Here is a 140,698-nt window from a genome sequence, read left to right on the forward strand (position 1 = left end):
GCGTGTCATAAATCGAAGGGGAAAAAAACAGGATCCGTAACTTTCAGTACGGACCGAGAAGACGAGGTCAGTAAGATATTTATTATATCGCTACTGTCTGTTTGACGGGTTCGGAAACGATTTCTATTCACGCGAACTCGGAAAGGCTTTAAATTTCTGACGCACCTTGAAAGTAAAACGAGTCAGTTGGAAACAGTTTTTAAGTCGTTCGCACGCTTTATTACATAATTTAGAGTATAAGAAAGTTTTAAACTTTCACTTGCTATAAAAGTTAAGAACACTTATCGATGAATCACGAAACAGTTTGGCAACAAAACCAACTTTAAATCTAAGCGGGCCGTACAGGAGAGTACGGCCCGCTAAATTGACCAATCACAGCGTGCGTACTAACTGAGAGATATAATAATATTAGGTAATACATAGTGGAATTCCGCTTCTTAAGAATAGTCTGGGACTGGTGGCTGAACAAGAGCTGATGGTATCCCACTCCACCCATCAGAAAACACTTCTGTATTCTCAATTGATGAGTGAAATGCACAGATTCTGCCATTCTTTGTCTGACACCCAGTTCTTATTCCTTCAAATCCATTGTCATAAAGAAAGTAGTGGTCATCAAAAAATTTCTCACAAACATATAATAATTCTTGCTTACACACTTTTCAAGTAACACTGCAGAACTTGCACTTGTACAGTTAATCATATATTGATCATCAAAGAAGAACTTTCTATAATCTTCATACCAAGGACTGAAAGCAAGTACGGATGTTCCTATTCATCGTTTTCCCTGGAACCGTTTCTTTACCTCCTCAGCACAATCCTTTGCAATCTTCTTCTCCTCTTCGTTCTGTAATCTCTGTAAGTTATCATTATTTAGCTCAGTCAGTCTAAATTTGCCATCATCATCTACAATTGACGTATGAGGTACAGGCATGGACCTTCCATCACCCAAACACTCATTGAGACACCGCATCACTTTCTCCACAATGTGAGATAAGGAGTAACTTGTGGCATAATGAAATCTGCTTTGAAGATCTAAGTAGTTGATCATAAAATTAAATATTCCGTCGTTCGTATCTGGGCCATTTGTTTATCACTTGAAACACCTGGACCGGCAACAGAAGTTTAGATGTCAAGGGACTGTAGTAAAATAGATTCCAAACAATGTGATCATGCAACATTTTCTGGTTTTATTAGTAATATTACAACTGGAATTTGAAAGGTCAATAACAAATCAAGTCTCTTGTCAAAAAGCCCTATTCCATTATGGCTTTTAATAGAAACAACTCTGACTCGCGAAGTTGGTCATTGCATTGAACATGGGTATAAACTTAAAATTAACAAGCTACTTTTCTTGTTAGAGCTGTCCATATATTAAAACAGCCAGGGATGTGACAGAAAAACATGGCAGAAGCAATGCTAGAAACAATAAGAAAATACTTGGAGTCCTCAAAAAGCAACAGATTACTGTTACACCCAAAAGGTATACAATTCTAGCTTTAAGGTCCATGAATTAAAACCCCATTAAAATGTCAAGGCCGCAATGTACTTGGCCCACATTGTAGATTGCATTTTATATGAAAATATCTAAGTCTTTTAGTATTTGATAACAGGCCTTATCCTCAGTTACACAATAACTGTACAGCAAAGAAAACTGCTGAATTGAGTTTTAATTTAGGGATCTACCTGTGCCTAGGAAGACCAATTCTTTTCATTCCTTTACGAATGTCTTGGCAAAGTTTCTTGGCTGTCTCATAATTAGCAAGCAGATTGTCCCACGCTTAGCTGTCAAGCTTTGATTCTAAAAGGCAAATTTGTATCCATGCTAAGACAAAATAGTCCACGGGCCAGGACCCCAGAAAATAACATTTCGGTACGACTCAGGGAGAGTAATACATACATTTTGGAAAACTGCAATTACTCTAGTTTCATGTTATGTATGATAGCAATGCTAAATGAGTAGCTTAATAGGATTTATCACGTGACAAAGTGACGTCACTCATTTCTACAGAATCATCAGGATACAAGCAATGACTGCTTAAGAGTAGTATTTCCCTGCTTAATAGCCATACGTAAAAGGTACTTTATATGTGACAATGACGGAAATTTCTGCCAGATGAATTTTTAAACACCTAGTTAAAACTTACATGAGCTTTAAGGATTTTGTTTTCATGGAAACACTGAAAAATATTTAAATTTCAATTAAAAAAAAAAAATTAAGTACCTTTTAATGCGTTGATCTCGCAGAATTTTCGCCAAACGGAAGCAGAAGAAAATAAGTGATTCACAACCAATGATTTGGTGAGATGCAATTGCTACCAAGACAGTGGTTCTGAATTAAGAGGCTGTCCGTGTTACACCCTTAACTCAGACGAAAACAACGTTTTATTAAAGCACAAACTCCGTACTTTTGGTATAATCTCCGAGCACATGTTTTTCACTCTCCAAAACCAAATCCCAGCATACATTGCGGTACGGGAGCTCATAGTCACACACTCAACATAACATGTCACGCACCCTACATCCGCCTAAGAATCGACCACTTGATTCGGATCAAAGTTTCGATTTCCTTCAAAATTTCTCCACGAAACGAGGTTTCTATAAGGTAAAAGAAAATGCATTTCTTTGGTTTTTATTCTTGATAATAGTCGAGATTTTGAGGAGAATGTGATCGATACCCGAAATCCTCAAATTGGGCCTTTCACGAAGCCGAAATTAGCCCTCATTGGGATGCTTGCTGCCGAGCGTATATTTATCGTACGAAGATAAGAATTACACCACCATTAGATACATCATTGCACTTAAAACAAATGGTAAAATCAAACCTGAGTATGGAAAATTACTAACATTGTAATCACTTAAACAGGACAATGTCAACGCCATTTTAAAGAAGCGGGCCAAGTGGCGTAGTGAAAAGCGATATTTCTCATAATTCTGACTTATTCGGAGAACCTATTGTATTGTTCTGAAAAGTATTAAGATAGACCCTTGAAACCATGGAATAAAATTTATTGGCACTGGAGTATATGAAAGGATAGCTACGGAGTAAATTGTCTTAAATTCAGCAACTGGTCATCTACGCAAATACGATTTGACGAAGTCGCTGGGGACCGGCCAAATTTGTTCGTTAAATCGAGGGTACGTTATATCGAAAGCCTCGATATAACGAATTTGAGGAGAAACGACCAAAATGTTCGTTACATCGAGGTAGTTAATAATTGATTTGTAACACAAACGACTTCTGTCACGCAATCCAATGCAATTTTCGTCACCCATAAGTGCCGTGTTTTGAGATGCAATTTATTAAGTATGATGGCTTTCAGTATCAATTATTTTCACTTTTGAGCAGACACGCAGCTTTTGCTTACAAAAGAACGACACTTTCTGAGTAGGGATTTAAAAATGTTGCAACATGGAGGTTATACAGAAAATTGTCTATGTAAACAAGGAAACGGGCTTTAGTGTTGTTATGTTGCAATACCAAATATTTCCGGATTTCAAAGAAGATAGAGCAGAGGTTAATTGATGTCGAAATACTATAGTGCCAATGTCTATGGCATATAATAAGCCGTTGACTGAAAGTTTGCTGTCTCCTTACCTCCTTATCGTTATTTCGAGGTTCTATTCCATACGTTTTACTGTAACTTTGGCCGGGACGTAGAATATCGTTCGTTATATCGAGGACTTCGTTAAATAGAGGTTCGTCAAATCGAGGTTCCAATGTAGCACGACCACTACGCTAAGTACATAAATTTCAATTTTTTTGTCTTATTCAGAAACGAAGATGACCTGGTATCACAGCTAAGGAAGAAAATTTAAAATGTCACCTTTAAATTTCCACCGCTTTACGTTCATGGCATCATGACATGATTTCAACTTTTTCGGCTATCAGTCCATTGTTACGACCAGCACAGGGAGCAGGGTTCGATTCCTCAGTCTTGTGTGACTGTCATCTCAAAATATGTTTCTAATTAGTTCCGTGAAATGAGTGTAGGTAATCGAATCAACAATTTCTCCGGTTAACGAATGCACCGGTAGCGTCAAAAGTAAAAAGTAAATCGAGTAATTACGTTTGAAATACCAGTCGCCATGTTTGTTCGCTTCAAGAACTGCCGCTGACCGTATCAACAAACTTCGTAACTGAGCAATTAAATGGATAATCGATAAAAAAAGTGCTTGCGAAGCAGTTATGCTAGCAAGATTATGTCAGTGAAGAAAACTTGCTCTTTTTCTGTGACCCTAAACGAGCATTGCGGGCCAAAAAGAGGCGAAGAAAATATAATTTTTCTCTGCGAATGTGTTGGGGAAATTAGTAATCACCTTCGCAGATGTCACTTGTCACGCGAGAATGTCACTGAGATCGACCTAATTCTCGCTCGGGCTGGCCTATTTGACCTCGGTGCGAGCAAGGTTAAAGAAATGACTGTGTGTCCAAAACACAGAAACAACCTTGGCAGGTATTAGCAGTCCCCCAGAACCTGTCAATACCAAGAACACGCCGGGAAGTTTAAAAAAATTGAAGAAGGAATTGTAATCAGCTTGAAGACCTCGAAGGAGATTTACACTTTGTTTGGCGAAAAGGCACAAGTGGGGTCCCGTAAGTATAAAATATACTACTTTTCAAAATAAATAATTATTAAGACCTGAAAGCGTACCACTGCAGGAGCACCTAACGACACTTAAACTGGAAATTAAAGATGTGACTTCCCAAGCACTGATTCTGTGCTCCCACGTCAATTACCATTAATAATTAACTTTCCTGGGAAAAAAATATCCGCTCTTCACTGCCAGCAAGACCGACTTTATTTCATAAAACTCCCAGCCAGACATAATGAAAATTTTGAATACCGAGCTAGAGAAATGGCAATTAGCCAAGTAGCCAGCCGGCAGTAAAGAGTAACATTTGAAATGCCAGCAAGCCAATTATAGGCGAAAAAATGTTCTGGTTAGCGTATTGACCCGGATTAAAAACAAACGCATTGTTTAGGATCACTATTCAACAGCCTATTGTCTGTTGACTATTTTGCCGCCATGAGCATAATCTACACTTTGATTATGTTATCACTTAAAAACTTAACAGTACAACTTACCATCTATGTCTTAAGCGGATCGGACAAGGTGTCTCCCAACACGGTCGGTTTTTTTCCAATACTTCAGATGCCTTCCAGGTTCAGCATACGTGTGACAGTTTGGCAGTTTACGTTATGACATCTAAAATGATTCACACTAATGTTTAAAATAAGATCCCTCTAATCCTTCTAGACATTCAGATCAAACTTGCTTTCACCAAAGAAATGCTTGTTGCAAAAATACTTAACAAATAAAGAAGCCTCGACTGTGCTCTATTCTGTTGTAAAGCACGCAGGAAACGGTAGAGCACGAAAGAAGTGTAGAGGAAAACACCAGACGTAGTCGAGTGTTTTTTCCTACTTCTTGAGTGCTCTACCGCTTCCTAAGTGCTTTACAACAGAACAGAGCACAGTCGAAGCTTCTTTATTTGTTTTATGATAAAGAATCAGATAATTTCCCCACGCATTCGGCTGAATTTCAAACCAAACTTTATTTTCCAAACGAGTAAAAGTGGCGCCAGCCGTGCATTGTCCTCTGATAAAGCACGCTAAAATAAGCCAATCACAATCCTTGTTAGAACTGTTCACATAATTTGATTGGGTAACGAAGCGATAGCTGTCAATCACAAACTGGACTTCAGCTAAGCTTTCAGTTTCGAGTAGTTTGAGCGGCTTTCGAGAGAAGAACGATGCCTTCAAAGTTCGCTTTTAAGTTATTTTTTTAAATACGGATCTAAAGGCAGGTAAAGGTTTATAGTCCAGAGGAATCCGGCCGTATTGTAGCCCATGAAAACAAGCACTTTTCTAGTGGAAATTACGAAAAGCGGAGCTCAAAGCTTGTGGATGAAAATGCGAAATGCCGAGTTGAATTGGAAAGGAGCTACAGTTATTTACGGCTTGTAGCCGCATGCAGCAAGATTGCCCGAACTAGCGTAAAAGTTAGAAGGACTTAACGGCTCCCACTGGTTCTACTCCGAGCACAGAAGAGAATATTAGAGCAGGTTTTGCACTGACCACTCGTCGGTTTACTTCGCTGAGATGACCGGAGAACGAGCGTTACTACACTGCATGTAAGTGTTGTTTGCGCAAATGAGCATTTTTAATTGTAAATTTACAAAAATAAAGCTTCTCATCATAAACAGAGACAGTTCAATTGTTGTTTTCTGTCGTTGTTTTACTTCTTAGTATAATTTCTGCCTTCGCAACAAATAAAATGTCTTTATCGAAGCACTGTTTAGGTTGAGAATTTGTTTATTTCGCTACAACTGTACATGTTTTGTCGGCGGGAATCTAGCAAAACTTGTTATTTTAGTACAGTTTTAACACTACTGTTGCTAACAATGGTCTCTGTGAGCCATATTTACTGCAGAAAAATAGCTCGCTTCCACTGCGTTTGTCTGAGTCACAGGGGATGTTTAATTTGGGTCAAATTTGTCAAAATTCCGAAGCAAAAATTTGGAAGCCAACTTACCGTCATCAACACGTGCTCTGTTCTCTGATAGAGCACGCTGTTTCAGCCAATCAGAACGCGCGTTATATGGAAACTTTATTATAATAAACAAGTAGAATTTACGAAATCTCTTGTAGTATATTTTGATGAAAACTTAACTTCGAACGTACATATCAAACATATTTCCAAAAAAACTGCCTCCTGCATTGGGATCTTGAAGAGAAGCAGGTCTTTTGTTCCTTTTGAAACACTCCTATGCATCTATAATGCTTTAGTTCAACCTCATTTCGATTACTGTAGTGTCGTATGGCGGAATTGCGATAAATCTCTTTTCATTAAACTACATAAACTACAGAATCGCGCTGCGCGTATTTTGACCTCTTCTTCATGTGATGCCAATGCAGATGATCTCTTTGTTAGACTTGGCTGGCAAAAACTTAATCTTCAACGAGAATTAAAAACAGCCATAATGGTCTATAAATCTCTTAATGGTCTCGCCCCTGATTATCTCAAATCAATGTTTACTGATCGGAGTGCAATATCTACCAATTCTCTTAGGAATTGTGAGGGCAAACTAGCTGCTCAACTCCCCCGCACCAATTTTCTAAAACAAAAAATAGTTTCAGCTATAGTGGTGCGGTGCTGTGGAACAGCTTACCTACCAATCTGCGGCAAACACAAAATCTTACTAGTTTTAAATCCGGTTGCAGGGGTTTAAATAAGTAAATTAATCACACGGCATTCATGAAAAGCGGGCACTTCGTTATTGTTTTCACTTTTGTGGTTATTAGATTTAATTAGCAGTAGATTAGTATCTTAACAATGTAATTAATGTAATTTTAGTATTTACTTTAAGTCCTGATGTTTTACCCGTGTATAAATAAAGTTAAATAAATAAATAAATAAATAAATAAATGTATTTAATTCAACGCCGAGTTTGTTTTAATCATCTCGTATCCAATACGTACAAATGAATTTTTTTTTTTCTAACTTCTTCAACCGACTGGGTGATGTGGACATTTTCAGTAAGATCTAAAGAAAGAGATGGTATGAAAAGGCGGCAAAATTTGACGAACGTTGTTCACTTTCTGAGTTGAATGAAACATATCACGAAAGCAAGCGAAACAGAGTTTTCTTCCGAAATGTTAATCGCCGACAATCACCTCCAAAGTTGTCTACATCCTGCATGATTCTGGAAAATTGTGATAAACGATCAAAAGTTGGAAGGAGGATCCGTAGGTAGTGGTGTTGCTGAAAATTATTCGCCTAGTGTGTACAAATCAAATGAAGCAAGGGTTGACTTGTTTGCGGAGCTTTCATAATCGAGATTACAAATTGTGTCACTCAGAATTTAGGTCTAAAAGGGCAAGACCCAAATGTTAGGTAATAATTCAAACTTAATGTTCAGCCGAAATTGAAACTGTTTTCACTAAACTGCACCATATTTTGTCGGTATTTTCTGCTGTTCTTCTTCACCCAGTCACCTTTGTTGCACATTTGCAAAACTCTAGCTAGTTAGGTTAATTGTGACATTTTGTGGCTGTCTAGTTAATTCGAGTTTTGATTGGTTCACTGCATTTTCTCTCGTCCTTTGTGATTGGTTAGAGCGGTTGCTTTGGTTGTGGTTTTACAGCACTCAAGCTCAATTCAAAACCATTCTTGACCTTAAAAATCTCGACTTGCTGAGTTGCAGCAGTCTCCATCCAAAGTAACAATTTATCAAAAAAAAGTGTAGACCTGAAATGGCACTGATGGAAGAAAAAGTAAAAATGGAAAGACCAGTAAGGAGATTTTGAATAGGGCAAGAATGTAGCTTGATAAGTAAACGTTTAAAGTTGTTCTTCAATAATATTTTGGGTAATAAAATAGACGATTCTATAAAGGCCTTGAGCTACTTTATTCTTTTTGATATTCGGTATAGTCAGAGATTTAGGTGACAATAATAATTAAATAGTATAATAACGACAATGAATTGTCCAAATGTGGCGATGGTAACACACCATAACATAGAATATCGCTATAATGGGTAGCATCGAGAAAGAATGTAGGTATTTAATTCATGATCAAAGACCTTTTAGACTGCTTAGATGTTTTGTTCTCACTACTGAGCGCAACCACTCATCAACGATTTTCTATGTTATCGTGTGTTACCATCGCCACATTTTGTACAATTCATAGTTCTTATAATACAATCTAATTATCCATGTCACTTAAATCGCTTTTTTTATATATCTCGCACTGTGGAATATTTTCTTTACATTTCCTGATGATGCTGTAAATCGGCGAAACCTTGAAGTAGGAATTCAGCAGCTCAAAGGCCTCAATCGAATCGTCTATGTAACCTGATAAATATGGTGTAACGTTATGCTGCTTGTTGCTCTACAACAAGCCAATCACCCTTCAATGCAACATTATAATTAATCAGGAACTGAAAGGTACCTTGCTAACTACGGCGAAACAAAGTTACGACAACAGGCACAATAAATCGGGGTAATAAAAGAGAACAGTCAGCTGCCGCTAAGAAATAACTCTTTCCAGTTCAGTCACCTTAATAGCATCAAGACTTTATTTCACTACAACAACAAATTGTCATCAACTTCGACTGAGTTAAAAGCTCTTTGTAGCTAGCAAATAGACCAAGAGTGACTTATTCAACAATAAAAAGAAGAAGAGGAAAAAGAAGAAGAACAAGAAGAAGAAGAAGAAGAAGAAGAAGAAGAAAAAGAAGACGAAAAAAATTAAGAAGAAGAAGAAGAATTTCATAACTTTTAGAGCGCTATTTACATTTACTGATCAACAGCGTTGCACAACTTTAAATACTACAATAAACAACCCTTGGACTGCATGCTATACGTTGATGATACTTACATAATATACTAACACAGATAACATGATGCACCGTTACAGAATTCCGAAGCAAACCGTTGGCAAGCAGTAGCTAACTATGCTCGGAATCTAACAAACTTACTGGTAGGTAATATTAACTTGGCTCATTATCCATGTGCTATTGCGAAATTCCATCTTATGAACGATATTCACCCAATGTCATAACCCAATTACATGTAGAGATGTTTTTTCATTACAGTTATACATCTTTTCACTCATTTGTAATGGATAATGCTGGCTCTAATAATCCCCGAGTATGCAATTTCCCTCCTAAAAATTGCCTCTAAGATTTTTATATTCTTTGTCGCCCGCTGATGGCTGTGATTTACTCATGCTAAACAATGCATCAGGAAAAAACCAACGTCCTGGTTGCTGCTGCTGTAGGTAAATTTCATTCGTTGTTGTTGTTTTTGTTGTTGTTGTTTTTTTTCTCTCATTCTTTGATGAACTCCCCCAAAAAATCCAATCAATTTTTTCAGCTGACATTGTACTAGCAAATCAATGAAAAACCGTTATTCCAATGGTGGCATAATGAAACATTGATACAGATATTCCTATACTAGTCTCTATTTGTTGATGGTTAAAGACAAAACGTTTACAAATATTCTACTTGCTATGTTTATCATTTAGGAAAATTTTCAACTACACCTGTCTTGAACCCCCGAAATAATCTTGAACCCCCTAAATGTTTATTCTAAAACAACACGTCCGTTACCAGGTGTGGCGAATGGTACAAAGAAAATTTGGGGTGTCGAAAACTTGTGTTCTGATCTTGAAATCTTGGAAGATTTTTCAATAAGTCGCGAGATACTTTTTTCTGAGTTTTAACTTGTTCAACTGTTTTATTACCTAAGGAATTTTTTCAATAATTTAAATGCATTTTAACTACTAAGCAGTCACATACATTATTTCCAGTTGATATCAGTAGTTTCCAGTTTCCTTATTTTATTGCCATTAGTTTTCCCGCTTTTCACATCATCCCGTTTCATTTTTCGATTCCAACGTCAGGCGGTGGATCCTGGTCACAATGGGGAGACTGGAGTCCTTGCAGGCATACTTGTGGAGGAGGGTCACAAACTCGCACGCGCTCCTGTAGTTCAGCATCAAAGAGTTGCCAAGGAAGCAGCTCCCAGTCACAGCTTTGTGGGACCACAGAGTGTCCAGGTACTTGCTATTGCTATTCCCTGTGGTTACGAGACTCAAATCCCATCTTCCCCTCGATATGTTGTTATTCGCATTTGCCACCTGTTACATGCATGCAATCGCTAGATTAAATGAACAAAAGACGAGTACATTCGAAGTCCAAAGCCCTCACCAGAGAGCTAAGCTTACTTTCTTTTTCCTTTCCTTCCATAGTAAATGGCGGTTGGTCAAACTGGGGACCCTGGGGCGGCTGTAGCCTGAGCTGCGGAAGTGGAGTACAATCACGTACGCGTACTTGCACCAATCCTCCCCCGGCCAATGCTGGAGTCGATTGCCAAGGGGACAGTTCCCTGACCCAAGCTTGTAACACCAATAAATGTCCAGGTACAGGCTGATCAAAACAGTAAACAAGCAAGGAAACACAAGGATTATGACTCTCTCTTGAAAATTATAGCTTGTGCTTTTCAAACGACATTGCAAACCCCCTGGTCACATTTCTTTCTTAGTTAATGGTGGTTGGTCAAATTGGGGAGCCTGGAGCAGTTCCAGTGTCACGTGTGGTGGTGGCGTGCAAAGACGCTCACGACCTTGTACCAACCCTCCTCCGAGGAATGGTGGCGTTGATTGTCAGGGAAATAATTTACATTCCCAAGCTTGCAATATCAACGGATGCCCAGGCTATATATGTATAAAAAAACAAGTAAACGTCGGAAATGTAAAATGTTACTGTAATTTGAAGTGTGTATTTAAAATCATTACGTGAGACGTTTCTTTTATTTCTTAGTCAATGGCGGCTGGTCAGATTGGGGAGTCTGGCGCAGCTGTAGCGTCACCTGTGGTGGTGGTGTTCAAAGACGCTTGCGAACTTGCAGCAACCCTCCTCCCAGTAGTGGTGGTGTTGATTGCCAGGGGAATAACTTACAACCCCAAGTTTGCAATACTAATGGATGCCCAGGTAAGGTCAGTTGCCGAATAAATGAAAGTGATGGATGAAGTATGAATGCGCGAAGCAATTCTGAGGAATTACCTGAAACAGTTTTTGATTACTCACCAATCACAGATATAATTTCCAATGAACATGTAGTTTGCCAATTTCTTTATTATTATGCTCATCAAACAAGCCGTTTTTTCACTTTCTCTTTTTTCATATCACCTAAACGTATTTTTTATTTCCAACATCAGGCGGTGGAACCTGGTCACAATGGGGGGCTTGGAGTCCGTGCAGCCAAACTTGTGGAGGAGGATCACAAACGCGAACGCGTTCCTGCAGCTCGGCACCACAGAGCTGCTCGGGCAACAGCTCCCACTCACGGCTTTGTGGGGCTATAGGGTGTCCAGGTAATTGCTATTGCTATTCACTGTAGTTACTAGACTGTTGAATTGTCATTTTTCTCTCGCTTAATCTAGGCCAAAATCTGTTAGTGCGTGTTTTTATTCAAATTTGGCGCATTTTACATATATACCAACGTTCTATTATATGAACTAAAGACGAGTACATTTAAAGTCCAAAAGCCCTCACGGTGGGTTAAGTTTAATTTTTATCTTCAAGTTCATTTCTTCCATAGTTAAGGGGCATGGTCCAACTGGAATCCCTGGGGTGGCTGTAGCCTGACCTGTGGCAGTGGAATACAAACACGCACGCGAACTTGCACCAATCCTCCCCCAGCAATGGGTGGAGTGGATTGCCAAGGACCTAGTTCCCTGTCCACATTTTGCAACACCATTGGATGTCCAGGTACTTTGTGTTTGACTCATGACTGAACCATAGTAGTAGACAAACAAGTAGACACGTTGATTTTGACCCGTTTCTTGTAAGTTATGGCTTGTGCATTTCGAATGAAATTGTAAACCCCTTCTAATGTTTTTACAGTCAATGGTGGTTGGTCAAATTGGGGAGTCTGGGATAGCTGCAGTGTCACATGTGGCGGTGGCGTTCAAAGACGCTCACGAGCTTGTACCAACCCTCCTCCGAGAAATGGTGGTGTTGATTGTCAGGGGAATAATTTACATTCCCAAGCTTGCAATGTCAATGGATGCCCAGGTAAGGGTCGTTTGAAAAGTGAACCAAAAGCTATAAGCAAACAAGTAAACATAAGAAATTTAAAATGTTACTGTAATTTGAAACGTGTACTTAGAATCATTTCGTGAGACGTTTCTTTTATTTCTTAGTCAATGGCGGCTGGTCAAATTGGGAAGTCTGGAGCGTCTGTAGTGTCACCTGTGGTGGTGGCGTTCAAAGACGCTTGCGATCTTGTACAAATCCTCCTCCAAGAAATGGAGGTATTGATTGCCATGGGAATGACGTACAATCCCAAGCTTGCAATACCAATGCATGCCCAGGTATGAAACCAAGTATATAAGTTTATCAAAGCAATAAATAAACAAATAAACCAGCAAATAAACAAGCAAAAACAAGAAATAAAAGCTGTTGTGCATAGCTTGAAATGCGTATTTGAAACGGGATCTTCGAATTTTTCTTTCTGCCCTTTCGGTTAGTCAGGTTGGGGAGTTTGGAGCGGCTGTAGTGTGGCATGTGGCGGTGAAGCTCAAACGCGACGCGCATTAACGATAATAGGGGTCAATAAATAATAACAACTATAATACAAACAATAACCACAAATGCAACGTTAATCAACATTTTACGAAAAAATTGCACACTGCAATGTGTTATTTTAGCTGTGTTGTTGCTTTGCCGTTTCTTTTTTGTTTTTTATGTTCTTTTTGCTGTTGTTGTCGTTGTTGTTGTTTTTGCTGCTGCTGCTACTGTTGATGTCGTGGTTCTTGTTCTTCCAGCTGCTTTTCTTGATGTGAAGCTGTCGCTGTTGCAGTTGTTGATTTAGTTCCAATATTGTTATTTTTGTTTTATTTATTTATTTATTTATTTATTATTGTTGTTGTTGTTGTTGTTGATGTCAATATTATAAAAGATATTGACAACAGTTATTGTAATTCTAAATATATGTTAGGAGCAGGACGAGCCAATGCCAGGAAGGCTTCTTTCTGAGAGGTTTGTATCGTGGAAATGGGAATAATGTTGGCAGTATCGAGTGGGGAAAATGTTGCAAGTCATCTCACCATCCATATGAATGGGGAAACTGCTATGACGAAGACGTAAGCAATACATTTAACAAAGCCGGCCTCAGTGAGTGTAAAAGGGAAGGTTATTTTATCGCCGGGTTTGTGACACGCCAACAAGGAGGCAAATTGTCCAGCATCAAGAAATTTAAATGTTGCAGTATGTGGAATGGTGAGTTTTTACCGTACCTAGCCCTTCTTAGATAACATAATTTTCTCTAATTAAACGTGAGGGCAGAGTGTGCTTAAATGAAAATCTGCTAAAATAAAGGCTCGAATTTTTTTTGACATTCTTGTCCACAAATATTGCCTGATTCAATTAGTAAAGTATTCATTCCGCCATTACCTATCTCTCTGATATCAATGCTAAATGCACAGTATTCAAATAGACATTTACAAACCACACTTTAAGAAATACGCATATTTTCAAAGTGTGCAGAAAGATATATATATATATATATATATATATATATATATATATATATATACATTTATTAAATCCATTTTGAAATCACTGGTTATCCTTGCAATCTGATTGGCTCTCAGTGGTGCGATTTATTCACGAATCGCACTATTTTTTGCTCTAAATCGCATCTTTTTCTTAGCCAATGAGAATGGGCCAGTAAAACAAAACAACCAATCAGATTTCAAGATTAGTTTAAAGTAAACAATAAAATTTCAGGAAAATGAAAGGCAAAAAGCCACTGTGTGGAGAATTTTGCAAATACTATTGCCAAAACTTTGTTGTTATTGTAGCTTTTTTTCCAAAAAAATTGACGAATTTAATTAATTACAGTGTCTGAATGACGATTATGAGCTCCTTTAGGCTGAAGACCTACTTTAATGGAAGTTCCCAACTTTCAGTGTCGATTTTGACGAATATTTTGGCGATTTTTCTTCAACATCTGCTCAAGATCGTATGATACTGAGTCCAGTAAAACATAAACAAACGAAAACCACATAACAACAAATTCAGAGTCATCTCAAGAAGGTAGATGTTTCCAGGTTTCCGGTAGTTTCAAACGAAGCAACAAAACAGCTGAACTCTGTTGCTGTGAATAAACATAGTCAAAATACGCCACACTGCACAAAATAGTGCATGAACGAACGTCTTACGAAGCCGGTGCCAGTCCCGCCATCTTGGAAATATCTTAAAACAAATGGCGCTGCAAGAACTTGACAAGGTCCTGAGTATTGAATCCTACGCCGAGGTTACAAAAAGAAACGGAGATGATAACGAGCTGGACCCCTTAAAATCATGCCATAGAACGGTATTTAAAAGAAAAAAACGTACTATCCACTGGGCATCGCGCACTCGAGGGAGTTTCACAACTCAAAAGAAATCGATCGCAGAATTACACAGGATATGCACCTTCAAATTCCTTCTCCAAAGACAATGAAAAGTCTCAGCCTCAACCACAGAAGAAAGGTAGGCCTTCCATAATTGATTCGGGCGACAAGAATTGCACTTTTATACCTGAAGTAGACTATTTATCAGAACTGCTTGTTTCTTTGTCATGCTCGAATGAGTTTTCGTCACATGACATCGTTTTGCATACTAAATTAGACGTAAAGGCGTTTCCGGTTCCGCTTTCTTTTCACAAACCGGCTACTGGAACAATATACCAAAAATCTAAAATTTAAGGCGATAAAATTGTGCGATTTCAAAATGGATCTAATAAAGTGGCAATTGAACTTCGTGTCGTGCAATTTTGGTCTGAAATCGTACTTATGATTTCAAATCGAACTCGCGCTGCGCGCTCGTTCGATTTTGAAATCACGCGTATGATTTCAGACCAAATTGCACTCCACTCAGTTCAATTACCATGATATATATATATATATATATAACTTCAGAGCAGTTCAGGTCTCACGAGTAATCATCGTTTTATTGCTACAGAACTGTTTCGTATGGTACAAGGACCACACTCATCGGACAATTTTAACGACTGAACTGTTGAAATTGGAAAGCTGGCAGTTAAATACGAAAATTTGAATGGTTGCTATAGTAGCTGCGTTACATTCAGGCTATTTGAAACTGTTCGAAGAGTTGCTAGGTAACAAAAGCATGATATAAGAGGGATTACGTGTCGTTATTTTAAGTTACGTTACTCTAAAGTTCCGAAGTACATATCGGTTTCTGTGGGGGCATGAACTTGCTAATTCGTTTCTTCTGTTGAGTGGTATGTTTTTTAGTAATGCTGGGGGATGGTTGCTCTGTCGGTGGACGTACGATAGTTTGTTGCTGGGCTTCATATATGGCTTGTAGCTTCCGTCTGTGAGGTCGAAGGTTACGTCAAGAAAGTGAACATTTTTTTTGTTGGCATCGATTGTGATCTTTAGGCCATTTGATTTGAATACATTGCTGACTTCTTTCTTGGTTTTTTCAATTTATTTCGGGGTGGCTTTGCAAATTGTAGCCTTTGTCTGAATGAAAAGGTCATAATCATTTGTAAAAAAGAACTGTGTAGCCTAGTCTAACTGGTCTAACTGTCTAGCCAACTCCTCAATCGATTGAGTTGAGCGCTCTACGAAATACGTTCTACTCAAAAAAAAAAATTTATAGATATATATATATTTCTTGAAAATCTTTTTTTCTCTTTTAGTTTACCTGGATGATTAACCCCGGGATATACTAGGGAAGTGGGTTCATAAAGTTGAAAAGGGGACTTAAGACTTTTTTGATATTCTTGTCCACAAACCACAAACATTGCCGGATTCAATTTTTTTGTTTTGTTTTGTTTTGTTTTGTTTTGTTTTGTTTTGTTTTGTTTTGTTTTGTTTTGTTTTGTTTTGTTTTGTTTTGTTTTGTTTTGTTTTGTTTTGTTTGCAACACTACACTTTATTACTTATTACAAAAACTAAAGTTGCTTACATCATTACCACTACTTACAAATTACAAATAACAATAGCAATCAACATTGGTTACAACACTAACAATATAACAACCTCTTTAACAGGAGTTAATCCAAAATAATGAATAATATGATTCAATTGTTAATCGCGCCATTAGTAGAGGTAATTTAAACCCTTTCTTGAATGTTTAGGCAAACGTAGGAAGCCATTCTTGAAAATTAAATACCAATTGATAATTGGGTCTGAAATTAGGTATGAAACATTAGATAGCTTGTTTTAAAATTCAATAAGGCTTTTAAGACGTTCCAGTCGCTCCCATCAAACACATCTGGTCGCGTTACGATGAAAAACATTGCTTATGATAGCAAATAAGAATACCGGATGCATTGCTCTTTTCCAGAAATTCCCCAACTTAACAACCTGGACGGACTTAAACAGCGCGTCATGGACTCCACCTTGTTTTACATTGGACAACTAGCCAACATGATGGGATTTGCATGGACTGGTGGATGCTGGTCTAAGTACGCTGGCGAAGATTTTCGTCGCCGAGGAGACACTTGGGAATCCAAGTACAGGTCGAATTGGTGCCTCGGAGACGGACCCAAGAAAGACGTTCGCCTAAAGATCACGTACGAGAATTTTGCCTACACCATGAAAGATGTGACATTCGGAGAGTCTGTTAAGCAGTCCATCCCCGTGGATCAGGAACAACAGTTGCTGAATTCACCTGACAGAAGCTACAGCAAAGTCGCCTCTAACAATAAGAATAATGCTGGCTATTCCTCCGAAGTGCAGATTGAAATGCGTGTTGCAAGTACCCTCAAAAATGTCCAGCGAACCAGCTGGGATTCAAAATTTGGCATTGAAGTTGGCGTGGAGTACGAGCCCCCAAGCGCAACAGGTGGTGTGGGCTTTTCGGCAAAAAGCAACTTTAACTATGAATGGGGAGGAGATGAGGAAGATACCACTGTCAACCAAGACTAGCATATTCTAAAGGTGACTGACAAGAAAGAACTTCCACCCAAAACATTTTCAGAAGGCACGCATTTAAAAAGCCCGAAAAAGTTACCCTTCCTTACACAGCTACCATCGTTCCCACATTCTCCGTTAAACTGGAAGGCTACATGAAATGGGGAGGCGGTTACCATGGAGCTACCACCAATTTCCATCAGGATCATCGCGGCTCTGGTGATCGTAGCAATGTAGAGCACACTTTTGGAAGTGCTGAGATCCCGTTCTACGAAGACCTCAAAAACCAGATTGAGCAGAATATGTTACCTTGGCAATGGCATGCTATGAAACAGAATTACCCCTCTGCAGACTACTTCATCGATCAGCTAACAAATAAAGATCTCTATGCATTCACTATGGCAGGTCAGTTTGAAGAAACAACAGAAAACGAGATAAAGTCATATTGGTATCCATCGCGACCCATCAACGAAATGTCAGACGCAATCACGAATTTAACTTTAATGGCTGATCAGGGGGAAAAGTTTCCGGAGTTTCCACGTATCCGCCCTCCACCACCAAAAGTCAAGACCATTGACAACAGTAAGGAGACGAAGGTTCCTCCTGTTAAGCATTTTAACGATGATGATGGGGGAGGACCTGAACCTACCACCTTCCCTCGCATTCATCCTCCGGCATCAAAGGTGAAGACCACCAACAACAATAAAGAGAAAAAGCCTCCTCCTGTCAAGCTGTTCAGTGAATAAGGCACTGTGTCATGTTGAGTAATTAAATTCTAACTGAGTTTTCCAAGAATTATAATGCACCCGTTATAAATACAAAGTAATTAAAGGAAAATAAACGTAGAATATGTTTTTTATTTCTTTTAGAAAATTCCGCGATGAAAAACAGAAAACAACTTGATTACTTTGATCACAAAATGTCAACTCTCTCTGCTTGTGCCATCATAATGTTTCTATCGAGTTCTATCTCAATACCACCTTGCTAAATAATAAATATGGGTCATTGACCAAAGTTTGGGATCAAGAGCGTTTAATATTGGCTATATTCCTTTTTGCGTGTTTATATCTGGGTCCATATATGGGATAAGGAACACCGAAGGATCCTTTATGTGCTCGAGTCACAGCGGGCATTCCCGAAAGCAAGTATCGTGGCGCCATCCTTTTTTCCCGGCCCGCTTAGGTAGCCAATCACATCGCAGGAATTGGTTAATATTGCCACTTACAGAGCTAGCCATGTAATAAGGATATCTAGAAAATAGCCTGAAGAAAAAATTCGTGCTGATTGGTTGAAAATCGCTTCACTGACTGAGCCTTTTTAAGCCGTGCTCGGGAATATCGGCCGTCGGTCGTTTTTGTACAGATCCCGTCGCGCTCGGTTCGTACTGCAACAAACTCGGGTTAATACTAATCTCTTATTAACCCTCCAGTATGGCCCTCTGGCGCAAGGGCCACACTAGGGAATATTGGCCCAAGGTTGTGGCAGCACGGAAAGAGGGCAAAGTGGTCTGTACAAGAAAAGAACCAAGGGCCATTATTCCGATCAATAACTAAAATCAACCAATGAAATTTATCCATTGCCAGTCCAATATTCTATAAATATTGTACCGGGCACAATCACGCACGATCACTCCTTAAGATTTTCTCTTTAAGCAATAGAGCTCCTTTTCCGTGTTTACAAAGCCCCCTCAACACCGGAGGACGAGAACACGCGGAGGATTGGTAGAATTCGAGACAATTATGCACACCCCAGACGAAGTCGAGGGTTTGTTTAACTTTCGAGAATTCTCCCAACCCCCCGACTGTTTAGATGAGGCTATGCAAACATGGAGAAAGTGTTCTATTGCTTAAATAGAAAATCTTAAGGAGTGATCGTGCGTGACACGTCACAGCTGTGTTTACATACTCTCATCTAAACACACCTATAGACCAATGAGAGCGTGCGTAGTAGCTTCGTTATTTTATAAAGTTTTATTACTCACGTTTCTGAGAGAACTTGCTGTGACATAAAAGGTTCCTTTTCCGTTTCTTCCAACTCTCTTTCCCTTTTGTTTTACTTAACATCAGACTTGAGTATCTGCCTAATATACGCCTAGTCGACGATGTTTTTCCAGTTGATGATAGTATCATTTTATTCTTGACATTTTTAGTCGTGTACTATTCCGGCTTTCAGAAGGGTGGGTTAATCCTGTCTAAAGATTCGTTTATTATTATTATATTATTATTATTATACACTACTTTTGATAGTTTTTATAGAAACGATTCGTATGGCAAAATTCCGGCTAACAAAGAATCAATAAGGACGTCAGTTCTTACTTACCTCAAGACTATCTTGCTATCGTGAGTATGGCTCTCGCGCTGGGTTTGTAAAGGTTGTTAATTTTTTATGTCAATATGTATGGGTTATTGACGAAGCTTTTTCGGCCAAGATGGCTGGATATTGGCCAAGTTCTTTTTTTGCGTGTTTATGGACCGAGACGGAGTCGAGGTCCATAAACTCGCAAAAAAAGAACGAGGCCAATATCCAGCCATCTTGACCGAAAAAGCTTGGTCAATAAAGGATTTATTATATGGCTTTCGCGGAAATTTTTCTTGCGGGACACGGCGAGTAGTCCCGAGCGGGAGAGATAGCTCCATCTTGCCCGTTCGGGTAGCCAATCACAGCGCAGGACTTGATTTATCTTGGCCGCTCACGGAGCTAGCCATATAATAAATCTGCGTATGAGACTCATGATACGTACTCATGATATTCTCTTTGTCAGTGCAATCATTTTGCTTCTTCATTGGTCAAGACAAGCCCCAAGGGGGAGTGGCCAATTAAGTATACATTTTACATTTTTTTTGTGCGCACTCTTACTGAGTACTTTTGAATGCAAAAATTATTTTTGAGATCTACCGGAATAGCAATGTAAAGGAAGATGGTGATTGATTTGAGAAAGAAAATATTGTGTGTGATTGTAGAAATCTCTTCTTGTTTTTAGTAGCACTTTTATTCGCTCGTCAGTCATAACAAAAAGAGTGCGCTTTTAACCAGGATGAGTGTATGTCCCAAACGGATCAACTAGTATTCAATGATACATCACAAAGTACAACCATACTTTCATTCTTCTTTGTCTCACTTTTAATGTGACAACGGAGTATTACAAGGAAAATCGTAATAATTTGATTTCTTCACTTGCTTAGGTAGTCTGTTCCGCAAAAACGGCTGCGGGGAGACTATTCCTTAGGCGGAAAGCGTAGCATTTGCACCTGGCACGTTTGCAACGGGTTTATCATCCCACTGCACATCGAAATCCAAGCCTGCCACGTCATGAAACATGCCATGGAGCTCGAACTCGTACAGGCTCTCGTCGGTCAGTACGCCAATTACCTCTTGAACGTACTGATTCAATTCCTCGTCCTGTCCATGCATCATATCATTCCAAAGCCAGGGGCTGTCACCTCGTTCGCTGACCTGCTTCAAGAACTTGTAAAAAGGAACACTGTCTGTACCGAGTGTGTATTGAAAGGGAGGTCGCTTGGTTTTACCTTTGTGCGCCTCGTGGAAGTTTTTCTTTACCAGGAAGCCTTCAAATTTAACCTTGAACTGTACTTGAATGGTGGCTTTGTAAGGTACATTGACTTGCTTGTTGGAAGTTGTTATCTGGTATGATGACCCAGAATCGGCATCTGTTGTTTGCGTTTCTTTCACTTTAACGATGTCCCACTTGATCTTTCCGTCTTCATCTGTGTTCAATCCAGCACTCTCGCTTCCTCCAGACAAGGTGATGGACGCTTTGAAAGTTCCAGCAGCTAAGCCGAACATACCGGGAGACGTGTAACCGAGCGTCACTGAAGCTCCGAAAGTGGATTTAAACCTGGTGGTAGAGGAATGGGTGACGGTACGAACAGACTTTATTTCTCGTGAAATACTTGTTTGGGTTGAAGTCGAATCCATGTTGTTGATCTCTCCGACATCCTGTACAATAGGCTTTATTGACTGAACTTCTGGCTCCCCGTAGTCGATATTCTTTACTTTAAAAGAAAAGTTCTCGTAGAAGATCTTCAGACGTTCCTTCGCCTTCTCTCCACTGCATCCGTTTTGATAATGAGACCTCCAGCTGTCACCATCTCTTATAAAATCTTGACCATTATGCTGACCTCTGCATCCTTTTGACCAACCGTATCCCAAGTAAAACGCCAAAAGACCCAAGTTATCAAGCGTCAAATCCATAGTTCTGGTCTTTACTTCATCTCCCGACTTCAGTGTTAAGACTTCTACAAGGAAAAGCGGAATAGAGGCTCTAGCCGTTATTAGCACGGGAACAGGTTGACACATATACATGCAAATTCATTGTATCGCATGAAGTAAGCATTAACAGCACCAGTTACTGGGCTTTGCTAAGGTTTACATTTTCGACCGCAACTTACCAGCTTCAAATAAAACGCGACGAAAAAAATTTTGTTTTCAATACTAACAATTTTCAATGCAAGAATAGGCCCTTTGCAGCTAAGCCATCGCGTGACCTATTTTTCATAACATTATGGTCTATAACTTAACGAATGCCAGAAATGGAAAAAGCATGTCGAAAACTATCAAAATGGCCACGTTTGATGCTCCCATCATTAAAGAATGAGAATTTATGACAGTCTGAATTTTAAAAAGAATCAGAAGATTTGTATGGAAAAAGTTGTTGGAGAGCAAGGCCTTCCTCTCCAGCAACATTTTCCATGCAAATCCTCTAAATTTTCTAAACTTAACTTTAAATCCAGGGGCTTCAAACTTGGCCATTTTGGTATTTTCGATGCGCTCTTTCCATTTCTGGCATAGCCCATAATATAAAAATTTTCTTGGAAAACGTTGGTCACGTGACACCAGCTGCAAAGGGCCTCTAACCATTTCACCTGTTTTCAGGGTGAGCCTCTGCGAATATGGCAGTAGGATCCTCTAAAATAAGGTTACCGGCAGATCACTCAACCAACAATTCGTACAGGTCTGACCACGTAAAATGGAAAACACTATCAACCTAGTACCGATTATTTTACCTTTTGGAAGTCACATATTAAACTTAGCTACCTCGTAGAGATGACTCAATAAGGTTCTATGGGAATGGGCGAAAGTAATATAGTAATATAGAAAAAGGTTAAAATCAAAAATCAAAAATAAAATTAAGTATACACTTTCTGTCTAAGATGGTGCTCAACTGAACTATGTAGTCGCAGACGGGGTAGCAAATTTGTGTTTTTGTTTAGCATGGCACGGCATAAGGTTTCCCAGCCCCCTGCTGAGCCCTTGCCCTTGCGTAACGTTTCCCAGCCCTGCGGAACAAAATGTCCGTTGTGTAAGGTTTCCCAGACTCCCCGGAGCAATACTGCTTGATCTTTTTCAAATTCCCCTCCCTTCCCCTAAGCGGACAGTTACTCACCGTCATACATGTTGCAGCACCTAAGCTTGGTGATGCTAGAAAGTGACTCAGATGCACCTCTGTGTAATCCAACTACATAGAATCCCTCATCGTTGCATTTCCATGTATCACCTGCACCAACATCTTGATCTTTGCATTCTTTGTACCAGTAGGGTTGTAGTGCAGGTTTACAACACTGCGCCCACTGGATACTTTTTAACTGATGACTTCTTCCTCTGTGGAACCCATTAAGGAAATGCCCTGATGGACATGTAGCCCACCCTTCTCTGAAAAAGAAAGCCTCTTTAAGTGTCTTGTGAGAGGAACGCCACAAAGTGGAACGACAGGCACTTGATTCAATAAGTGCTTACTTCAGATTTGTTGCAACTAACCAGCAAAAAAATAAATTATTACACCATCAGGCTTCCGCCTATATGTTGTTCGCTGTATACGTAGCAAATATAACTTCACTGTTGGGTAAAAGCCTTCTTGTAGTCAGTGTTAATGAGACCCATTCCAGGGAGGGAGCATAAAAGCATGTCATTAAAATGCTGCACCATATTCATCTTGCAACTCCGTGGATCATCAACTACAGCAGTTATGAGTATCTATGCAAGTAAACGCTACTTTGGGAGTACAATTATGTGGAGTGCACTAGCTATCCTGGGAGGTGATTTCAGAGCAAAAAAAGAAAAAAAGACAAATTATACAACAAAGAAATAAAAACGATGATAAAAAAGTGCTGATTTTTGGACAACATACCTCGAAAAGCTCAAGTCCCAGTCAGCGGATGTACACATGTGGGGTTTACCTTTATGTATGTCAGGAGGCTGACAGCATTTGGCATCTTTGATGTCTCTCAGATCATTGTGCGAGCCCATCGTCCTTTGAAATCCAGTTATGTATAAAAGGTTATGTTTTTCGTAATCTAAAAAGTGGCACGTTGCATATCCTGATTGAACAATTCTGTCCCCGAAAAAACTGCTGTCAACGCAGGACTGCAAGGTGAGACTTGGAAAGGTGAGAAGTGCCGGGAAGACGAAGGTCAGCATTCCAAAACCAAGAGGAGACACCATTGTACTGCACCTTCCTATAATGTTTCAAAACAGAAATAACCACTAAAAGACAAGTTATCTTTTAGGAGAAGAAATCTCACTTCATTTTTAAGTTTTAAACATCCCTCTGTCAAAAAAACGCAGACCCATTTTCTAAACGCAAAGAATCGGCGAACAACAATCCCGTTCTCAAAGGCCTCGAGTTTTAATTTTGGCCAGCGGCGACCAATCGCCTCACCCTCTGGTCGACATAAAAACAAAACAAAAAAGGAACCAGAAACTCCTGGTTTCGCTTTGATTATGCGCATGCGTTCATACAAATATCAACCGCTGCGATTGATGCTGGCTCATATTCCTATTTCGCCCAGGGTTTCGATTCTTTCTTGAAAAGATATTGTATCAGCGGATGACCACGAATAACTAAGAAAAAGCGCGAGTCAAGATACAAAGAAAAAAAAATGGGCCTTGAATATGGCATCACGTTTACGCCATTAAATAAATATTTTCCCCTATTAATGAAAACGAAATTCTTTTAAATACTGAAAAAAAAAGTCTTCTTGCACCGTACCAAAAATTCTGAAAGTTTCCAGTTCTAAAATTTAATTTAAAACTCGCAGCAAACAGTGGATACACTTTAACAGTAATCAAGGCATAGCTGAGCAAGGTAAATTTGAAAATTACTCCTAGAAGTTGTTCACTCGCAGGACCAATGAAATAAGTAAGTGCGTCACTCGACAAAATGTTGAACGGGTCAGTTCTTCCCTATAAACAGTGATGTATATGTTTTAGTAGCAAACAGTAGATACACTGTATCGACAGTTTTCAAGGCATATGTTTGATAAGGTAAAATTAATTTAAAATTCTTTCTAGAAGTAGTCCGCTCTTACGGTCAAAGGAATAACTTAGCAAGTACGTGGCTATACAAAATGTTGAACGATATCAATTCTCTCCTATTAAAATCGATATTTGTCAGTGATATGTACATACATGCATAACAAGTGTTTTTTGAAATAATTTCAAGAGGCTGTTTCATCTTTGTTATAGCCAAATCAAGCTATCAAATGGTTCTTTCCTTTTTTCTTTTCTCTCTTTGTTTTCACATACTTTAGACAATTTGGATCTTGAATTGAGAATGTCTCATGAATCAAGTGTCTACGGTCATAACTTACCAAAGCAGGCAGTATTTTGCAGTTAGGTACTGTAGTGAGGTCCACAGTGTGCAAACATGTTTGGACCTAGTCTGCAACAAAAAGATGTATCTATTACCAAAAAGCATTTGAAAAACATAATCTATTATTAAAGCGTAAAGGAAGGAATTATTTCATTTTTGCCTGTTCTGGTGCTTGTATTCAGTCCAGTGAACAAAGGGATTATTATTTCGTCTGTCAAAGGCGGCAAAATAAAGTTTAAACTGAACGACCGAAATAAACAAAATAAAAATTGCATGCTAAAGAAAAAGGCATTTAGTATATTTTTGTCCATATGAAAGTTTGTAAATTACTTTCTTTTTTGTTATTTTGAAAAGAGATGTAAAACACATAATTCGTAATCATTTATTAAGAAGTGAACGTGACCATAATAATTTTGACAAAGTTGCTGAGTGATCTGTAGAACAGAACACTGAACTGTCATATTTTTATGATCGTCATTAAAGCTAACCAGGGACACATTAGTGTTTTAAAATTTCCTTCAAGTCCGAGAAAAATTAATACATAACGTATAAGCTTCCTTGAAATAGGCAGCATCTTTTTATGACAACAAAAACGATGAAAACATTAGTAACTTTTCATATCGGAATTCAATGTTATTTGAAAGATAATTTGTGTGCTATATGGAGGAGAATGAAGAGATGACTTGTGTTGAAAATCCCATTGTCAAAGAAAACGAAAAGTACACCTGAAAACACCTTGCTTGTCACGGAATCAGACTTTGAGCGGTAACGAATAACATAAATAAGTGTAAAATAATCATTGAGACATTTGGCGTAATTATCAACTACAACTCCAAGGATTATTTAATTAAAGACAAGGGAAAGTAATTACATCGATGAACAATTTTGGGTGACGAATATATCATATTTCCTTATACTGAACGCTTGTTGAAGGTTTACAGTAAACCTGACACTGTATGGCTTTCATATCAAAAGGACAAGACTAACGTCGAGAAAATTAATAAGTTCTAAAAAGTGTCAATCTTTTGTTCACTAGCTTGTTCGTCGGATTGGCTGTTTCGACAATAATCCGACTTTTCACAATCTTTTAGTACGGGTAACCCGCTTTAGACTGGCCCTTTACGAAAAAAAATAAAATGCTTTTTTTAGCACATAAGGTATTTTCGAGCCTTGAATTGTCAAATCCAACTACCGTCGAAGCGCGTGTCTTGACATCTTGACCGTACAGTGGCGTGTAATTGAAGATGAAATAAATAAAATTTGGCGCATTTGAGTAGTTTCCAGTTTTGAAATTGTTTTAAACTGATATTTCTTAAACTATTTATAAATTCATGATTTAAAACACGTTGCAACCATTTCAAGTTTTATTAAGCATAGATTCAGCACTTCTTAGATAGCTGCCTGTTCCAGAAGGTCTCCTTTTTAAAATCTTCTCGAGAGAGGGAATTTACTTTACCATGCGGCACAAACATATTTTAGTTTGACAGGTTTTCTATTATTTCCTCGAGGATGGATACCTTGAATGCTCTGTTTGATATTTGACTTATTCCACGCTTTTGAAGAATACAGTGTCAAAATGGAATTCAACCTACTGTGTAATCAACAACACATTGTTCAGGTGCCCTTAACAAGATGTCAAGAAAGCGCTGGCTCACTTATAATTAATGTGAAATTCAAAACAGTCATCTGAACTCAGCCTGCCTGAGAGGAAGGAAGAACTCAGATTTACTGACACATCTTTGTGGTGAGTAGCAGAGAGAAAATTTTTACATCACCCGTTGCCAAAATAGTAACTATACTTGCCAATGAAATACAACGTTTACTCTTTTGTCACGAAAGACACGAAATATTGGTCCAAAGGGAGAGTAAAATCAAGAGCGAGTATAACTCTATATAAACGGATTTCCTTAAATTAGTGTAGCTGAGAAATACTTGTGTTTTTTTGTTAGATATATGAAGCTTTTATTTTCAGTTACCATTATTCATCTAATTAGCCGTGTTTGCATTACATGTTTGCGTAAAGTGTACATCCTTTTGTATAGAAAGAAGTAACTGCTTTTGTCCTACCAAAGATTCCTAATTTTAGTGTAAGGCTCTCACTTAGTAGACAATCACTTCAAAAAGCACTTAGAGTCACTGAGTTTAGTTCACCGTGAATTTACTTGACTGAGTTAGCGTTGCATCGTTACGCGCCAAGGAAATCTAGGTACCTTGGAAGAGTTTAAGAACAAGATATCATGAAAGGCGCAAGTTCTCAGTCTTTCCTTCGGATGCTTAATTGAGTACGTCTTGCTTTGTTTCCTTTCCCTAAGGTCTTGGTAATTTCTTGGTGACAAAAAGAAATTGTTAGCAAAGATACACAAGTATCAAGGAAAGCCAAAATCTAGTACTGAATTGAAATTCAGTTTCATTCTTCCCTCGGACAGTAGTGGAGTGTGAATTCCGATAGGGGACAGTACTTAACAGGAGCTACCTCACGGTTTGCGCATCTTGAAAAGCCTAGCATATTTTTTTTTTAAGTTTGTCGTTTCCAATCCGTGTTATATCTTCTCCATCCTTGATCATCCTTGTTCCTTTATGGTTTATTAATATCTCTTAAACGTTTTTCTATGTTAGTAAACTATTATTTTCAGGTTTACTTAAGTTTAAAGTTAATTTTGTATGTGGCCAAAACAACTCAAAATACCTTGACTGAGCTCCTTTAAGTCATCCCAGCCGTCACCGTTGAGGTCTTGACGTGAAACGAAACTGTCTACTTTCTACATTACAGCATATCGTACATTCCTGCTTATGATGTGGCCAAATAGTCCAGTTTGGCTGACATTCTTGGTGTGTAGCTTATGTTCGTCCTTTTCAGGTAACTGCATGAAATATCATAGATTGGTCATTTATTTTCAGGTACAATATTATTAACAATAAAGATTAGCGAAAAAACTGAGCAACGACGTTTCGGTGTCATCCTGGCATAAAGGTACAGGAGTAGTTGTTATGGATAAGGCAGAATATGTTCGCCTTTTGAGTGAATCTTCCATCAACGATACAGCTAAATTTACCGCCGTAAGTTCGGAGAGACCCAAGACGCGTGGACGACCGCCCAAAAACTACCACCCTTTACTGCAGAAAGAGAAACACCTTGAATCTGTCGTGCGCAAAATTCTCCCAAAACAGATTGCCGACTCAGTTTGCCCGAAAGGATCACGACTCGCCCATCTTTATGGTCTGCCAAAGACTCATAAAGAAAAACTGGCGATGAGGCCCATTCTATCCGCCACAAGCACTTACAACTTCGCCCTCGCGAGATGGCTCGACGATAAACTGAAGCCCCTGTCGATCAACAGCTACACAATATCTGACACATTTTCCTTCGCTGATGAGATTCGCAATCTGAGCCTCAACGAATCTGACATCCTAGTATCTTATGATGTCTCTTCGCTATTTACGAACGTCCCACTACAAGAAACCATCGAGATCCTTGCTGATAGAGCTTTTGTTGACAACTGGTTCAACAAAACACACCATCTAAACATCAGCAAAGCTGATCTAATTGAACTGTTGTTAGTAGCAACAAAGGACCAGCTATTTCAATTTAACGGTCAACTCTACCAACAAATTGATGGAGTAGCGATGGGCTCTCCCTTGGGTCCCCTAATGGCCAATACTTTTCTTTGTTCTATCGAGGAAAAGCTACAAAACGAGAACAAGTTGCCAGACTTCTACAGACGCTACGTGGACGATACACTAGCCACAATGAAAGACATACCAACCGCAGAAGCCTTTCTGAAGACTTTGAACAACTGTCATCCATCCATATCCTTCACCATGGAGATCGCATCTAACGGTAAGCTACCATTTGTCGGCATTGAAATATGCAAGAAGGGCTGCAAGCTGGTAACAAGTGTTTACCGTAAACCCACAAACACTGGTCTCCTCTTACACCACCAAAGTCATGTCGACAACCGCTATAAAAGATCTTTAGTTAAAACCATGTTAAACCGTGCTTACCGCTTGTACTCAACATGGGAACTATTCTCAACAGAATGCGAACGCCTTAAACTGATCTTTTCTAACCTCAAGTACTCAGACTCTCTTGTGAACTCCACCATCACCCGTTTCGTTAATTCAGTGATGTCACCAGACACAAGATCGACGCCTTCAACAGAGAATATCTACCGCATTGTCCTGCCTTTTAAAGAACAGAAATCAGCGGACATAGTAAAGAAACATCTCCCGGACTTGAGTAATAAACTTGATCACAAACTACAGCCGGTGTTCAGAAGCCGTAAAATTGGCGATGATCTCAAAGTACAAGAGCCAAAACCACCTTTGATCAATCAACAGTACGTTGTTTATAACTATATATGTGATCTGTGTGATGCAGAATACGTCGGTTACACTAGCCGTCATCTTTACAAGCGCATTGAGGAACACCGATTTACCGCCATCGGAAAACACCTTCAAAATGAACACCGAGTTGATACAGTTGGTGACCTGACTAACAACTTTAAGATCCTAAAGAAATGTCAGGGAAAGTTCGATTGCTTGATCCACGAAATGTTGTGGATTCACAAGAAGAAACCGAGCCTTAACACACAGTCAGACTCCATTCGCGCAAAAGTATTTGTTTAGGCTTTGAACAGACACTGAACTCATTACCAGTGTTTGACACCTCATTGGAATGAACATGAACATTGAACAGCTATCTTAATCTTAATTTATTCAATTTCGCACCTCTACCATTGGTATAAATTAGTTTACTTTTCGCACAAATATTTTTTAACTTGAAAATGGTGCCAGGATGACACCGAAACGTCGTTGCTCAGTTTTTTCGCTAATCTTTATTGTTAACTGTATTTCCAAATTTAATCTTATAAGAATTGTACAATATTATGTTAGGAAATTGGAATATGATGTGAGAATTCGAAAAGTTCAAGAAACGGCGTCGTTTCGTCAGGGAGTGGGGTGGTTTGACTAATAAAGAGTGTATGGGGTTCTAAAGTGAAAATTAACTTGCTTGAACAACTCCATCATATCTTATCAAGGGAGGGGTGTTTAACCTACTTAAATTGCCTTCGAATATCCTACAAACAGTCACGAAACAGATGGTTACGGGGAATAAGATTTGTCGAGCAGAAAACAGTTGAAATTGAATTCATATATGTAGCAAGAAAAGAAAGAATCAATTTAACGGGGCTACACCTTCAAGAAGCGTTTTGTAAGATCAAGATGAACTACTTTGGACCCTGTGTGATGAATTTATGCCTTTTACTAAAGATTTAAAGTTGGAGGTTGGAATGTGCTCGGGCTGGGTCATTCTGTTTCATATAGATTTTCTTGAACTAGGTCAGGACTCACCACAACCAGGGCTAAAAGCAGGTACCGGTCAACCGTCAGGGTAACATCGCTAATCTGTTAACAACGGCATCAGCGATATTCGTTATCCTTAGAGAAAGTCTAGATGGTGCAACATGCAAGTTTTGTAGCGTGCGACTTACAATGTGCAAAAATCTTATCGTACGTAATTTTAACTTTAAAGATTGTTTTAGGCAGGGATTCTCCAGGGGTCTTTGAACATGTTTCGTAAAGGTCAAAGTCAACGGTTGTACCATCTAAAACATCCCCGCGGAAACTTAAGATAATCATCGGTACATGCAAATATGTAAAACTAATCAGTTTCTACCGGAACTGATCATAAATGTGACCCATCCGATTAAATTCCTTAGATTGGAATGATTTTACTTGACTTCAGGAGGTGGTAAAAGCACTGGCTGCTTTTCGTATGTTAATTTAACAGTCGATTTTAGGTTTTATCATCGAGCTGTTAAGAATGCACGTGGGAAGACAGCATGGAGGGCATTGAGAAAGCCCAAAAGTTACTCGAGGTGCGGTCGAGAGCTGTAGCTTTGAAGACATCACGATAATCGATCATGTCATTTCCCTGGTCAAGTCTTTCTCAAACACAAATTGGAAACGGCCGGTGTTGGTGCGTTTTCAAATTTCTCCGGCGTAGTGTGGACAGAAACATTTGATGCGTTTTTAAAGTGAAAACGCCATTTTCAAATTTAATCCGACGTACTGTAGACGTGGCCTTAACGACATACGTGTTTTCTCTCCTGCCCAGTTGCTGCACGCTCGTGTTTTATGCAAGACTGGAGCAATAGCTTTAACAAAAAGGGAGAAATGAGGTGTGAAAGGTCTGACGGATATTAATACGTGGTCGGCTTTGAACGGGATGGCACGGACAACTTAAACGGAATAAAGAAAGCCAAATGCTGCGCGCGAGATCAAGCTTTCTGGAACACGCCTACCCAATGCCAGATGCCGGACTGGGCCGCAAAAATGGATGGGTGAGAAACATATTGTTTTCCCTCTTCGCACTTTAGATCCACCGCAAAGTTTATCTTGCCCTTTGTAGGTGATTCGCTATAAAGAGGGTCAATTATACTGTGGCGGTTTGACAACTTAAGTCAGTTTTGAGTGCCGTTTGGCGGGTACATTCACATTTATCTGGCGGTTTACAGTCAAGAAATTATTGCGCAGTTGGAGGAAATCATAAATTTGGCCCGAAGTTTTCGGTACGTTTTTGCGTGTTTTTGTGGCGGTCATTCAAACAGAGTTACTGAGCTCAGAAGACTGAGCGGTAACTTTGTCTTGCTTGAAGCTTCTCCTTTAACAAAGATTGACTTTAGGGCTAGAGTAAGTCTTGTGGTGTTTGTGCAGAGAAATACGATTATTGAGCTAAAGATCATTTATGATGACGCACGTTTTCGGTTTTTAGGAGAGAATAAAAGCGGTCTGCGATTTCGAAGGTACAAAATTTGGCGGTTTGCGGAAGGTAATAGACCTTCTAAAAAAATAAAACATCACAAAACAAAAAAAAAAACCTGCATTATGAAGCCAAGATGAAAAAGTTGCCTTGCGATCACGTGATAAAAGGTAGCGTTCTTTTAATAAAAAATGGATTTTTTTACAAGATGGACCTCTTCAACAGTCTGTGTAATTCCTGGCGAGACCAACAGATCAAAATTGATGTTTGGAAATAAATGAATCGGTCATCTGATTTAGGTGATTCCACAAAATTGCTTTTTGCATCCTCGCTGCGTTCGATTTTCGCGTCATCAGCGCGCGCCCGACCGCGCGCACATAAACAACATTATTTCTTTCAAGATAAGCTCGACAGCGAAATATACATTTTTCAGAAATTATTATTAATTCCTGATAACTAGGGTAACCTTAGGGGGTTAAAGAGTTACTAAAACGGTCCTAAATATTGCCCAAAAAGGGCGCAGTGATACCCATTTTTATTGCACTTTTACAATACGGCGGCAATACTGAGAAATTAGTTCATGCTTTTATTAGTAGTAGATTGGATTATTGTAATAGCCTTCTGTATGGAATCCCGGAATATCAGACTATGAAATTGCAACGTGTTATGAATGCGAGTGCAAGACTTATATATCGTGCGCACAAGTTCTGTCATATAACACCTCTACTCGCAGAATTACATTGGTTACCAGTGCGCGCCAGGATACATTATAAGATACTCTTGATAACTTTTAAAATTTTGCATGGCCTATCACCTAAGTACCTTTCAGATTTAATTAGTATTCAACAGCCTTCGTCCTACCATTTGAGGTGCAACGACAATGGTCGTTTGTTGGAAAGACCAAGTGTGAAAGCCAAGAAATCATTGGGAAACAGAGCTTTCCAGGTAGCTGCTCCTTTCCTATGGAATAAGCTGCCAAGGTCCGCGCGCGAAGCAACGAACTTAGAATCTTTTAAGACTTTAATTAAGACATTTTTATTTAAGGAATCATTTCAGTTATCTTAGCATATCTATATCTTTATTTGTAATTATCTTTTACCCATTTAATGTAAATATTTTTTTATGACTTTGATAGAAAGATTTGTAAAATTTTAGTCATTAATTACTGTTGTGATGCGCTTTTGAATATTTTATAGAAAAGGCGCAATACAAATAATAAATGTTAATGTTAATGTTAATTGAGAGTCGAAAGTAATCAGGCAGTTACTTTGGTCTTGGTTTTGGTTTTGGTTTGAGATTGGCTGAGCGGTCAATTGGTAGGTAATTGGCCTGGTTTCAGTTTTAGTACATTCAATCGAGAGTACTCCATGCAAAACATAATTACCTGCAAGCCAAGTGTTCTTATAAATGCCCCTTCTTTTTAAATTGCATTCCCCATTCATTCTTTTTAAATTGCATTCCCCCATTGTATTGAAGTCTTCAATTAATTTTATTTTATTACTCTTGCTGCTCTGTTTTCGCTGTCCTATTGCCAGGCTTTTGTTGTTATTGTTGTTGTGTTTTGTATTTGTTATAGGAATCTTTGTTAACATTATTGATTGTCATTGAAATATGTGATTATGCTGACGATGATACTGATAATGATGACGGTGACGATGATAATGATGATGATAATGAGGAGGAGGAGGAGGATGATAATTAACAGATATTTCACGACCACGCGTTGGAAGTAAAATGGTAGATAGCCTCAGCATCTCAGCATGGCATCTCATATCCAACAAGCGCGAGTGGAATAATTATTTTATTAAAAACGCTCCCAAAATATAGAAAATTAAACTAAAATTAAATTAAAAAACGCCCCAGAAAATCACGCGCACTGTTACTATATTCGTGGAGCATGGTTTAATGGCTCATAACCCTTGATGGCTAAGCCAATGAAAACTCTCGCATTGCATTATTCAATGATTCAGTTTATAATCACAATGCTTATTTCGCAAAATGCTCTTTAGGACTGGAACAAGCACATGTCAGCAGGGTTTTTATCTCAGAGGGCTGGCCCGCGGAGACAGCAGCAGCGTCGGCAGTATTGATTGGGGCATATGCTGTAAATCATCACATCATCGCTATAGGTGGAGAGATTGTTATGACGAGGATGTAAGCAACACTTTTAACAAAGCTGGCCTCAGCGAGTGTAGAAAAGAGGGAAGCTTTATCACTGGTTTCCATAAACAAACATCAGGCGGCCAATTGTCAAGCATTAAAAAGTTTAAATGTTGTAAAATGGAGAAGGGTGAGTCCAGTGATTATTCCAGTCTAAACTTACGTCAAAGTGGTTTAGAGCGTTTTCACATGATGGGAATTAGGCAGTCTGCTCTGAAATGGGTTATAGTCTTCTAGAAGAAGAGTAATTCCCCTATACAATGACGAATCTAGATCCCTGCTCAAATGTTACGATAGCGGCAGTTAATCTTCTGATTAGCGTACTAACTTTAGAGTGTCTTCTAGCCGGCAAGAAAAGCAGGCGAGCAAATCGCATACAGTCGAACCTCCCGTAAGCGACCACCCAAAATGTCAAGGAAGTAGTCGCTTAGGAGACCTTAGACTATATTGGGTCAAACTTTTGCCTCTTTCGCAGATGGTAGCAATAGAGACTTGCCCCATGTTTTAAATGTTTTATTTATATAAGAAGTCAATTTCGAGAAAAATATGGTACTTCCCATTGAGAAATTTGCGTCTTTTGTACTATTTAGGAATACGATAATGTTACACCACTCTATTGTTCAATTTCCGCTCTATTACCTGTGAAGTGGTCGATTACGGGAGGTTTAAAACAAAAGAAAATTTCCAACTCTTAACTCTAAAAGTGGTCGCAGTCGCTTAAGAGAGGTGGTCGCTTACAAGAGGTTCCAAATGTAGTGATTTGCCTTGGAAACTTTTGGTATCGACTGAGATGAGGAAAGGTTTCAAGTAGTAAATATTTCCTCATCAAAGCTGGAAACATAAATCCAAAGTTCTGCTCCAGTTGCAATTCTTAGTTTAATTTGATATAAGACGAGCTACAGCTTAAGTATAGAGATCAGTTAATATTTTGCGATCACGAAATTCCTGCAGACAATGAGAAAGATTTGGATCTTGTGGAGTAACTGTATATATTTAACGGAAGTTAGTGGGCAAACCGTTAGTTCCGTCTGCAGTCGTCATTACATGAATGAAATGACGCAAGAAGAATGACTGATGCCTTTCTTTTTTCTAGAAATCCCCCAACTCGCAACACTAGACCAACTGAAACAGCGTGTTATGGATACCACCATAAATTACATCGGAACGCTGGCTAGCTATATGGGGTATGCATGGTCAAGTGGATGCTGGGCTAAAAGGGTTGGTGAAGATTTTCGCAAGAAAGGCGACACCTGGGAGTCGACATACAGAGAAGATCGCTGCGAGCTTAAAGGTGGACCCAAGAAGGACGTTCGCTTGAAGATCACCTACGAAAACTTTGCCTTCACAATGAAAGATGTAAAATTTGGAAAGTCAATCAAGCCCCCTATTACCTTGGATCAGGAAAAACAGCTGATGAATTCCCCCGACAGAAGCTACAGCAAGGTCGTCACAAACAGAAAGAGTAACCCAGGTTATTTATCTGAAGTGCACGTTGATATTCGAGTTGCAAACACCCTAAAAAACGTCCAGCGAAGCAGTTGGGATTCCTATTTCGGAATGGAAACTGGCATGGAATACGAGCCACCAACTGCGACAGGCGGGGTGGGGTTTTCCGCCAAAACAAGTTTTAGCTACGGATGGGGTGGGGATGAAGAAGAGACCACTGTCACTAACGACTGGCACATTCTAAAGATTGTTGAAAAGAAAGCACTTCCACCGAAAACTTTTGCTAAATGGCATGCATTCAAAAAGCCCCTGACAGTGACCATTCCCTACACAGCTACCATCGTTCCTACATTCTCTGTTAAACTGGAAGGCTACATGAAATGGGGAGGTGGTTACGATGGAGCTACAACCAATTTCCATCAGGATCATCGTGGCTCTGGTGATCGTAATGAGGTAGAGCACAGCTTTGGAAGTGCCCACAAACCCTTCTACGAAGACCTGAAAGACCAGGTGGAGCAGAACATGCACCCTTGGCAATGGCATGCTATGAAACAAAGATACCCATACGCACAATTGTACATCGATCAGCTGACAAATAAAGATTTATATGCATTCACTATGGAGAGCCAGTTTGAGGACACCACAGAAAATGAAATAAAGTCATATTGGTATCCATCACGACCCATCGAGGAAATGGAAGAGGAAGACGAAATGGCGAATTTGACTGCCCAAGCCGACCAAGCGGAAAAGTTCTCAGGGTTTCCACGCATATTTCCTCCGACACCCAAGGTCAAGATTATCGACAACAGCAAGGAGACGGAAATTCCTCCTGTCAAGAACTTTGACGACCAAGATGAAGCAAAACCTGAGCCTACGGTGTTTCCTCGTATCCATCCCCCGGCACCCAAGGTTAAACCCATCGACAACAGTAAAGAGATGAAGCCACTTCCTATTGAAGAAAAGGAAGAGTAAGACTAGGACTGATGGTGTTGAGTTGAAAGCAAGCTGTTTGAGTGTTAGCTAGAATGAGAAATGTACTCGATCTCAATGTAAGTCGATTAAATGAAGACTTGTGCAGTCACTTACGCCAGCTTCATTGATAAACTTACCACACGCCCCTTTGCTTTATTCAGTGTGAATCAGGGATGGTGTAGAGGCGAGAGTACTCACCTCTCACAAGTGTAGGCCGGGCTCGATTCTGGCCCGGTGCCATATGTGAGTTGAGTTTGTTGTTGGATCTTGACTTACTCCTAGGGTTTTCTTGGAGTCTCCAGTTTTCCTCCGTCGTGTGAATTCAAGATGTCCAAATTTCAATTCGAAAAGGATAAAGAAAACCAGCTAGGGTTGATTTATTTACTTACAGTGGAGTCAAGCTAGGAATTATCAGTCGTCTCCTTTTTCTTCTCAACCAAACTCTAATTTAAATGTTCTATAATTTTGAAGATCCTTTGAAAGGTAGCATCGTTTGAGCAATTTCAATTTAATTTTTTTTCACTGTCAGAATCGTATTGATAAGTTTATCAACTCCATTAAGAGAAAGTCCTGCTTTGAGATCTTTTCTGCCACTCTAGACTCAGGCACTCTGTTAAGCTTCCCGCAAATAGTAAACTTCGCTGTTTCTAGGTAGACTAAATCCACTACGGAACCCGATGGATGATCGAGCAGGTAGCCGTTCCTCGAGGGTCCCGAAACGTTTTCGCACCCGGAAAGCCAAAGCAAAATATCCAAGCTTATGATTACAGAACTGTTTATGAACAGAGGTTCCCAATATACAAGAAGTCTTTGGTGTATACACCTCTCTGTTTTTAGATACTGATAAATCAAAAATGACTTTAAATTGCAGGCCCGAAAAGTTTTCGAGGCTTTCGAGAAACGAGCCATAGGCCCGGCATTTAACTTTTGGAATGTTGGTTCTCTCCTTAATTGTGCTCTAATCCAGAAGACCCCTAATATTTGGGAACTTCTTCCATGTTCCTGGTATCTTGTTCAAAGTTCGCTTTATAGTAGTATTTCACGGGAAAACTTCGTTGTTATTTCTTGTTTGCCGTGCTTTCCTCGATCGTGCACACAAACTATTTACCTTTGAAGAGTTATTCATGATCTTCCTAACCAAAATAAACTTTTAATCTGGGGGTCACTATTTCAAATGCTGTAGTAACCAAAACAATTGTTCAGCTTAATAGCGGTCAAAGTAGAGATTATAGGTAATGTTAAGTCTTCATACGAGCCAAGTGGCCCATCAGGACGAATCTTATCCCAGTTTTTGTAGTATAAAGCGACTTGGAGTATTTCTACTCCTCCCTGGATGGGATGCTAGTTCATCGCAGGGTTACCCCCAGCATTAAATTCGCCAGTACCCATTCATACACCTGGGTGGAGAGAGGCACTGTGAGAGTAGTGCCTTGCCCAGGAACACAACACATTGTTCCAGGCCAGGGCTCGAACCCGGACCGCTCGATCCGGAATCGAGCGCACTATTATAACCATGAGGCCACCGCGCCACCCACTTTTGTGACTGATTGTTAATTATTACAAACTTAAAGCTCTCACCTTTGTTAGTCTCCTCCGCAGCCGTTATTAGGGTCGTCACGCAACGCTTCTCCCCCACTAACGGCCGCTTAAACCCGAACCCCATTTGTTTCCCTTTGTTTAGAGCTCACGTGAAAATTACAGAATGCACCAATCAGGCGTTGCCTATTCTTAGCTCTGAAACCAATCACGTATCAATAGTTTGTCAATGACGTCAGTTTCCCCGCGTAAATTCATCGCCTCCTTACCGAGATGTTGCGAGACATCCCAGAGATTTCCTATGGATCTAACTCAGAAGAAAATAGTCGAAAGTAGTTCTAGGTGCTTCCTTTGTTCGTCGGCTTCCCTCAAGAATAACAAAATCTTCATTTTCGGTAAGAGTTTACTCGGCATTGCTGAAGTCATCCACGTAGGGGCCAAACCACCCCCCAAATGTTTCGTCAGTTCTTGGGTATTTCACATTATTTCACATTACTTAAAAAGTATTGACTTTTTCTACACCAAATTTGGCAGATGAGCAGGAGACCTATTGCCCATTATATTTACGTGAAAAATGTCAGTAAATGTCAAAGTTGTGACGTCACAGTGATGACGTCATGTTTTTTGCCACTTTTGAAGTTTTTAATATGCATATTTTTTACAATGTATTCGAAAGAGCACATCAAGGGGAGTCGAAACCTGAAAAAATTTTGTCCATATCACAAAAATTAAATGAAATATGGCATTTTTAAATATGAAAAATAACTCTGCAAAATATGGGGTCCCCCCTTGAGAAAAATCCCCAAATTGGAGCCGTAATTTTGTTCCAGCAAATGCAGCTATGTTGCACATGTGATGTGCCAGATGGCTAAAGCAAAAATAAAGAAAATCGGAAAAGTTATCCCTCTAGTGTTATTGCGTTAAAATTAGTTTTGTTACGTCATAACCTGTGACGTCACCCGTTTTTTTACTGTTAATACCATCCTAACAAAGCCGAAAATCAAATTTCTAAAACCATACGATTTTTGACAACATCAAGCTTTCTATTTTTTTAGATTATTAACCCTCCTATAATAAAACTGAAAAAAAAATAAACCAGAGAGACTGACTTAAGAAAGACACTATGGTTAAGCAAATTCCGGGGGACCAACAAAAAAATATTTAACTTACCATATCTCAAAAAATAATCATCATAGCAAAAAACGGTTTCCGGCATTTTACTCCCCAAGTCAAGGCCTTTCCAATGACATAATCTTTTTATCAGATTTTACAAAAAATTATAGCACGTTTTGGTGACGTCATCAATAGTGACGTCATAATCTGACATTTTGTCACAACTTTCAAATTGAAATAAACTGGAGAACAAAGAAAGCTCATCTGCCAAACTTGTTTCAGAAATATATAAACCAAGCAAATATAGCCTTCATGAAACATTAGGGGGGTGGTTTCGCCCCTACGTTATCCGATCCTCGCTATCGGTAGACGTGAGTCGCCACTCAGAAAACAGCGAACTGTTCGTCTGTAGAGACAAATGCTACCAGCGTTTGATAAAATTTAATCGGGCATCGGATAAGTTGAAGGAGCTAAAGAAAGAAATCGAAGAAGTCTTCAAGGCAAGAGAAAATCTCAGGGCAAAACGCCTACTACATCCAGATGAGAATGCCGACAGACGTGCCAAAAATACATCAACTTCATCACCTCGAGGAAAAGCATCCAAATCGCTGCGATTTGCCGATACCACTTGTACTTCTTCTGCCATCCACGAAGATTCGGATGCGTTGGGAACACCAATTTCTGCTGACAGAATGCCGCTGGGTTCCTGCTTATCACCGATTCAAAGTCATCCCTTTGGTCTGGTCTTACGCGCTTTTCCAAATGCACAACTGAACGGAAGTTCTCCCCTTCCAATGTTGACATCGACGCCGATTTCTGGCCATGGCTCTCGTGATACGAGTCAAATCAAAGTGTCCTTTAAGTATCCGAGTAAAAATGTGAACAAAACTTTATCACCGGCTTATCAGTCCGTTGGAAAGACCTTCGCTTATGGCGTTCCATAGCAAATCGCGGGAACAATAATAAATTGTCAACCACTACGACAACACAAGTGGAAGAGCTTGATAAATAAGAGATTTGCTAAAGCCGGTAGCCAGGTTCACAAAAAACATCTCTCCTATTTGAAACAATTTTTTCAATTGCCAACTTCTGATGATAATTTAACGTGGGGATTTTGAACGTGGAAGACAACAAAATAAAGGCTTCTTCGAGCGACGCCATGTTGGTTTCACTATCAGTAGCCGATAGAACACGAGTTGTGATTGGATAATTAGTCTTGGCGCGACCGCCTCAGGAATATGTGAGGGATGCTGTGATTGGCTAATCCGCGGAAACAAATGGGGTTCGGGTTTAAGCAGCTGTTAGTGGCAGAAAAGCGTTGCGTGACGACCCTAATAACGGCTGCGGAGAAGACTAAACCTTTGTGAGTTCGAGTGCGGACTGATTTGTCTTTGGCAGCGATGCAAGCGCGCATCAGCTCATTTTTTTTTTTCAGTCGCGTAACGGTGAATGTCCTTCTTTTAGTCTTCTCGAGAATTGAACCATCCAGTAAAATTTATAAATCTCATTCGAAACTGTTACGAAACGGAAAAATGTAGCCTTTCGCAGTGACGGAACGGACAAAATCCAACCTATATGAGTCGTACAGAGTTTAAGGCGACCGACCTACATTACCATTAAGCGTACCGTTTCGTTTCCCGCGTTATTAAAGCTGATTAGTCAAAGAGGGGACACTGCTTGGCTTGAATCAAACAGAAACATTTTTGTCACTGGGTAACAAGATCACTTTACCACTGTGTTTAAAACAACACTGCAAGTTGTCATTCAGTACCCTTTCAGGGAACTCCAAACCAACGATTTTTTGAGTTTGAATTTATTGTAAATATTGGATGCGTCCATAAATCTCGTGAACGGAGTAAGCGTTTGCAGTTGGCGACCATTTCTCCGCTGTTCATTACCACATAGTCAGTCTTAATTTCAGAATAATTAGACTTCTAAGCTAGTGACGTACTGAAAACACTTCGCTGACGGGCGCAGATAAATTCAAAGTTAAAGTTTCCTCGGCGAATTAGTTTAACATCATTTAGGCCTTCGTAAAATGATCAGGATGAAGCCAAAGTATGATTATTTTCGTTCCATCTAGCAATTTCTTCGGAACATCTGAGATCATATACGCTATTTCAAAGAAACTTTCACAAGCCAAAAGTAAAATTTTTATTAGCTTTCTTGTCCCACCCACGCACGCTAACTTCCAGCCGTCAAAATCGTTTTCAATACCAAAAAAATATCAACATCATCGTCCCAAAGTCGTAACATCGACTTATCCTCGGTTAATCAACACGTTAAATCTATCGTCGAACAAGAACCCTCGTGTGTACGGTTCGAATGTAACCTGTCGGACCAGTAAGTGTAGTCTTATATGGTATTGTATATTAATACATATAGGCCGAGAAAGGAGACTCTTAATTGAAAGATAAGACCCTAGTATGCGGCATTTTAAATGAAAGTATTTAACTGGACCTTCTGTTAAAGGAGAATAACCAAAGTGATGAGGAATTGAATGAAACATGACAGGGTACATGAGGCGTGCTGTGGCAGCGGGTGGTGTGGTAGCTTTTACTGCCAGACCCGCCCCCAAAACTGAACACGAAGAACAATAGTAAAGAGACGAAGATCAGTGCCCATATAAACTTGGCAAGGAACAGATTAAGTGATTGATAAGACACGTCTTTCATCACAAGTGGATAGAAGATTAACAGTGAGTGCATTGATATAGGTCAATAAGTATTGAGCGAACGACGTTTTATGAATAACCTAGAAGTATCTCACTCCAAGCTCCATAATTCAAATATTAACTAGCTATAGATTAAGCAAGGGACTTGGCTTTTGTTTTCTGTTTTTGTTGTTGTCGTTGTTGTACGTACAATCTACTTAAGTGCCAAATGCGTCAAGTGGTGTCCATTTAACATTACGTGAGACATGACAGTCTCAAGATTCAGTAGCTAATTATCTGAAAACGATGAGATTATCTTCCTTCAGTAAGTCCTTAATTTATTCTGAACAGCCATCAAGTGTCAAGTGAACGAAGGATTACGTTAAAGGCGATCATTGAACTAAGGATATTGTGATGATAAACCTCGCCAAATTCTTAGAACTATAACATCTGATAATTACCACAAAGAATTGATTTTGCGCTTGAAGTCTATAAAAGTGGTCTGGTAGAAGTGTCAGAAAATTTTAACTCTCTAGAACTAAGTGACATATTCCTGTCAAAATGATATGACAAATTAATGTACTGGCAGGTCACGACGTGAAGGGCCTCAAAAAGCCAAACCCTTTATCTCCAAATCAAAGAAGGAAAGGAAATATTAGTTTTATGATTGTCCTTTCGATCATGTCAACACCTGTTGGTTTCGATAGGTCGATGGTATTGGAAAACTTCTTTTACTTACTCGAAGGCCCCTCCCGTCCCGGCATTCTCGGCTAACACCAATACTTGGCCAGCATTCATGCAAAAAACCGGTTAGAGTTAGGATTTGTAAGAGTGAGGCTACTAAAGGATTTAGACAACAACATTAATGTCCGTTACTCATTGTGCTAGGTAATCTTTCCGACCATGAGTTTAATCAACCTACTCGCCTTTGCTCTACTTTTATTGCCCTACACGGCATCCCAAGAATGTTTCTTGTCCTCCAATTTTGGAGACAGTATTGGAAAGACAGGATACGCTGAGTGCCCTACAGGAGAACAATTCTTGTACCTTAAAGGCTTCGGATTGACGGGTACCAGCGACAACTTGAAAGACATTTCAAAAGGAAAATGTTGCCAGCCGCCGAACATGCATCAAAACTGGCCTTACACTTGCCACTCAGCAGACTGGCAGCTTAGCTTCAGCAGGTAACGTTATACAGGTCCTTTCGGTACCGTGATGTTAGATGGGTTGCACCTTTGTGCGATTATTCACTCGAGTCGGTTCAGATGCTTGATGACATGCAAGCATTTTTGCCACGACAACAAAACGGCAACAGCAACAACATCCTTTATTTAAAGATGATGCCGGAAAAAGTGAGGACGCGCTGGTGGAGGAGTGTTTCTATAAAAAAACAAACTAATAAAAAAACCCTCTTCTACCGTTATTGACGTAATCACATTATCATCAGTCTTAATTGTGCCATCGGTTGATAATGAAAGCATCATCATCTATTCTATCTGTGCGATAAATCCATAAAACTTAAGTCCTTTACGTTCCTTTTTTTACGGTTGACAAAGAACATGAGATAACTGAACTAAGCATAGGAGCGTTCTGTCTTCCAGTGAAAAGATCTTATCGGTCATAGTCGATTTTTTCATTGTAGTGAAGGCTGGGCCACATGCTCGCCTGGATTCTTTCTTCGAGGGTTCCATCGGGGGTCTAGTGACGAACTAAAGAGTATCCAATGGGCAGCCTGCTGCAAGCCTTCTCTTCATCCATACTCGTACCCAGACTGCTATGACCAGGATGCTGGACAGGAAAACCTGCGGCAGTGCAGAAGGGATGGATTCCTATTGGTTGGATTGTACCGAGGAGCTGGAGAGCAATTGTCGAGCATCAAAAAGTTCAGGTGTTGCAAGATGCTTGAAAGTAAGTTGATACACCTTCACCAACTATTATGTGCACGTCAAGAAGTACTGGAATAAGTAGAGTACTTGAAATAAGAAAAATATCGATCAGCACAGTTCACCGTCCTTGTGTTACATAACGACTCTAACCTTTAACACAATAGCCTGGTACATGTATTTAAGGGAGTACTGGAAGTAGGTTATTTGAATAAAGAAACTAAATCGACCGGAATGTGGAGCATAGCTAAACGTTCTTGGACTGCATCAGGGCTCCAACCTTAAATACTCGACATTCTGTCGGATTCGGTTGCAATAAAACTTATGAAAAGGTCTGACATTGTCCCCAAACTGCTCGGATTTATTAGCGGTAAGTTTGCATCCCGTCTATTTGCAGGTTCAAAAATTACTTGCCGATTGCTATCAACAATTAGCAATAATATGTATCGGCGTAACTTTTAGAAATAGCTTTGAGATAATTTTCGTAATTTTTATTGTTAGGTGCAAGGGCGCTGACATCACTTGACCAAGCCAAATCGCGCGTTATGGACGTAAGTTTAAATAACGTAGGAACACTAGCGCATGCTATGGGCTACGGCTGGACAGGAGGTTGCAGAACCAAATGGCCTGGGATGGACTTTAGAAGAGAAGGAGATACGTGGACGGCCAATTATCAACAACCATGCGAGGGACACAAGGCAGCAGATCGCTTGAAGATCACCTACGAAAACTTTTCTTTTAAAGTCAAGAACATAGACTACGGCAAGCCTGTTGTAGACACTATGAAGCCCATTGTTCAAGATGTTGGAGAGATACAGAATGAAGATCCTTTACCTGTAGAAACGACAATCACTCGCGAGATAAAAACCGTGCGAACTGTGATCCATTCCTCAACAAGCAGATGGAAGGCGGGAATTGGTGCATCCATCTCACTTAAATACAAGTCCCCAGGCTCCGTTGCTGGAGCAGTTGCTGGCACCTTCAGTGCTTCAGTGACCTTGTCAGGGGAAGCAGAGAGCGGTCAAGTGAACAAAGACGACAACGGAGAAATATCCTTGGATATCATGAGAGTACCGGAGACGCAAACAGTCGATGGTCTTTCTACGACAAGGTACCAACTAAACGTGGCGAGGAAGAACGTGACGGTGCCTTATAGAGCCACGATACAGGTTCAGTTCAGTGCTAAACTGGAAGGATTCCTCCGCTGGGGTGGAGGCAAAGGAGGCTCTAGTCCAAATTTTCATGAAACTCACCAAGGATCAGAGGACCGACCTGACTTCCCGTACAGCATAGGAAGGCCTGATGAGCCATTCTTCAAGTTCTTAAAGAGAGTGAGTCAGAGGGATGATAAACCTTGGTTGTGGAACGACATGAAACAGAAGTACGAGTGGCTGCCAGAAGTGATCCATGCTCTGACTAACGAGAGCCTGTATGAGTTCGAGTTGGAAGGAAAGTTCCACGACGTGTCTGGACTGAGTTGGGATGTCAAATGGTCCGATGTCCCAATCAGTTAAGAGCATTTACTTCAAGCAGAGTATTTCAAACACAGCGTTAGAATATCAGTGATTACTAACTAGGAAAGAATTAAAAACTGATAACTATAAAACCAAGTCGTTTTTTTTTTCTTCGGTTATTCTCAATCGGCATCCAGAGCCCGCGTTTCCTTTGACCTACGGTCAAAAGAGGATGTCAAAAACGAGCTTCGGGTCGATCCATTCGTTGGCGAAAGAACGAGGAACGATTCAATATCCATTGTTTGAGGACTTGAACAAAGGAGACCAGATCATTACTTATTACAAGTGTTAATTATATTGCGCGTGTCTAACAATCGAAGTTTTTAGAGTATCGACACTGTGCTATTAGCCTAGCACTTGTTGAAAGACTTGGCTATTTACTTGAAGTTGATAAAGGTTAGTCAAACACCGTAGCGAGTTTGTGAAATGGTTCATTCACCCCCTACTAGCTTCACATTGATGGATGGCTAAGTATTTAAATTGCTCGCCGACGCGGCTTAAAATACTCGTAAAACATGAAAACTTACTACACCAAATCAAACGCGTGGACTTAAATTTCTTAGATTCTTAAGCCAAACAAGGATTTTCAGGGGCCTAGCTAGGGGGGGGGGGGGGGGTCCTAGGGTGCCCGTGACTCCCTCCTTTAGTAAGCTTTTTTTAAGCAAACAACCTACAACAGGTGGCGAAAACGACATGACAATCTGGCCAGTACCCTCACTTTGACACAGTGTGACCCTCCTTTGAAAAATCTTGGCTACGCCCCTGATTTTCGGACACTCTAGCTCGACCTGGACTTGATTACAGAATTTAAGCAATGACGACGGCGACCCCGAAGACAACGCCAAGAAAAAAAAAAAGGAAGTTATATTTTATCGTCAAATTTCGCAATTGTCTAGATGTGCTCAGTGTGTCTATTGGTCACAGAACTTGGTCAAGCTAAGTATGTAACGCCAGTGCTCAATTTCGAATGAAAATACGAAAAGTTAGCAGCCGTCGTTCGTACGCAGAACTTAGTGATTTCACTTTGTTGTTTTGCAAAGGACGGCAAGGAAATGACCAAAAATTTAGAACGCACATGCTCTGTAATTGTTCTACTTCTTCAGTTAGGTGGCGTTCTCGTTGCTGTCAGGCAGTTCAGCATTTTTTGTCTGACGTGGGCGAAATGTTGTTGGGCGTCATCACGCAACATTAGTCAGCGGATGGAAATACCTGGATGCTAACCGTCTTTGCTACAATTCAGTGGAAAAATATAAAAATAAATTAAACGAATTTACTAAATCTAGAAAAATATACTTTGTTCTAACTAAAGACCATCCTTAACAGTACATTGTTTTCATAGATTTCACCAAGTATTTACAATATTCATAAAACGTTTCGTTTCTTAAATTTCTAACAATAACAGTATTGGTATATGTATGCAATATGCTATTGTAGGTAACGAAACGAGAAAACCAGATAAGATCATAGAATATAATTTGCCAAGGGCAATGACATGGGAAGAAAAAAGTGAGTTCTAAATCCTCAGAAGTCCTTATGATACCGGCGAGAAGGCAAATCATATGTTATCCTTCTTGTTCTTAATATCTTGCAAAGCTCCTTCGGATGTTCAAAATATCATTCCACTTTAACCTGAGTTCGTTCGGCGTTTCAGACTTTAGGTCACTGATGGTTGATATGAAAATTTTATGCACCAAAAGTGAGAAATGCAGGATAAGCAGTGTACGGTTACACTGTAAATAAAATACTATTAGAGAGAGGGTCTTTGCACTGCCCATTTTCAAACGTAACAATAGAAGAGTGTACAATATCTTAACGTAACATTGTAGTGATTTCATTTCGTAGCATTACACGAAACAACCTGATCCTCGTCACCTTTAGCATTATCTCAAACGGGACTCTTCGGGACTGCGGGAGTCTCGGGAATCTTACGACGAACTTGAATTTATACTGTCAACGTTTACATAAGCAAGGCATCCTAAATGAGGTATTTTCATGAGCGCACACGAGGGGCAAAGAATGCCGCCAGCAACTTTGACGTTTCCTCCCTACAGAATGAAGAAATGAAGTAAAATGATTAAGACGAAATCAGGCCAATAGGAAATCGAACAAATTCAGTTTTTTATGGACAAAAACCTGGTACCAGAATAACTTTAAGTACATTACAGTTCTTTTTGTATTTTCTAAAAGCTTAAGATATAAGACCAAAAACAACAAGACCGGAAATAAGACCAAAAACAATTTCCCATGGGAACTCGAGAAAATAAATTTCAAAGTTCAGTGAAATTGTTCAAACACAGGTAAAATTTCATCATCAGTTTCATTTCACCAGTACTTACAAGTGTTTCGCATGAACTTCAACATTTGTTTTCGACATTTGGTGTTGTTAGAAATGATTTCTTTTGAGAAGATATTTAAAACAGTCGCACAGACGTTTGCAATACAATGTAAATAATCTCAGTAAAAAGTTTTTGTCCGCTTGCCACTCGAACTTCTAGTGGATTCCTTCTTAATACAGTTGAACTTTTTTGTTTCAATTCTTTGTTTTTGTTCATTTTGTTTTTGACAATTTGCACTCGGTTGTTTATTATTTCAAACCCGAACCCATTTGACCTTTTGATCAAACTTTTATCTTGTAGTATAACGAAATTAGTACAAAAGTAATATTACAGTAACTTCAAATAGAGGCTGCAGATAAGGAATGAGTCGTTCCTCCAAATAACTTGCATATAGATTACTGATTAACAATGATTATGGTGGGACGAGGGGTGGGGGGGGGGGGGGGACGGGGTGATTATTAGAAATTTGGCAAGAAACTTCTCAAATAGCGCCTCAGTTGGACGAACAGTTGAACGCGCATCCGCCCTGACTACTACTCGGCAAATCACATGACCTTCGAATACAATGTTCACTTACCAAAGTTATGTCTTCTTTCTGGATGACCACATGGGGACGCGGGGTAAAGTCGATTTCTCCTTTACAGCTCCGGCAGATAGCCGGCTATAAAACATTAAAAAAAAAAAAAAAAAATTGAAAAAGGTGTTCTTACTCTGAAAACGCATCGAATGCTTTCGGTCCACACTACGCCGAAGAAATTGAAAAACGCAACAATCACCAGTCATCATTTTCAAAACGCTCCGTTTTAAATGTTCTGTCCACACGGAAACGAAAGGCCGGCGTTTTCAAATTCCTCCGGTTTGAAGAGCCTTTTCGAAAAGTTCCGTTTTCGTGTGGGATTAGTGTGGATGGTAGGCCTAACCGTAGAAATAAAGCTGCGTTTTCAAATTCCTCCGACGTAGTGTGGACTGGGCCTAAAAATGGCTGATTCAGACGATACATCTTTATGACAGAAGTTTATGGCAAGAGTACGACACGAGTCATTTTGTATAATCCAAACCTACAATTTCACAGGGAAGTCGTAGAGTTGATTTACACGAAACAATTGGTGTTGCACAGTTGTCACAAAAATGTCTTATACGGCCTTCCCTACAACATAACAACAGAACGTGGTGATCAGTTTCTATAATCTCTTGAGCTCTGTGCAAGAGTTTGCTATTATAGTTTGAGAGAAAGCAGGTGTTAATGAATAAAATAGGTTTAGTTTAGAATGAGTTTAGTACCTGAGTCACTTCCTTCGGTAAAATTGCCTTCACGAAGTGTTCCTATTAATGAGAAAGAAAGATAGAGTGAGACCAGCTCAAGTGGAGAGGCTCTAGATCTATACTGCGTGTCAGCTCATGAAACTCGAAATGCTGTGCCAAAGTAGAGTACTGTTAGCTCAAGACGCGTTACAGGTTCGGGGCGTAAGTCAAGCTGCTTTACCATTTAATATGTAACAAGTAGCCGTGAATAAAGCCAGCACGATTATGCAAAATTACCTGGAAAACCAGTGATTTATTTTAGTTTACCTTTCTGGAACCAAGAATGCCGAGAATTGTACTGTTTAGCTGCAGGCACCTCTTCGCGCGACTGACGGCAACATACACCAAGTTTTTCTCGTCCTCTCCATGTTCACCTAAAGATATTAACAATCGTTACAATAAATGTGAAGAACAGCGTCAGATCTAAGCAGGACGCAAGACTATGGTAGCATCACATTTTGGAAAGTTCTTGACTGAAAATTCAGCGAAGACTTCAGGTGCAAATCAGTAGACGCGGTAGAATTCTAGAAATTGCCTCAGTTCTAAGAAACAGCAATACGTGAACGAAAAACATCAACCACAGTCGCAACAACAACACGAGCACGTAAATAAGGCCTCGATTAGTGTCCGTTTTGCTCCTGATTAGCTGACTGAAAACAGCAAACGTGTTCTAATTGGTCAGAACACCTGGTGCATGACAATTGCTAACAAGCTAAACCAAAGCTAATCCTAAGTGCTGTCTACAACCAATAAGAAACCACTCAAAAACGGCCTCTACTGAGCGATGATCACACTAACTCCATGCCACTCCAATGTCTGTTCCTGGTAAAAAGTCATCTGTGACTCGGACGGTATCAAACTCAAGTCCTTTGGCTTTGTGTGCCGTAGAGAAAATGATGTCTGCAAAAAGGAGAAAACAGCTTGTGCTCAAGATAAACAGGAACAAGGCATTAATGTATCGTAGCACTGAAAGAGGCGAAACGTATCAAAAGTCCGTCAACAGCGACAAAGAAAAGTGCGGTGGTACAGACAGAGATTTGAGATTCTATCGCAAGAGGTTTCTTACGATTTTAATACAATATAGACACGTTTGGAAACTTATAAGGGAATGAAACTCCAAAGGGGAAAAGCTGAAGAAGCCTATCGATACACCTCAATCTTATATTAATTAAAAAACAAACAGCAAAACTGAGTGGCAGACAGCGTTCTGTGCACGACACATTAGACTGTTCACAGCTTCTCTGTTTTTGAGCGCACGCGAAACAAAAAGAGAGTGAAGCCAGCGTGAAGAACGCGGGGGTGAGTTGGGGGGGGGGGGGGAGGGGTGGAGAGGCGAGCGAATCTCGGTCCCCATTCTGTGCTGGCGTCCAGTTCTCTCGCGATTTTGTCCACGCGTTCAACGATCGAACAAAATTACGAGGAAATAGAGGACTGTAGACAATCTAATGACACACTGACACCAAAACATGAGGACAAGAAATGAAACCGGTATAAAGAGGTGCAAGGTCTTGTCATTGGCCCAAGGATCATGGCCTCTGGATTTTCAGCTTCCTACAATAAAATTAAGTCGGATAACAAAAATCACATTTTACAAGAATTGCGCACTAAGAGTTTAATCACGTGACAAGCGATAGCCTGCAGTGTACATGTTATTCCCAAACGAGCGCTGGATATGTTAGCCATTCTGGCAGCCTTCAAGATAAGCGACTGTTGCGATATTCTCGGTCTAATACTTACGTGTTGGTTAAATCACTAACCTGCTTGCTGTAAGTTGGCTACAGCCTTGGACTTGATCTTCTCAATTCTGTTCTGCAGTAGCACGTGGTGTGTTTCAACGATCTACAGCACGAAAAAGAAATTTGCCATTTCATTTTTCCCCAAGAGTGACGAGTACTGTTAAAAATTACTCTTTCACTCTTTCAATGAAAGACTGTGTATTTAATGTCACTAAATTTTTCTTTTCTGGAAGGAGAGTGGGGTGAGGAACGTTTTTGTGCATGGTGTTTTTGGTGCCTGGGATTTACACGAAGGTTAAAAAAAAAAAGAAAGAAAAAAGAAAGAAAAAACAAAAAAAAAACCAACAAGTAACTAAAATAAAAGAAAAAGGAAGAAAAAGAGAGTCAAAGTTATGATACAATTGGTCACGAAAAAGAATAGCTCACATTGTTTTTCCTTTTTTGTTTTGTTTCTTTGTGTTTTGTTTTGTTTTGTTTTGTTTGTGTGGTTCAATCAAAAACAGCAAAAGCAATCAAACGTAAAGTTATTCACCGTCACTCTTCCTGACAAAAAAACCGCTGCTTAGAACTGTGAGTTTTTCATGGGGTCTTGACGGAGCTAGCGTCACAAAATTCGGTGCACTTGCTAGTTTATCCTTGTAGAATGACAAACAAAAGCTCCTCGGGGTTTTAGAAGAAGACTTGTAGTCTTGGAGTACAAACCTTAATCTTGCCAAGCAATTCTGAGTCAGGAGCCACCTTAGCGTATTTCTTTAATTCAGAAAACGACTTGAATTTCTTGATCAAAGCATCATTGATTCCCAGATAAGCTGAAAAATAAAATAAATGTCAATACTTACATGTACTCAAAACAAACAAACAAACAAACAATCAAACAAACAACCACACTGGCCAAAATTTGAGCTGTGATAGGCCGAGGTGTCTATACGAAATTACTGATATCATAGTCCGTGTCAAAAGTCCTGTTATGTCTATCACTAAATACTGGTCTTTGATAACAAAATGTAAATAACAAGAAATTCAAATTGTTTATAAGTCACTCACGTTTATTTGTACCAGCCGTAAACAGCTTGTGAATATCAAGCACTCGGTCAAGAGCAAGGCCTTGCAAACCCTGACAAAAAAAATAGTAGTTAACAAAAACGGTTTTTTATGTTCATAATTCTAATATTCAAACACAAACTTGCCACTCAAAAGAAATGCGCAATTCACTCGAGGCGCTTTCACACGAAAAAATCTTTAAATTTTTAAAGTGTCGTCTATTCATTTACCTAAACAAATCCGCTCACAAGAAACCACACCTTCTCAAATTTAAGATAAACATAATGATAAAGCACTGTATAAACAAACAATTGACAATATGACTTACCCCAACAAATCCAACTTTGGAGTTATTGTTTGCACAACAGACATTAACTGCTTCATTAAACAGCGTGTAATTACACCGAGTGATAACGCATACTTGACCAGATTTTTCACCCATCACAGAACCTTTAAAACAACAATACACCGATTCAGTGTAATACTCACAACCTTTCACCAGAGTTCACCACCAAACTACTGTGTTTGTGAGGTACAGTCAATGTTAAGTAAAATTCTGTCACTGTCGGTACCATACCCAGCTACAGCCCTTCGGATTGTTTTGGCCCACCCCACATGTGGAGGCACCCCATAGGCCCGGATCTCTAGACATCAAGGGAAATGAAAGTAAGCTCAGTACAACTATATTCACCTCTCTTAGCTCCTCCAACCAGAGTCTTGTTTCGTACACCCTTCAATACATCCAGTACACAAGATGCCACATACGCTATCTCCGGCCCAAATCTGAATGACTTCAAAATCAACAGAAAATATAATTATAATTTTTTTTTTTTTTTTATCCAAAACATAAACCCAAGGTAAATGTTTTGAAAGTGACCAGCAGGTATTGATTTTCTATTTCACCATACTTGCTCCTCTCACTTTTCTACTCATAGACCCTGGATACGCATAATATACACTCAGCACTGGTAACAACCATATGATAATAATTTTGCCACAAAAACAGTCATGTACTTCCCCAAATGCCTGCAAACTCTACAGTAGGTGTTCAATTGCTCCATATCATTGGGTTAACATAACCGAACAACACATTTCCACACAACAGTCTAAATGATTGCATACAGTACATGGCAAGAGCAGTTGTGCCTCGCATACAAGTGAATGAGGATTGATTTTCTGTTGAAGGCATGCAGAAAGGGCATGTGTCTTATGCTTGGAAAACTTCAGTTTTAACCTGTCTAGCCCGTTTCATTAGACACCAATCGTGGCGTGTTCTAATGCCAACCGGGGGTTGCCACATTGTTCTCCAGTATTAGCTCTTAGAAAAATGGCTGCAAGATGAACTCTTAACAAGGAAAATTTATCTTGAGTTCTGACCTAAAATATATTTCCGTAGCTTTTAGATAGCTATTACTTAGAGTGTCCACTAAAACAACTAGACCACTAACCCTCGTTTTGCATCAGTAATATTCACTCACAGAATTTCAGGATCGTAATTTAACTGTCATCATTCAAACTAAAGCTATCTGTACTGGGCAGAAGTTTGATCTGGTGTTGTACAAGTCTGTGAATGAACCTTGGTGTGTGACCACTGAAACGAAAGAAACTGTGCAGTACGTAATATGGCGCCGTTTATTCACCAACGCTTTCAAACGTGGTCTTCAACTTGAGGTACTCTTGGAAAAGAAAACTTGAGTTAAGCTTGTATTCAGTCATTAACAACTGACCTGTGTGAGGTAGAAGGTGTGAGTACTGGTCACCTCCTGAAGGGCATTTCTTGCTCCACGAAAGGCGTAAATCTGTTGATGCGGATCACCAACCAAAATCTTGGCACAGGATTGTCTGAGAAGAATGTCTGACGCAGCTACAATACCACAGAATGATACAAAATACGTCAACATGACAGTACATATGGTGTAACTGTATAAGCACAGTAACCTAATATACTGTTCATGTAAGAAGGTTCAAATCTGCAACGATCACTCAGTAGCGTTGACAAATTATCCTGTTGTTGTTGGTCGTGGTGGTGTAGCCTGCGTACCAGCCCTTTCCTTTCCTTTTCCACGCGGAGAGATCGAACAAGCGAGCGAGAAAGCGCCTGGGGTGAGCAAAAATATGGGTGAAGCAGGGAGGAGGTGGCTAGAAGGAGGAGGGGGCCCCTCCCCCTGATCCCTATTTTTCGCACTCGCTCGCAGTTTTGTTCCCTTTGTGCGCTTTTTTGGAAACGCCTGCTACGCAGGCTATTGGTGGTGGATTATTGTTATCTAAAGATTGTGAACAGTGATAATTGGTGAAGGGAATCTCGGCTAAAAAAAAAAGTTTTGCTCCAAATCACAAGTTGGTGTTTGTGTTAATTAATCTGATTCAGAGATTTGAAGTCCATAATTGTTTGCTTGTAATGAACGCAGGACGCATCGCTTCTGCTATTTTAGGATTTCAAATTTCTCGCGTGTCGCCATGTTTATTTCTGCAAAGCTTAATGGGAATTTATGATGTTAATGCGCAGTAAGACGTTTTTAAAATAAACTATTGCGCGAATCACAAAAAGGCTCCTAATCGTTTATACTTCATATTCCGAATGAATATCTACGGTTCTAACCAGAAATCGTTTTCTCAAAGCTCCACAGTGAGATCTCTGACCATGCAAGAAGTCAGCATGGCGGTGCCCTTGTGATTTAATCTGAAAACCAAACACTTTGTATTCGAACTATAGCTTACAGAGATATCAACTTAAAATCTAAAGATCAATTACAGAGAACCATTAGGTATCCTTTGGAACTACCACTGCTTTTCACCCAAGATTCCCTTTAAAGTAAGTAAGTCAAGCCTTTTTGGAGCCTCTAGTTGCCACTGGTACCTTATACAACAGCTGCCTTCCCCAAAAGAAAAAAAGAAATCGGAGAGAACGTCTGTGTGTTAAGTTAGTTATTATGTATCACTGCTATCATAATCGCCCAATCAATAACAAGTAAACAATGGTAATTTTACCAGGAGTGCAATCCTGAGCCTCATCTACAAGGAGACAATCATATCCATCCAAAACCGGTCTGTTAAGCTGATAGATCTTGAGGTAACCTAAACAAAATAACAAATTAAAGCTTTGACAGAGAGCGTATTTTGGGGGGATCAAGGCTGGCTCACTGAAGAACATGATGTAAACACAAAGAGGTCACACTGTATATACATGTACAGGTAGAGGTACATGAAGTTCACTTTGGACTTTTCATATATGTAGTCAAAAGTTGTTAGTTCAAAGAACATCTCTTCACATAGTTCTAAAAATGTGGGTATCAGACGCACAAGAGTTTCATACTTGTACTACAGAGTTACATGTATCATTCTGTATTTACTACATGGCTAGCTCCATTAACGGGCAAGATGAACTGAAGAATTTCCTGTGCTGTGGCTGGCTACCCGGGCAGGCAAGATGACACAATCTTGCCTGCTCGGGATTACCTGCTGTGCCCCACAAGAAAACTTGACCAAGCTTGTTCAATCAAGCTGAATATCGACCTTGTTCATTTTTTACATGTTTATGGTAGGCTCAATTTCCTCTTTGGGGAGGAACGTGGGCTCCTTTCCCAAACAGCGGCTGGTAGTCAAGCCTAGTTCATGGATTTCAATGGTCATCTTGGTCCATTAACATGCAAAAAAAAAAAAGAAAAAAAAACTTGGCCAATATCCAGGCATCTTGACCTTGCACTTGGTCAATAACACTCGTTATACAGAGTTTTGAAGCAGGTATGTATACTGTATTTACATGTACTGTGCATGAACTGTGGCAGAAGAGTGAACAGAGAATATTACTGACAAGAAAAACTTACCATCATGGGTGATTGGAAAATCTTTATCTCTAGGATCCCTCATTCTTTGCCACAGCCCTTCAGCATGTGATACAACTTTCTACATGCAGTTACATGGGATAGATGACAAAGTTAACTTTTATTTAAAGTGTGATTATGCAGTCATGTAGTGTACAGGGTATGAATGCTATGTAATGTTTTTATCATGAAATACAGAAATTTTAGAACTACTGTTCAGTAGTCTCTAAAATTCAGTCTCCTTGATTTCCATTCAGTTGAAAAATTAAGTAGTCCCATGTCCCATAAGCTTACAGAGGAAATTGATCAAATTTTTAGTTTTAAGTGATTTTGTAAGGTGTTTCTGGACAATGAGATTCAAGGGATGTGGGATTAAGAGAGATGGAACACAAGTAGACAGTTCGATAAAGAGCTCATAACAGTTAATCTGAGTCACAATCTTAGTTGATGACTAAATTTTCCTCCTCTGAAATATCCATGACTGATATTCAAAAGATCTCTACTGTCCTCTAACAGCTTGTTAAGCCACAGGTGATGGGACCGAAGACCTCATCAACTACAAATTAGTGACTAAAATGATGACAGGCAACCCATTACACTGTATTGAACTAACCTGAATGTGCTTGTCACTGTTCAAATAAGTGACGTCTGCACCATGATTACCAAAGATTGACTGCACTATGTCACTACCCTCTGATAAAGACACCTCCACAACGACTCTATTGGTACGAGGAACATGTTTGGCTTGCACAGTAGTGTCAGAAGACGCTATGAAGTTTTTCAGAGTATCTTCAACTCGTCTCGCATGTAGATAGCCACATTCATTCGGGAGGGCATTCATGATGGTGCTGATCCGCAAACCAAAGGCGAGCTTGTGTTTGTATCTGTATGCAATTAATTAGTATTTTTAATTAACAGATTGACAGTTTTGGAAAGGTGAAATAAACTATATGTACAGTACCGCTACCACCATTTTGAAAGGCGTGTTTCACTTCACTCGAGTCATGCCTCGTTTCTCTTGACACGCTACTGTACAAGGGGAGTTACATATCTTAGAGAGTGGTTGTATAGAATGATGTACATGTACATGTATACACTATTAAATTTAAAGCTTCAGGTTTTGCAGTCAATTAAAATCCATATGCAATTATACATGCATTTGTAAGGTCCTAAATTTGCATCTTGCTGTTGGGAAACTGGAATTGATTATGATAATAATGAGGATGACATGTATGTGTTGATCCAAATTAAGTGTCACTTGAATGTCAAAATTACAAAATTAAAACAAAGCAAACAGCCATGGATAATAAATTGGAGACAATAATGTGACTGTATAAAAGGATCTCTAAAGAAAGACCTTTCTTCTCAAGGTATGGAATTTTTTCTTGTTTAACATCTGATGTGTCCCAGTGGGTAAAAACTGAGTGCCTAAATTAAGGTTAGCTAAATGTAGGGGGGTGTGCATTCATACAAAACAAATAAATTTAAATACATATACCACCGAATACTATTAAGTGCAATGTTACTAACAGTACATTTTACTTACTGAAAGCCTACACCTCTAAAAGCCAGGGAGTGGATTGTGCGAGACTCCACATTGCTAGGAAAAGTCTTCAGTGCATGTTGTTGAATTGACCTGTTTCCGAACAAAAAATGGTGTAGTTGCGTAGAAAGTTAACGGCTGGGCATTTTAAAAATAATTGTGCTTTGTACATGATATGATTCAGTTTGTAAGATCAAATAGAAATGTATAAATTTATATTAAATAACTAATTTTAGGGTAAAGATGTCCAACCTTGTCACACAACATGTGACTGAGGTCTCACAAGAGCTTCATGAAAAACACGGAAGCCACCTCACAAGTTCATGGGCCCCAGCCACATTTGATAATAGATACAAGAGGGTTTTAAATTCTAACCCAGTGACCCATGGTGATGCATGTACAGTGTACAGTGTACAAGTCATGTACATGAACACACATGAAACAAAAGTCAGTTCCAACAGATAACCTCCACTCACTTATTGTAAGCCACATTAAGGAACCGCTCCATTGGCCTCATTTTGGTGTATTCAACAAGAGTTGTCGTCTTCCCAGTTCCTGAAAAAAAAAAAAAAAAAAAAAAACATTCGAGGGTAATGTCAATAGTATTTGTCTGTTATGAGCACTAAGTATATATTCACTTCGCTGCTCAATCTAAGCTGTACCAACATGCTTCTTGTCTATATAACAATGTACAATGTAGTTGCTCTAAAGAATGAATTCATAAACAGTCTGCAGTGTAGCCTTGGACCTACATGTGTACTTCTTCTTTAAAGTACACTAGGAGATATTTCGGTACAATCACAATGTAATGTGTCAATATATCGATCGTATCTGCAAGTCTAAGATAAATAGATGTACACATACATGTACGTGTAATTGTACCTGCAAATGCTACAATTTTTACGATCTCCGCTGACTTGACATCATGTTTGATGATGCGCACTTGCTCGTGTGTGAGTTGTAGCTTGTCAGTGACAGATCTGAATGGTAAAAATATAGTAATAAAACAGTATGAGGTGGTGTTTGGTGTGGGTCAGGGGTATGGAATGTGGGTAGAGATAAAAGTTTGATGATTCTGGTATTGTGCAGTTCCAGAAAATATCCTGGGATACTCCCCAAGAGAAGAGAATGAAATTTCCTGGTGGGTGGGGGTTCTGTGGCATATCTAAAGGGTATGCACAGACACGTTCACCAATTAATTTTTAATTATTTAATTCCACTCATGAATACAGCAAACAATGGTGCTTTGTAACTTGAGGGGTAGGGAGAATCAGATGAAAGATGTGATGCTCTTGTTAAAGTTTTGCTGTAGAAAAAGCTATTCTTTGGTCTGTTTGTTTTGTAAATAGGAACGTGATAAACAACTTGTACCCTGCAACAAACATCACAAATCCATGCCATAGCCTCTGTTTTCTTACATAAGACTTGTAACAAAGTTATGTGCAAATGTTTCTTAAAGCTACTTCAAATCAGCATGAAGCTTTCTGGTTCAATTCTAACTTGTGTTACTCAGTTTCGTACCTGTATCTCATCATCGATTGTTGTCCAGTAGAATTCTGACCAAAGACGGAGCCAATAGAGGCACAGGTGGCTTCAAAGACATTCTCATACAAATACAGAGTATAGAACACTCTGTAGTGAAGCCTAATTGTCAGGAAAATGATGTATTGTATATAAGAGAAGAAATTACTTAGACGTAGGTACAAATAAGTCATCACTGAGCAAATTTGTACAATGTAATATAAGGGCCATTTGTACGAGAAAAATAAGCCACGGATTACACAATCCGTGGCTTGCATAAGACGCAAACTGAACCATTCATACGAGCGCAGCTTATATAAGACACGAAGTGCTCGTATGAATGGTTCACGGCTTATTCATGACTATTGCCTTGCTTTTGTGTTGGTTGTCATAGCAATCACGGAATTACGCAAACGAGGGAAAACCTTGCACTTGTGCAGTGCAAGTTCACATCTTACGTAAGCTGCAAACAAGCCGCAATACCATTTATACGAGTGGTTTTGTGTCTTATATAAGCCATGGCTCATTTAGGCCTAGCTCAAAACCATCGTCTTACACAAGCCTAGGCTTATGTTATCCGCAGCTTGTGTAAGACGCGAACTGGTTAAAATGTACCATTTACACAGTAAGTTCACGTCTTATTTAAGTCGCGGCTTGTGTAATCCGTGGCTTATTTTCCTCATATAAATGACGCTATAGTGTCTGTGGGATCTACATGTATTATTAATAGTAAACAGTTATATTTTTTTTACCTACTTCAAACAGTTGTATATTTTGACCATACACAATCATGTAAGTCTCAAACACTTTGTCCCATATTCTGTAAAATGAACCTGTATTAATTTATTACTTGACAAGACACTTCTATCAGGGCTTTCATTGACGTTTTATGCAGGAGGGCAAAATTAATTGTTTTCTTATGCAGGCAAAACTTTTTGAACTGAACTTCTTTATAAGAAAAACTTTCCTCCAGATGGTCAAACCAGGCAGGCAAAATCGTCCTCAAAGCCAGTCAAGTTGGCTGGTTCCACTACCAATGTTCATGTACATGTATAATCCACTCAATACAGGTTTCAAGGTATATATATACATGTAGTCACATGATTTTATGTATCACACATACCCACTTCCAATCCTGTGCTGAGACTCAAGGTAATAAAATACTGATGCCAGACAGTAGAAGCATTCTAAAATGTCGTGAATCAGGCAGGAAGTGGACTGTGACAAGCAATGAATTATGGCTTGTATTTCCTGCACTGTCTTGCAAACTAAAGACAGAAGAGCCACGACTGACCAGGGGTTGGGTTCCTGATAATTAAATATAAACATCGTAAGTTGGTAACGATTACCAAGAGCATTTTGAAAGTGAAAGGCCTACCTTTGTTTAAATCTAGTGTCTCTTTGTACAATACTTAAACATGATTATATATACTCATGAATAACTTGTGAATCTTCAGACAGCCATTTAAAAGCTTCAAACAGGCATTTACATGTAACATAATCATTTTAAACTAAATAATTATTAAAGGAATTTTCAGTGGATGCAAGACAGAACAAAATAAGGGTGTGTTCCTTTGCAGTGATTTGGATCTAAATCAGTGATCAGCGATCACTTAGATCATGGTGCATCAAAGGAATCCATGAATTCACTCTAATCACTGATTCATTGGACTTCCTTTGATGTACCATGATCTGAGTGATTGCACATCACCCCAAGGGAAGGTACACTAAATGTACATGTACATCTAATGATGCACTGTACAACGTACATTACCTGCTTTGAACTGTCCATAAGAGTTTCTAAGAATGTTTCTATCAAGGGAAACTTGCTGTGTGTTCTCAAATGTGTTAACTGTGATGGGTGTCCTTTTCTTTTAAAACCCTTCATAAAACTGACAACAAATAAGACAATATTTAACAGCACTGATAAGTAAAACTTAAAAAATGCAAAATTGACTGATATCATTGTCTGTGAACATTGTTGCATGATTGGTCAAATTACTCAAATGCAAATAACTTGACAATAAAGTGTTCTAGTATGCAATACTGCAAGTTAAAACTACATGTAATCACTATGTGGTGATGCACTGCAACTTTGGTGCTTTCAAGAAGATCAAAAGTAGGTGGCTGGCTACATGTAGCACAGCAACTGGTAGACTGCTGTACAACTTTCTTATACATATTTAATATTTGTCAGAGCAGCAGCAGGTGGTGGGTCTCTTTTAAAGCACTGCAACAAATATCATCTTGGCAGATTTTTTGAAATTTTAATGACTAAGAAATAAATTCTGCCAACTGTAGCTACATGTTCATCACTGCTGTCATCAATTAATGATTTTTAGACATTTTTATGAGGCTTTCTAAGCTATCAGACCAGCTTTCTGATCAGTTCTCTCGTCTATAGGCTGACAAACAAGTAGGTTTATGTATGTATGATAATTACCCAAGCTTAAAGGCCTGTGATGCCTTTAATTACTCGAAGATTTTTCGCACAGAGGGGCACTGGTTTATCAGTTTATACAGTCATGTGTCACCCTCTCTAAATAAAGTTGATTGATTGATTGATTGATTGATTGATTGATTCATTCATTCATTCATTCATTCATTCATTCATTCATTCATTCATTGATTCATTGATTCATTGATTCATTGATTCATTGATTCATTGATTCATTGATTCATTGATTCATTGATTCATTGATTCATTGATTCATTGATTCATTGATTCATTGATTGATGTACAGTGAATACAGAGAGTTATGATGCTGTAGCCCCTTGCACAAGTATACAAGCTCAAGATGCATTGTACATACATGTACATGTACCAGGTTACAATATTTCACTCGAAAAATACAATTAGACACTTTATACCAAGTTAACTTAACTCAAAACGTTTTCAGTGATCTATTCCAAGTTGAAGTTTCTGAGCTTTTCACAGTTCATTCAAAAGAAAACAAAAATACTTTACCGTGCAAGATTTCGAGGAAATAAATCCACATCTAAAAGACCATTTTCATCTAGAAGTTTAATCATATCATCTTCTGATGAACTATCTCCGTTCTTAAGAAGGAAGTATTTCTTCTTCCATGGGATAAACTGAAAATAAAAAAAGTCAATAACAAGGATCAGTGATTTTAATCATCTTTTGTGCTTTTACGAAGCAGAATATTCAATAAGACAGTTAAAGATAACCTGCAGTCAATTGATACTAGTGAAGTTACATGCAGATAATGAAAATGGTACACTGTACCCCTTACAAGTAATATTTGCAACACGTTAATTTTGCAAATTCTATGATTGAAAAAAAAAAACATTGCAAAATTAAAGTGACACAAACAATAAGGGTCACTAACACAACATGACGCAAAAAATAAGTTAGTCACAATATGTCAATAATGTTTACAAAACCATATTTTTAACTACAATGTACCTTACCTTACATTTTTCACTGATGAATAATTCAGGTACAACTAGCAACTGTTTTGTTGTTACTGTTGACATATAATTATACTGTAGTCCCACCCTTGCATTGTTGCCTATTTTGAACATGAACAAAGACCAACTTTTTACAAAATAGCGCCAGCATGCTCACTCGGGTAGCCAATCACAGCAAAGGATTCGGTTCATCTTGCCTGTTCATGGAGCTAGCCATACAGTATAATAAATGTACATACATTTCCAGTTTCTGTAGCAGTAAGTGACCAGGAGTATCTCTACTCCCCTTGCATGGGGAGAGAGGGAGAGGGAGTTAACAGGGTTTTTCCCCCTCTTTCCCTGACCAACATCAACTTTGCTAGTACCCATTTACTGTATACACCGAGGTAGAACGAGGCACTGTAAGAGTAGAGTATTGTCCTGGAACAAAACACAATACAATTTTGGCCAGGTTCTGCACTTAACTAGGAAAGCAACATACTCACCGTGCCTCCCACTGACATCAAACAGACACCCCCATATACACTTTACATAAATGTACAACCACATGTAATAGCATTTCATGTATAAATTATAGAGTTGTATCGGAGCACAAGTCAAGTTCCAGCCTGAGTCAAGTACAAGTCATGAGTCAAGCTCAAGTCAAGTTAAATTTGACTCGTGCAAAGATACAACTAAAAAAAAATGCCATTACCGACTCTCTTGAGATTATGTCATACCACTGGCGGCACACCAAGGCACAGTTCAACATCAAATCCACAATCGGTAACTGACAGAAGATATTCTCCAAAATCTCTACAGGCAGCTGAGCAAAGTCACTGTCACACTGGCTCAAATCCTGTGAGTCGCCACCATCTTCATCTGAGTCACTGACATCGCCGCCAACAAGACCAAATGTGGACTTTGCTGATGCCTGTTTTTTAGTTTGTTTCACAGATTTAGACGAAAGTGATGATTTTTTGCAAAAAGATGCGGTATTCTTCTGATCAGATTCACTAGAACTAGTGCCCTTGTAACTCCTTTCTCCCTTGCTGTCTTGACTAGATTCAATACTTGTAGAAGATTGAGAACAAGTAGAACTTTCTTCCACTTCTGAATCACTCTTAAGTATTGTGCCACGAACCACATTCATAATTACACAACAGTCATCGTCGCTTACACAATTCTCGTCTTCGCTATCAACAGTAATTGTTTCTGGGACACGTTTCTGCTTTTTGGCAGACCTGCCTTTCAAGTGATTCTGTGCTCTTGAATTTGACCTGCGTGTTCTTCTACTATTTCGCGGTGATGGACACGAGGAGGATGAATTTGATGACGGCGAACTTGAACTAGAAGATGTTGACGACGCCATGAGGCCAAGCACACGTGTATGGTCAAAGTGCGTTTGTGTTTTCTCTGCAGAACTATTTTTCAATGGTGAACATGCACAAGTAACATGCCCGGAAACTGCACATTTGCAAGTTGTACTTCCTAAATTACGCTGACCTGACAAAATTTGCTGGTTTTCCGTCCCTGAATAACATCCTCCAGATTGCTGATGAATTTTTGCCGCAGTCGTGAAACCAAACACCGGGGTAAATGTAACTTGATCCGTGCGTCCCTTGACGCCAGTTGTCCGATGGTGATTTTCGCCGCGCGAACCAGGATTTGCCTTCACGAGAAAATTCACCTCTTCCTTATTGATACCGCTCCTTGGAGTGAAATATTGTGAGATTATCCGTTGATGTGGAGATGAAATAGTCTTATCTCGCTTTTTCTGAGAGGAGAAATGTCGAGCCATGACAAATCTGTAGACCTGTTTTACAATTTTGTACTCTTGTAACGGATCCAGTTGGCCGCCATGATAGTTTCCATTTTCTTTACCAGTGCCGCTCGACGCTATTGGCCACTTGGAAACTCAGTACTATAGTAGTAAATTCTTGAGGGGAGGGGAAGGTAAGAAGAGACAGAATGTCTACAACATAGTCAAACACAGTCGAATTTTTAGGAAATACTGATAGGAGCCAATAAATAAAATATATTTTCACGTCACAACTGACCAGGTTTATTTTCTAAACTCTGTCTGCAAAATCCAAGTAGCCTTTTATCTCTACTACACACACCGACCCACCCTAAAGTTGCTTTTTGCAAATAGAACCAAGATGGCGGATGTCAGGGACGATGGAACTCCCAGACAAAGTTATGAAGATTTTACCGACTATCCTCTCCCTCTACGCCTAGTGCAGGCCAACAAGAAAAAAGAATTTATCAGCATGGTTGATTCTCACAGAGATAAACGGTCAATATTAAACTGTGTTCATTCGAAATCGGGAGACACTCCAATCATCGTGGCCTCCCGCCATGGACATGTAGAACTGTTAAAATTCTTAATTCAGCAGGGAGTGGACATCGAACAGCGTAATAAGGACTTAAAGAGACCTTTACATGAAGCAGCTGCTGGCTGTCACTTAGAGTGCGTCAAGCTTTTAATTTCACAAAACGCGGAGATTGATTGTTTGAAAAGAGCGGACTGGTAAGGGCCACCGAAGAAATCTGGACTCTTCATTGGGTGCCAGGTTGGGTATCCTGGGGTTTACAGCAAGAAGTGCTTTGCTTCGGTACAGTAGACTATTTCTGAGATGCCTTTGCCTCTGTGCTGCTCTGTTTCAAAATGAGTCTCCATTCATATGAAAGTGAGCTCCGCCTAGAGGTTCATTTTCATACAAATCAAACTAATTTTTATAAGAAAGGTTTTGCACAAAGACTCATTTTGAAAGAGAGGCAGAAGGTAACTTGGAAATGGCCTATTACAACATTTGGCACCAGATCTCAGGCAGACCTGTCTCAAGTCGTCAGGGATGTACAGCTGCAAGGGGTGATGGGAATGAGGAAAGAAGGGAGACATTTGAGACTGACATGCATCTACACTGTAAAAAGTAAACAAAAACAAAAAACAGGCAGATGTCAACTTTTTTTATTTTTCGGCTCTTAATGTGCCATATATCTCCTGTCCTCCTTTTCCTTCCCATGAACCCCTCTGTTTCCCTGAGATTTTTTCAAAATTTCATTCAGACTCTCCAGACTGTCACCCATTCAGTGGACCTCTCAAGTGGCAACTGGGGATGAGTCAGAGATCTCAGGATGCACAGGGCAATGAACTAAATGCAATCCTTTAAGGCTGCTATAAGCTTACATGTAACTCACACGTGTCTCACAGAGTATGAAAAGATGCTGCGACACTGATCATTGAACAGAGAATTATTCTTAAATTACACCTTGCAATAGTCCTCATGGCTCGTCACACGTTTCTGCCCCCGCCCCCCCATTTGCATGATGAACCATAAGGGCATCTGCATAGGAGATTGATTGTTGATAGTTCTGAATTTACTGAGGTGCTGCAATCAAAGTATGTGTGCAGTGGCACTGAGATTGAAGGATACTCAAAGGGGGTTGAACCAGAACTGAAACTGGGCCCTTTCTTGCCCTCATAAAAGTTGGGAGGGGTGAAGGGTCAGCTCTTTCCAGTTCTAATGAGATAGGAGGACAAAATGTTGTTTTACTCCTTTTCTTCCTTTGAGCTTTGTGTTGTTGTTGTTGTTGTTGTTTTCTTTTTCTTTTTCTTTTTTTCTTTTTTTTTTTTGCAAAACCTTGCCTAGACTAGATGTGCATAAATTATGGCAGCGAACTTTCTAATGTGGCATATTTTCTTTGAGGTTTTTCCTTCACATCACACGGACAGGAACTACTCATAGTCTTATTCTCTATAGTGCTCAACAGCATATTTAAAAGGTGCCTAACATGGAATTTGATCAGTATTTTAATGATACATTGTTGATTGATCTGCCAGTGTAGGACACCTCTGATGCTATCATGTACCAAGTTGAACTTCGATATCATCAAGGTGTTGGCACAAAGTGGAGCCAACTTGACACTGACTAATAAAGATGGCTGGAATTGCTTCCATATTGCTGCAAGGTAAATAATAGACATGTATGTAAAGACAGAATAAATGGCTTAAACAAGTGGTAGTGCTGTAGTTGCTCTGAATAATGCTGGAACATCATTTTATGTGGACATCTAATCTTTCATGTCGAGGTTTTCTTCTTCATAGAAGCATTGGGTGGCAGTGATCTAATGGTTACTGCACCAGTGGGACTCTAGATTAGTGTTCTGGGTTGGGTAGTCCTGGCCAGGGTCATTTTGCTCTGAGCAAGATACTGCTGCATCTGCCCATACAAGAGGATAAGTGTTCAGCAGCCAGTTTCTGTCTACATGTAAGAAAATGTTAGAGGAGGGGGGAAGGATTAAACGAGCAATGATACACTTTGATCATAGTCTGGCTTCCCTTACACTGGGGGAGTAGCATACTCCAATTAGCTTCATGGCAATCTAGGGTAAGCTCTGCATTACAGTGTCCCAGAAAGTATGGACTGATTTTTCCCATAAGTGTGACTTTACCAAGGCATATATCATCACAGTCACATATAATATAATCATATCCACCTGGTTGTGGGTCAGAACACTTTTTATTCCAGTATTTTTGTTTTCTTTTTTGACTTACGATTGAAACTCTCTATGACTGTAATGTGCAATGTTTTACTTTTGATTTTGAAAGGGAAGGACAAGCAGAAATTTTAAATTATCTTCTGGATTGCTGCGGCAACATCTGGGACAGTCACAGTAAGAATGGACGGACACCACTTCACACTGCAGGTGTTTTAAAACTTTGATAGTGCTTATAATTTGTAGGTCTACATGACTGATGAGGAGCATGAAACAGTAACGGATGAAGCAATGAATTTATAAATTTAGCGATGCATGTGCAACTTTGAGTTTGTGGGCCGGTGGTAGTATGTATGTATGCAACATTAATTGTTACAACTGTGCCATACATGTAAACCTGTACAGAATAATGTTGCTTAGTTGTGACATTAAAGAAGGTGAATGGGAGGTTGTGAGTTGAAAATAATGTGATAAGTCAAATTTTCTACAGATTTTTTTCCTTCTTTTTTTCTGTCCTATTAATAGTGTAATTTTTCACAATTTTTTTTTGTTTTACTTGAGCCAGTGAACTAATAAAGTGCATGTTACATGGGATTGTCCTCCTTGTAAATCTGTAATATTTATTAAATTTCAGCTCTACATGGACGGTTGGATGCCGTAAGACTCATGATTACTAGGTATTTATATATTTTCACCTCCTGGGCTTTGCTTTCGCAATCAGTGTTTCATTGATTTCTGATCACGACACAGATCTCTTTATATGTATCTCTGCCTTATTAAACTAGCACGGACATAATTAGCATATAGAAAATAATTATTTGCTGTGGATAATAATTATTTAAATTTATACAGCAACAAATTCTTTCAACATTACCAGTATTGTAAGACCTGACAACACTTAAAAAAAGAAGAATTAGCAATGAAATAATTCCTGGCCATTAGCAGAGCCTGGTTCATACATGTACATGCAACTGATGTACAAAATGCAAATTCAAGCGTACACATATGAACATGAATTTTCTATCATCATGGTTCAAAAATTTTATTTTAACTGCTAGTTAGTTCAGATGAAAGCCTAGGGAATGGATTTTGTTTCTTTATTTTTCATTTTGTAACATGCTTGGTATTTGTTTACAATATTGTACCTGCTTCACATACGAAAATTGCAAATAATTATGCAAATGCAATACTTGCAAGCACACCCAAGGAAGTGAAGCACGAACTGTCTACCAACAATGAAAGAAACATCAGAATATTTACCCGTATACCCCAGTTTGTTGGGGTTTTTTGCAAGCTTCCATTGGCACAATTATTTCTGTTGGTGTTGAAACAAATTTGAACCAGGGACAATTAGAAAGATTTTTTCTGTCTGCAGATGTGGTTATGCACCAGACTGTCCTGACAGCTGTGGTTCAACACCTCTCATGGATGCACTGCGCACAGGACACGTGCTGGTTGCAGAGACTCTTATCAAGGAACACAAGGTACAACAGTCTGAGAGCAATATGAAGTATTGTTTAACTAAGGTGGCCAATGTTTGCTGTTGATATTACAAATGGTATGCTTAAGTACACAGCTCTGTCAATACTTATCTCAACCAGACAACCATTTTGACTTCATCTGAACATCTTCAATAATTGAAGATGTTCAATGCCCAGACAAGTGACTAGAGCGACAATTATTGTCGCTCTAGTCACTTGTCTGGGCATTGTTTTAAGTGAACCTTGCTTAGGATCTGACTGTTATTGATTTAAACTCAAGCTAACTGCACTTATGTACAGCATCTTCCAAACTTTAGCAGGACAGTTTACACCTTTTGCTGTTCATTTACAGAAAATAAACATTCATTTGTGTCCAAATTTCTTTCATTATGGTCATTAAACTCTCATTAACACCAATATGACCTTCATTTGCGCGTAGGGAACGTTCAAGAAAAACATTTACATATGCATTAATATTCAAAATCATCAAAAGAAAAACAATACCTTCATTTGACATTCATTGACTGTAAATGTATTTTCATTTTGGTTGAAAAAAAATTCGTTGTCACGAAACGACAATCATTTACACTTTACGACATTCAGTTTTCAACAAAAGACTTTCAATAACACAATTTGCATGAGAACTAACATTCAATTGCATTATTATGCAACCATATCCATGAAGGTAACAATCTTTAATGTGGCGAGACAAACATTACAGCCATAATAACATTTATTTTTGAAAGATAGAATATCAAATTCGCTGAACGATTTATCGTTCAATTGCCTCACTAGTAAATAGTAAATAGTCTTCGTTGACATCTTCAAAAGCCCTGACTATCCTTTCGCGGTGTTCAAATGCGATTCTATTTCTTCGTGGCATTTCTGGACAAATCGAACTGTCACTACATGTACATGTACATGTATCTCACACTGATACTGTAGTGCGCCCTCTGAGTTGTACGCAAAAAGTTTCGTAAGTGGCCGAATTTATATCTGCAAGGGGAGGATTGTGAAATTATGATTTGAAAAAAGTACATATGGTCCCTTGTTCTATAATCAAATTTTCGAGGAAAATTGGGCGAGATATCTCTGTTCAAAAGAATTACGTTAATGAGCGATTGTTTTCTCTTAACGTTAGGTGAAAACACGGTAATGTATGTCTCACCGCATTTAAGATTGTTACCTTCATGGATATGGTTGCATAATAATGCAATTGAATGTTAGTTCTCATGCAAATTGTGTTATTGAAAGTCTTTTGTTGAAAACTGAATGTCGTAAAGTGTAAATGATTGTCGTTTCATGACAACGAATTTTTTTTCGACCAAAATGAAAATACATTTACAGTCAATGAATGTCAAATGAAGGTATTGTTTTTCTTTTGATGATTTTGAATGTTAATGCATATGTAAATGTTTTTCTTGAACGTTCCTTACGTGCAAATGAAGGTCATATTGGTGTTAATGAGAGTTTAATGACCATAATGAAAGGAATTTGGACACAAATGAATGTTTATTTTCTGTAAATGAACAGCAAAAGGTGTGGTACATGACACTGTACACTGTACTCTACAGTACTTCTTTCTGCTGAGATCTACACACAATTGACAAAACTGTTACTGATTTATTACCAAGATGGATAAAGATGGATAAATAAAGCTTATTGTTAATTATTAATTAAAATAATTTATCACTGTGTATGCATTGCGGACCTATAGTGTTCGATTTTCTCTGCACCCACTCTGGGCCTATCTTACCAGGTTATTAATTTACCCAGTTATTCACAATCTTATGATTTTTCTCTTTAACTTTTGTTGTCATCTTACAGGCCTCCTTAACTGCTATGGATCAGCTAGGCAGACAAGCCATTCATTTAGCTGCTCACGCTGGTTGTAACAAGTCACTGGAGTACATCATTACACGACATGGTATGAATGTCAATGTGTGCACTGGAAAATCCAAAATGGCCCCTCTACATCTAGCAGCTAAGGTACAGGGACTGACTAGATTTTGTTGACCCACACATGTATATACCCTAATAGCTACAAAGAGTACATTCTAAATAGTACATAATTATTAATGTGTATACTATGTATCTCCATAAAGAACTGCTTATAATTGAGACTCAAGACGTTTACTCATGGTTCACTTCTTGCCTCAGATCCTGTCCTGCTTAAGACTAAATAAACTTGATTCAGTTCTGAATTAAATTCTTACATTGTATGTTAAATCTGAAGTAGATTGTGCACTATACCTAGACAAGGTGTGATGTGACATTCAATCAAAGATTTGTGTACATTGTTGTATGAAATTGCTGCGCTTTCTAGGTCTCTGAGGCCCCTTGCTCATTGCTACTAGTGTCTCATAGTTTTGATTAACTTGAATGATAATCATGAAAAGTTTTTTTTTTTTTTTTTTCAATTTTATGTTTACAGGAAGGTTATGCAGAAACTGTCCAGTTTTTGATATCCAAAGGGGCATCCATAAATACCCAAGACAAAAACGGAAGAACAGGTATTTTATAACCTTATTAATTGTTGTTGTCTGCTTATTTGTTTTGTCTGTTTGTTTGGTGGCACCCTGGTCCCAAAGGTTTTATTTTTTCGCAATAGAAAAGAGAAAACCTCTTGAACCAAATTTGATTTTGTGGACCATAGGCAGTCATGGTTGCACACTGAACCATGTGGGGGACTTCCATATGAAAAAGTCGGGCATGCCCGTCTCGCTTAGGAGTAGAAATTACAGATTCTGGTCTCACTCAGGGTGTTCATGATGAAATGCCAGTGTTTTTAGCTGTCAAAGAAATAAAAATAAAAAACACCCTTATTTCCGTTTTTAGGCCTGATTTCCACGAGTTTCTCGAGTCTGGTCTACTAGCAGGAGCTGCTTTCTTAAACAGTCGCTGGTGATTAATCAAGCCTATTCTGTTTTAAGTGGTATATTTAAGGGTCAAATAAAGCTTTAGCCACACCCAGATGGGTCTCCTTTAGGGATTTAATTCAAATTTTCCGACAAGCGTCCCCGACCTTTTCATATGGGAGGCCCCTCCCCCTCCACCCACCCGCGGGTATATGACTAATACGTCATGAAAAGGCTTTATCAGGCCACTTCCTGAGACAGAGGCAAAAAGCAACTCGATATTGTCAATAGCAAACCCCTTGAATAAGTTTTTTGGTCTTTCCCTAGCTCTACACCTGAGCTCAGCTGCCGGACATGACAATTGTGTACATATTATATTACGCTTACATAACGCCGATAGCAGCCTCAGGGACTGTTCAGGACAGACAGCGCAGGACCTCGCTCTCAAGCCTGCAGTCCAACGAATATTCGAATCCGTAGCACCGTGACTGCATCTGTTTATCACCATGTGGCTGCGTGACCGGCGTCACGCACTCTCCTCACGGCTCCCGTCAGTGCACAAATTCCTCTTTGTGTGATATACAAGCGAGAAGACGTCAAAAGTGAGCTGCACTTTGTCGAGGAAATAAGCCTGAGATCAAAAACAAGGAGCATGTTCGATATTACCTCGTGTATCACGTGTTGTTGAAAAAGGCGTCATCTATCACGTGCAGAGAACGCTTTGAAATGGTTTCGTGATTAAACCTTTGTTGGTTAACTTAAGGTGGCTCCATAGGGTAATCATTTGTGGCGTTGCGCGCGCAAGTGTTATGTTTTGAATGCTGTTTTTGCATTCGCTTTCACACCCAGTCCTTTCAAACTTATTACATGTAATAACGAATGATTAAATAGTGTTTTGCTATCATCTCTGTTAAAACGTTGGGCTTTAGTCTTAAACTATAAGTGCCCAAACAAATGTCTTTTTTACTGTTTGTGGGTCTTTATTTGTGATTTTCTTGAATTTTCTTCGGTGAAATCTTCCAAAATTTTTACAACACATCGCTTCCATCGGGATACGAATTTTAAACACGAAAAAGTAGGGTTTGTAAAGGCAGGTTTTTCGATTTTTTCAAATTTATGTGTTTTACCGCTGCAAAAACTCTGGTCTTATAGATTTCCCTGAAAAACGAGCTCCGACTAAAGTGAAATATTTACTACCAATCTGTTACCAAATTTCACCGAAGGAAACCCGAGAAAATTCACTGTCAGTTTTTCTTTTTGTGCTCATGTTGACGTCAGAAAATATCGAAAAACACTGACGTTTTCCTTCGAGCGCGCGCAGATTACCTGAGCTTTCGTCCTCAGCGCGCGTGCGATCATAAAACTATAGGGAGCCACCTTAAGTTGTACAATGATTACAAAGTAATCACAGAGAGTTGCAACATTTTATTTTTAATTTATCGTTGCATTAATATCTTCAGTCGAGTTCTCTCGGAATTGAGCACTTTTCAAACTGATACTAAAATAGTTTCTATTTCTTTAAGCCACCGTTTTTTTTTTTTTTTTTTTTTTTTTTTTTTTTTCGCCTTCACGTTAATAGCCTGCGAACGCAGACGTATTTCCGGCTGTCGCTTGTCTCCGCCGAAAATAACGTCTGCGAACCGGAGCCAGGAAACGATTTCTGTGACGTAATGACTTTTGTTTCTCTTTGGCGAATCAGATTCCATTATAGAATGAAACTCGAGTGCTCCTCGCAGCGAATACCTCGCACAGTAGTTCTGGGGCTACTTGAGCTAAACTGTGATTGGCTTAAAATTCCCACGTCACAGAGATTAATCGTTTCCTGGCTCGGATTCGCAGACGTTATTTTCGGCGGAGACAAGCGACAGCCGGAAATACGTCGGCCTTCGCAAGTTCTTACGTTAAAGGCTAATTGTTTAAAATTTTCTAGTGTTTGCAACCTTCGGTAAGGTCACGGTCAGGCGTGATTCGATGAATATTCTTAAATTGGAAGAGTTTTTCTTATTGCTCCTAATAATAGGCTTCTAATATATTGCTTAAGTATACGCCCTCTTGCCAGTAAACGTGAGTCAGTCGTTTGGTTCAAAAAGATAACGATCATAAATAATTTAATAAAAGCTCACCAAAGAATAATTAGCAACTAAACAATTTTGCACAAAGGTTGATTAGATTTATTCCGCGTTTGCTAGCCGTTATCACTCAAAAATATATTTCAAGACGTTTATGGCGACTTGTGTCAGAGTCACTCGAACAACACCCGAAAAATGGCGGGAGCAGGCAATGTGAATCAAACATTTTTGTTGTTGTTTTGTTGTGTTACCATTTTTTGTTCTTTTTCTAACTTTTCCGAAAGAAGGACGATAAGAAGGACGATAAGGAACGAAACAATTTATGGGGATGGCTTGGATACTAGCCATTGCATGTCATGTGTACACTTCACGTTAAATAACTTCGGTCAATTCCTTAATTGTCATGTATAAATATTGGATGCTCTGAAAATAAACTCATTTGAATAAGAAAATTGCCTTTTTGTCTTTTATCGCAGAGATCCATTCTATTTCTTGACTAATTTAATCACTTGTCTAAAAACAAGATTTATGCATTGTCTGAGGTTGGATTAAGGCTCTAAAACAATTTACAGACAATGCAGACCCTGTGTGGGCAGACCTTATGTAGCCTACCACCTATCGCAAAACGATTAACAAGACTTACGAGCTCGCCTGAGGAAATAAAAGTTCCATTGTGGTAGATAAGACGTATTAAAATGCGCTTTACACTAGATACTTTTTACATGTTTCGCAATGGTTTCGACTTGATGTTTGCTTTACGAAGTGATTCGCGAAGTAGAATCAAATTCTTCTTTTCTCGAGTTCTTCGGCAGCGCCGTAACAGATCTTATATAAGTTGCCCGGGCTGTGACACTGAAAGAATGTCACGCACGTACGTTGTCAGGAAACTGGGAGGGAAATTTCAGAGACTAACTGCATGAAAAACATTAAAATCGGGACTCAAAGGAGTCAAACGATGGCACGCGCTGCTATGAAACAACGTTAATTTTGTGTGCTCACCAGAATAGTGTTACCTGCAGACTACACACAAATGCGCGCGCTTTTTGAAAACGAAAGTCGATTCATCTGTTTGTGCGGCTTAGGATGAATGTCTGCTAGTTCCCGCTGTTTTTTTTTTTTGTTTGTTTTTGTTTTTTTTTCAAGCAGGATTAAGGTTATAACCTTTCTTCGGGTCTTAAACCACGCATTTGAAATTTTCTTTCTTCCATGTGTTAGACCAGCTTCCAGTAAAGAGGTGGACACTTACTTAACGAAGTGTGACCTTGCAAGGCAGATGAAAGCCTGAAAGCCCAGCTATGCGATCATTGCAACGAAACACTAATTTTTTTTTTCTTGTTTTTCTTTTTTTTTTTTTATGAAAACAGTGTGGATTTAATTCTATACGTTAAGTTCGTTCCCATCCTTCTTGTTTTAATTTTGCAAATCAGCACAAATTTTGCGGCTTTTAGTAAGTTAACAAGGTATTATTGTCCTTGCAGATCCTTGTATTCAAGTGGTTTTGTTTCCAATTCTTTCCGTGACCGCTTCTGTCTTCTAAAACCATTTATATGCTAATACATCATCTCAATCACAATATCCTATCCACTCTTATTTGACAATCTTGTGAATGTTATTTTTGAAACCCTGTGATGATTAGTAAATATTTCCATCGGGCCGTTGTTATAACGATGTTTTAAAATTCCTTGCGTGAGTCAGATTAATTGCAAATTACACAATGCCCTGAATACATTCAGCAGGGGATGGCTTCCAAAAAACCGCAGCGCCGAAGTTCACGTTTGCTTTCTACTGAATATATATATTCATCTAGCTTGGAGGAAAGCATGCGATAGGTTGTTTTGGACAGCAGAACTTTCTTTTTCGGAAACAGATTTGCAGAGGTCGACTTAAAGATGTATCTCCGATGGATTGCAGATTTTTTTTTGACGAAATATTTGCTGCTGTTATTGCTGGATCTTCGTACAAGTAAGTTTAACTAAAATTACCATAATGATTACTTGTTTGCTGTTTACATTTGAAGGGGTTCTTTGCGACCGCATGTTCGCCATTTCTTCGCATTTCATTTCATTTCACCTTGTCCTTGCGACCGCTTTACGAACGCAGAAATTTGAAAAATGAGTCAAACGAGATGAAAATTCGCTTGTCTTTATACTTAAGAAATGGCGATTTCAGATTTTAGAAAGAAGACAACAGGATTTTAATGACAGAGCGTACAACTCGCCGCGAACAGAACAAGCTTAGAGCAACAACAGGTTCAGCCTTCGTTCATCTTTCAGTTGCCCACACCATGTTTTCATTTTCCAAATTTCTTGACAAGACTTCAGTGGCATGCAAATTTCTGTTCTATTTCCACTAAATGAAAATTTCATGATCATCGTTTTAATATTCAACGCTTTTTAGCGTCTCATCAAAGAAGATTAAAAGTCGGCAGTGAGTTCGCTGTTGTTTGGCGGGCAGGCACGTGTGAGTCGATTGTTTCACCGTTCGAGACTGTCTTATTTTTTTCCCCTTTTCAGTTGACTGAAGGCTTTATAAATGGCCAGTCCTAAATTGCCTGTAACACTAAGAGATCGTTAGTCCATCGTAAGGGAATTTATTTTTAATCCAGTGGCGACGACCGCACCAGCTAAAGCGCGTTTCATTGTTCGCGAAGATTTTGAACTGTCGTAGAACTTTCGCTAAATAGTGTTTACAACGAGTCAAGTCGCCAGGTCATATTTTAAGCGTGCCACTTGTCCCTTCAACGTGATCGCCGTACCAGCGAAAGAATGGCCCATCTTTGCCGGCTGTTTCTGTAAGCCTGTAGCCGTTTTTTCCGGTTAGAAATAAGAGATTGTATCTCTAAAAAGTAGGCAAGTGTTTCGCCGAATTTTCATTTTACTTAAATGACAGCTGCAGTTCTGCGGTTTTTATTCATCTACCATAACCAGTCTGGTTAATTGCTGTAGTAATTACAGGCTTAGTAGGATTATTTTTTCCCAATGCCTCCAGGCTACAAAGTGAACACTCTAGGCCGAAACAATTAAAATGTCAAATTTCTAATCTCGATCGTTTCGTCGACTTTTCAAGTCTTCAAGAACTAAAAAATTACTTTTAACAAGGCGGTTATCTTAAACCTATAGTTTGTACGTGCCCTTGCTTACAACATTTGTCTCACTTTCAGTAGAAACGTGACCATTTGATTCAACACATGCAAATATTTACCCGGCAACATAGCCCAAGATTTGCACATCAGCCTTATTATACACTTCCATAACTTTCTTCTGTTCAATGGCGCTACCAGTGGTCTCCTAGCAACGCTGACAGCTCAGTTGTCGGCCCGAATTGTTATGACTGTTAAAGACAGTTGGAAAATTACACCCGCTGCTTCAGTGATCGACCAACTGTGAATTAGAAGATAATTTCCCTATCAAACCTTATCACTTTTATTTGCCATTGTTAAGCCGTGAAATGAAGTATTAAAACGTCCTGGAAAAAAAATGGTCAGTAGTTATTGGCCAAATAGAAGCTTGAATCAGTACTTGATTGTTAAACCCGTCTAACTTCTGCCAATAAACATGCTGAACTATAACATAACTTTAAATGTATACAAGAAGCGTGTTCTCGAAAAATTCATGATCACTCGGTGTTACAACAAGACCAAGAAGATGTCAGAAAACTAATTAAAAATTTGTGCTAAACTTGAAAACGTGAGGCTCGATGCGTTTAAGATGGTAATTGCTTCCGTGTCTTTACTTAAACATGATGTGGTGTCATTTTTGGACAACGATAAATTCCGTTGATGTCCGAGATCACGTAGAGATCACGGCCATATTTTCCGATGTCACGTCAACTATAAAATAATCTATTGAAAATACTCATCTCGTGTACTCAAATTGTGCTCTATATTGATCTTTTTCAAACATGGTCGAGTATACGGCGGCTTACAATGCAACGATTGGTCTGAACGCGGATTTTGTTGGAGAAGTTACTAGGCAACGTTAGACAACCCTTAATTTTGGCCCATGGTGATGTGACAACTTTCAGAGAGACGTGGAGTACCCTTGCTGTCTTTTGATTGAACCAAAAGAAACGGAGACCATTTAAATTATTTAAGTACTTAGACAAGGATTTCCGCTTGTTTCACCAAGTATGAGATAACAACATGTTTTCATCCTTCTGCCTTGATGTCCATCATAGTATATGTCATAACCTTGTCAGAGTACTAGACCACGAGTAGTCCCTCTTTCGCTTATTGATTAGTTCAGTTCGTCGTTTGTGAATGTAAATAAACCGCGAAAAAGCATGGGCGCGCGAAATTCTGGGGGCAAGAAGCGTGCGAAAGATATCCCTGGGATTTCGCGCGGCGATTTTCAGTTTTTCCTGGCGGTTTTCTTTCGCGTCACGTACAGGAGTGGACTACGACGTGAAGTCGTGACAGCTTGGAGATTCTTGATCAATGACAAGAAACACGCCCCCAAAAAACCTGATGCCAACTTGATATTTGAAATAATAATCACACTAACTATGCTTGAGACGAGAGAAAATAACAATAAAGTACGAGAGTTTATGGAAAGCCATAACTTTCTTATGTGGTTGTTTATCGTTATTTGGTGTGGTTTCTTTATTATGTGTTGTAGTTACTTCATTATGTTGTGTGGTTTCCTCATTATGATGTTCAGGGTCCATTTCTTCAGAAGATAGCTTACATATTTCATCCACAGTTTGCTTTTCGCGCTGGAAGTTCTCAATATTAAAGATGCCTAAGGTGCATCTTGTCAAGTATAGTTGACAAATTGTCTTTGCTTGTTCTCGCCATTTTGTCGTCTTTAACACCGGGGAAGAGAAGGAACTGGGACCCATCTTAAAACCGGTTTAACCAGTTCGTGATAGCGAGAAGCCTGGGTACTAGAGCTTGGTATCGGAAGTGAGGTCAAGAAGACATAAAGACGAAACCACATGACGTAATGATCAAACCACATATTGAAGATACCAGACAACATAACAGCGTAACCACATTACACCATGACAAGAGCACAAGACATAACTTAACAACCTCGATACATCACGATAAAACCACACCACGTAATGAAGTTATTACACCACATCATGATAAAAACATACCACGTCAGGACTACATTACAAGACATAATGAAGAAACCACAAAACATAATGGAGTAACTACAACACATAATGAAGAAACCACACAACGTAATGAAGTAACTACAACACGTTATGAAGAAACCGCACCAAATAGTGATAAACAACCACATAAGAAAGTTATGGCTTTCCATGATAGAGTTGCTTAACCTCTATTTTAGCTAAAAACGATTCTGAAAATAATCAACTTGACAAGCCGAAATTTTTAACCTTAACTTTGTTCCATTCAGAAATTGTTAAAAACCGCCTAAATTACTCCAGTGATAAGTCCGCTCTCGACAATTTCTTGGATATGGCAAAATAAACAGATTTCCATTACTGGGTTTTCAATAATAAAGCACGAAAACTTTGGCAGTCAAAGTAAAAAAATAAAAAACCATCTCCATACACAGTCTCAACTGGTTTGTAAAGCTTTGTCAAATCTGGTGTATTGGGTATACAGCTCGAAAGTACCTGCACTGATGACATACAAGACTTATCAGTTGTTTTTTTTTTTTTTTTTTTTTTGGGAGGGGGGGGGGGGTGGCTCCTGTTTAATACTTGGCTTGCTATATTTTGCATAAAATATAAGGTTAGCATACAATAACTATGAAATGAGCAGGTACCTGCCAGTTATTTTAGTCTTATTTTGAGAATATGCCACAGGTTGTCTGTTAAGTGAACGCGATGTTAAACATTTTCCACTCGCGAACTCAATACTAAGGAATTCGATGATGTTTCCTTTTATATAAAAGGTTTTTGTAAGGACGCTCAATACGCATGCAGTTGTAACGTGATCTACGGATCGGTTATAAAGTGTTCCGTAATGTCGCTTGCTTTTCAATTTCGTCTTTGAGGCTGATAATTTTATTCTGTTTCAAGTGGTCACAATGACAACAAAGCCGATATTGTATTGTCTTTATCCATCTGAAAAAAGCTTACATCCGCAGATTGTCTGGCGTCCAGTACTCCTTAAGATGCCAGGCATTGTTATTTAGGTCTAAATCCTAATGCACGGACGGATTTCCGCCAGTTACACCTTTAACCTGGATTGCGTGCGCTGACTCAAACGTTTTTGCATCTTTATACGCGAAACGTGCTGAACCTTGTAGTTCCCAGACGCAGGCGACGAGGCATTGAATTATGATCAAAGAGGTTAACGTTACACTCGCATGAAACTTGAAAACGCGTCTTCCTTTGCCATGGAATATAGAGCAGCTTTGGTGATTATTCAACTGACACTAGCGTCTGTGCATTCACGTAAGTCTTCTTCGTAATATTTTACGTCTGGTAAAATCATGAATTTGAAGCTTAAAGTTTCGTGGTTTTTTTTTCTTTCTTTCTTTCTTTGGAGTAGCCTGTTGAGTTAACTAATATTCAACACTCACAAGAAATTGAAAGGATGAGGTGAAAGTTAGCGATTATATTTAAAACGGCTGCGCAGGGAACTTAATATTGATATTTTGTCGAAATCATGTGTTTAATTAATAGGTTTGTAACGCGGAATAAGCCCATATGCTTAAAATAGTAATCTGAAAATCTATATATAATCCCGGCTTCTTGTCGTTCTGTGTTTGGAAATTGGCTTTGACTATTAACGTTGCTTGTTTCAGGGTTTTGCTTCATTGCAACTCAGTCCTTAATAAGTTTACAATAATTACAAGTCATTTTTTACTGTCATATAAGACACGCCGATCGCGGTTAACTTGCGGTATTTGCATATCAATACAGTTAGACATAGAGCGAAATTTCGGAGACAATTTCACCACGATTTGGAAAGATTGGGTTTTTCTTAAGCTGCCTAAAGCTCTTATTTTATTTTAAGTTTTAAACTACATTTCTTTCAATCACTGATTAACTTTGTTTGTAAGAAAAGAAAGTAAAAGGAGTCTCAGGGGTGGCGAATGGTATTAAAATGCGAGACTTTGCGAGCCCGAGACATTTTGACTTCTTCAATTGCGAGACCGAGACTTTAAAGTGTTTTGAATGCGAACTCAAGACGTCAGTTCAGGTTCTAAGATGTTTTCATGTCATTTAACTTTACTAAAAAAAAATAAATAAATAAACAAATCGGTACTTCGCGACTTTCTTAGCCTTGAAAAAAATCGAGACTGCGAGACAGCTTTGTGAGAAAAATCGAGACTGCGAGACTCACATAACCGCTAAAAGACGAGACTGCGAGACCCGTGAAATTCGGCGAAAATTTTGCGAGACCCATGGTTTTTGAAGGACCATTCGCCACCCCTAGTCTCCGCTGACGAAAACGTCACCAAACAAAAGGTTTAATGAGCAGAACAAGAGCTGTGCACGTGCGTTTTAAACGTTCGTGCATTTCGCAGCCGTCCTCAACAAAAGAACAACGTGAATCAAGTTCTGCGTATTTTGGTGAACGTGAGCCTACGACGGCAATTTTATTTTTGTATTTCTATTTAGAATTGATCGCAGGCATTATGTGTTTAGTTTGAGCTGGTTTTCAGACCGATTGGCGACAGAGCAAATTCAGATAGTCACAAAATTCAAAAGTATACATAAGAGCAGATCCGCCGTAAAGCGACTTCATAGCAACAGAAAGGTTACGGCAAACGTAAAACTGTGAGTCTTATTCCTAGTTTTACTCGTAATTCGTCATGTTTTACAGCTTGCTTCAATTCCGTGTCAAACTTTATTGCTGTACAAACATATGGGTTGTTGGCCAAGCTTGTTTGGATATTAGCCCTTATTGCGTGTTCAAGGACGTCGACTCCGTCTCGGTCCATAAACAAGCAAAAACACGAACTTGGCCAATGTCCAGCCATCTTGACCGAACAAGCTTGGTCGATAACTCATATGTAACGCGCTTGGACAAGGTAAACTCAAACTCAGTCTTCCCAAGGCCTTCCGTCGAATAGAGTAAGATCTGGATACGAGAATATGAGCAGGAATGCTGGAACCCAGAAGTAAAGGGGAAGGGGAGTTTACTCAGGGTGGGAAAAGACAAAAGAAAGGGGGCTCTTGAGGCGTCCAGAACTGGGAGGGATCAAATAGGACATCGCAACATTTCAGAGTATTTTGTCATAGATTTATATTAGAAAACTAAGCCCTTTGCTAATCATTTTGCTTGTTTTTTCCTTCCCTGCCAATTGTGGGAGCCGCTATGGCCTCATGGTTAGTACGCTTGTCCTTGGATCGAGTGGTCCGGGTTTGATCCATGGCCGGGGACATTGCGTTGTTTTTTGGGGGCAAGACACTTTAAAGCCCTGGTCAAACGGAGCAGCAAGTAGACGCAAGTTCTCAACTTGCGTCTACTTGCGACTCCGTTTGGCCAGGCCTTGCGTGCACTTGCATTGACTTGCGATGACTTGCGCTCACTTTGGTCGAGATCAAATTTGCACGCAAGTTGACGCAAGTTTTTCACCGTTTGGCCACCCAACCAAGTCAACGCAAGTTGAGTGACGTCCATTAGCCTATTATTAGCCACTGAAATACAGGATATGCCGTTTGCCTTGAAATGGGTTTTTTTTGCGCCCTGCGTGTACTTGCGAGGAAACTTGGGAGTCCGTTAGGTCACCCAACGTAAGTCTCTATGCAAGTTCAACATGTGGCTACTTGCGATTACTTGCGAGTCTGTTTGACCAGGGCTTAACCGGCAAACTTAATCCCGGATAGAAATACTCTTAGTCGCTTCTTGCTACAGAAACCGGGATAAGCTCCGGCCTGCCGGGCCACTTGACTCGTATGCAGACTTTACTTTTTTTGTCAATCAATCCCTCAACTGATAAACTGTAGTTTTTGACTACAGAGCAGTTTAAATTGAGTGTCATAAAACCAAAACCAAAATAATTCCCCAATTCCTTAATTACAACGCTGAAGACAATGCTACTCTAACAAAAACATTACTTCCCTTATCTTATAGGCAAACCCTTACCAACCCTAAGTGACCATCGCATTAGTCTACAATGCTTACAAGACTATATGCTGCTTGACATGGACTTACAAGATATACCGAAACTAGAACCAAATACCTTACATCTGCGACACTTCTCGTGTAAACCACAGGTCACGAACACACGCGCCATATTTCAGGTACCCTTTCAAGGTTGCGGGACAACCCTCGTGACAGAACCGAACCATATCGTTTATAAAAATGTCGTGGATAACTCGCAGCAAGTAAACGGGTCACGCGTGGCTGTCAGACACGCGCCAGAACTTTACTATCCCTTCGCGTGTCGTTATCGCCAAAAGTACATCGTCACCTTGAAAGAAGGACAACAGGGCAATCAAAGAAATGACGATGGTCAGGAAAAAGGAAATCGCACAAGAGAAGGTGAAAACGTTATTGCTTAATCCTTGTCTTTTAAGTATTTAGTATTATTTAGTATTATTTAGCATTTAGTATTGTAAAACAGTATTAAGAGTAGACCTATCACATTTAATAGATAACTGTAAGAACTGTGATATATGCTGCTGGGCCGCTTTAAATTTTACATTCTATATATATTTGATATCTTTTAAGCTTTTTAATTCTTACTAAGTTCATATATTTCATTTACTTATTTATTTACTTATTTATTTATTTATTTATTTATTTTATACTTTATTCATTAAATTGTAAAACATTTTAACTTTAGCTAAGGTGTATTTTATTGTGTAAATAATGTCCCCAATTAGTTTTTTTTTTTTTTTAAGCTACATACTATTGACACTTTAATAAAGTTTTTCATTCATTCATTCATTCATTCATTCATTCATTTAGCCCTGGGATATTTTTCGTTCGGGGTCCTGGGGAGCTCGGGCGGGGGGCGGGGGGGGGGTACATGTGTCTTCAAATGGGGTAAAGTCAATGGTGCTCAAACTTATATAGTGTGTGGACCATCCGAGCATGTTCACTGAAGTGATATTCACTTGTCTATCATGACATCAAAGAGCACCACAACGACGTCACACACTTCAAAATGTCCGCCATCTTGGAACCGCCATCTTGGATTAAATTTGTAAGTGGTAATATCTCCAGCATAAATTGAGCAAAACAATAAAATGCAAGAGTAAATAAATGAAAAGAATTTCGAAAACATCGTCATAAAATCAAAATTCGAACTAAAACAAAAATTTATGCTTGAAAAAAAAATCCAAATTTGGGTGAAGCATCCTTTGTAAACATGGTTGCCGTAGAATCGTCAAGTTTAGGTTGACACAACAAAACGTTCCTTGATGTAACAGCTCTGTATAATATGAATTCAGCTAAGGACATCATCACCGGTTGTTTTTTCCTCTGTGTTTCTTTCAGATACCCCTTCGGAAGTATCCAAAAACAGCGTCTCAAGTTCTCACTGTCATCACTTAAGTGTGCTTTTATTTGGACTTCAACTTCTTAAAATGTTGAAACAAGTCTTGATTTGATTGGAACCGTCGCGTCGGTCAATATCCTGGGTGCCATGAGGAAGTAGACGCCTTAGACAAGAAACGAAGTTGCCTCCTAGCTATCACAGCTGCTTAGAGAAGTTCCCTTGAGATAGGCTTCCACATGCTACTTAATGAAATAATCATTGAGTAATGCCCTACAGATGGCTTATTTTACGGTTCCTTGTTACACTGAACTATACTGAACCCTCCAGCAATTCACAGCGTGAATGAGTGTTTGTGCTCGAGTTTATATTCAAGTGTCAAGTTTGTACTTCGTCTAAATCATTCCCAATCTCACCATCCTTGTTCCTTCAAGATTCGTCATTAACTCTTTGATGTTTTCCACCTAATTAAACGATTATTTGAAGAATCCCTTATTAGGATGATAAGTCTAAAGCTCGACAAAAAAAAAGACATTTGACTTTGCTCAACAAGAGGGCTGTAAGCGAAGTGTCTTTTTGGGAAAATAGCAAGTATTAGGTTTTAAATAGAGGAAATAAACGCAAAAAAATTAAAGCTACGATTATATTAAAAGGGGGGCAATTGACTTTTCATACCATGATAGTTTATATCAACTGGAATATTAATTATTTATATATTTTAATTGATTAAAACCATTATTAGCATTTGCCACATTTTTCGTGTGTTTTTTGTCAGATTTACATTAACGCGAAAGTGTTTTAGCTCTGTTATTGCTAATAAATCATTATTTTATGATTCTTTTTTCCCGCACGTAAGACGTTTGCTCAAGGAGTCAAAACTCATTTCTTAGGTTATTAGATTCTAAAGGAGAAGACTGACAAAGTAGTTTCTTACCCACCTTAGCTTCTTTTGTTCCACTGTAGCTACAGGGGAAAAAGACGGGGAAGGCCACTCCTTCCTCCAGTCCATGATTTCGACGGAGCTTGCTAAATTGAGGTCAGCGACATGCTAAGCTAAAGCGCAAACTACAAAAAGGCCACGCTGTCTTAAAATGCAAACGTGTCCCTTCGCTCGTTAAGTAGTTGTGATTACAGTCAACAGAGGCTTAACACATCAACGAAGCAAAAGGGTCAGTTCTGTTTTGTATTGACACTTTCGCCCCGTTGAGATTCCTTTTTACACAAAAGACTCAGGGTGATTTGTGCACAGGTTCAACTGCAGTGAGCGTTTTGCATGAACTGTTTACCTTTTTCCAAAATCCGCCCTACTGCATAGCAAAACGAACCGATTTCGACATCATCAGGCTTGTGGGAATGGCATTTGTTTGGTTCTGTGTTTGATGTCCAAATGCCATACCTTGCCATCCAGCATCGTAGACTTTTTGGCATGTCTTTTAAGCAGGTTAATCACGGAGCTCGGATAAATCATTCTGTGACTCGTTTTACCAGTTTACAGCGTTCTTTGACTACGAAGATGGTAGATGCAATTTTCCATGGGAAATATTACTTCTTCAACTTGATCCACCACATAACTTGACCGTTAGGCAACCAAACGAGTGACCATGCAATACAAAATAATTCCGAATTAAAGATACTTTATTTCCCAGGTTTCTTTTCATTTATGCTAAATAACAAGAAATTAGAAAACAACTGAAAGATTATTATTTATGTTTCTTTGCATTTTCTAATTTTCATGACCAGATTAAGGCGTTATATTACACAAAATTGCTTTGCCCCCGACTCGGTGCAACTACTTCTCAAACAGCAGTGGCCGTTGGACATGTTTGAGCGGAATTTTGAAATATCAGATGTTTTTCAATGAATCAATCAGTCAGTCGGTCAGTTAGTCTGTCAGTCAGTCTGTCAGTCAGTCAGTCAGTCAGTCAGTCAGTCAGTCAGTCAGTCAGTCAGCCAATCAATATCACTTATGTTGCTTTTAATTGTTTATCAAGTATTTCTCTTGGAACTCTACTAATGTTCTTAACTAACCGGGGAATCAGACCATTTTACATCCCAACTCAATCCAGACACGTCGTGGAACTTTCCTTCCAACTCGAATTCATACAGGCTCTCGTTAGTCAGAGCATTAATCACTGCTGGCAGCCACTCGTACTTCTGTTTCATGTCGTTCCATAACCAAGGTTTATCATCTCTCTGACTCACTCTCTTCAAGAACTTGAAGAGTGGCTCGTCAGGGCTTCCTATTCTGTACGGAAAGTCAGGTCGGCTCTCAGATCCTTGGTGTGTTTCATGAAAATTTGGACTAGAACCTCCTTTGCCTCCACCCCATCGGAGAAATCCTTCCAGTTTAGCACTGAACTGAACCTGTATCGTAGCCTTATAAGGCACAGTCACGTTCTTCCTCGCCACGTTAAGTTGATACCTTGTCACCGAAAGACCATCGACCTTTTGCGTCTCGGGCACTCTCATGATATCCCAATTTATTTCTCCGTTCTCATCTTTATTTACTTGACCGCTCTCTGCTTCCCCTGACAATGTCACTGAAGCGCTGAAGGACCCAGCAATTTCAGAACCTGGGGACTTGTATGAAAGTGAGATGGATGCACCAATTCCCGCCTTCCATCTGCTTGTTGAGGAATGGACCACAGTTCGCACGGTTTTTATCTCGCGAGTGATTGTCGTCTCTACGGGTAAAGGATCTTCATTCTGTATCTCTCCAAAATCTTGAACAATAGGCTTCATATTGTCTACAACTGGCTTGCCGTAGTCTATGTTCTTGACTTTGAAAGAGAAATTTTCGTAGGTGATCTTCAAGCGATCTTCTGCCTTAAATCCCTCGCACGGTTGTTGATAATTGGCCGTCCAGGTATCTCCTTCTCTTCTAAAGTCCATCCCAGGCCATTTGGTTCTGCAACCTCCTGTCCAGCCGTAGCCCATAGCATGTGCTAGTGTTCCCAAGTTTTCTAAAGTCACGTCCATAACACGGGATTTGGCTTGGTCAAGTGATGTTAGAGCTCTTTGTCCTACGAACAGAAATACTAATATGAAAAGGTGTGCTTTAGAAAAAGCAGCATGATGTTTTGTTAAATGACAAAAAATATACTTTGTTAAGTCATAGATATAGCAATGCAAAACATCGTTGCTTAACCTTTCATTGCCAGGGAGGGGAAAATCACTTTATGACATCGATAGAAAAGAAAACAATTACAATCGTGACATAACTGGACAAAAAAAGAGTTTGAAACTTGTTCATAATACCTTCAAGCATCTTGCAGCACCTTAACTTTTTAACACTCGACAATTGCTCTCCGGCTCCTCGATATAATCCAACCAATAGGAATCCATCCCTACTGCACTGCCGCAAGGATTCCTGGCCAGCATCCTGGTCATAGCAGTCTGGGTACGAGTATGGATGAAGAGAAGGCTTACAGCAGGTTGCCCATTGGATGCTCTTCAGCTCGTCACTAGACCCCCGGTGAAACCCTCGAAGAAAGAATCCAGGCGAACATGTCGCCCAGCCTTCGCTGGAACAAAACCAGACGTTTTGGTTTCCTCAATTGTTATACTTTGTGGTCTTTCCTTGTTTAACAATAAGATAGTTTTTAATTGAGTGTCGTAAAACCAAAACTAATATAATCGCTCTAGCCAATCGCAAAGGGCACAGACAATCCAATTAACCAATCAAAACTCAAGGAACGTACATGTAGATGACGCGTAGCGCGGGAACGTGTGAGAACAAGTTGATTTCAGTTTTACTTCCGATTAGATGAAAAAATGGCGCGACTTTGATGAGCCAATCATGTAGCGTAGTAATGAAAACCAATTACGTTTCGGCACTCAAATGGAAACCGCTCTAGGCGGATTACGTTCCTCTATGTGACCTATAATCATGGAATCCCAGAAATAACTGACTGAGCTCTATAAAAATGAAACGAAAGCAGGAAATCTTTTCCCAAAAGCCACGTTCTTAGTGTTTCAATTTGATAAAATTAAAACATTGCTTCATTAATACGGAATTAAATTTAACTGAATACACATAATGGTTCTGAACGGGAAGGGGCCCGAAAGGAACCTTAAGGATACTGTAAACCCTAAGTCAAACAGATAATCAATGACCCAAACTTAAACGGTGAGGGGCGAAGATTTAACTGATTTTATGTACCAGTGATATGAGCAGCGTGTTACTGTTGATGAAGGCATCTGAACGTTACCTGCTGAAACTTAGTTGCCAGTCTGCTGAGTGGCAAGTGAAAGGCCAGTCTTGATGCAGGCTTGGCGGCCGGCAACATTTTCCCGCTGAAATGTCTTTAAGGTTGTCGTTGGCTCCTCTGACTTCTAGTCCTTTTAGGTACAAGTACTGTTGTTCTGATGGACACTTGGCGTATCCCTCCTTCTTCATACCGTCACCGAATTGGGAAGAAGGTCCGCACTCGCTCTTTTCTGAGATCACACTTGGCATCACCAGCAACAAAATGGTGAACAAGAACATTAAATCCATCCACAACATTTGATATCTGGGAAAATGATGGACACAAGGACAAAGAGAATAAATAATCTATAGTTAATGTTAAACTTGGAACTGAATCTATTTGTTTTGTTCTCAGTGGACAAACGCTCTGCAGCGCCCTTTCCTCTTGAAACTATAAACTGGCGAATTGTTGGTTTAACCAGTACAAATTGTGGGCGTGTAACCTGCAATAAACTAACATCCCACCGGAATGGAATAACAATATTCTTAGTCACTTTGTGCTTTCAAGACCCGAGTTCGACCCTCGATTTGCTCCACTGGGTGGGATAAAAGTAAAGGTGTTAATAATCGAAAGTAGTAACTGGGAAAATCAACTCTGGATACAACAGAATTAGTTTTACTTTAAGACTTGAACCCACTGTCATCCATTTATCTCAAAATCAAAATAATGATTTTCCTAGCTGGTGTCCATAGATTTTTTTCTTGTGTTCCCTTCGCGAATTAGCTGATTCATCATAGCAGTAACCTCATGTTGCCGAGTTGTCGAACAAAACGCAGGCATACTTTGTGCAGATAAGTAATAGTTGATATTTATCAGACAAAATGTTACAATAAGAAAGAAAACCAAGTAAGTACCGGTGTTAGTTTGTAATTTTTCCAGTTTTTTCAGGAATAATCGAAAGACGTTTTAAGACGATAAGAGCTTACTTAGTTGAGAAGAGCGTTACCTATTTTCATTCGGCTCTCACTGTTCTGTTTCCAAATACGATTTTGTTGTTATCTTGCTAATAACATTGACTCACCACTATTTACTAGAATTGCTTTAAAGTGACACGTTTGTCAAAAGGTCATTTTATTATAGAGTTCTTATTCGTTCAACTTGACGGAACCTGCTTTCGGGATGGGCGACTATTAAGTGGTATTGCACTTAATATTGACTTTAGAAGACACGGCTATAAATTCGCAAACCAGTTTCTAGTTGTTTGTTTATGATTCTCCTAACAATTTGGTACACTTGAGCCCAGTTTTATATGGCCTGGTCTTCTACAAGTGTCATGTACCGCATGCAATAGCATATCAAAGACTGATACTGAAGTCTTAAAGGCCATTTGATTCCGGTTTGGAGACCCTGCATTTTTTTCTTTCCTTTCCTCTGAGTGATTGATATTTTCTCATAACTTGACGCTTGCTGTCAAACGCTTGTCTTAGCATTTTTTTTTCTCACTGGCTTACCTCGACCAAACCTGCTTTTGGGGCGGGGAACTAAATTGGGTGAATGTAATTAATAAATTGATCACTTAAGAAAACATGCACTAAGCTAAGGGAGCTGTCACAACTTGTAAATCACGGTTTGGCACTCCACGTCTGTTGTTTAGTTCTACTTAGGTATACCTGAGAAATTTATACACTTCCTTTTTGCCGTGCAGATATCGCAGGTACTCCGGTGGTAATTATTCAAAAATCTGTCATTTGTCAAAAGGGAGGTCAACTCAGCTTATCGATAGACAACAAATAATTTCAGTTCTACAGCAAACGGAAAGCCTGTTAATTATCCTTTAGTCTCTGGATTTCAGGTGGGAAAGAATATTTTTGATGTTTTGAATTAAAATCTACCTTACTGTTGAAATGCTTGAAAAAACATTATTCCATCTATGACATGTATATGACATATTTGTGATGTAATGAGTGGTCAGCAATCTTCAAGCGTACAGTACGCGCTTTTGGTAGCTATAGACATTGGGAAAAGGAAGCTTATATACTAGAAATCTAGTTATCGATCCCTTATAGCATACTTCGGATAGAAAATTACTACTTAAGGGTAAATATTTATTGGAAGATATACGACCCATTCAGCGCTAGCGAAGTTGAGTTTAGTTGTTGAAGGTACGCTGGGTTTAACATTTACATTTTGTTTGGTTTAAGGTACAGACAGAATACACCTGAAATGAGGAGTGTCGCAACAGTGGTTTTTATAGCATGGTGTCTGTCCATATGCCATTACGGTAACGTATGTTATATACAGTGTGGTACAGTTTTTCCCCGCGTTATTTGTGCTTTCGATTCTGATCAGTCCAAAGAGCTTAAGGCACCCATTTGGATCAATCCCATTTGAAGGAGCTACATCACGGTTTGCGCATTTGGAATCGTTTAGCCTAAATTTTTCAAGTTTGTCGTTTGCAATCGGTGTTTATCTTCTCCATCCTTAACCATTCTTGTTCGTTTACGGTTTTTTATTATCTCTTTGGTGTTTTTCTATCTTAGTAAACTGTTATTTTCATATATTATATATTTTATATAGTTAAAGGTAATCTTGTAAGTGGCCAAAATAGCTAAAAATGCCATGACTGATGAGCTCCTTTATAAGCTAAGTGTGGCTCAATTTATTTCTTTACTTGTTTTGATACCTTTATCCAGTCTTAAGTGAAGCTGAACCTCATTTATCCGTTCAGCGCAGGTCAAAAAGAAAATAGGGTTATAGGAGTTTGAAGAGGCTCGCAGATGAAAATGATCATAAATAATTCAGCCATTAACTGAGCTTTCCCTGAGCCAAATGAAAGGAGGAAAAACAAGATGGTTGTATTAACTGGATGACCGTCATTAGGCAGGGTTCAATTCATAAACATGTTGAATTCACTTGAGGTTCGTATTGGCTGGGGAAATTAATCGAATTCTTCTATAAACTTGAAAAAGAGGAACATCAATGTTTCTCCAATATAGATCAAACACGGAGCCCGTTAACAATAACGCTTTCATGATATTGGCCCTTCAAGACCTTTAAAGATGAAATTTTAATGTATCCTTTCTCAGTGTTAAGCAGATAGTTCCGTGGTTTTTGAGATCGCTTCAAGACTTTCAAGACACCAAGTTAAAGTCCCACTTGTTTTTCCTTTTTCGTTTTAATTTCTAACTGATTTTTTTTGAAGGCTCGACAGAAAACTGTAACATGGAGGATTGGAGTAGGTCATTTAGCCAGAAAGGTTTCACAAGTTGTTCATCCAGAGATGGTTATTACTACATCACCGGTTTTGAAAGGACTGATGATGACTCGCTTCTAGGACTCAAGAAAGCAAAGTGCTGTAGACGAAGCCAAACCTTTTGGAACGTTCCAACGCAGTGCCAAATGCCAAACTGGATAAACACGATGGGAAAGTAAGAAAACTGTTTTTTTCCTTTTTTTTAACAGTAGTTAGCTCTGCTTTGCAAATTGGGGGCGCTAGCTATGAATATGAGTAGAGACAAATATTGTAAATAGGATTGAAAACTTGTGAAAAATCCAGGTGGAGGCTGACCAGTTGCAATAGGCTATTTTCAAAAATGGGGGGGTTGAATTTGGGACCACCGAATGCAAATCCTTCCATAGTTCGTCTTGTGTGATCGTCAGGGTGAGAGTCGTTTAACATTTCAACAAAAATTATTTTCAGAACTACATGTACCCTCATCCGGACGATCACGCAAGACGAACTACTGATACTCCTGGGTCCAAACCATTTACAATGTTACAAATCCATCTAGTCACAAGGAAGAGGATTTGAGCGCGGGACCTCCATAGTACAAATCCTGCACCCTAACTGGTTTAGAGATGTAAACTCATCAATTTCTTTTTTTGTTGCTGTTTTGCCTAGTCAAGGTGCGAGTCTTTGCCCTCCTGGATTTTTCCTTCGAGGACTGTATCGCGGTGCCAACCATAATATTGGAAACATCGAATGGAGCAAGTGTTGTAAACCATCTCATCATCCGTATGAATATAATGGATGCTACAACGAGGACGTCAGTAACACTTTCAACAAGGCTGGCCTGAGTGAGTGCAAGCAACCGGGCCACTTCATTGTTGGATTTAGGACAACGTCAGGAGATCACAAACTCTCTAATATTGTACAATTTAAATGTTGCAAAATGGCTGAGGGTACGTTTTTTTTTTTTCTTTGACTATGTCGTCCTGCACTACTCATGTGATGATTATGCCATGTTCTTGTCCTTGATAAAATGCAGCTACGGTCGAACCTCCCGTAAGCGGACGCCCTCAAAACCAAAAGAGAGTGTCCGCTAAAAGGAGGTGTCTACTTATGGGAGGTTGAAAATGCAGTGTTTGTATGTGGCTGGCACCATGACAAAGTATCCGCTCATGGCAGGTGACATGTCCGCCTACTCTTAAAAAACTTAACTTAAAAGTGAGCTTGTTGAAATAGCGCTCGCCCCACTGACTAATAAACGTCAGGCTAAGATTTACATTACAGAAGGAAGAAAATAAAGAAATAGCTTGCAAAGTAAAAAGAATTGTCTTCTTCCCACAGAAATTCCAGCACTAACAAATATGAGAGATCTAAAACAGCGCGTTATGGACACCACCATGGACTATCTCGGTCAACTGGCTGGCAATCTGGGATATGCCTGGGCTGGCGGATGCTGGGCACAGTACACAGGTGAAGATTTCCAGAGAAGTGGAGAGACGTGGGAAGCAAGCAACAGGGATCCATGTCCCGGAGAAGGACCAAAGAAAGATGTTCGTTTAAAGATCCATTATGGCAACTTCTCGTTTGGCATGAAGGACGTCATATTTGGCAAGTCTGAGATGCAGTCGTTTAGTCTGGAAGATGAGAAGTTTCTGCAAAGTTACACCAAAAAAGCCATCAATGACAGAGACAGTCCTTATTCGCCCAAGGTTGAGCTGGAATTTCGAAGTGCTCGTACGCTGAAGAATGTCAAGACCACCACATGGGATTCGAAGTTTGGCATTGAGGTGGGTCTGGAGTATGAGCCACCAAGTACGACGGGTGGAGTGGGATTCTCAGCGAAAACAAATTTTAAATACGAATGGGGTGGAGATGAAGAAGAATCAACGGCCGATGAAGACTGGCACATTATCAACATTAAAGAAGCCAAGGAGCTACCCAAGCGGTCTTTCTCAGAATGGCGCGCTATCAGGAAACCCCAAAAAATTACAATCCCGTACACAGCAAAGATTCTGCCCAAATTTTCGGTTATTCTGGAGGGTTACATGAGATGGGGTGGGGGCTACGATGGACAGTCTACCAACTTCCATTCGAAGCATCGAGGGTCAGGCGACCGTGTGATCGTGAAGCACAACTTTGGCGATGCACAGAAACCATTTTACGAAGCCTTGAAAGAACAAAGTGAAGAAAACATGCATCCTTGGCAATGGCACGCAATGAGGCAGCGTTACCCAACAGCCAGGGAACTCATTGATATCCTAACAAATGAGGATCTGTATACGTTCACCATGACAGGCCAGTTTGAAGAAACCACGGAGTACGAAGTGAAGTCCACATGGAGTGCCTCTAAGCCCATTGAACAGCTCCAGGAAGATGTGGGACTTAATGCAACGTTGACATTGGTAGCAGACGAGAACAAGCCTCCAGAGTTTCCACGGATCAAGCCTCCACCGCCTAAAGTAGAGACGATCGACAACAATAAGGAGATGAAACCTCCACCTCCTCAGCCAGTTGGATAAGGAGATAAAGAACTCAGAATATGATTTCAGAGTATAGGACCACCCAATGACAAAAATACACAACACGATTCGAAAACTACGATAGACTGATCAACTCCCTCAACATCGCTCAGCACTAATGTATATGCAATAATCGACTTGTCATTAAGGGACTGACATTCTTCTGTTTACTTATGAGTAAAGGTTACGAATCCTGAATTGGTGTATCTGTGCATCTGTGCATGTTGCATTCAAGTTATTGGCAGCGTTGAACGTTCTTTCTTGCACGGTACGCAGTTCTTCGAGCAGATGTTAATTGAGCTGGTGCCGCAGACGTAAGACCAGAGATAACAAAACAAAATTGTTGTTTTTTCTTTGTTTATTATCGCAGCTAAAGAGCTGAGAGCACGTTCAGCTACGATTTGTGAATTGTTTTAAGTGAAGGAAAAGTGTCATTAGGATAACATTTTGAGATCATTTACAGCAAAGCTAAGAGTAATTGACCTTGTTAAACTATCTTCAAACTAAGGAAATAAAAGCAATCTTCATGATTAACGAAAGAACGGTTGCCATTGTTGTACTCACCTGGTAACAGCCGCTCGTGCGTAAATTTGACGGTTATCATCATCTTCAATGCCAGCATTGTTAAAGGAAGATAGGTTAAGAGAATTGATCACCTGACTGGGAGGAATGAAAAAAAAAAAGAAAGGAAAAAAAAAAAAAAGAAAAGAATCTCAGACGGAGTTCACAAGGCAACATGCCAGAAAACAGAAATCGAATGATCACGAAGAACCTAAATGACGCAATACTCTACATTTTATTCGCATTGTGTCCGCTTTTGACATGCTGGATTGGCGGGCCACATAGTTTACTTTTTAATAATTAAGGTCCCTTCCACATAACGAGATCTTCGAAAGAGAAGAGAACGCTTACAAGAACAAACATACCAGTGCTGTTGTGCAGTCTCAACCACAAAGTATAATGAGCACGTGCCTGCCTCTTGAACGGCTGAGCTGAACCTCGAGTCACGAGTCAACTCGACCTCAATTTTGTTGTTGTTATGAAACACGCCAAGCCTTGTCAAGTATGTATTCTAGACCTGAACCTGGCAGATTTGATTAGTTCGATTATTGTCAACATGCATCTTATTTCGTTTCCTCTTCGTTTTCCAAACAGTTGTCATAAAGTTGTTTTTCTAAGCCAAGAGCGGTGGGTAGTTATTTTAAGCAGCGTGAAAGTGAGACTATTCATAGCAATTGTAAGATCAGTTTTCACTTTTGCCGTATGTTGTAAACAACGGAATACGAATTCAGCCAAGCAAGCGAGATACGCAGGCATAATATAATCTGCAATATGCCGTCATAATTCTTGTTTTATCAGTAATCCGTGTTTCTCTACGCTGAGTTGATAAAACTCAGTTGTCACAAATACAAAGCGCCAGTTCCGTTTTATTTCTGTTCTAGAATTAAATTGTCAATTAACATTGAGAAATTCTGTCTAGAATTTTCTCATTACTTCTTTTTATATCTTTTTTCTACGGTCAGAGATAAAACGCAAAATTGATCATGACGAACGTTTTATTACAGTTTTGGTTTTGTTTTTGGATTTTACGCAATGATCTCAAATGAAAATGTCTGTTCCTCAAGAAAGGAAAGGTGCAAGTCTTCTGCTACTGTATTTTATTTTGTGAATTCGCAGTTTTAATAATTATGTTCAGCGGTTTTTCGATTATGAGCGATTCTTATGACGGTGTTTTGGTTTTCAAAGACATTTCGAGTCTAGTAGGGTTCATTGTCCCCTTGGTTTAGGGAAAAAAAAACAAACATCGTGGAAAAAGGAAAAAAAGACCAACAGACAGCCGTAAACTAGAGCCCGACACGAAGTTACATGTAATAACTCGTGAATTCTTCATGTCTGGGGCGCGAGTTTGACACGTGCTACGATTAACCTTAAGTATGATACGACATCGATATTGAAGAAGGCTTTACAACAATTCATTTTCTTTTCTGAACACGCAAACTTCTCTTGCCGAGTTGCTGTGGGGAAATGAGGACGTTGACTATAATTTTTGTGTTAACCACATTGGTGACCTTTAACATCGGTACAGGTATGAGCTTTGTATAGTTAAGACGATGTCTTAAAAGTCTTGTTGGAGATAATGAATCTGATACAAGTATTGTCAGAGTTATATTTGAGGCTATTCGTGCCCAGTCAAGAAAGTGCTGTTGAAATATTTGTTACATATATTATCACCTCCAAATTTATCTCGTTATCTACAGAGCTAAAATTTCCTTAAATGTTGTTTTATACGAAAAGATAAAGTTCCTGTTCTAAAAACTACAGACTAACTTCTCGAAAACCTTGCTAATGATACCAGTGTCAAGTTTTTGTGCCTTTGCAGAGTTTTTGCGGGATTTAAAACAAAAATGCGTGGAGTTCGTGACTGTAAGAGAATCGTTCTTTGGATCTCAATATCATATCACACTTTAGTTGTGCATAGGAAATTGATTAAGAGCAAATTATTGCTACACCGCTCTGTCATTCGTACTTGCCATGAGCTCACTTTTAAATATAAGAATTTTCTTCACATTCCATGAAATTTTCTCGGCAATCGAGTAAGACGTAAAACATAATCGATTGAAGAAAGGTGGTTGATAATAAAGTTTCCTTTTAAATACTATTTTTTATAGCTCGTAAGTTCTTAAACCATTCTTTACATCCTTTTACTGTTGCCTGTTTCCAGTAAAATTATACATCTTAATTTTAGCAGTTAAATGTCAAACACTGTTTTATGATAAATGAACACTATCGCTTGGATGAAGAAATTAAACCAACATCAATTCATAAAAACCCTGCAAGGTCACGCCGCAATATTGGGCATATCTCACGCTAGAAGCACAAAGTGTCAGTTTTTACTTAATGACAATATGCGTTGCCCTGGAAAAATATGCTTTGAAGAAAAAAATGTATTGATCGCTGAAGTGCCGAGCATAACTGAATTGACTTCACTTCGACGAAATAACAACTTCTATGTTTGCATTCCTGTTTCAGTTGAAAACTTGACTGATCCTATTTGAATTCCAGATAACATAGTCGTTGTAGGTTTCCGTCTTTGAAAGCAAGAACAATATCTATTACTTCGCTTTGAGTAACTGTGTTAAAAATTAAATCAAAACCAACACAAGGGAAAAAGACAATGAGTTGTGTGGAGCTTAATATCATCCAAATATAGCGGAACACTTGGCAGAAAATAGATTTATTGACATGAGTGCCGAGTGTGGGGCTAGCGATAGATCAGTACCAAATCGTTTCCCTGTGTTTTCCTGAGGGAAGGTACGTTTTTTTATTGGGGGGGGGGGGGGGTGGGGGGGAGAGTTGGGTCGGGGTATTTTAGAAATATTTTGCGAAAAAAGTCGTGGCCCTCCCACTTCCCAGAACCGATTAATGCATGACCCTTCACAAATACCTACACAAAAACATCTGACCCTCCCCCCACCTCCTCCACGACAAAAATAACCGTGACAGAGTAGCAGAGCGGCAGAGTATGTTGAGCACCTTGCCCAGATAAAAATGCGCAAGGCGAGGAGGAAAGAGGAGACTGAAAGAGAGCGAATGGAACGGCTGAACCGGGAGTACAATGATATTGACTGGGTTGGACTGTACAACTCCGATAAGCTGTCGTCCTTGAGGGTGGACGAGCTATCCTTATACGTTTCCCATCACAGTATCACCTTCAAAGGGAAGAAAGCTGAAAAGGTCGCAATGATCAAAGCGCACACTGGCAGCCTGCTGTACGATTCAATGGAGTGTCAACAACCGCGGCAGGCCCCGCTAAGAAATTTGCAACAACAAGTGACCTCATCACTTTCCGAGGTTGAAACTGACTCGCAAAGTGATGTAGTAGATCGAGTTGTCGGTTCAAGCCCGAGTAGCTTAAGAAACGAATCGTCACCGGAGACCGATTTTATACCAGAACCCCGCGCCGAAACATTACCGCCGTCAAAATATGGACGAAAGCGGGCACGGGTCGAGAGAGACAATTATGTTAGTTGGAACAAGATAGTTTTTTGATATAATATTTCGACACCTGTAAATAATTTAGATTAATCTTGACTGGTAGTTTTGCTTGTATATACAAGTTTTAGGTTTCTATACACTTTGCGTGTTTGTTAACAAATAAGAGTCAACTAAGCGATATGGAGTAATTTTTTTCCTTCCCAAAAAAAAAAAAAAACTCTGACCCTCCCCGGTTGCGAATAAAACAAGTTTGACCCTCCCCAACTTGTAAAAGAATTTACTAATGACCCTCCCCTCCGAAGCCCCGGCCCACCCCCCTCCCCCAAATAAAAAAAACGTACCTTCCCTAAATTAATTTAAGAGAGTATGAAGGGTATTTTGAAAGAAAGTTTATTCCCCATATACGCCTTATTCCCAATGGAAACTCTATTAAGTTATTTTTAGATCACTCCCAGGTTTGGCAATATTAGGCTGCGTTATCACTTGGTGCCCGAGTACTGGTGTCTGGGCGGGCACCGGCAAAAAATAGTGTTTGGTTCACATGCAAACGGTGTACTTCGTCAAAAGACATTACTGCCCCGAATTGTGCTCGGGCACCCTAACTCGGGCACGAAGTGCAAACATACTAGAAATAGCCAGTCAGTATCAGAAGGTTAAGAGTCAAGTGGTTCAAGTGGTACACCTCACACGCCTCGTAAAATAAGGCCTAGCATCCCGCACCTTGTTAACCCGTACGAAACGAACACCTCCCCTCTAATGGCTCTAAATATTTACTAATGAATAATACCGAGTGAACTAAAACCAACCGTTAAATTTTAATTATTTTGCTCTTACTTTTTTATCGCTCTTTTTTATGAGACACCATCAAAGTTAAAATGAAGAAAATGTCGTGTGAGGTTAACAAATTGAATGCGTGATATGTATGTAATTTCTCTAGCTCCCTAACATAGCAACAAATCAGACAAATGGATTGTTTGAATTAGGTAAGTGATGGACAAAGAGTAAAGTCTTTTCGTCTGTTTCAGAGGTAATAGTTTCAGATCTATAATACTCTTTTTCTTTGGCCATCAGAACTTAACAAGAAATAACGCGCATGCAAACTGCGGATATAAACATGACAATAAAACGTATTGTTGGAAAACAAAAATACCGTATATCTGCTTACTTGACGTTTCCTATGTTTCAAGTCTTTGTTTCAGCTCGTTCGTCCCAACTGTTACACAAGAAGAGGGTTACCTTGCGATGTCTTAATGATTTCATGCTCTTGCAAATTGACCTTCAAGAAATCCCCAAGATCAAACCATCTTCACTTCATCTACGACACCTCTCCTGCAAGCCACATCACGTGACAAACACAACTGCTCTCTTCAAAGTACCTCTTGAAGGGTGCGGGACAACCCAAGGGACTAATGACCGATATATCAAGTTTACAAACGCGGTAGAAAATTCGTTGTCGCTGAATGAATCGCGTTGGGTGATCGTCAGACATGTGCCCGAGTTCCACTTTCCATTTATGTGCTATTACCGTCCGAAATACATCATAACTGTTCAGGAGGGAGAGGGGCATGGGACGGGAAATGACAGTGGAGAGCAAGAAAAGCTTAAAGGTGAGAAATAGGGAGCTTAAGAAAACTGACACAGCGGGAACGTTACTAAACAAAAGATGCTTTTAAAATAAGCAGCCATAGGCGTTGATTTGCACTGCATCACAAATCGAAAATTTAGTTCTCAGCCAATCACGATGGAATATTTTTTCCACAGTACTATGGAACAATGCTGATGCAGTACACAGTACACAGTACACAGTACACAGTACACAGTACACAGTTCACAGTACACAGTACACAGTACACAGTACACAGTACACAGTACACAGTACACAGTACACAGTACACAGTACACAGTACACAGTACACAGTACACAGTACACAGTAGGAAGTAAACAGTAAACAGTAAACAGTACACAGTAAAGAGTAAATAGTACACAGTACACAGTACAATGCAACAATAGTAACAATGGTTATTAGTCCAATAGTTATTACTACACGTTCTATTGGGATCTAACGCTTTCCGGGTTGATAATTTAATTGAGTCTTTTGTTGGTTGCTTGAATTGAATGGATTGATCAATATATACCTACAGTTGGAGAGGTGTTCCATTCAAGCTAAACATGCTAAATGATCTTTTCCAGTATGTTTGATATCAGAAGAAAAGATTAGAAAACGAAAACATCCTATGCAATAAACAACACCACCCCCACCTAATGTAGAATATGCAATGCCAGCAGAACACGACAGGGCTTTTGTCTTACTTTGAGCGCATGCGTGCAAGTCCAGACAAAAACTAACTCGTACGTTTCCACAGGTCATGCAAACCACTCAAGCTCAGTGCCAAACGAGACCTCTTCTGCTGGAAAACTGATGTTATGTTTCCATAGTACAGTGCCAGTTGTACTCTTGTTATTCATTGCGGCATCCAGCTGACGAGCCATGACTAGGGGCCATGCAAAGACAGGGCCCCAGCTGATACCACTGAAAAGGACTACCCTGGTTAAATAAATTAGTTGGGTCATTTCGGCAAGGTCGCTAAAATTCTATACGTTTTGCCAGCTTTAGATCACTGGCACCGGTTTACACACCAAAGAATTCGCATTATTTCGGTCACGTACAAAATTACACTCAAATTGAAAGAAAACTTGAAAATAGTAGTTTACTAAGAATGAAATAATAGTAATAATAATAAACCATAAGCGAACAAGGATAGCTAAGGATGGAGAAGATTGACATGGATTACAAATGACGGACTAAACGTTTCAAAATGCGCAAACTGTGACGTAATTCCTATAAAAGAGTAGATATCATTATTCACAGGATAAATCGCTAGCTAAAAGCTAGCTAAGAAAACAAAACAAAAAAGACGAAAACTGCGTAGTTTAGGGTAAAAGTGAAAGGATAAATTTTTGACTATCGCACTAAGAAACGATTTTTTTTTCAGTTAGACACAATCTGTATTTATTTACCTTACCTTTTTTCGCTAAAGAAAGTTATGTAATTTCCTTTGTAAATTATATGTATGAACTAAATGGCAGGTTCTGCTTGTTTATTGCGGAATTTTTGTGGTAGTTTGTATTTGTACCTGATGATAACTCATGTAGATAAGGGAATAACATGACTCTTTGAGGGAATATTGTTTATTTGCACTCGTGTCGAGTGTCATGATCATTTGCGGCCCGCGCGCGAAACACAAGGCCTGCAGCCCTTGCGCTTCGCGCGCGGGCCGCAAATAAAGGTACAAGACGGAAGAGTAGCAATCATATGTCCTAAATTGTTGATTTGTTGTTGAAAGGAAACTTGAAAATAGTAGCTTAGTAAGAAAGCAAAACAACAATGAGATAACAGTGAGCTCAAATAAACAGTATTCCCGAAGAAAGTGATGTCATTATCATTATTATCAATATACAAGGCCAAATAATATCAAGAATGCGAGTTTTAATAATCATACAAGTCAATAATGAATTCATAATCACATTAAATCATCATGTAACTGTTGATTCAACACAATCCAGTGAACTTATTAAAAATTACAGAAAAAATATGCTTAAAATCATCTATAAATAATAGACACATCACAAAGTTATCCTGAAAAATTTGTATGCTGGTTACCTGTGAGATTACTTGGTGATGGTGGTTGGCCTTTTTCCGATTTAACTTCAGTATAGAATTTTCTTAGCAATTTAGTTAGCTCAACCGGTGTTACACAGTTAAAGTCAACTCTTAGCTTTCGTTCGTCTCGCCATTTCTCGAATTTTTTCTCACCCAGGTGTCTAAATTAATGGGAACCGGCGAATTAATTTTAATGCTGGGGCTAACTCGCGGGTGGACTAGCAACCCATCCAGAGGAGAGTAGAAATACGCCTAGCCACGTCATGCCACTGAATAAGTTCCGGCTGTAGGGGCCACTGGCCTGATACAGACTTAATTATCGGGGCAATCTTACAGAGTGCTGGGGGTACCCCTGCAATGGGTTAGTATCCCATCCAGTCGGGGGGAGGGGGTAATAGCCAAACTCCTAGATCATCTTCATCATCATCATCATCATCATCATCTTCTTCTTCTTCTTCTTCTTCTTCTTTATTTAAAAACACGGTAAATACATCAGGCATTAACAATTTAATATCAAAGCTACAACGTATTACGAAAGACTATGTATACAGATTAATCTTTTATAATTTAAAATATTGCCAACTATTAAAGAAAAGTAAACTAAATTAAAGCCTGTTTTACATGAATGCCGTGTCGGAATTAATTGACAATCGTCGGAAATTAGTCAGAGATGTTGCTTGCCTAACAGCTGAGGGTAGACTGTTCCAGAGGACTGCACCACACTTGTGCTTGAAAGGCTTTATTTTATTTGTCTTCGCCTTCAGTTGTCACAAGTTTCATTTTTAATTGCTAAGCCGAGGAGCCTTACCTTGTGCCTTTAAACGAACTATATAATTACTGAAACGAATATCCTGGGCCATGCGCAGTCTCTGCGATGGAGTTGTTGTTGTTGTTTTTTTTCTCGTCAAAGTCCGCATATATATATATATATTTTTATCGTGTAGAGATATATACGTCGTGTAAAGATCTCCTACATGTACCATCATGGATGTTCGTCTAACATCAAATTCCTTTCGCCGATAGTCGAGTGATTTGATTTCGGGGCTTGAAGGGATCTTCGTTCGCTGGACCACGTGAGTAGAACATTTGTGGCAACCCCACGGCTCCATCTCCCGTTTTCCCGCGCTTTTAAGTGCTAGAAAGTCAACATAATGTGATGCGGCCAAAAACGAGATGAAAAATGCACCTGTATTTTAGAAACGAACGCCAAGGGAATTTAGAGGCAATCAGTGGTCTCTGGAGTAATACTTTGCCTGTTATGCAAATGATGCAATGAAAACTTAAACGCGCTAATTTGATACTTTACAAAACTTGTTATTAATTCCTTCAGTGTGCGCGAGAAATCCACACATTTGATAATGAAATTCAAACTTAACGACGCAGTTTCCTTTGTCCATGCGCACCTAAGCCAAATTTCATTTTCAAACTCCTTAATTGCTACCGACGTTTAGTTCAGTTTGAGCTGTTTCCACTTCGCGTCAGGTTTTCTGACTTTTAGCAATGCGAGCGAAGCTTTAAAAGGATACAGCGAGTTTTGTTTAAACATTGAGCATTTCATTTCACGTGAACAAATTTAATTTCTTGAAGCCATGAGACTGAAAGCTCGCTTGACAAGATGGCAACGATCCTTCAAACGGTTTGATTCAAGCATTGCTGGGCTCTGTGGCTCTCACCAGTTAGGACATTTCAGAACTGCACTGTACTAATCTTTAGTGGCAACCGACAAACAGGATTAACGATGTTGAACGATGCAAACCGCCTTAATTTCTTCTTCACCGGAGAGACATTTAGATACAGTCACCCTGTTGAAGTATACGGAGACAGATAAGAGAGGCAGGGCAATGGAAAAAGCCTTCTTAGAGGTAAGAACGAGTTTCTCATTCTATATAATCAGCAAATAGGTTGAACGTTATTCTAGAACCATTTCTGGACATTTTACTGGTCATGTGATCTTTTAAAAGACTAAACAATCTCTTAAGAAAGTCGGCTCTCAGCAAATTTCGGGCTCAACAACAATTCAAAGTGCCAGCAAAAACTTGATGTTTAATTTTCCTAGAAAAGCTTCAACACCAGAACCGTGGAACAATGATCTGAAAATTATATTAAAATGCTTGAGTTAGGAATCGAATGTATGGAAAGCAGTAACTTTATCCGAGGAGATGACTCTCGCACATTTACCCTTACACTCTTCGTAAATAAGTTTCATTTTTCATAAAAAAAAACTCTTTGTGATAAGACACGGAGAGACCGAAGACAACATGTAATTATAACAGGTTTAAACCTAGTTTTCCTTTGTGAATTATTAATCTAAACACCTGTTTTTCTCTAGATTAGTCCTTGAAGCGCTGATTACTGTTTAGTACGTACATCACATGCATATCGGTGTCGCAACAGTCCACTGATCATAAGCCTGGTTCAGTTGTGGCTTATAAGGATCCATTTTATGGAAAAACTGGAGTGATTCCTGGCCGGAGAAATGTCTCGAAGAGGTGAATGCAGGGAAACAGGAAATTTGAGAAAACTTTCTAATGGATGGCAAGCGGAGTGATCTTTCCTGAGAACAACCCGGCTGTGAACAATTCTGGTAACGATAGGATAAGTAAATAGGGACATAGGTATCGACTTGTCTCTTAGAAATATCCGAGATCAGCGCTTAAACGAGCTAATTCACCGTCTATTTTGAAATCGGAGTGATCGCCGACGACAATCATGCATTCCTAAACTGGGTGGAGAGTTTCGCGCGCTCCTCTCAGTGCTTGTTTTACTTTCACGTCCAGGGGGCTATTGAAATGATATTACATTTTTTGCCTCTAGAAGCACTGACAAGGTCTGGAGTAGTTTGTATGTCGAATTAATGTTTCACCTAGTGCATGCCGTGGATATAAAGAGTGTTTTGGAGTCTTTCTTACGTCAAAGTTGACAAGTGTACTTAAGCAGCGTTTGCTTGTTGTCTTTCTACTTTCTGCATGAACAAGAAATATTTAGTTATTGGGTTAATCGAGAATGAGAAGAACTTCTTCATGGAAAGAAAATTTATGGATAGTGCCGAAGTTACGTTAAAATTTGTGGGGTTGTAGTTAAGTTACTAATTATAAATTACATGAAACAAAAAAAAGTTGCTTGCTGCCTCCTTGCGATGTTCTCTACGACGAAGCTTGTGCAATTTACTGGCCTCAACAAACTTGGCTAATTATATCCAGCCCTCTTGACCTTACGCTTAGTAATAGCCTATATGTAATGGTATGTTGGACTATGTAAAACAATGGGGAATATCTAATTATGTATGGTTCTGTAGCACTTTGTAAGGTTTTAAATGGCATTGTACTTTTAAGTTATTTTCTGGAATGTAACCAAGCTTAAAGTTTGGTTATATATGGTTATATGAGTTTACTAAGGACTTTGTAGGAAGATGTAGGGCTCTCGGCAGGGCTATATCCGGCTCAATTGTATGAAAATGTATTGTTATGTAAAGGTATATAGGCCCATGTGTGGCTATGTCAAGCAATTTAGGGATGTAGATAGAGTCTTAGAATGCGTGAAAAATAGCTCTCTATGACTATTTCTAACTTTTGATCGGGCTTATACCAAGTTTATTCTAGACTCAATCGAAGCCTTGTCATGGGTGTTCGAATCCTCCGAACTGTACCTAAACGCATTGTAGAACTGGAAATCAAGACAGGAACTCACTCACGGTATCACTCAGTATTCACTCGTCCGATCTTTTGTGACGTTCGGAAAACTTCGGACATCTTGTGTAACCTCCGAGAAAAATGGAACGTTGTCGAACATCTTCGGTCATCCGACTAATTCAGCAAATCGAGCACTGTAAAAGAAGTTAATCTTTCCAAATCCGCCTAGTTCGGTGAAAAGAGCATCTTCGGTAGTCTTCGGTAACCGCCGGGAAAATCAAACATTGTTGAACATCTTAGGAAATCTGACTAACTCGGCCAATCGAGCACTGTCAAAGCATGCGCAGAATATCTCCGGCCGGGAATACGAGTTATCTGGCAAATCTAACATCGTCTAAGAAGTCAATATTTGGAAATCCGACTTATTCGACAAATAGAACCTCTTCGGTAAACTTCGGTAACTTCCGCGAAAATCCGAGTAATTGGGAAAAATCGAGTATACTCCCAAAGAAGAAAATTCCACTGATTCGGCAAATGAAACATCTTCGGTAACCTCTGGGAAGATCGAACAGTGTCGAAAATCTTCGGAAATCCGACTATTTCTGCAAGTCGAGCTCTAGTTTGTCGAAACATGTGCAGAATATTATTCGGAAACTCGACTAGTCCGAAAATTTAATTTACTCATGCCAAAGACCATCTTCGGAAATCCGGCTAATTCGGGAGATAGACCATCTTCGGTAACCTTCGGTAACCTCTGGGAAAATGGGACTTAATTTTTCGAACATAGTCAGTAATCCGACTATTTCGGCAAGTCGAGCTCTGTCTGTCGCTTTCGAGTGGTATACCATGAAATATCCCACAAGACACTTGTATTTTCATAGTATATACACTCGCCTAAAGGCTTGTGTTTATACCAAAAACTGATTCAAATGACTCGTGCGGTATAATTATTCCATAAGGAGTCACTGTCGTTTTGTCAGAGATTTTTCTTGATTTTTTCTCAAATGAGACAGCCGCGAGCCGCGAACACGAGTCGCTCTCTCGCCGCTTCCCGGCTCTCTTGCGCTGTCTCATACGGGGAAAAATCAGGAAAAAAACCGCTGGGACCAGGGTATCTGGAGCCCTAAAAATACTCAACCCAAGCAATAACGTGGTAGGGCTATAGCCCTTCCTCCTTCTCCGCGGTCTCTGATTTCATTTGTGGTGTGGTACATATCTTTCAGTAGCCTGAAATGCCAGTCATCTCCCACCCTCAGCTTAATCCCCGGGCGATTAGGCTGATGGCGGAAGATGATTGACATTTCAGGCTAACCTTTCAGCATCCTCGAAGACCCAGGGGCAGTTAGTCGGGACGACGCGATATTTTCGGGCGAAAGCTTACTTCTTGATGTAAACTTCCGCCCGAAAATATCGCGTCGTCCCAACTAACTGCCTCTGGGTCTCCGAGGATTACCTCTTCAGCTGCTGAACTTTTACAGAGCAGCAGGAAAGCCTCTTGAGCCGACTGTACAAGAGGATGACCAACAGTTTCCTTCCCAAATTCAAGATGGCGGACGGTGAGTAACGATCGTGCAAAGAATGTGGTAAAAATTATGGTGTATTTTTTCTGTTTTCTTTAAAGTAAAACTAAGCCAAAGTATAAGTCCTATTATTTTATTTTTTTCGAATACAATTTCAGCTTCCTCTGCGAAAAAGGGCCAGAAAATGTGCCCAGTCAAGGTACTTCCTTCTTATCTGAAGGCTAAAGCAGCCAAAACCAAACACTTAGAATATGTTCTTTACATGCTTAGCGACATTGTTGGAACTGCGCTCTCTCTCTAGAGTCTGATGAGTAGGCAAATACAGCAAAGGCGCTGACGGTAATTCTCACTGAGTTACAATGTGGTTTTTGTTCGTAAACTTCAGGTCAGTCGAAGCAAACTCTTGAAGTTCGTGTTAAAATCTATATATCAAGCACGTGATTCTAGTTTTGTCCGGGTAAGGAGGAGTTGGTAAAAGTACTGTTAGGAAGCAGATAGCATGGACTGTTTACAACAAAGGAAAGAAGGTAAGCTGAAATCTTTGCGTTCTGTTGATCGAATTAAGTTTACATTAACATTTACCCGCATTAAGTCAAATTGATTTATACTTAGGGAGGGGCTGGAGGGGGTGGGGGTGGGGAAGCTTTATCGGACGATTTTATATGTTTTGGATTGGTCTTTTTTCAGTTTTTTTTTTTTTTAAAGTTTGGGAGAGAGATTTGTGATCAGAATATTTACAGTATTGGCCTCATGATGTGTGAACAAGTCAGTAAATCCTGACTTGGATTTACTGCGCCTTTCAATAACATGCGGACTCTAAAATTCAAAGCTCAACTGACAAATGCGTTTTCGCTACTGTCAATCAAATGTTTGGCGGCTCCTCCCAGCTTCTGACTACTGCAGAGCGCACGGTAATCAAATCAAATCGTTTAGCACAGTTCAGACAACATAGTCAGAAGCTGGGAGGAGCCACCGAACATTTGTTTGACGGTAGCGAAAAACCCCTTTTTTTTCGGTTGAGCTTTGAATTTTAGAGTCCGCATGTTATTGAAAGGTGCAGTAAAATGTTCACTCTGCCTTCCCCCCAGCACCTTCTGTCTTTCTCCACTCCCCTACCCCCTTCCACTGAGTCATCCTGGTAAAAATCTGTGGATCTGTTACTGGTAACAGAGAAGTGTCTTCTACCTTGATCACAATAAATGGCTAATCTTTGTGTTATCTCTTTTTCTTCCAGGTTGGCATACTGGATGTTGACTTTTTTTGACCAAGTATTCTAGGGATGATGAATGTAGAGGGAAAAGATATACACCAGTGTTCTGCTGGGTCAGTCATAACATAAAGGATCGTCTTCTGAAGCCATTCCATCGGAGCCATTCACTAAATCATGCGTATACTTTAATTTACATCATGTAACAACACTTATACTTGTGTTTGATATCACAGTAAGAGTGAAAGAGTGTCTATGAACTTAAGTTGCTCTTTACAGCAAAATTCCTTTTCTCCAGTGTGATAGCAAGAAACTGAATTGAAGTATTGGAGCAGCTTCTCCAGCATGGAATGCTGGTCTATCAGGGTTCACTATCCTACCTCCTTGGAACTTTTGTGGGTGAACTTGTTTGATCTTGGGAAGTTCTTTAATTCACAAAATTTGTATTATTTGCGGTTTAAATGCTCCTGTGTATTAATTAAATCATGCTTTTCATATACTTACTTCACTTTCTAAATTTATTTTATGAGATCAGCTGTTACGTTATTGACATCAAAGTTTGGCTATGTTCTTTGCCGAAAGTGTTTAATACAAGTATCTTCTAAAGATCACCTGAACCTTTCTCTTTAGTTGGGTTTCAGTTTACAAAGACAAAGACCAAAGACTGGCTGTTATGTCAATTGGTTTCTTGTTAAATAACAGAGATGATGCCATTGTGTGGAGTCAGGACTGAAGAAAAATGGTGTTTATTCCTTTATGCTCTTTACTTATATATATATATATATATTTTTTTTTTTAACTTGTGTAAACTGAATGACCTGTTCATTAGCTAATTGTTAATCAAAGCAAGATCTGAGTGTCTCAACACCAGTGAAACTCTACTGATTAATAGAAATCATTTCAAGGAGCTATGCCACCACATGTTGAGTCATTTTTTTTGTAATGCACAGAATTACCTTTTAGTTAGTTAAAAATGTAGGAAACCTCAAAAAAATGTTTTCTAACTAATGGTAGCTATAATTTACGCTTTGCTGATAGTGAGCAAACAATAATTAATTTTCTTTTTCTGAGGGCAGTATTATTCTAATAGTTGATATATATTGGCAATTTTTTTTATGGAACAGTACCACAGCTGGTCACCACTGGATCTACAGTGTAACAGTTTGTACACAAGTTATGCAAATTCATTTCGAAACACTATGGCTTTTCTGGGCTTTTGAATGAAAAGGAAAATGCTTTCAGCAAAATGTATAATAACTATTAATTGTTTTAAAACAACTTTGTTCCAGACCAGTGCACTAATACTGTCTGCAATTAATGATTTTTAAAATGAAGCAAATTCTGTAGAGTGCTACAAACATATTGATGTTCCTGCAGACTTCCTTGAGTTCTCTCAACAGTTACTGGTATGTTCTTTTTTAGCAACGATGAAGCAGTTTCTATTGGATATGTGTTGGGGTGACCTGGATTACCTGATTATTGATACACCTCCAGGTATGATGACAGTATAAAACATACTTTTCAGAGGCTTGTGATGTACTGATGTGTGAGATACAGTGGCCCAGTGGTTAATGTCATTATACTCTAGATCAATAGGACTGTTCTGGATTCAAGGCCTGTTCATGGGTCTTTGTACTGTGTTCTCAGGTGAGAGACTTGACTTGCAATCCCTCTCATCTCATAGGAGGAGAAATGAGTACCAACAAGTTGTTGGGAAACCTGAACTGCAAAAATACAGGGATACTAGGGGATATCCAGCAATAGGCTAGCTCCCCTTTAAGGAGATTAAGGGAGAGGTAACAACACTCCATACTAGGAAATTGGAGTTGACCTCCCTTAATCGGAGCAGATATGCTCTTTATTGTTAGCTTTGCTGAAAGTACAATAGTGCACACTCATTTTGCAGTATGCGGTGTAATCCAATCATTATTGATCTGTTCTAAGATTGGTTTCATTCAATCCAGGGACATCTGATGAGCACATTACAGTTCTGTAGTAGAAAATCTGGACATTACAATCCATGGAGCAAATAAAATTCCTGTCACTACTCCTCCGGTATGCATAAAGTATTTATTAAGTATATAACCTTTCTATATTGCTGTCAATTATTAATAAGACTTATTTGGATTTTGGAAAGTTTATGTTTGCTTAATTTGAGCCGTAACAGCATTGAAGAAAGGCCAACCTTTCACTTATAGGCATTTAGCCTTTTAATAGTCAATCAGTTCAGACCCATAGAATCAGCTCTGATCGTTTTTTGGCCAAAACCTTAAGATTAGTTTAGTGTCAGTCAATTGTGATTAGCAAGATTGGTCTTTAACCCTCATTTTTCGTCCTTTATACTTAAAGAAAAATATCCAGTGGTTGTTCCTGCAGCATGGGATAATTCTCCATCTTTCATTGCTTAATAACAGAAACAGTTTAACCAATAATTTACCAGAATGAACTATCATCTAAGTAATGCTTAGTGTTTTGATGACTTTTTGAATAACATTCCTGTTGTTCCTCAGGGTGTGTGGCAGTGTCTGACGTCAGATGATAACTAATGTTCTGCAAGAAAACTAAACTCTCAATCCTGGGCGAGGTGGAGAACATGAGTGGATTTGCCAGTCCTCATTGTAGTGTAAGTGTTAGCCTCCTATACAGATGCAAGTCCATGCAAAATGCATGTGTGGAGGAGGCTATTTCTTTATATGTCCAGGGCTCCAGGTGAGTTTTAAAACTCACCTGGAGCCCTGGACATTTAAAGGTTGGGTGCCAATAAGGAATTCTAACAGGTCAATTTCCAATGCTCCCACCAAATCACTATAATTTTTCTACTAATTTATCGGATCATGCAGCTGATCTTGTCGGGTTTTTGACCTGAGACCCCTCACTAATCTGGAACACTGTATGTCATTGAAAAAATATATTTAATCCACTATGATTTGTTTTATTTTTGACTGTTATGGTGTACCTTAATCTTCAGTGTGAAATAATATTCCACTTTCTTTATTTTAGGAATGCACAAATTTGTTTTCAAAAGGAGGAGGTGAAGCCTTGGCAAAGAGCTGCAATGTTCCATTTTTAGGTAAAAATACTTATTAACACTGGTTACTACACAGGAAGGGGATAGAGGGGTGAGGGGCAATCTAGATCATGTCTTGTGGAAAATGGTCTTGTCACCATTTATTGCACTTGTAAGTATCTTAATATAAAAAAAATCAGCAGAGTATATTGTGTAGTTCCAGAAAATATCCATACCTCCCACACGGAAGGGATTTTTTCCAAGACCCCCTTCTCCCACCCCTCTGGAAATTCCAATTCAACTTGATACATTTCTTTAAATTTTTTGGTCTTAGAGAACCCCCCACCCCCAGGAAATTCCAATCCCCTCTGTGGGGGGAGTATCCATGATATTTTCTGGTACTGCACATTGTCTGGAAATGCAAAGGTCTCGTTTGCTGGAAGCTTAAGGAATGTCAGCCAAATTCGTTGTTGTGTCAAGCTTTTCACATAGCAGAACAGATTGTTTGTGATCTAGTCTGGTCCAGGGGTCATTGCAAATTATTGCAGAAAATTCTCACTGCTTTGATGTGTTCAATTTGAGGAGAGTCTTCTAGCTACATCTCACTTTCAAATCTTGAATGAATAATTTTTTCCTCCTTGTAGGTTCTATTCCACTGGATCCCAGTCTAACGCAATCCTTAGAAGATTTCCAAGCCTTTATTGATTTGTTTCCTAACTCACCAACACTAAATGCAGTTAACTTAATCATTCCAAACTGTTATAAATGGAAAGCAATGGAGATCAGTGATTGAAGGAACAAGTACTTTTTTTTTTCAAAAAGTGGTTGTTGAGTATGTGGCATATTTTGTACAAGTGGACAAATTTGACTTAGATGGCCAAGTGATCAACCACTGGTTTCCCCTTACAGTGCCGGTCTCTTATCAATCAAGCCAGTGATGAGAATTACAGCAATCATCAACTGAAAGATATTGTCCTGATGTAGCAACAAATTCTCAGAACTCTGATGTCAAGAGAAATGAAGGACAGTAAAGGAGAATTAACAGTTTGAAGAGCAAGTCTTGGGCACTTGCCCATTGGGCAAGTGAGAATGAAAAGTTACTTACCCAGTAGCAATTAATCTACTTGTCCTGGACAACTGGACAGCACTTTTTTCAAGCCCTGCCCTAGTCATTAACGAAGAAAACATAGAAAAATATGGCTTCACTCCTGTACGAACGCTTTTGCCACTCACTTAAACCAAGCATTGCATTGTTGTGGGAGCATATAAACCATGCACAATAACCTCCTTCACAAAGTTCTACTTGTTAAAGCAAGGAAGTGTGATTACTGAACAGCATCTTGATTTAGGAAAAGCTTTGTTTGAATTTTCCTTCAATACATAGTTATACAGTATGTGTGACTTCAAGACTTGTTTGTCTGTGACTTCTTCAGTTGGTTGCCTGTAAAGATATGAATTTGGGATGACATCATGTAACCATGCACGAAAAATATAACTTGATACAGAATAATAACAACTAACAACAATATAACCAGATAAAAAACAATAATGATAAGATAGAAATAAACATTAGCAAATAAATAAATAAGTACAAATAAAAATGAAAATTATTAGTGTAGCATGTGGTATCAAGGTTTGTATTTCATGCATGGTTACATAAGGTCATCTTGGATTAAAATCTGTCATGGGGACCAAATCAAGAGGTCATAAACAAAACTAGTTTAGTAGTTGTATATATTAGTGTCGCTGTGTGTTGAAATAAGATTTGAATGCAGTTTTTCCCTATCAAGATGATGTTAAATAATTATACTTCAGTGATTTTGACAAGCAGAGTGTTGAAGAAATGATTTAAAATCAGAAAAGTAATTTGGTCTTTCGTAATCGAGATAGTCGTAAATCATAATTTTACATGACCAATAATATACCTAAGAGTCTTTGTTCAGAAATTCATAAAATGTTGCAGCTGAAAGGTCAATGAAAAAAAAAATGGAAATATAAGTGGTACTGCCTCAGTTATCTGCATGGTATTTTGTGATTGTTAGAATTGCATAAACTACGTTTCTCCAATGCGTCCTGGAAAGATGGGGTGGAAGGAGGGGCTGGCAATGGGTTCACATGAATAATCAACGCTTTTCTTCGCCCAAATTTGTTTTCTCGCCCGTTTAGACTTTTCCCTGCCCCCACTAACTGCCCCTGGGTCTCCGAGGATGAAGTTTGTGTTACTTTTACGCATAAGAGAAATTAACACGGGGACGCCAGATTTCCAATTTTGTTTTTAATTTAGTGGGTTAGTACGCAAGCATGCCAATACAAGAGTTATTTTTTTGTGAATTAAAAGCCCCTGGATGTAGCAGCACTTGGTGGACTCTTCAAAACAGTTAAATTAAGTAATGTTGCCAGGGCAACGGCACACGTGTCAGCTTAACTATCAAAAATCCGAAGTTTGTGTTGTAAATTTGCGTGTTGCCATTTTTGGCGACCAAAGGATCAAGGGTTTTAGAGAAAAAGGAGAATGAAACACAGGTATCAAAACGATTTCACCCACAAATAGCGTGACAAACTGGATGTGGAGTTTTGACGTCACCGGTAACTTCACACAACAACCTCAATCCCCTGGAACTCTCTCCACCTCGAGAAAGAGATCTATAGGACCCTGGGAACAAGATTGCTCACACAACTTCATACTTAGCGGGGAAGGCGTGATTTTAGCTCGGTACTTATCAGAAAATTTTTAAAACATGCAATTATATGCTTCATTTGTTGGTGATCTGCGTGCGCGCAGGTTCTTCAAATGTATATTAGTGCATTTTTAGAAACAATTTTCCCACAAAAGACACATAAACAACAACAAAATTATTTTAACCCCACCCCTCTCCGTAACTTCGTCAGTGTTCCAAGCAGAGTCCAAATAAAAGTCAACAGAGGTGTGTCGATCGAAGTATAAAGCCTCTGTAGTATATTTTATACCTGTGAAAGCCAAAACGTCAGCATGAACGTCGGTTTACATTTGGGAGTTACATTTTTCTGTTCAATCTGGACCATTGGTAAGTTTTTTTTTTTTTTTTTGTCAGGGAATTGCGTAGAAATCAGTTTATTAGAATTTACGTGCCGTTGAGCGCACCGTCGGAGATCACGTTTCGCTAATGCCCCAAAGCGCTGAGCTCGCTTTCAGTTTTTCGACTTTTTTTATCTGATCGAGATAAGCTTATGTAAGCTTCAGCAACTGCAATGTAGTTGATAATTGTGAATGGATGTGAGGGTCGATCAACTGTTCACGTTGTAAACAAGCTGGCTCTCTACGGTTAACCGGGTTGATTGCAATATTTGCTTTCGTTAAAGTAAACCTTTTGGTGGTCGTCGACATCCCTGGCCAAAAGTTATAATTAGCAATAAAGCGAAACAGATACCTCTAATCGGCAATTCAAATATATGGTTCAAATATAAGTTATAGAAAGAATGATTATCTGTCCGGACATGTCACTTTACCTCGACTGTGCAGTGAAACCCAATAGCAATTTCCTCACTAAAGAGGCCTCACTAGGGGACTCTGAGTATCCCGTGTCCCGTTAATTTTTGATCTAAATATCCAGTATCCCGTAAATTTTAATTCAAAAACTAACAACTTTTCCTCTCATTATCCTGGAAAATCTGTTCAAAATACCGTAAATCCTTGAATTAGCAACCCCCCCCCCCCTCAAATAAGTGCCCCTCCCCTTCCCCCATTTTGTGGACAAGTACTGAGACAACAAAGGATGCACAGTTTTCGTCAGGCAGTATTAGATTTGTACATTTTATTTCAGTTTGTGAACACGTTAAGTGAACACGTTGAACATGTTAAGCTCTGACGGTGCAGCGATTCAAACTTCACGATCAGCTTTGTATGTCGATAAACAGCTTATGTTGCTGTTTAGGCACAGATGACCCCAGGCACTAATTCAAGGATTTACAGTATGCGTTACTCCATTAAGATGATTCCCTAGTAAAAGAACCTGCCATAGATTTCCGATGAAACTTGGTATGCTGTTGTTACAGGGCAAGGAGATATTAAAAACGTAGTAAAAAGAGGGGCTCACCATGCTTGTTTTCATGCCACAATGCTGACAAATACGGTTATTTACTTAATAGGTGACTTTTGGTAATCTCCATGCGCAACAAATAAGCTCGATTATTTTTCAATGCAGCGTGTTATATCACACACAGTTTGACATTCTTTGATTGTTTATTCATCTATGTCCCAGAAAAATGTCTTCAAATACCCTGCATTTTTAAACACAATTTAGACATATGCTGTTGGGCCTGTTATGTCTCCCTCTGTAGTATTTATTTCATTTGCCAAACAAGTAGCCATAGATTTCTGCTAATTTTTTTTTCAGTTATTGAGGATATTGTTCTCATTGAAATTATGAAATAAAAGGTGGGGGTCACCATGCTCATTTAAGAGGAAATGAGCATTTATATTTCGCTATCAAGCTTTAAGTTTGAGGGAAATCTCTCAATACGTTTTGTACACGCACGTACTCAAGTGCGCACACTAATGACGCAAAAATCATGCCCAGTAGGGATGCGCAATGCAGGGATGCGCAATGCAGGGATGTGCAATGCCATACTAAGGAATCACCTTAATTCCTCCCACAAATATCCTAAATCTAGTTAAGTTTTTTACCCAAGTATCCTGCCAGTATGATCAGAGAGTAGCCCTGTGACCAAAACCTGCTACTATTAAGCCATTAAGCATAACCTGTGAAACACAAATAGCTGTTTCCAAATTGGGAAGGGAAATGTAGTTCCTCCTTAAAGCTCCAGAAATGTCTGAATGAACTCACATTTTTGATTGGGTTACTGACAACCTGATATGATTGTTCACCAAACATTTTTTTTTTTTTTTTGGATACACTGACAAATCATCAGGGCCGGGTTGTTTGAAAGCCGGTTAACACTAACCCTGTATTAAAGTTAAAGCATTGATTTTCTAAAGTCAAAACTGACAGCCAAACAATATCATAAAGTTCCAAAAAATTTTGTGTACTTGTAAACCTCAGAAAATTAAAGGATCGCTGAAAATTAAGGGACTCTAAGACTTTGTGTCAATAATTTGTAATACCACGAAGGAGAAAAAAGCCCGGATCCAGAGGCCCCTACAGTGTAGCCAAGAAATAAGCAAACCAAGTAATAGAGGTTTTGCACAGCAACCATGTTGCATGGGAGGAACAATAGATTCATTTTCCTATGGGAAAAAATGTTCTTTCTAATGCATTTTCATTTTCATTGTTCCTGCATGCCTGCATGCAACATGGCTGCCATGCAAAACCTCTATATGCAGTTGATTTTATTATGTAAAAGTTAGTGGTAAAATGATTGGTAGCAAATTGATTAAAATGATATCACACTAAAGATATCATTTTTATCCATGCATGTGTGATATCATTTTAAATATCATTTTGTCCTTTTAACTATACTTAAATTTGTTGGTGTATGATCAAAACATCTTTGGATCTTCTTTGGAAGTCTTTAATTGGGCAATCATTGGTTATATCTTCGGAAATCTTCAGAAACATTCGTCTGGCCTTCGGAAAAATTTTGGACAACCTTCGGAAATCTTCAGAAGGTCAGAAATTTTTGGAAAAATGCCAAAAATACCATTATGTATTGTGATAATTTTATATACTAAAACAAAAATTACATGGTCGCTTGGAGAGGATTTATCCACGCAGACATCTAGCTGTGTTAATTGCACATAGATTTTTGAGAATTAATTGTATCACTATTCATTAGTTAGAGGTGTGTATCACCAGTTAGAGGTGTGATGGTTGTGTTCAGTAGTTAACATAATAGCACTGATCAAATCATGGTAACTTAAGAAATATAAGTGGGTGCTTTTCTAATGGAATAAAAACAACTTGTCAACCCTGAGATGAACTACTTAATGATCTAGATGCTGTCTTGGCAGGTCATTTTCGTCAGTGCTATGACTGCCCTGAATCCAAATCTTTTGAAGATTGCCAAAGTCAGCAAACATTGGTCAACTGTTCTGATGCCTCTAATGCATGTTTTGAAACATCTGTCAAGTATGATAATGGCTCTTACAAGGGAGAGGACTTTGATAGCGGATGTCTGGATAAATCTTTTTGTGAAAGATACAAGAATGGAGACATTGGATATTGTAATGATCTAAAGGCCTTGGGATTCACCGTGGAGTGTATATCAGAGTGCTGTCATGAAGATGGATGTAACAAGGAAAATCTCATCATTGAGAGCAAAGGCTTCACCTTTTTAACAAGTGTTGTTATACTGCTGCCCAGTCTATTTTTGGCGCTTGTCAATATTTACTAACCATGAAGTGCGAGTTCAATACATAAACAAGGCAAACAAAGTAATCAGTGGTTAAATATTAACAGAAAATATCCATATCCCTGCCCTTTGGGCTTTTGTTTTGAAACTACCCCACTGTGCCCCGCCCCCCTTGCCCCGTCCTCCACCTTTAACCCTCTGGAGATTTTAGTTTAAATACTTCCCTTCTTAAAGTTTGAAACCATCAGAATTTGAATGAATATAGATATTTTCCTGGAATCTGCATATTTTCCCCTTTTTCTTTAAACATGCATGGGTCCCTGGGCCCAGGTGCCCCCCATCCCCCCCCCCCCCCTTATTTTGGGTAAAAAAAACATTCAGAAGGAAGAAAAGCCAGGAGGGCAAGCAATGCCCCCACCACTGTAGCTCAAGGTCTAGATCTGCCACTGGTATGTACATGTACATGTTTTGATTTGGTCCTTATGTAGTACTATATTATTATCCTTATATGTAGCACTTGATAATAGCATATAGCATGTTTTTGAGCGAAGTTTGTAAAATAGTCTTCAGGATAATTTTACACTCCTGAGTAATTGTACATCATCCCACAATCTTAAACTGATTTTTTTTTAGTGTGTGTAAAATCATTAAGTGTCCTTTATCAAAATTGTAGACCAGATCCTCAAGGTATTGGCCACGAAGTACAATGATAAGACTCTGAGTGGCCTATCAGCAATTTGATGTCAAATGTTGAACAATAGGAAAGTCTTTTGGCACTCATTTAAATGGGTAGATGTATAAACAATAATGAAAAAAAAAAGATACTGCTTCAAATTTTGTGTTTTATGCTAATTAAGGGATACTTTTAGTGGCTGTGGCAAACATTGTGACCATATTCATAGAAATTGAAAAGTAAATCAACATTTAAGGTTTTTGCATGCATGGCAAATTTCATTCCATGTCACACTGTTCAGACTCAAGGCTGTACTCTAGCCAAGCCCTCCAGGTTACTCATCCAAATCAATTTATTAAATAATTGTTTAATTATTTACTAATTATTTTTCAAGTTTGATTTTGCCAGTAAACATAACACTATATGAATGTTATCACAAATATTGTGGCTCCTTGACAAAATCTCGACAACCTTTTTTGCTTGAAAGTAAAGCTTTGGAGAAGTATCTGTTGGGGTTGTGGCGATTTGCAGAATCAACAACCAGCACTTCCAAGAAATCAGACAAGAATACATACATGATGTGATGTCTTGCGGCACTTTATCAACTAAATAAATGTAGATGTAGATACCCAACTCTTAGACCATTTCCAGTCCCAGGGACCCAAATCAGATATTCCCAGTGGAAAAAAGGTAATTCCCAGTTCCCAGTTTAGCCCTTCCATGCCCCCCCTCCTTTTGTCAAGACTCAAGGATACTGTGGACTAGTAAATTATTTTCTTTATAGGGACTGGTCAAAAAGTATAGGAGGGGGTGGGCTGTGTGAGCATTTGAACATGTGGTGGATAGAAAACACATGACCAACCCCTTCCATTTGGCACAAAACTAAGTGAACCACCCTGAAATAAAGGTTGAAAATTACATGACCCACCCCTTATTAAACATGACATTTTCGGATGCATAATCCAACAAGATCACATTTAGTATATGAAATCGTGGTATTATTTGTTTTGGATTTATTTCTTAGAAACAATTCATCTAAAAATAATATTATTTTCTTTTACTCTTGCAACTTTAAGTCATGTCGATTATAAAACCCCTGGAATAAAAACTTGACCATAAACCTTTCAACTTGACCTCCAGCATCACTATGTATGGAACAGTGATCCATCTAAAACAAAGGCCGTAGTGTGTTCCAGATCCATTAACATGTGTCCTTTACCCTTGAAGACAAATAGCATGTAGACACAAGTTGGCCATTTGGTGTTGTTGAAGTCCAGCACATCAAAAGATTGCAGAATTTTGAAAATTTCTGCCTTGGGACTCCTTGCTCATTCCATTAGACTTCTCAGCTTTCATTGCCATCTCTGTTGTACACCAGCCACATGTATTTTTTCAGCCACAGCTCAAAAAAGTTTAGTCCTTTGGAACTGGAAGATGTTACCTCTGTTGTCAGTTGCGTCAAATGTGTGCCAATTCCTTTTATAAAACTGGATAACCCACCCCCCCCCATGGGTAGCTGAAAATTGAATGACCCACCCCCCCTTACCAAGTGTTCTAAAACGGAAAATCCAGCCCCTCTCTGCTCTGTGTGCAAAAAGCAACAGCATTTTCTTATGTTGTTCAATCATCACGTTTTTGGTCCCCAGAAGGGCTACGGGCTCCTCGATTAGATAAATTGCAGGCCCCGCCTAGGCAATCATTTGAGCCGTCACGCAATATTTCCCCACAACGAATTGCGTGACCCTCCGGGGTTCTTAGACAGTCTTTATAATTTACAAGGAAAAATAAATCACTCAGAAAATTTTCGCCATATATTAGTTAGTACTAACAGAAGGCCTCTCATTTCATGCATCGCGTGGTCCAACGAAACAGGAAAAAATATTTCAAGTAACCATGGAGAACTGCTGAAGAAGCACGTTTCACCGTAGATGACGTCAGTTTGTGTTTTCCCTTTCAGGGTGGGGGTAGAGGGAGGAGTGGGAATCACAGACTTAAAGCATGCGAGCGAAACCACATCTGTCGTTATTTGGATAGGTTCTATCGATACAGGAACGCTATCTGACTGAAAGAGAAAAAACAAACAAACAGATAAAACAAACGGGAAAAGAAACACGCAGGTGTTTAATTAATCCACCCATCCCTCGCCCTCTTGAAGCTTTGCACTAATCCAACGCCCACGAGGGAAATTTTTCATTCGGTATTGGCCGAGGTGTGCTGAAGCAACGCTTACTTATTGAAGACATTTGAAGTGTCTTGTTTTACGTACACAGAAAAGAAAACATGAAGGTCGCTTTGTTAGTGGCATTTTCGTTGTTCTGTTTACTTCGGACGAGCGGTAAGTTACGATTTGATACTTGTATGTCAGTGGTAAACTAATATTTGTTTCAACGTAGCAGCTTCATGAGCCTTAATTAAGCTTATTTTTCCTCGTTACTCTCGCCTTGGCTTTTGCAACTTTGTAATAGGCTAAAGCTGAGATCTCTTTTCCTCGTAAATGTGTAGTCTCAAGGGATTTTACGCAAATAAGTTTTTTTTAACGTGAGGTAAATCTGCCATGTTCCCTCAACTGCGTGACAATTCACAGTAGGAGCAAATATTTAGAAAGAAGCGAGTACTGCTGTTACACATGTTGGCATCTAGTCAATTTACGGTCTAATCCGTATTCTAAAAATTCCTAAATATTTCTTTGAAGAAAGTACATTAGATCTCAGAGATTTCAGATATTGAATACCCTACAACAATGAACATGCTTGATTTACATTGCATATGTTCTTGCTATTGAATAATTGGCCGAAAAATGCAAACTAGCTAATCACTGATGTAAAGTTTATATGAAATATTTCATTTATGAACTGCGGTTATAGATGAAAGTGAAGAATGATCATCGCAGTTAATTTCCAATTTAAGCAACTGGAAAGAAGAAGCCTGAAAAAAAAAAAAAAAAAATCAGGGCTTCAACGGGATTCGAACCCGTGTCCTCCGCGATACCGGTGCAATGCTCTACCAACTGAGCTATGAAGCCACACATTGGGAGCGAGGTCAATTAATTGAGTTCATGTCTTCCCGTGAGGAGTGAAATGATGTAAAGTTTATATGAAATATCTCATATATGAACTGCGGTTATAGATGAAAGTGAAGAATTACTCACGGGCACGGTAATGGTCAAAAAACTAGATACCCGGCAGTAAAAAATTCGTGAATTATCAATACAATCGATATCCACAAAAATGATCATTAAAACCTCCCGAGAGTATTTCAGCATTTCGATCTTTGGTCGGAAATACCAAGCAAGTTTTTACAATGTTTTGGTTTTGCACAAATTGTACGAACTTTGTGTGACTCACAGGCACGATTTTCAAAAACTACATACCCAGCCGTCAGAAATTCTTCCCGTTTTTCCACCAAAATTTCCATTTGAATCTGCTAAGATGTCGGTGTAGAAATACTAAGCGATTTTCGAACTTCAGGCCAATTACCTCGGCAAAGTAGTTCAAAAAGCTACAAAACGCTTGAACGTTGTCCGCCAAAGGGAAATATGGATCTTAACTTCCCGTGTAACACTTCAGTTGCGTGACAAAGGTTGCACATGGTGTTGGTTTTCGCGCCAAAAGGAACTTGGCGTTGGAAGCGAAGCGAAGTTCTCAGTTCTCTAAAGTTATTTATACGGTAAGCTAAACGGCAAACGTATAAAACGACGCAGCTAGTTTGCCCAAGCTCGAAAATTTCCTGAACCTGCACAAAGCCAAAATTATTATTGAAATCGCTTGACGTTAACCTAAACAAGGATTGGATGGGTTTTTCCGTGGAAATTCTAGAATAAATTCAGACTGCCGAGTATGTAGTATTTTAAAAACACTTCCCGGCTGCCGGGTATCTAGACACAATGTAACAAATATCTTCTAGTTATAACTTCATGCTGTAGAATCATTGATGAGCAAAAATTGATTATGTGTACTAAAGGCATCCGCGGTCGAACGTTGATCAATACTCTTGATTGAAACCCTAGATCGATCCTTGATTTACCCTTGATTGACACTCGATCAATACTCGATTGAAACCTCGGTTGACATTCAATTGACACTTGATCAACATCTTGGTCGACAGTCGGTTGAGAGTCAAGACACTCGATCAACATCTTGGTCAACAGTGCATCATTAGAGTTGACTAATCTTTGATTGATGCATATGAGTTGGTCGACACTTGGTGGGCTATTGACCGACTATGGAGTAAGGGCCTGTCTACAAGGAAGGAGGGTTACCCTAGCAAGGGGGTTAACCCTAGCTGGAGGGTAAAAGATGGCCCGGGTTTACAAGTAAAATTTTACAGGTAATGTACGGTTACAATCAAAGGGTCTGGAAACAATAAGAAAGTTAACCTGGGTAGGCAGGTTAACCCTACAGGTCTGGAGTGTTTGCGAGGGAAAAAGTTAACCCGCCTGCAAGGGTAACCCTAGCACACAGATAGGGTAACCCGCCTTCCCGGGTAACCCGGTCACCCCAAAACGCAGACCATGCAGACTGCAGACTGCAGACCGTGCAGACCATGCAGACTGTGCGGACTGAGTACTTTTTTTTCTAACACTTGACACACTCTTTTCACTTTTAATGACAAAATAGTGTTCAATATGTCCTATAATGTTTGTTATTTATCCACAGGCAGCACAAACTCACATCTGACTGTTGATTCACGCGTTTAATAGACTTTCTATGGGAAATTCCCTTTACTGGTCCTAAATATACTAATATCAAGCATAAAAATAAACTTCCATACATTCTGGGTGCAAATTGCATCAATTTTTGACGGGTTTGTGGTTTTATTTAGTTTGTCCAATTTGTTGTTTTGTTTTGTTTTTTTGTTTTTTTGTTTTTTTTTTCAATTTTCTTAGTCTTTGTTCTCCTCTTAACTGATTCATAAAACAAAGCAAGGACGGTGACTCTAATTAAGCGACCTTGTCCCACAAATTGCCTTTTTTTCTTCACAAAGTACAGAATCACCATTAGACTAGGAGTATTCCCTCTTTCGCTTAGTTGAACATGACTGTAAGTAAACCTTGCTCGCATGAAATTTTTTTCCTCGAGGTTTTCTTATGCGTCACGCACGATGGACTAAGCAAAAGAGGGACCACACGCAGTTTAAATCGCCATAAAAACAAAACTGCAATAAGGACAGATAAATTAACCATCGCATCAACGCATCACGGCAAACGTGCTGCACTGAGAATTTCAAATGCTATTCGGTTTTTTGGGATCTTTCCATGCGCTAGGTGTTTTTGGAGTGATCACAGTCACACTCCAACAGCCACTTGAAATTACATTTTGTATACCAAGAGTAGAAAATGCACATGTTACGTGTGACATTACATTACAAGTGAAGTTTATTTCTACATTTTAAGATAGCTTTACTTAAGCATATTTAGGACTAAAGGGAGTTTCCCTTGCAAAATCTGTAACACATCAACAGTCTCATACCACCGAGTTTGTGTTGTCTGTGGATGAACAGAACCAAAAGATATGCAAGTCAAAAGTAAATGCAAAAACAAGAATAAGAAAAAAAAGTACTCAGTCTGCACAGTCTGCATGGTCTGCGGTCTGCAGTCTGCAGTCTGCAGTCTGCAAGGCCTGCATTTTGGGGTGACTGCAGGTTACCCAAGCTGGCTTGTAAACACGAAGAAAAAAAGAGGAAATGTGTGTCAGTGCTAGGGTAACCTGCTTGCTAGGGTAACCTGCCTTCTAGGGTAATCCTCTCTCCTTGTTAACAGGCCCTAATTGTTGATCAAATGTCAATGGAGTATCAATTGATCGGGATGTCGATCGAGTGTCAATCAAGCTGGAGTATCAATCAACACTCAACTGCAGATGCCTTTATATAATTAGTAAACATAATCCCTAAAATGTAGCAACAAACCATTGTTTCCTGGTGTACCAGTACACTGAGGGAATAACCATTACACTGTAACTGCCTTTCTTTATGAGCCTTGGTTAAATTAAGCTGTTGTATGTTGTTGGGTCTTTTGTATCAGTTCTATTGTACTGGTACACGAGGACAGACCCCAACAAACAGAACAGAATGCTAATCATCTGATAATGATTTTGAGTTGTTTTGCTGTTTGTATACAGGTGCACAGATACAGTGTTCAGAGTGCGATAGTTCAGTTTCTTATGACGATTGCCAAAATAAAACAACAGTGGTGAACTGCTCCAGTGTCAATGATCTTGCTTGTTTTCAAGCAAATGTCAAGTTTGAAAAAGGAGCTGAGAAGATCCATATATTTCAAAAAGGATGTCTGCAGAAAAGCTTTTGTGAAGATTACAGCAAAGGGGAGATTGGTGAATGTATTACTCGAAAGGAACGGGGATATGAAGTTGACTGCAGAGCAATGTGCTGCCATGAAGATGATTGCAACATGAAAGATCTTCTTGTTGAGAATGAAGACAACAAAGGTTCAGCATTTGCAATCAGTGTTATGATCTTGCTGTCTGGTCTGTTACTCACGCTTGTCAATATCAACTAACAGTTATGCCCTTATAATCTCATTCAATTATTATTATCTTTTTAATAGAGCAGTAATCTTGAAATAAGTTAGCCATGCTGTTGGTTATGTTTTCTAGTTAACATTGCTTAATAATGCTGTTAGTAAAAGTTAACATATCAGAGAGAGTAGAAGGGATTGACGAGGAGAGTAAAGAAATTCTTGAGGTTGTTTCCCAAGCAAAATTTGAGAGTGTGCTTGTCCTAAGGGCAAGCTGGAATTCAAGTTGTTTTCAAGCCCGGCTTTGATCTTCTAAATTATCTCTCATTCCCAAGCTCTTGTATATGATGACAGAGATACAAAGTCAGGTTTTTCTGTCAGTGTTAAATCTTTTTGTCTTCAGGAGTCTCAGTACCTTCAGTACATAATTTTTCAAACAAGGATCTCTTTTTCTCAGCGAGTCTCTTATATTGTTCGGCATCCATTACGTCCTAATATTAATTTTAGTCTGTTCATTCTAATGAAAGTGGGAACTTTTGTTGTCCACATATGTGTATGTTATCAACATAAATTTGAATCAAGAAGAATGCCTTGAGGGAGTGGGGAGGAGAGTGTAGATAAAGAATTTGTGACAACAAACATAAATGTGTTGAATATGGACAAATCAGCTTAAGACTATGGGTACACTGTAGTTCTTCACTTTCATTTTTTGATCAAAATTATTTGATGGAGGAAGCACAATTACCATGCGTGTGGGTGCAGACAATAACCTGTCGATGTGACAGCCCCTGTAAAAGATAACTGAGAAATCTACTCATTGTCAAGAATCAGATAAATCACAGCACAAATTCAGTGACGGAATCCCAAAAGGGCAGAATGAAAATAAAATGTGCACTGTTTTACTTGAAAAAGAGTGGGGGAAAGGATTCTTGGCCCTTGTTCACAAATTTTATACATGTTAGATAGATGTCTGTACCCAGGGGTGGATTAGGGGAGGGGAGGGGAGGGGAAAGGAATAGATTGGGTGGCCAACCCCTCTGCTACATGTAAATCCACCAAAAACGTGAAACAAACACATTGACCCATGCATACTAGGAAGGTGTAATAAATTGTTGCTGTATTTATCTTTTTTGCTAAATAAAATGTTAAAAAAAAATTGTTTAGTGGTGTCATCATTAGGTTATGGTGCATTTCAAGTTTTCATCTTATTTTCTTTAAATTGCAAGTGTATTAATCTCTGACAGCCTCTGCAACTCCTCTAACTTTGTTGCGCGTTGTATTATACTAACAGTTCAGTGGCGGATCTAGGGGAGGGGCCCGGGGCCCCAGCCCCCCTTATTTTGGGTAAAAAAGAAAGAAAATCGCAGAAGATAAGATAAGATAAGATTAGATAAGATAACTTTATTTATACACGGTTTTTTCCATCAGTCAACAAAGTTACTGGACTATCGACCTATCTGCCTAACTATAATAAAAATTAATAACAACGATTTAAATTCAAAAAAGAAAAAAGAAAAGAAAAAAACTGCTTTTCATGGAGGCCGTGTCTAAAAATTTACTTAAAATTAAGATATTACTTTAAACTGTGGCGACTTAATTTAGAGTTGAAATCGGTCAGTGAAGATGCTTGTCTCAGGTCTATAGCTAAGTCGTTCCACAACTGCATGAGCTCCGCTGCACGAAAAACTTCTCTTAAGATAATCAGTTCGAGGTTGTGGAAGAAACAATTTGTTTCCGGTATTCCTTAAACGATAAGAACTTACATTGTCACGATATACGAATCTTAGCTTGATCTCAGACAATCAGAGGTCATACCATGTACTGTTTCATACATCAGGATAGACTTCTTTTCCAATCTTTGATAGTAGGGTCTTCGCCACCCTAGTGCCCGGAACAAATCATCCAAATTACTATCATAGCTCGCAGACATTGGGGTGCGAGCAGCGCGATTTTGAAGCCTTTGCAGTTTTTCAGAAAGGAAGAAAAGCCGCCCCCGGCCCCTTAGCACAAGGTCTGGATCCACCACTGCAGTCATTCCAGTCTCTTCACGCCCTTTTCACGCCCCAGGTCATTCTCGCCGTGACGACATCTTAAAAGGTGCAGCACTGGGGACAAGAATAACCCCAGGCAAGAGGGCTGTACATACATTTTTAAATTATTATACACTTTACAGTTGAATCCAAGGCCAATATTCTCCCAGCAAGCGTGCAAAATAAAAAATTTATTTAAATTCAGATTACCGGCTCTTTTGAATTACATAACTAGTATGAATCGTCTCAGTTTCCTTGAAAAGTGAAAGAGTGGACTTCAATATAATCGCACTTGTTACAGTGAGCGCACTTCCGGTTTTGTTTTTCGCTGAAAACCGGAAACTGTCACACTTTGCGAAAACGGTCGCAGCTCACTAAAGTTAATAACATTGAAAAACGATGTTTCATTTCAAACCACTAGCAATTTATGTAGAACTAGATAGCCTCTGATCACCTGCCAGGTTATCACAACAGAAAAGAGAAAGAGTCCGTCGTGAACAGTAGCTGAAAGTAGTTGTGTTACACTTACCGGCAGATTACCGCATTGCTGTTGTTACAAAATCCTTGCTCATTGTGTTTCCAGGAACTGACAACGCCAGAAGACGATTCTCTCATCATTTTACTTTGCTATTCGCTTGGTCAGAGGTATTGAGGAAGTTATCCCTAACATGGCATTCATATTAACAGGTAATATTGAATAGAGTCGCATGCTCAGTTTACAAGCACTAGTAGTTTGCTCGGAGTACCGTTGCGCAGTCTGGCATGGTCTAGATTGTTTTCTTATTTTACGCCACGTATATAATTTTTTTACCTGCGGAAGTCGAGGACGATTGTACAAATGCCCTTCAAATTTTCCACATTGTGATGGTCAAGCTTAACGTCCAAGGAGTTGCATTATAAGCTTGTGATCTGTATTTTTGAGAAAGTTTGAAAACATGGACGCATTCTGAAAGAACAAGTTTCATCATCAACGCCTGTCGCGTGTTGCGTTCAAACGCTACGCCATTTTGTTTAGTTGCTTTTCTCTTATCCCGCCAGTAATTGCAATTATGCCTCTAGACGGGGCAGTTTTCACTAAATATGCTATCGTTTTGTGCGCTAGAGCTCACTTTTATTTACTTATTTGTTTGTTTGTTTTTTTTAATTTTAATATAAGTAATCAAGAGTCACTGCTTTCACGAAATCAGACTAGTCACGCCAGAATACCTCCTTAAAAATGCACAGAAATATAGCTCGTGTGAGTGTGATTTTTTATTTTCTTCCCTTTACGTTTCTGTTCTCTTCTTTTGACCATTTTGTTTACCTTTTTTATTGTTCCATTGTCACTCCATTTGTTTTGCTTTACATAGGTCTCAGAGACTTACTTTTCGGCAGAGAGAAAAGTTTCCTCGCTACTGTTGCAATCGATCTGGGAACAACATACAGCGGCTTTGCTTTCTCACTCAACAAGGAACAAGGTGAAAACTCTATGATTTTCATGAATAAAGACTGGGTAAATGAACAAGGCCATCGAACAAGCAAGACACCCACATGCCTGTTACTTAAACCAGACCAGTTATTCGACTCGTTTGGATATAAAGCGGTAGAAAAGTATGCATACCTGAGGAGCGTCTACGAAGCACAGGATGAATTCTTGTTTTTTGAACTTTTCAAGATGGCTTTGTATAATGATCAGGTAAGGCCCTAAGTAAGAATGTATTATTATCATTATCAATGTCATTATCGTTGTCATTGTCGTTGCCGTTATCGTTATCATTATCATTATTATTATTATTATGAAACGGAGATCTATTTTCTTTCTGTATCTCGCTAAACAGACGGATTCGGTCAAACCTTATACATATACTGCGCTTGCGTCCAGCGTCTAGTTCTCACTATCTTAGCTTTATCCTTATGTTTATTAGGTCTTGGAATTAAAGAGCACCCTCCTCAAAGCATCTAACGGGAAAGCAGTAAGAGCCATTCCAGTATTTGCGCATTGCATCCAGTTTCTTAGAAACGAAGCACTCAAGGTCATTCGGCAGGAGACTGGAGACGTCAACTGGGGTGTGAAAGACATATTATGGGTTTTAAGTGTGCCTGTTATGTGGACGGCAAGATCAAAGCAGTTTATGAGGGAGGCAGCTTATGAGGTGACGTCACGATATCTTCCCGTTTTTTAACTGTATGCGTCCAAATTTGGTATCAGCAGGAGCCATAATCGGGGACGGAGACCGTAAGCGCGCGCCATTTCAAGTATTGGGGTTGTCCCCATGATATTGGACAATAATTCTATTTTTAGAACAAATTGCGCCATCACCTGCGGCACACGCGCGTACATGCTGCAAGGATTTTTGCGGATGTCGCGCGGGGGAAATGGCGTCCGAAATTCCCGAAATTTTTCATGTTTTTGGCCCACAACTAAACGCGTTTACGTCTGTTGGAAGTTTGCTTAATTAAGTATCTTCGTCGTAAGCTCCTCCAGTTTGAGTGAAGTAAGACCGTGTCGAATTTAGGTATGTTCCGCTTTAAGCTTAATATATATCGCTGACCAAGTTGTGTTCCGACGGATGCTTCTTTTACATGAGCTGTATATTACTGCACTTTAAATTTCACATATTTTGAAGATTAACAGCTTTTCCATTACACAGCAAAAAACTAGCTGGATATATTTAGATATAGCAGTGCTTCAGGACTTCATGGTTTCCTAGCTCCTCTTACCACACGCTTGCGAGGAATTTGCCAGTCTATCGCGACCGAAAAGTAAAACAAAATAATTGCTACTTAGAGCTTCGCCTGAATTGTAAGCAACGCTTGATGTTTCATCAAGGCCCAATAACTTTACGTCCTCAGATACTGCTCAGTTTTATTTGTGTAAAAATCCAGTAAATTCTCTGTTGTCGATGAAGAGAGCGCCCGCCGATGCGTGTTTTGTACAGTCAGTAAACATGACAAATTGGACTTCCGCCGCCGCACTAATTCGTACATCGAACTCAAACAATAACTCTATAGTTTTTAAATATGTTTAAGATTGATAAATGTTTGAGAACATATTTAAAAGCTAAGCTGGAAATATGTGAATAAAGCAGAAATAATCAGCAAAGTTACAATGACGCTTTCTTTAATCAACTTCGAATAACGATTTCGATTTTGTTGATCGAGTTATCAAACTCCTTGTTTATTTTCATTTTCGCAGTGTAAAACTTCACTATGCTTATGTTGAAGAAACACACATGATGTTAGTAGCCTTTTTTGCGTTCGTGAAATTTGTTGCAGCATCTCAGCACAAAAGATAACGAAAGAAATCTTTGTCAAACACCGACTCGGATTGAACGTGCACGAGCTGCACTATGCAAATGAGCTAATTGTACGCGTCAGACTTTCCTTTCAAAAACTTTTGCAAACTCACCAAACAAGCAGAAACAATAAGAAACCATCAAAACAGGTTTTGGTTATGATTAACCATTGTCTGAGAAACTCACAAATTAACTCGATACCAGAGTAGAGAGTTTTCTTGCTATATTCTTAAGTCATGCAGAACAAACGCAAAAACATACGCGTAAGCTTACAACTAGCGTGAGCAGATCTTATTATTCATTTCCAGCGCGAGATTGAATTCTTGCTTTCTACCCTGAAAAACCCACCTTTTCCGTTAGTTCAGAGCATAAAACTACGTATAAGCGCCCTGGTTCGTATTCCCTGCCTTATTCCCTGCCATCGCTGTGAAAAATACGCAAGAGAATCTCTCAACTCTCACCATTTGATCACACAACGTGACAACATCCACGCGAGAGCCCCTGACATGTGCGTGAATCCGCGCGGATATATGACGTCAGGATGGCGCGATCTGTTCTAAAAATAGAAAAAATTGTCCCATATCATAGGTGCGCGCGGATCCTAAGACTTACGGTCTCCGTCCCCGATTATGGCTCCTGGTATCAGCCATTCAGAGCTCTAGCCTTCTGCTGACGTTTTACGAAAGATAATCTCGCAACTAGCCAATCAGAAGCCTTTTCTGCCCTTATATCCAAAAATATTTAGTTACTGACCTTATATTGGCGGAATTATTGCCTAATTTGGATATGGTAAAAACCCAATCGTCCCTTTTTTGTGCACGGCATGTCGGGCCCATTTGACCACGCCAGTGCTTTTTCGGCTCGACTGCGTTTCGCCAAAATATGATCCATGGCGTGACCAAACTCGTCTGATGTGCCGCCGAAGTGTCTATCATCACCGATTCCTTCTCTTCTCGTGAAGAATGGGACATTCGTCCTCTTCCTCTTCCTTCAAGCCAACCTGTCTCTGACCGCAACCTCTGGCTCCCTCCGTGTGATAATCCGAAATTTCCATTTAATTTCTTTATTTATGATCCTCCGCCACGTCTCTTTATAGGCCCTTCCCTTCTGCTTTTACCTTCGGTTGCCCATGTTAATGCAACTACGGATTTTTTTTCCCGATAACATTAATAAAACATGACCAGAGCCCATGACCAGACATCTACATCTACATCTACATTTATTAAGTTGATAAAATCTTGGAAGACATCACATCAACTGTACATAAGAACTAAAATAGAATATCCGTCCCTCCGTCCCTCCGTCCCTCCGTCCCTCCGTCCCTCCGTCCCTCCGTCCCTCCGTCCCTCCGTCCCTCCGTCCCTCCGTCCCTCCGTCCCTCCGTCCCTCCGTCCCTCCGTCCCTCCGTCCCTCCGTCCCTCCGTCCCTCCGTCCCTCCGTCCCTTCGTCCCTCTGACTTGTCACTGATAATCTAACTTGCTACAATTCTGTCCTAGAGCTAGCTTTCCACGAGGCTTATCGTCGCTCAAATAGCAGCAAATAACTCTCCTGTATGCCTTTTGAGGCCAGGAAGACTAAGTTCACCGTCTTTTCGTTGAATCATGAATTGTACAATTTAATTAAGAGTGCTTTTAACATGAAATTGGAGTCTAAATCAACACGAACGTACAGATATCAAAACCGCGGCGGAGAGCCAATCTATTGCTTTCTAAAGGTCTGCATCGTCCTAAATGGACTGAACAAGAGCTTCCTACATCGAGAATCGATTGAAATTCAAACAAACTAGGCCATAGTTAGCAGTAAGCGAACACTCAACATTTTGTCGTTACGTCAATTATCGCCCGGAAGCCACGCAAATAAATTTCTTCCGCGCTAGCGAATCACAGACAGTTCTGATACTTAGCTAAGCCGAGAACGCCTAAAATTGATAAAACAAGGAAATTCTACTCACGATCAGCGCTTGAACTCATGTTCTTCTCTCTCCTCGTGGCCATGTTTTGCTCGCAAATAGCAATGTCCCGGATGTACTTCAATTTTGTCGAGCGCGGAATAGCACATCCAGATTTCAACAGATTTTCTTTCTAAGTCTTTAGCTACATCAAAGTTCAGAGCAAATGACGCCAACAGCAGCTAGAGATGTCTAGTCCATTGCACGTCTAAGCCCTAAATCCATGTGGCTAAAGAGTTTTGCTGTCTAAAGCAAGCACAACATTATCGCCACAGGGCAAACGGCCTACTGTTAGGAGGCTAAATGTGACCCGTACGGTTTACACATCTCCTCAGGCCCGCCTCACGTACGATAATGGACGACGCTTACTAGCAAATCGTTAGACTTGGGCCTTCACTGGACATAATGATGTCCTCGGGCAGACTTCCTTTAGACAGCAAATACAGAACGCTAATCGGTCGCTCCTTGTCAGAGTCACCGCGCGAACTGAATTCAGACGAGTGTAGCCTGGGCTAAACTTAACGCAAATTGGAAAGGGGGGAGATTGGGGGGGGGGGGGGTCGATAAATAATGAAAAAAATACCTAAATAAATGAAACATGCGGCAAGGAGTTTCTACATTTCATGCTAGGTAAGATTTACAAGCTGCTGTCATAGCGAAAGCAGAAAAAACAAACAAACAAACAAAGAAATGAAAAAAACAAATAAATCAAAGAACACCTGATTCAGTCTTTAACACCGTTTTCATAAATCCAGACATATATTTCAAGGGAATAAGACTGCATGACCCAGAAAGGTCGAAAAACGAGCGTGTCTAATTTCTGTCGATCTTTCTAAAGCATTTAGAGTCAAACTAGGGAATTCCCTGAGTAGTTTAACACATTCTGTGCCAGTATATGTCTGAATTTATGAAAACGGTGTTAAAGACTTTGCACCAAAATAGCGGGCATGTTTTTGGAAAATCGGTTATATATATATATAGATCTAGTTCGTACAAAGGAGAATGGACTACATCTGTTCATTTGAATCCTTTATTGACCGGACGCGTTTCGGCTTACGCCTTCTTCAGGGGTCTAAACTGCGTTCGGTATTACAGTTAATTATATTACGTGTTAAAGGTACTTTCATCCGTAAATTGCTTAATTGTATAGCATAATTGTGTATGTACATCAGTTACGAGTTTGCGTCAATTAGCGACCCTTACAACGTATGTTAAAAACAATTTGTGTACCCAGAACTTTGTAAAGATCACTGCAATTATATTGAATGGTTAGCCAATGCGTTTGTTAAGTCCATTTGGCTGCATGGAATTCAGTTTCTTTTGCCAGAATATCTCCTGGTGTCTAAGGAGATCTTTTTTCTGTTCGTTGCTTATATTATCTTTCCTGAGTCTGGATTTATGAAAACCGTGCTAATTTCAACACAACCACCCTGACACTTTTCCAAGAAAATACACAGGCTTTTTCACTCGATCAACCACAGGCACTCTGTCAACACACAGCCTACTCACCCACCTTGCTTGTGTCTGGCTGGCTGGCTGCCAGCCCCTAAGACCGCAGGGCATCACTGGCCAAGGCTGTCCTGCAAAGAAAATGAGCAGTTTTAACTGAGGAATGTGCCTCTCTCTGTGACCCACCCCACCCCCCTAGGGTTAGCTCCTGGCAGCCCCGCTTAATATCAGCGGGTAGCCAGGTCCCAGGGCTATCTTCCCCCACCCTCCTTGACGGAAGCCCCCTGGCTTTTCAAGCACCGCAAAGACCTCCCTACCGGCTATTGCCGGCAGGCAGGCGCGAAAGTTTTGCCCCAAATTTGACACGGTTTTCATAAATTCAGACATATGTATATTCATATTTATTTATACATATATACTACCACATGTGTAGTATTTGGGGCGGCTTTTTAAGCTTAGCCTCCATCCTAGTCTTCAGCACTGCACTGATGAGGCCCAGAAGGCCGAAACAGTACTGTCTGCAGTTAGTTATATATATATTTATATATGTATGTATGTATGTATGTATGTATGTATGTATGTATGTATGTATGTATGTATGTATGTATGTATGTGTGTGTGTGTATGTATATATATATATGTGTGTGTGTATATATCTATCTATCTATCTATCTATCTATCTATCTGTCTGTCTGTCTGTCTGTCTGTCTGTCTGTCTATCTATCTATCTATCTATCTATCTATATATATATATATATATATATATATATATATATATATATAGATGTATAAACGATGTTGGTTTGCCAACGATGATGCCTTGGAGAAAAGGATCCAGTGGATACAGAACGCTTCTTCTTTAAATAATTATAGGTTGGATAAACAGAAGAAGATGCGAACTTTTCTCGTAGGAGGTCTTTAATTCAAGTGGACGTTTCGCCCATTCGGGCTTCTTCAACACTAAGAATATCAATACTCGGAATAAAATTTACAAAAAGTGAAAAAGCCTTAAATAAGTTACGAAACAATGACTTACAAAGAGAACAAAGAAATAAAAAAATTTTTCACATAAGATTACATAAGAATTACGTAATAATAAAAATAGCAAAACGCCCGCTAAAAAGCAAATAAAATAAAATAAAATACAGCAGCAAGATGGTGTTAATTGTAGCGAATCCTATTCCTGGAATTAAACTCGCACCTTTTGTTGAGCCAATGGACTCAACAAAAGATCCACTTGAATTAAAGACCTCCTACGAGAAAAGTTCGCATCTTCTTCTGTTTATTCAACCTATCTATCTATCTATCTATCTATCTATCTATCTATCTATCTATCTATCTATCTATCTATCTATCTATCTATCTATCTCTCTATCTATCTATCTATATATCTATATCTATATCTATATATATCTATATATATATGTATATCTATCTATCTATCTATCTATATATATATATATATATATATATATATATATATAGATAGATAGATATATATATAGATAGATATATATATAGATATAGATATAGACATAGATATAGATATAGATATATAGATAGATATATGTACATGACCCAACCCAACAACCTTTTCCATTGTGTGGTTCTTCCTTGCTCTTATAATTACTTGCTCTTATATCAGTTGTCCTTGTACCTCATCTTTCTCTGATCCCTTCATTAATATAGTGTAGCTAGCCTTCATTCAACCCTCGTTCCCGGGGTCCCTGATCTTCCCCTACCGGAAGGGTGAGAAAATGAGAGACCCCGGGAACGGGGTTGATCTTCACTGGCCAGTAAACTCTCATGATTTGCCGCCGAAGTGTGCCCCCAATTTTAAAGTTTCACGTGAATTAACTGTTCTTTAACAACTTTACTCAAGTACACGGTAGTTCGCTGATTTAATTAAAAGTCAGTTGAGGTTCCCTTCAATTTTTACTAGGCTGGTATTGGGTCACGTGGTAACCCAGGGCAAGTGATGATTGTGACTGAAGCTGAAGCCGCCGCTCATTTCTGTTTAAAGACGGAGATCAGAAAAGACATTCCGTCTGAGACCAGGCCTGAAATGCACGACAAAGCTAACACACCATTCTTACTCGCTGACATAGGAGGTAGTTATTCCAAATTGACACTGAATAACTTAATGAAGATTCCAGTAAACTTCCACTTAAAATCCCATTTAAATCTCGTGTGTACTTGAATGGAAAGGGGTTGGGTTGGTTCCTACCCAGTTTTATAGGGTTTAATTCTTTCTCGCTCATTAGCTTACAGCGCTTACATTTAATCTTCCTTTCATTGTTAGAATAATTAGGACTGTGATCAATTAATTCTTAACTAGGGCTAGTGTGGAGGTAGCGTGGCTGAGTGGTAAGGGCGTCTGACTAGAAATTTTGAGATCGATGTCTCAAGTCCCGTTCTAACCATTAGCTGATGTTCTCGCGTCCCGCTTTCAACTCCTCGTTTAGGCTTGTAAACAGCCAACTGGTCTGTCTCCTACCAGTTGGGGTTTATAGCCATGTTATGTTCCTTTATATCGTTAGTTATTTTGGCCACGTAAAAAATTACCTTGAAGGAAACCTGAAAATAGTAGTTTACTAAGATATAAAAACACCACAGAGTTAAAAAAATAAACCATAAAGGATCAAGCATTTTTAAGGATGGAGAAGATTAACACCGACTACAAACAATGAACATGAAAGATTTAGCCTAGGTTTTTCAAGATGCGAAACTGTGACGTAGCTCCTTCAATGATCATTGAGGTTGTAATTGCCTAAGGAGGCTTTTTTATCTTTACTAGGAGGTAGGCTGGACGTGACCGTTTATCAGCAGCATGGTGACGATTCCATTGAAGAGATCTACAAGGAAACAAGCGTTGCGTATGGCGCAGACCTGAATCGTATTACCAGCCAGTTTGAGGATGTCTTAGACGAGCTGTTTGGTGCACAGATGCTGAACGATTATCGCAAACTATTTCCGTCTGATTGGCTTAAGATACTGCAGGAGTTCGAAGCGAAGAAACACGACTTTCCAAATGGAGAGACAAAAATTTGTTTGCCTGGAAGTTTTGTTGCCTCGGTAAATGATTTTCGCTCTCCACCCATGAAGAAATACGCGGAAGGAGAAGTGAAAATTGTCGACGATGAGTATCTTTGTTTGAGTCCTAGTGTTATGCTGTGGCTTCTCCAGCCTTTCATAGAATCCGTCAAGCATAACTTAAGGGCCTTACTCAGCAAACCAAAGCTCTCCAAAGTCAAAACGATTCTTCTATTTGGAGGCTGTGCGAATTCCCTCCTTCAAGAAGAGGTCAGAAATGAGTTTGCCCGTAAATACTGTGTCACTGTTCCTCGTGATGCCACCGACGTGGTTGTTAAAGGGGCAGTGATGGTTGCCCTAACGACAGCTGCTACGAAGAGGAGAGTCGTAGGAACCAGCTATGGCGCTGATTGTTCGCGGAATTTCGTACGAGGTAAACACCCAGAAGAAAAGAAGGTCTTGGTTAATGGCAAGGAGAAGTGCAGAGATTTTTTTAATTGTTTTGTGAAGGAGACGGACACCGTCAAACACGGACAGAACATTTCTGTCACATACCGTCCACGCGAGGCAAATGAAACTGTAATTAGATATACTTTTTACGCCGCTCCCACGTCTGACATCGTGTTTGTCACGGACCCCGGGGTAACTGAGATTGGAAGTGTCTTGGTTCACTCTCCTGACACGAGACAAGGATTAGACAGAGATATTTTAGTTAGCTTGTATTTTGGAGGAACGGAAATGATCGCGACGGCTTGGGATGTTACAAGTGGAAACAGGGCTCAAACAACATTGGATGTTTCTAGTTTGTCCCGCTCAATTTCAGTGCCACGTCTCTAACCAAGGCCGCCCGACAAAGTTTTCTTCAAATTTAACGAATAAAAATCGTGGAGGTTAACAATAGTTTTCCAACGAATCATCTATGTCGGTAATCAAGCTGCACATTACAAAGGCAACAGATTTGAGGCCATTTTGAATAGTAACTATTTTAAAGCTTTTAAAATGCCAGCAGTCAATTTGCAAAGAATTTGCTTAAGTGGCCTTGGTCGGAGTAATCGCATGGTGAAACTGTGATTTAGTAGCTGAGTTTTTAACCATAGCTAGAACCCGGCGATATAAGCCGGGTTCAGAACAGTAGAGTCAGCTCTTGGGGTGGGACACGCTTGCGTAGCGTACGCACCTTCATCAGTTGCATACCTTAAATAAAATCAAGTATCGCATGGTTGGGATAAAATTTCCACTTGACGTTCAACCTTTAAGTTGTTCCGACAGACGAAGCTTCCAAATCCCGTTCCTTAAAGCCACGTACCGTGCGCTGTTGAGAGTTTTAAATTTTCTTTTTATCCAAGGGTTATTAATTCCTATATCGTATAACCTTAACTTTTAAGTCGATCAGCAAATTTTAATTATGTAGCTGCCATGAACACTATAAAGTTATTCTTTTAATGTGTACTTTGTCTTTCAAATTATTGTGTAAATTTGGATATATTTAATATTCAATTATATATAGTTATAATTCTCCTAGTATAGTTTTTAGTTTTACACTGTTTTAGGAGTAAAGTTGTTAAAGATTAAAGATAAAGATTAGCCACAATTGCTTTACTAACTACTTATTGACCGAGAGTGAGGTCTTTTAATACGGAAAGATCTCAAACCGAGCGATAGCGAGATCAATACGGAAAGTCCTAGGTCTGAGAATTTTCCGTGAAGACAGAACGTTCGGGGTTGAAAGGTAGTTTAATATATGGCTTTTTGTTTGGTTTTTATGGGGCTGTAAGAGAATGATGTCTTAGTACAAGCTAGCCAATCAGAGCGCGCGTCATATCCGCTACAAACACAAGTCGTATAATGAATAAACAATAGCCTCCATTTGACCGGAAAATATGTTCGCATATTTGTCCGCGGACGTTGTCTGTTAGCCAAAGAGTGCTTTACTGTTTGGGCAGTTTTTTTTTGTTTTTTTTGTTTTTTTTTTTGTTTTTTTTGTTTTTTTGTTTTTGTTTTTTTTGTTTTTTCAATAAGACCTGTCTGCGCGATGAGACGTTTTCGTGAATGCAAAACAGTAACGGGAAGCAAAATGGGATAATATTGCAAAGGTAGTTAAGAAAGTTTTAATATTTACCTTGGACTTGTTCTGTTAGTGAGCCTGAGATACTTCAGTGTTCGCCCTCCCCCCTCCCACCTCCCCCATCATTTCTCTTCGACCAAAAAACTAATTAACGTGACATATCTTTAGCTTCAGTTTTCTTTCTTTATCATTTGAGTTTTGCTCCGTTATTTCTAATTACCGCTATTTTCCACTGCGATAGCAATTACCTTGAATTTTGGCAGTTGCAACGGCTATAGAACTAACGATCTGGATGTGATTCTCCCAGTGCTTATCACTCCCTTGATAATTTTTAAACGTGTCATCAGCAGTGGTATTGCACATGATTTAAAGATAAATGGATAAAATGGATAAACCTCTTTCGAATCAAGTCTAGATAACACAGCGAGCTCGAGATTTTATGGCAACTTTCAAAACGGAAAGAAATTCGACTTAAAATGCAACGCGCATGCACATTTATAAAACCCAGCGAACAACGGAAAATTCCGGCCCGTTATAAACCACCAGGGCAGCTTTCTCATTGTAATGTACTTTCCTATATTTATGTTTTTATTTTTGTATATTACCTATTATTTTGTAATCTACGTGAGGTAATAGCTTCAGGGCTCCTATTGATAGCCGTGAGAGACTTTGTAAGCTCCCTAAAAGGGATCGGACTACCCTGAAATTTCTTATCTTTAAATTTTTTACTTTAAATAAAGGTGTCTACCTATCTTATCAACTTTATCAGTTTACAAAGTTTGCAAGGCTGTTTGCATTGACAAATGTACATCCATACGTCTTATTGTAAATATTGCTCATTGCCACAGGGGAAATATTTTCCTTTTAAGTTTGAACAAGAGATTATTTCTTGGTTTTAATTAGTTTTAATTGCTCCGAATGTAGAATTACATCCCCCCTAAGAAGTCAAGGAAATTATTTGCTTGTAAATAGGCAGAAAAAAAAAAACAATGTGAGTGGTATTACAGTGTGTTTATTCAACAGCAATTAATCGTGTTGGTCAGTAAACAAATGAACTACATAGCCTTTTTATTTTTGTGAAACTTTACTGACTTTTCATTTGACGATCTTACTTCAATTCTGACATGTACGTAAACCAAAAAACACTTCGCTCATCATGTTAATCTTTCATTATTAGACATACATTAAAAGAAGGAGTGAAACTGGCTTTCAGTGACCTCAAAATTAAATCTTTGAGTGACGACATGGAGCAGGTGGAATTAAAATTCATTTGCGATTAAAATCAGTTGTGACAAAAAATACATTCGTTCGACGCTGCGCTGTAGAAACTCGAGCACCGAAAAGTTCAAGCAAAGCAGATCATGTCATTGAAAAATAACACCACAATCCCTTTCATTGGGAACGAAACTGCGTTGAGCCAACATAGCTCGACTTGTATCTTTGTCGATTCGCCTGCTGAGAGAATTTCCCAACTTTGTGCGTATTGGTTTATTTTACTAGGCAGTTTCTTTGGGAACTTCCTCATAGTCATTATCGTCTACAAGCATCGTGATTTACGAAAAACAATCAACTATTTCATCGTAAACATGGCCGTGTCCGATCTGCTTTTCTCGCTGGTTGTAATTCCTGTGCAAATAACTGCACTGGTGACCAACTCAGGGCATTGGCACGTCAGTGGAACCTTAGGATCAATGTTTTGCAAGTTGTTTTATTTCGGTGGTTCGGCGTCTCTTCTTGTTTCTGTTCAAAGCTTGGTGTGGATAGCAATTGATAGATTTGTCGCCGTGGTTTTTCCAATAAAAATTGGGATTATTTCAAGCAAGATTCGCACAACAGCCATCGTTTCTATTTGGGTTTTAGCTGCTGTTTTCTATTTTCCATGGCTTGTGATCCACGGACTAGATGAACATGGGAATAGCGTACTTTGTGGTTTAGTAAACGAACAATCGATTTTTTCTAGCAAGGAAGCTAGTGAAGGATATTTCTGGCTTCATGTCACCATCAGGTTTTTGGCTCCGTTGCTTTTAATAACAGTTTTATACACTGCAATAATGGTCGCCTTAAAAACGCGAAATAAGGCCTTTATGCATGCCGCACATAAAAGACAACATCACGGTTCAAAGAAGCGAAGACAAGCTACTCAAATGGCTGTGGTTACCTTAGTGCTGTTCTACATTTGTGTTATTCCTTACAATTTGTTACGTTTCGTACGTTTCTGGAAGCCTTCTTGCGCCTTTTTGAGAACATTTTCCCTTATTGCGGTTTTTATGTTTTTGTTATCTTCTGTTATTAATCCAATAATTTGTCTGTCATTTGTCACTAGCTACCGCCGTGGATTAAGAAACCTTGTGTGTTGTTTTTGCAGAATGCGGAGTAGTAATATGGCAAAACGCGAACGAATAACTTTAAAAGAAATCAAAACTTTCCCTGCTGAAAACTGTCAATGAACTGCCAAGAACAAAGACAAGTGCTAAGAACGTTTTACACTGTTTAGTACATTATATTAATAATCAATAATTAATAATCATAGGCCGCCTTCCATAAGGTCCTTAAACTGAATATGGAACCATGGTTCCTGGAGGAAGTGAAAATGAACTAAAATTGTCATCCGAAGATTATTGAAAATTTAAGTGTACCCGTTTTAGAGGAATCTATTTATTTCTAAGTTCCCCGGATATGTTTAAATTTTTTTTTTTTTTTTCATTTCCTTACTTACTCCATTTACTGCTAAGCCGATGAACAAGAAAACATTCCACAATACTCTGTAATTAAAGTAAGAGTTTTGTTGAAATGAAGTGAAGTTGAAATGAGTTCAGATGATTATTACCTAGTCCACTGAGAAACAATATTGAGCATTTTATTCGTCAGTAATTGTGTTATTTAACAAATAAAGAAGCCTAAGCCGTGTGTTACACTGTGAAAAAACACGACGGGCATTTGAAAACACGAGGGAAGAGTAGAAAACACGATGCGGCGAGTGTTTTCTACATTTCTCGAGTGTTTTAAAATGTCCGAAGTGTTTTATCATAGTGTAATACACGGCTTAGGCTACTTCACTTGCTTTATGATGTAGAGGTAATGTGGCGAAAAACAATAAAACACGGTTTTGCTATGTTTCATACTCTGATATAGCATGGATTTTTAACCAATCAGAGCGCGTGAAGGCTTCTATCTACATTATAAACACTTATGAAGCTCAGTTCAGTGCTACTATTCTTGACATCCTTAATTTGTAATATTACAAAGCTGCCGATGTAATATAAATCCATTTTTACATGTAATTAGCCTTTCTTGTTAATCTACGTTTGCACATTATAATAAGTACTAGAAAATGCAATTATGGCATTCAAAACTTTTAAATGTTGACGAAACTAATGGACACAAAGAATTGGAAGTAGCTGTTGATTTTACTCA

General features: G+C 39.2%; 14 protein-coding genes, 1 long non-coding RNA gene and 3 pseudogenes across 22 annotated transcripts in view; 13 read left to right on the plus strand and 5 right to left on the minus strand.

The window, feature by feature from the left end:
• LOC149096332 (uncharacterized) overlaps window positions 1–9,511 on the minus strand; it is a 37,145-nt gene extending 27,634 nt beyond the window's left edge. The window contains exon 1 of the long non-coding RNA XR_016204641.1: window positions 9,064–9,511. This is a non-coding gene — a long non-coding RNA (uncharacterized LOC149096332). The remainder of the gene's footprint in view (window positions 1–9,063) is intronic.
• A 7,346-nt stretch (window positions 9,512–16,857) lies between these two features.
• Window positions 16,858–18,796, plus strand: LOC149096335 (uncharacterized; annotated as a pseudogene).
• A 1,746-nt stretch (window positions 18,797–20,542) lies between these two features.
• LOC110068695 (uncharacterized) lies at window positions 20,543–23,937 on the minus strand. The gene is made up of 3 exons (XM_089281264.1): window positions 23,591–23,937; window positions 22,850–23,115; window positions 20,543–21,701 (listed from the first exon to the last, which is right to left on the minus strand). The coding sequence occupies exons 1-3, from the start codon at window positions 23,902–23,904 to the stop codon at window positions 20,668–20,670; spliced, it is 1,614 nt and encodes a 537-aa protein (XP_089137390.1). The 5' UTR covers window positions 23,905–23,937; the 3' UTR covers window positions 20,543–20,667.
• A 2,789-nt stretch (window positions 23,938–26,726) lies between these two features.
• On the plus strand, window positions 26,727–36,504 carry LOC149096336 (uncharacterized; annotated as a pseudogene). Its single transcript, XR_016204693.1, has 5 exons — window positions 26,727–26,798; window positions 27,825–27,911; window positions 31,173–31,398; window positions 33,827–34,107; window positions 35,071–36,504. The product of XR_016204693.1 is annotated as an uncharacterized LOC149096336 (transcript).
• LOC149096337 (uncharacterized) lies at window positions 28,023–29,995 on the plus strand. The gene has a single exon (XM_089281676.1). The coding sequence runs from the start codon at window positions 28,043–28,045 to the stop codon at window positions 29,678–29,680; it is 1,638 nt and encodes a 545-aa protein (XP_089137802.1). The 5' UTR covers window positions 28,023–28,042; the 3' UTR covers window positions 29,681–29,995.
• A 6,087-nt stretch (window positions 36,505–42,591) lies between the features above and the next one.
• On the plus strand, window positions 42,592–45,635 carry LOC110053146 (uncharacterized). Its single transcript, XM_089281023.1, has 3 exons — window positions 42,592–42,881; window positions 43,340–43,605; window positions 44,082–45,635. Exons 1-3 carry the CDS (start codon window positions 42,601–42,603, stop codon window positions 45,092–45,094), a joined length of 1,560 nt encoding a protein of 519 aa, XP_089137149.1. The 5' UTR covers window positions 42,592–42,600; the 3' UTR covers window positions 45,095–45,635.
• Window positions 45,636–46,363: 728 nt separating this feature from the next.
• On the minus strand, window positions 46,364–63,697 carry LOC110053158 (F-box DNA helicase 1-like). Its single transcript, XM_089281022.1, has 22 exons — window positions 62,524–63,697; window positions 61,363–61,490; window positions 60,169–60,286; window positions 59,518–59,702; window positions 58,395–58,517; window positions 57,756–57,853; window positions 57,350–57,428; window positions 56,877–56,966; window positions 55,944–56,214; window positions 55,334–55,412; window positions 54,498–54,584; window positions 53,237–53,373; window positions 52,201–52,300; window positions 51,838–51,959; window positions 51,513–51,582; window positions 51,171–51,277; window positions 50,490–50,571; window positions 49,531–49,632; window positions 49,000–49,106; window positions 48,712–48,753; window positions 48,008–48,091; window positions 46,364–47,139 (listed from the first exon to the last, which is right to left on the minus strand). Exons 1-22 carry the CDS (start codon window positions 63,607–63,609, stop codon window positions 47,020–47,022), a joined length of 3,417 nt encoding a protein of 1,138 aa, XP_089137148.1. The 5' UTR covers window positions 63,610–63,697; the 3' UTR covers window positions 46,364–47,019.
• Window positions 63,698–63,769: 72 nt separating this feature from the next.
• Window positions 63,770–73,171, plus strand: LOC110053169 (ankyrin repeat domain-containing protein 16-like). The gene is made up of 8 exons (XM_089281024.1): window positions 63,770–64,341; window positions 65,661–65,783; window positions 66,424–66,521; window positions 66,946–66,988; window positions 67,687–67,795; window positions 69,620–69,781; window positions 70,227–70,305; window positions 70,978–73,171. The coding sequence occupies exons 1-8, from the start codon at window positions 63,971–63,973 to the stop codon at window positions 71,136–71,138; spliced, it is 1,146 nt and encodes a 381-aa protein (XP_089137150.1). The 5' UTR covers window positions 63,770–63,970; the 3' UTR covers window positions 71,139–73,171.
• Window positions 73,172–74,284: 1,113 nt separating this feature from the next.
• On the plus strand, window positions 74,285–83,848 carry LOC110053152 (uncharacterized). 2 transcript variants are annotated; one of them, XM_020759346.2, is made up of 3 exons: window positions 74,285–74,681; window positions 81,727–82,137; window positions 83,098–83,848. In XM_020759346.2, exons 1-3 carry the CDS (start codon window positions 74,609–74,611, stop codon window positions 83,208–83,210), a joined length of 597 nt encoding a protein of 198 aa, XP_020615005.2. In that variant the 5' UTR covers window positions 74,285–74,608; the 3' UTR covers window positions 83,211–83,848. The 2 variants fall into 2 exon arrangements, with proteins under 2 accessions (XP_020615005.2, XP_020615004.2); XM_020759345.2 differs by lacking the exon at window positions 74,285–74,681 and adding an exon at window positions 78,469–79,094.
• An 864-nt stretch (window positions 83,849–84,712) lies between these two features.
• LOC110053151 (uncharacterized) lies at window positions 84,713–88,373 on the minus strand. The gene is made up of 4 exons (XM_089281663.1): window positions 88,292–88,373; window positions 87,307–87,609; window positions 86,354–86,619; window positions 84,713–86,118 (listed from the first exon to the last, which is right to left on the minus strand). The coding sequence occupies exons 2-4, from the start codon at window positions 87,600–87,602 to the stop codon at window positions 85,115–85,117; spliced, it is 1,566 nt and encodes a 521-aa protein (XP_089137789.1). The 5' UTR covers window positions 87,603–87,609; window positions 88,292–88,373; the 3' UTR covers window positions 84,713–85,114.
• Window positions 88,374–88,720: 347 nt separating this feature from the next.
• Window positions 88,721–93,575, plus strand: LOC110053150 (uncharacterized). 2 transcript variants are annotated; one of them, XM_020759343.2, is made up of 5 exons: window positions 88,721–89,137; window positions 89,487–89,566; window positions 90,488–90,713; window positions 91,187–91,467; window positions 91,856–93,575. In XM_020759343.2, the coding sequence occupies exons 2-5, from the start codon at window positions 89,509–89,511 to the stop codon at window positions 93,031–93,033; spliced, it is 1,743 nt and encodes a 580-aa protein (XP_020615002.2). In that variant the 5' UTR covers window positions 88,721–89,137; window positions 89,487–89,508; the 3' UTR covers window positions 93,034–93,575. The 2 variants fall into 2 exon arrangements, with proteins under 2 accessions (XP_020615002.2, XP_089137584.1); XM_089281458.1 differs by lacking the exon at window positions 88,721–89,137 and adding an exon at window positions 89,276–89,382.
• Window positions 93,576–94,512: 937 nt separating this feature from the next.
• On the plus strand, window positions 94,513–100,623 carry LOC110053153 (uncharacterized). Of its 3 annotated transcripts, none has more exons than XM_020759347.2 (3): window positions 94,513–95,119; window positions 98,217–98,636; window positions 99,394–100,623. In XM_020759347.2, exons 1-3 carry the CDS (start codon window positions 95,059–95,061, stop codon window positions 99,510–99,512), a joined length of 600 nt encoding a protein of 199 aa, XP_020615006.2. In that variant the 5' UTR covers window positions 94,513–95,058; the 3' UTR covers window positions 99,513–100,623. The 3 variants fall into 3 exon arrangements, with proteins under 3 accessions (XP_020615006.2, XP_020615007.2, XP_089137718.1); XM_020759348.2 differs by having other exon boundaries at window positions 98,229–98,636; XM_089281592.1 differs by lacking the exon at window positions 94,513–95,119 and having other exon boundaries at window positions 97,420–98,636.
• On the plus strand, window positions 96,543–97,297 carry LOC149096338 (uncharacterized). The gene has a single exon (XM_089281593.1). The coding sequence runs from the start codon at window positions 96,583–96,585 to the stop codon at window positions 97,081–97,083; it is 501 nt and encodes a 166-aa protein (XP_089137719.1). The 5' UTR covers window positions 96,543–96,582; the 3' UTR covers window positions 97,084–97,297.
• Window positions 100,624–105,084: 4,461 nt separating the features above from the next.
• On the plus strand, window positions 105,085–117,176 carry LOC110053171 (cytosolic Fe-S cluster assembly factor NUBP2 homolog; annotated as a pseudogene). Its single transcript, XR_016204499.1, has 11 exons — window positions 105,085–105,876; window positions 106,226–106,367; window positions 107,075–107,163; window positions 107,678–107,789; window positions 108,470–108,541; window positions 109,012–109,039; window positions 109,488–109,504; window positions 109,558–109,670; window positions 110,048–110,117; window positions 110,699–113,098; window positions 116,002–117,176. The product of XR_016204499.1 is annotated as a cytosolic Fe-S cluster assembly factor NUBP2 homolog (transcript).
• Window positions 117,177–118,969: 1,793 nt separating this feature from the next.
• On the plus strand, window positions 118,970–124,489 carry LOC110053135 (uncharacterized). The gene is made up of 2 exons (XM_089281300.1): window positions 118,970–119,350; window positions 123,132–124,489. The coding sequence occupies exons 1-2, from the start codon at window positions 119,296–119,298 to the stop codon at window positions 123,524–123,526; spliced, it is 450 nt and encodes a 149-aa protein (XP_089137426.1). The 5' UTR covers window positions 118,970–119,295; the 3' UTR covers window positions 123,527–124,489.
• A 1,400-nt stretch (window positions 124,490–125,889) lies between these two features.
• On the plus strand, window positions 125,890–136,810 carry LOC110053134 (heat shock 70 kDa protein 12A-like). 2 transcript variants are annotated; one of them, XM_020759322.2, is made up of 5 exons: window positions 125,890–126,201; window positions 126,864–127,189; window positions 127,419–127,646; window positions 134,129–134,297; window positions 134,984–136,810. In XM_020759322.2, the coding sequence occupies exons 1-5, from the start codon at window positions 126,183–126,185 to the stop codon at window positions 136,054–136,056; spliced, it is 1,815 nt and encodes a 604-aa protein (XP_020614981.2). In that variant the 5' UTR covers window positions 125,890–126,182; the 3' UTR covers window positions 136,057–136,810. The 2 variants fall into 2 exon arrangements, with proteins under 2 accessions (XP_020614981.2, XP_089137347.1); XM_089281221.1 differs by lacking the exon at window positions 125,890–126,201 and having other exon boundaries at window positions 126,617–127,189.
• A 1,835-nt stretch (window positions 136,811–138,645) lies between these two features.
• Window positions 138,646–139,884, plus strand: LOC149096339 (QRFP-like peptide receptor). The gene has a single exon (XM_089281588.1). The coding sequence runs from the start codon at window positions 138,646–138,648 to the stop codon at window positions 139,729–139,731; it is 1,086 nt and encodes a 361-aa protein (XP_089137714.1). The 3' UTR covers window positions 139,732–139,884.
• An 807-nt stretch (window positions 139,885–140,691) lies between these two features.
• Window positions 140,692–140,698, minus strand: part of LOC149096340 (uncharacterized) — a 1,221-nt gene continuing 1,214 nt past the window's right edge. Inside the window, exon 2 of the mRNA XM_089280885.1 lies at window positions 140,692–140,698. This exon is cut by the window's right edge and continues 364 nt beyond it. Coding sequence (XP_089137011.1) covers window positions 140,692–140,698 — 7 coding nt within the window.

This window comes from Orbicella faveolata, unplaced genomic scaffold, assembly GCF_042242905.1.
Source record: "Orbicella faveolata isolate gen_17 unplaced genomic scaffold, um_ofav_v1 contig_48, whole genome shotgun sequence".
Classification (NCBI taxonomy): domain Eukaryota; kingdom Metazoa; phylum Cnidaria; class Anthozoa; order Scleractinia; family Merulinidae; genus Orbicella; species Orbicella faveolata.

Bases quoted from the DNA above. Each gene is read 5' to 3' on its own strand.
- LOC110068695 (XM_089281264.1), bottom strand. From the start codon at position 23,904: ATGGTGTCTCCTCTTGGTTTTGGAATGCTGACCTTCGTCTTCCCGGCA. The intron at 23,116-23,590 runs GTATGTTGTCCA...TTTCTTTTTCAG, and splicing joins TGGGACTTGAGCTTTTCGAG to AGAAGGGTGGGCTACATGTC. The intron at 21,702-22,849 runs GTGAGTAACTGT...TTTTCCTTGTAG, and splicing joins GTGCTGCAACATGTATGACG to AAGTCTTAACACTGAAGTCG.
- LOC110053152 (XM_020759345.2), top strand. From the start codon at position 79,007: ATGAAACTTGAAAACGCGTCTTCCTTTGCCATGGAATATAGAGCAGCT. The intron at 79,095-81,726 runs GTAAGTCTTCTT...CTTATCTTATAG, and splicing joins ACTAGCGTCTGTGCATTCAC to GCAAACCCTTACCAACCCTA. The intron at 82,138-83,097 runs GTGAAAACGTTA...TGTTTCTTTCAG, and splicing joins AGGAAATCGCACAAGAGAAG to ATACCCCTTCGGAAGTATCC.
- LOC110053134 (XM_089281221.1), top strand. From the start codon at position 126,731: ATGCACAGAAATATAGCTCGTGTGAGTGTGATTTTTTATTTTCTTCCC. The intron at 127,190-127,418 runs GTAAGGCCCTAA...TATGTTTATTAG, and splicing joins TGGCTTTGTATAATGATCAG to GTCTTGGAATTAAAGAGCAC. The intron at 134,298-134,983 runs GTAGTTATTCCA...TATCTTTACTAG, and splicing joins CTTACTCGCTGACATAGGAG to GAGGTAGGCTGGACGTGACC.
- LOC110053153 (XM_089281592.1), top strand. From the start codon at position 98,123: ATGCAAACTGCGGATATAAACATGACAATAAAACGTATTGTTGGAAAA. The intron at 98,637-99,393 runs GTGAGAAATAGG...ACGTTTCCACAG, and splicing joins AGAGCAAGAAAAGCTTAAAG to GTCATGCAAACCACTCAAGC.
- LOC110053151 (XM_089281663.1), bottom strand. From the start codon at position 87,602: ATGTTGTGGATGGATTTAATGTTCTTGTTCACCATTTTGTTGCTGGTG. The intron at 86,620-87,306 runs GTAACGTTCAGA...GTTTTGTTCCAG, and splicing joins TGGCAACTAAGTTTCAGCAG to CGAAGGCTGGGCGACATGTT. The intron at 86,119-86,353 runs GTATTATGAACA...TTCTGTTCGTAG, and splicing joins GTGCTGCAAGATGCTTGAAG to GACAAAGAGCTCTAACATCA.
- LOC110053135 (XM_089281300.1), top strand. From the start codon at position 119,296: ATGAAGGTCGCTTTGTTAGTGGCATTTTCGTTGTTCTGTTTACTTCGG. The intron at 119,351-123,131 runs GTAAGTTACGAT...GTTTGTATACAG, and splicing joins CTGTTTACTTCGGACGAGCG to GTGCACAGATACAGTGTTCA.
- LOC149096339 (XM_089281588.1), top strand. From the start codon at position 138,646: ATGTCATTGAAAAATAACACCACAATCCCTTTCATTGGGAACGAAACT.
- LOC110053146 (XM_089281023.1), top strand. From the start codon at position 42,601: ATGAGTTTAATCAACCTACTCGCCTTTGCTCTACTTTTATTGCCCTAC. The intron at 42,882-43,339 runs GTAACGTTATAC...TTTTCATTGTAG, and splicing joins TGGCAGCTTAGCTTCAGCAG to TGAAGGCTGGGCCACATGCT. The intron at 43,606-44,081 runs GTAAGTTGATAC...TTTTATTGTTAG, and splicing joins GTGTTGCAAGATGCTTGAAA to GTGCAAGGGCGCTGACATCA.
- LOC110053150 (XM_020759343.2), top strand. From the start codon at position 89,509: ATGAGGAGTGTCGCAACAGTGGTTTTTATAGCATGGTGTCTGTCCATA. The intron at 89,567-90,487 runs GTAACGTATGTT...TTTTTTTTGAAG, and splicing joins TCTGTCCATATGCCATTACG to GCTCGACAGAAAACTGTAAC. The intron at 91,468-91,855 runs GTACGTTTTTTT...TTCTTCCCACAG, and splicing joins ATGTTGCAAAATGGCTGAGG to AAATTCCAGCACTAACAAAT.
- LOC149096337 (XM_089281676.1), top strand. From the start codon at position 28,043: ATGGATAAGGCAGAATATGTTCGCCTTTTGAGTGAATCTTCCATCAAC.
- LOC110053169 (XM_089281024.1), top strand. From the start codon at position 63,971: ATGGCGGATGTCAGGGACGATGGAACTCCCAGACAAAGTTATGAAGAT. The intron at 67,796-69,619 runs GTACAACAGTCT...GTCATCTTACAG, and splicing joins CTCTTATCAAGGAACACAAG to GCCTCCTTAACTGCTATGGA. The intron at 70,306-70,977 runs GTATTTTATAAC...GTCTTTCCCTAG, and splicing joins AGACAAAAACGGAAGAACAG to CTCTACACCTGAGCTCAGCT.
- LOC110053158 (XM_089281022.1), bottom strand. From the start codon at position 63,609: ATGGCTCGACATTTCTCCTCTCAGAAAAAGCGAGATAAGACTATTTCA. The intron at 52,301-53,236 runs GTCAGTTGTTAA...TTGATTTTGAAG, and splicing joins ACACCTTCTACCTCACACAG to TCATTCAGATTTGGGCCGGA. The intron at 49,633-50,489 runs GTTAGTGATTTA...TCCTTTTTGCAG, and splicing joins AGCCAACTTACAGCAAGCAG to ACATCATTTTCTCTACGGCA.
- LOC149096338 (XM_089281593.1), top strand. From the start codon at position 96,583: ATGCGCAAGGCGAGGAGGAAAGAGGAGACTGAAAGAGAGCGAATGGAA.